At 40.5% G+C, this 105,980-nt stretch overlaps 8 protein-coding genes across 9 annotated transcripts; 6 read left to right on the top strand and 2 right to left on the bottom strand.

Annotated features, from left to right (window-relative positions):
- Positions 1-7,432: 7,432 nt before the first annotated feature.
- Positions 7,433-21,900, top strand: LOC111596388 (UNC93-like protein). Its single transcript, XM_023310593.2, has 7 exons — positions 7,433-7,551; positions 19,303-19,616; positions 20,316-20,849; positions 20,912-21,071; positions 21,143-21,410; positions 21,465-21,627; positions 21,691-21,900. Exons 2-7 carry the CDS (start codon positions 19,321-19,323, stop codon positions 21,755-21,757), a joined length of 1,488 nt encoding a protein of 495 aa, XP_023166361.2. The 5' UTR covers positions 7,433-7,551; positions 19,303-19,320; the 3' UTR covers positions 21,758-21,900.
- Positions 21,901-23,095: 1,195 nt separating this feature from the next.
- LOC111596377 (putative uncharacterized protein DDB_G0291608) lies at positions 23,096-81,860 on the bottom strand. Of its 2 annotated transcripts, XM_030226059.1 has the most exons (12): positions 81,828-81,860; positions 80,728-81,523; positions 31,636-31,698; positions 31,239-31,581; positions 29,842-30,513; positions 28,230-29,484; positions 27,935-28,170; positions 25,309-25,489; positions 24,464-24,517; positions 23,979-24,062; positions 23,742-23,890; positions 23,096-23,648 (listed from the first exon to the last, which is right to left on the bottom strand). In XM_030226059.1, exons 1-12 carry the CDS (start codon positions 81,854-81,856, stop codon positions 23,524-23,526), a joined length of 3,987 nt encoding a protein of 1,328 aa, XP_030081919.1. In that variant the 5' UTR covers positions 81,857-81,860; the 3' UTR covers positions 23,096-23,523. The 2 variants fall into 2 exon arrangements, with proteins under 2 accessions (XP_030081919.1, XP_030081918.1); XM_030226058.1 differs by lacking the exons at positions 23,096-23,648; positions 31,636-31,698; positions 80,728-81,523; positions 81,828-81,860 and having other exon boundaries at positions 23,840-23,890; positions 23,973-24,062; positions 31,239-31,568.
- LOC111594157 lies at positions 52,049-52,930 on the top strand. The gene has a single exon (XM_023307338.2). It carries the CDS (start codon positions 52,119-52,121, stop codon positions 52,869-52,871), a length of 753 nt encoding a protein of 250 aa, XP_023163106.2. The 5' UTR covers positions 52,049-52,118; the 3' UTR covers positions 52,872-52,930.
- LOC115483799 lies at positions 55,808-56,742 on the top strand. Its single transcript, XM_030226060.1, has one exon. It carries the CDS (start codon positions 55,854-55,856, stop codon positions 56,598-56,600), a length of 747 nt encoding a protein of 248 aa, XP_030081920.1. The 5' UTR covers positions 55,808-55,853; the 3' UTR covers positions 56,601-56,742.
- Positions 59,428-60,585, top strand: LOC111594156. The gene has a single exon (XM_023307337.2). The coding sequence runs from the start codon at positions 59,594-59,596 to the stop codon at positions 60,413-60,415; it is 822 nt and encodes a 273-aa protein (XP_023163105.1). The 5' UTR covers positions 59,428-59,593; the 3' UTR covers positions 60,416-60,585.
- Positions 60,813-61,771, top strand: LOC111594163. The gene has a single exon (XM_023307346.2). It carries the CDS (start codon positions 60,884-60,886, stop codon positions 61,673-61,675), a length of 792 nt encoding a protein of 263 aa, XP_023163114.2. The 5' UTR covers positions 60,813-60,883; the 3' UTR covers positions 61,676-61,771.
- Positions 61,689-63,070, top strand: LOC111594162. Its single transcript, XM_023307345.2, has one exon. It carries the CDS (start codon positions 61,770-61,772, stop codon positions 62,634-62,636), a length of 867 nt encoding a protein of 288 aa, XP_023163113.2. The 5' UTR covers positions 61,689-61,769; the 3' UTR covers positions 62,637-63,070.
- On the bottom strand, positions 64,479-65,621 carry LOC111594155. Its single transcript, XM_023307336.2, has one exon. The coding sequence runs from the start codon at positions 65,505-65,507 to the stop codon at positions 64,620-64,622; it is 888 nt and encodes a 295-aa protein (XP_023163104.2). The 5' UTR covers positions 65,508-65,621; the 3' UTR covers positions 64,479-64,619.
- Positions 81,861-105,980: the final 24,120 nt, after the last annotated feature.

The following is a 105,980-nucleotide window of genomic DNA, read 5'->3' as shown; positions in this document are numbered from 1 at the left end:
TTTTTATTTTTTTCCTTCATTAGTTTTCATTCAAGTTATATTTAATTGATTTATCAATTTGTTCCCATCGAAATTTGAATAATTTTTTCAACAATAATTTATGCATTTGCTGTCTGAAGTTCACTTGCATCTGTAGCCTAATTAACGGTAATTAGTTCAGCAATCTGTTCACTTTGAAGCTCTTCGGCCACTCAATATGCGCAGATTCATTTGTCAGCTGATGCTTTAAACCAATTTCATTTGTTGGCTGTGTGTGTGCGTTAGCGTGCGTTTTTTTTTCTTTGCAATTTTCTTATTCACATTGTATTTAATTTCACGTAGTGCAAATTAGCTTTTTGTTAGGCTCATTAGGCAGCGCAATGTGTTGTCCGTTGCTGGAACGGGGGACTTCGGGCAAATTAAAATTCGAGGCATTTGTCCATTCAATACGCCCACAAATAGAATTGGGCATGCCATTCGTCTTCATTTCATTATGTTTGAGGTAGTCGTAATCGTAGTCCTAAGCCCTGCCCACCCACTCGAACTCCCTGCCACGACAATGTCGCAATTTTGTTTGCACTTTTTGCCGGCTGTTGTTAACGCAGCTGTTGTGCGCTGTTGTTGCTGCTGCTGGCGACATTTCCATTGACAAATTTATTTATTAAGATTCGAGTTCATTAAACCTTAATATTCGCTCCGGCAGTCACACGCTCTATTGTGCCCCTGCCTCACTTCGCCTGTCGCATAAATCACTCGTTGCTGACCGCCGCCATTTTGTGTGCTACTATTCCGACTCCCTGCCACCTCTATCTAGCAGTCTCGATTCGCCACAGCCAAACTGTAGTTTTAAAGCACTCGAAATTCTTTTATTCTGCTGCTGCGAATTCCTTGATATAGTAAATAATCGTGTTATAGACACAGCTGCTTGACAGGCCACTTAATCCATAAAGATTTATCTGTTGGCCAGTCTGAAAATCAATTCAGCTCTCGGTTTATTTCGAGTGGCGATAAAATACAAAAAAATGCAGACGAAAACTAAGTACAATAAAGACCAACTCAATTTTTATTAATAATAAAAAGTACCAAATCATTTTTAACACCGAAATTATGAAAGGTATTTGAGAGATTAAGTTACAAACGATTTTAAAGTATCGTATACAAAATCATATTCCTGCTTGGCAACAACAACGATTTCAGAGGTTGAGTTCAATATATACCCTGAAACCATTGAAAACAGGAATTCAGGTTATAAAATTTCATTTAGAAGAATATTTATTCAAATTTCCATAGCCCAAGCTGCAGTCCAAACGCAGTCGCTGCAGCAGCTGCGCAGTAGGCACAGCGCGTACTTATGCATGCGTGCGTATGTGTGTGTATATTTGAGTGTGCATGTGTGTGTGTGCATGTATTGCTGTTAATGTATGAAAAAAAGAAACCTAGCATGATTTAAATATCAGTGTCGGTATCTTCAAGTCAAGTCGGTTCTTCTAGAGCTCTAATGTTAATTAATTATTTTATTAATTTTATTAACATGTTTTTCAAAAATGTATTTATATTTTTATTATTAATATTTCTATTTTTATTATTAATATTTTTTTTTATCTTTTCATTTGTTGATTTTTCATAAATTTCTTAATTTATCCATTAATCAATATGTTCTTACATTGAGATAATTTCGTCTATAGCAAGCACACACATTTTTAAATATATTCAAATGTGTACAAATTTTTGTAAAAAGAGATTAATTGCAAAAGTATTTTTAACTAATAGAATTCATTATGGTTTGAAGTCGCCTGCATTAAATAATGAATTGAAATTAAGTTTTAATTGATTCCATAATTATATTTACTGCGAGCAGGCAAATAACAGCGAAAGTTATATATTACATATATAAATGCATCAATATATATATATCTACATAATATATTTTACATACAACTGAATTCATTTAAATTGATTCTTTTGCCAGTTTGACATGAAACTGATATGGAATATGTAAAGCAAAAAAACAGAAGCTGCCAGAAAATAAACATTTTACATTATCTTATAATAATTTGTCATATATGTACACGTATAACGAGTGTCATAATATTTTTATATATTTTTAAGCTTTCGACAATTATGATATTCAATTAAAATTTTTTTTTCCGAAGCACAAATATTGTTGTTCTACGAGAAAAAACGGAGAACAACAAAATGTGAACGGGCAAAGAAAAAATCAATTTTATTGAGCGCATTTTTCGCGGCTCTTTCATTATGTTTGTTAAACTTTTCATTCCACATATGCGCGGCCGACTGACAGTTTTTTGTGGCACCTACGCCTGGGGCCCAGTTCCTGTGTCTTCTGTCAATATTTGCGAGCCTGTAAAAAGGCAGTTGGGAGGCAGTGGCATGTGCTCTGTCTGCTGACATTGATGAATGTTGCAGCTTTAAAGTTGTTGGCGTGAAATATATTACCTGATTATTTATTGAACTGCCGCGCATCAATTGAGCCTAATGGAATTTCTAATTACACGCACTCAACCACAATTGATTGAGCCTAATTGCTGAAACAAGTTTTGCGGCTGCAACTTGCCCAAAATTCAATACATTTTGCATTTTGTATTTTGTATTTTGTGTTTTGCCATTTTTCGCATGGCGTCGGCAGATATTACAAAGGCTTTATTTTAATTAAATTTCCATGCAGAACCGATCAGCAAACATCGTGGCCCAAATCGAACAATAGCAATTAAATTTTCAACAATAACATTCTAATAAAAATATATCTATATAAATACACACACACACACATATATATATATATATATATATATATATATATAAATTAATAAATATGTGTATGTGTGGCACGTCGCGCATATCGAGTCATGACTAATTTCATTACAGCAGAGAATATTACAGCGAGATTATGCATTATGCTGACACGCACATGGAAATTGATTTGCATTGGAGCAAATTGAATGGAAGTCAATTCGATTCAAAGCCCCAAGCCTCATGCGATGAGAATCTATTTGTCTTTACACCTGCTGCACAACTGAAATAATTCAATTACTTCAAATCGAAAGACCAACATTCAGGCTCTACTGGTCAACACTCGTGTTTGATTTAATTTTCGTAATTTATTAGTTTATGCTTCAATCGTTCCAATGATAAACTTTAATTGCTATTTACCGAATTTCAAATTGGCTTCGCTTGTGTTATTTGCGCAAGTGAGTCGAGAAAAAGGTTCAATATTTATGTTAATAAATATTAATTATTAATGAGAGGTGTATTGATTAATAGGATTAATAGTAATAGCACTGGTAATAAAATAGGAATGGTAATATTAATATATATTAAATTGTTTTATGTTATTTTCTGTAATTTTTACTAAGTAATTATTGACAATTTTTAATATATATATATATAATATATATATATATATTTTTAATATATATATATATATATATATATATATGTTTTCACATTTATAAATTCTTCACCAAATGTTTTTAACAGAAATGCAATTTAACATGTTAACAGCGGAGCTAACAAAAACTCGCATCTTAACAGCGAAGCTAACATAAATTCAACATGTCCCAAGCTGAGGTTTGTGTATTCAATAGAAAAAGCTCATCAATTGTGGAAGCTATGTAAAAACTGGTTTTCCTGCCTATGCCAATAATTAGAGTTATGAAGTAAATTGACTTAAACTAAATTATTAACTAAATGTTTACACTCAATTAGACACCTCATTGGATCGATTAACAGTGTTAGACTGAATCAATTTGTCCATTCACATTCATAAAGATTTTCGAGTGCCTCTAGATTGCCGGCATTCAGCCGTTGCATGCTGACAATTATGATAAATGGTTGGGTTGCCGTGCATCGGTGTTCTTGCTGCCTAATGTGGCATAAACTAAACGCAAACAACAACAAATGCAATCACAACAGAGTTTTGTTATTGCGACTTTTTCTGTGATAAATTATTTTGAAAAAAATCAATAGCAAAAGCAACAAAAACAACATTTAAAAAAAAACAATAAGCGTAAACTGATTCAATTTGAATATCAATTAATGGATATGGAGATTGAGTTTACTTAATTGTCGCCTTCTACTAATCAGGGAACACCAAATGCAAATATAAATAGCCATCAATCAATCAATCACAATTGAGATTGAAGCAGATATATTTCTCAATTAGAGCTTCATTTGTCTAACTAATATTAGAGTAGAGAGACGTGCTATCTGCCTTATGTTTATTTTTTAATATACACTAAATTGTTACGACCTTCAAATAAAACTAAATATTAGGGAATTTTTTAGTTTATATTTAGTTAACTTGTTTGCGAGACTAGAAATAGGATTCTTTTTATAAAGAAATATTCTAACAAAATAAAACAAAATAATTAAAATTCAAAATAGGTCAAAAATATAAAAATATATATTTGTTTTAATTGTGAGGCTTTTGAAGGAAAGTATTAGAAACATTCTTAGCCTGTATATTTTTTCTAACAATATAAATTTATTGTCTCTGACTTTTAAAGCCAGCTAATAATGCTTAAAATTCCAAACAAAAGGTATATATTTTTTGTTATATTCGGAATAAAGAATGGACTATTAAAAAAAAATTAATAAACTCGTGCAGCGTGCAGTAAATAAGAATATATATAAATAAATATATTTATACATCAAGTTAAAAGTCTTTCGTCAGAGAGGGACAGAGCCACATTGACTCGGCTTGTCCTCATAAACAGGAATATATAAATTCCTTAAGCATACAGCCGCTCTTCTTCCTGTTACATCAAATTGAAAAAAAAAAAACAATTAAATTCTGCTTAAATTTGCAATACGCTCAGGTTATTAAAACAAGTCCCAATAAAGTGTCTTGCTGCTTGGTACAACAGCTGCGACAAAAATATGTTCAAAAAGAATCAAACATGAAAAGTCACGCGAGTTCAATAACCTGAACCTTAACCTGATTATTCTACAAAAAAAAAAAGAAATACTCGCTAAAGCACGTAGTCATGAACATAAGTTTTTAGTTAGAAAAAAAAAAATAAAATAAAATAAATATATATATAAAAAAATGTCAAGTGTGAAAGACAAATTGTTAAAAATAGAGGCGACCTTCAGCTGGATTTATGGCATCAGAGCCGGAGCAGTCCGATTCGCGAAATTGTTTCAAGTGAAAGGCTTGAAGCGATTTGGCCTTAAAGTGCGTTGCGCTTAGCCAAATGGACATAAAGAACTGAATGGGCTGGGGCTTGCCTCGGCAATGTTTGGCTTTCGGTTATTGCCAGCCACACATAAGCGGATTATGCAAAAGAGCCATGAAAGATGTTACTCTGCTCTCGTATTCGCTCTGAGCTGCGCTCACTGCCCATCGCTGCCCAGTCGACCAGAGATGTAAAGCACCTGAAAATACCTGATTCAACAACAGAAAAAAGAGGCGAAAACAAACTGCGAAGTCGATCTGACGCATTGGAAAAATATTGGGGAAATACCTAGAGCAACAAGCAAAAATTGTTGCTCTAAAGCTGAATTCAGTGGAAGTGAGTTCTTCCTCTCTCCCAGCATCAACTACGTCAGCTTTGTTTATTTATTAATGGAAATCGTATACCAAAAAAACTGGTCCGAAGCAAATTGATAACTAAACATCTTTGTCTTTAAAGCAAGGGAGTTTTTGTGCCCGAGTCTTCAAGCAATTAGCATTATTACTAAACTCTGACGTCATCGAATTAATTATTTCGCTTTAATATAATCAGATCTTTTTGGCTTAAATGATTAATGACAATTGCATACGAAAATAAACTTTAACTTTTTTATATTTGTTTCTTAAATTATTCATATAATTTTTGGTTGCTTGCGGGTCAACGAATTTCGTGTCAATTGATTGATTGTTGCAAAGAGCTTCACGAAGTCAAAGAAATTATAGTTTTTACTTCAGAATATTGTTTATCTGCGGATATAATAGTATCGACGCTGAGGCTAAGACAGCGTGCGAGACATAGAATGAAAAAGAGAGCACCAAAAGAGAGACAGACAATAAGAGCGAGAGGCAACGAATGGAGAAGGTAAGAGAGAGATACAACTAGAGGCTAGCAGAAAGAAAAGACTGAGACTGAGAGAGAGGGAGAGAGAGAGAGAGAGTGAGAGAGGGAGAGAGAGAGAGAGAGAGAGAGGGAGAGAGAGAGAGAGAGAGAGAGAAAGAGAAATAGAGAGAGAGAGAGAGAAGTAGGGAGAGACAGACAGAGAGAGAAAGTGAGAGTGAAAGAGGGAGCAACAAAGTGAAAGAAAGTAAGAATGAGAGAACCAAAACAGAGCTAGAGAAAATGAGCAGAAAATATGAGTGAGAGGCAACGGATACAGAGGGCGAGAGAGATTTATGTAGAGGCTAACAGAAACACGAGATTTTCTCGCAGAGCAGCGAGAGCGAGTGCAAGAGAGAGAGATACAGAAAAAATACACATAAGGAAAGAGCGAGATACAAAATGATCGATGGAGACAGAAACAGTGACACAGTGAGATAAACAGCAATGATGAGGGGCGAAGAGACAGAAAGAAATATTATTGGAAATATTATGGCAAGTCAGAGAGAGAAAGAGATAAAAACATACATTAACTGTTGATAAAAGAAAACTTACGAATTATGAATGAAAGTTAGGTGATGCTTGATTGAAAATTGTAGAAGAAAAAATTTCTGAAAACTTGGAACTTAACTGACAATTTGCACAGTGTTTTATTCTTGTCTATATTTTGTTATCTGCGACTATTTTTTTTATCAATTTTTGTTTTCATTGAACGGAGCTAAAGTTGGTTGCAGAAAGACAGAAGTGTATAAGATAAACGTAGCCTAGGGAAAGAGCAATGAATATATGAAACTGAAACTGCCTCGATCAATCAGTCAATTCAGCAAATTCAATGCATTCACCGGCGGAAATGTGGCTGACTTTTGATTTAAAAACAGGTTCAATTGCGTTTTGTGTGGGGAGCCAAATTAAGCACTGGGCGTATGAGTAATCCGAGACAAATTGACTTGAACTTAGCCAACAACTGCATCTGAGACGCTCAGCTGCTCAGCTGCTTAGCTGCATCCCCTGGCTAACCGCAAATTGTGGTTGCCATCGGAAAGTTCGCTGAGTGCGGCAGTTTGTTGGCCAAGTTCTTAACTCGCCACGCCCAGCACTTGACCGAGCTGTGCAAGGCGTCACGATAAAATTAAAATTGCAATAAGATTTGATATGCAAAAAAGAAACATCAAAACGAAGCCAAGTAACGCAAATCAAGCCAATCGCCGGGGTAGCCCGACTGCCCCAAAACCTGTCTCGATCTGCCAGCTCGCCAGCTTCTCAGCCAGCCACTGAGCTAGCGGCTAGCACGCCCTCTTGTTGTTATTGTCGCATTCATTTCCATGTCATTTCATATTTAGAAGTTTGCCATTTCAGATTACAGCTCAGTTCGAAAGGCGGGCGACAGCGATACAGTACGGCGCGCAGAGCTAGAGCAGCGAGCGCAGCTCTTGTCTTATCATTCAGTTCGATATTCGACATAAATTGTCCATAAATTCCAAGTGAAGAGTGTTTTGCGCAGGTAACGTGTTTGCACAGTGTCATTTAATAACTTAATTGCCAAAGGCAGCCAACTAAAGTGCACAAATAAATAAATCATTCAAACTCTGAATAGCAAATATCAAGTTTACGCACGAGGAATATATATGAAAAACCTAAAGAAAAGTGATTAAGTTGAACCAATGCGGAAGCTGATCTGAAATATTTAACATGAATTTGATTGAAGCCAGCAAATAAGGCAGGGCTCAGCGAGCACATACAATATGCACGTGTTTTATTGATATTCATTTCCATATTTGATTTGGAAGCCGTCGTAATGCCTTCGAGTGGGAATGCCAATTTGCATTTAGCGCTACAGAATTGTTAAGCCATAGTTAATATAAGCAATTCGAATTCGTTTTTTTGTTCAGAAATCGCTTTAGCTGGGCAACTTCAGCACGTCGTATAAAAGCAGAACGCAAAGTAGAGTAAATTCCAGAGTTAAATCTGATTAAATATTTTCGATAGAGCATCGCGCAGTCAATCAGTGGCGACTTTTTCCATTTCATAATTAAATGATTCCTTGCCAGGCTGAAAATTACTGTTGTATTGGCATGCTTTAATTAAATGCACGCGGTTTTTAATCGAATAAGAGTCTTTTCCCAATGATTCGATGGCGTTTGCCTTGCACAAATAGCTGCAAAGGGATTTTGCCGAATGGAACAGCGCGAAAAGAAAACACCGAGAAGAGATGGCGAGAAATGGAAATCTGAAAACAAGAGAAAAAAGTGTATGATAATTGAAATGTGCGTGGGCGTGGCTGGGCGTTGACATTGGTGGCTTTGCTCTTGGCTTGCAGCGTACAGCATGAAATTGAGTCTTCAGGACAAAGTTGCGCAAAGTTGAAACTTTTTCAATTGCCTTTAAAGCATAAAGAAAGTGTATTAAGTGCGGTTAAATAATTGCGATTAATTTAGAAATTTTGCAATCAATTTGAGTGGCCAACTTTAGTTGAACGCTGCCCAAGCGAATGAACCTAAAAATAAAACAAATCAAGCTTGAAAATACAAATGAGAGGCAGAGGCAGAGGCAGCAAGTCTAAGTGATGTTGTCTAATATGCTATTACTGCTCAAAAAGTAATTTATTTAATTGTTAATGTATAATTTATGAGCATGGCGCTCATGGTGGGCGTGGCAGTATTGATTTTTCCCGCAGATGTTTGAATTTAAGAATTTAGCAATTCTGTCTTCATTCATGGGTGACTATTTGGAAGTGGGTCAAAAGTGTTCATCTCGTAGAATTTTGGTGACTGAAGCTGGCCGAATTAATGTCGCCTGATCGAGTTTTTGTTTGACTTCTATTTATGTAAAATTTAATAATCTCGCTTAAATGTAGCTTGAGCTTGACGCAGGTACAAAACATGCTCAATAACTGAAAACTGGTCTTCAAATACTTGGCAACTTTATGAATATTAGTATTTAATTAATTAATTAATTAGTATTGATATTACAACACAATTTAAACTCGACTACTGATAGCTCTGATTTAAGTACGCTCTCTCTATATTTATATATATCACAGATCTATTTGATGCACATTTAATATAAGTTTGAAGCACTGTTAAGTAGCCTTAAGTAAGGAGAGAAGATTGGACTGAGGCAGAGGCTTAAAGAGACGAACCTATGACAACTGCATAGAGCACACTTAGTGCAATGAAGATCACCTCTTGACAGTGAGAGAGTCGCTGCGATTGAGCTTGTCTCCATGGCCTTTATAAATGGAGTCGAACGTGGCACTAGCTGAGAGACGCTGCCGAGCTTCACTCAACTTATGAGAAGAGCAGAGCCAGAAAGTTAAATAGAGACCAACAGCAACACCTCCATGCAATGAGCTCAAATGTATTTCAAATCATTCAATTACTCTCGAAGTCATTTTCATGGAGAGCTCACTCGAACTCACTAAAGTCTCTTAGTAAAGTTTTCCGCTCATAAATCAAATTTCTGAACTCTCAACTGATATGAAATTTGACTCTTTGCATAGCAGCAGCATCAGAATCTTAATAAGCAAATTACTGAGGCATGCGCTCGTGGCTGATGTGATAAATTCTGAAATAATACTATTTCAGCTTTAATAAGGTCTATTTGCCTTTGGTTGACCCGGTCTGCCGCACGCTCACGCGAAACTCATTAAAATTCGAAACGGAAACGCAAAGTGTGATTCGTTGCTCGAATATCACGCACAGACACGGCACATGGCATATGGGCATACGTGGCATGTGGCAGGTGGCAAGTGGCAAGTGGCAAGTGGCAAGTGGCGAGAGATGACATTGGCTCCAAATTACACTTACACGCATATTGCAGCAAAGTCGCGGCCCGCTCCCACGACACGACCTTGCGCCGTCAGTTTTCTTTAGCGTGCAGCATGTGGCAAGCGTTGCCCTTTCAGGTGTATCAAGTTACGACTGTGCACGAGAGCTGGTGCGTGGAGCACGACTATCGTGAGCAGACATTGTCCAGGGCGTGTTCATGTACAGCACGACTCAAAGCCACAAAGCAACATCATTTGGCATTGATATTATTTCATTGAATTTGTCGTTTCGCTATCGCCAACAGACTTTGTCATAAATACATATTATACAATTGATATGCATTGTTATCTATTATTATAAGTATAGTTTATGCTAAGCGCCGCTGACCTTCGAGAGAGCTAACTTCGTCTTGCGTGAGGAAGAGCTGCGCGTGCTCTCGTCTCTAGGCCCAACCTATTGCAGTCTGTGCAGCAGTCTCCAGCTCATTTGCCATAAATAACATTTGGGATTTTGACGTCGCACACATTTTTTGCTTTTCTAAATCACGAGCTTATGACTCAATGATCATTGGCAGCAGCCAAATTGCATCAACTTTAGCCGCAAACACATCGATAGACGACGATAAGCCGTCAGCTGGTTGCTCCCACGCTCAGCGCTGCCGTTGCTTTGTTTTGGATATTTATTGCCAATTAATAAATCGTTCATTCCGGACAGCTGCTTATTGGCCACTGCAACATACTGACCCAAGTGTAACCGAAGCTGCGACTCGATGCATTTTTAGCTATTCAATTCGATTGCAATTAAAAGCTGCGCAGGTGAGGCATAGCCATAGGCAGCTGCTGCCCTAAAGTTTCTTAATTGCTTAAACATGACATAAATAAACATGATCGAATGCTGGAAAAGGGAAAGGTTGGGGCCAAGGCTACATAAAGTGAAGGGAACTAATTGAAAATTTAAATTAATATTGTAACTACATTTCTGTTTAAGATGTTTTAGTTTGTTAATGCAGTTGAACTCTACAGAATTCCCGTTCGCCTCTTTAATTATTAATTCAAATAATTAATTGCATAGTGTTTCGCTCTTTTTAATATATTTTACTGTTAATAATCAGCTTGAGTGTTTATATATATACATTAATTTATAAAGCAAGAGTGCTCTTGTCGGCACGCCCTGCCTCAGTTGCCCACTTGCCCAGCTTAGCAAAGGTCCAAAGGCAAGAATCTTACACCTGACCCAAAATGTTGTCCTCCTTCTTCTTCTTAAACTTACTTGATATTTACATGCAAAGGAACAGCCGTTGACACACTCATGGCACAAGTGTTGCCCCTGAGCCAAAACATAGTTTTTGGCAGAAAAACGAAGAGTTTTTTTTTCGACTTTGGCTGAAAGGCCACTAGGCATACGCAACGTTGCTAAGTACTCGATGTTTATGTGCATTATGGAAAAGTCTTTGCTGCAAGTTCATGGGCTCTTGCACTTTGTGTTTAATAGATTTCATGGAAATGGCAAGAGCAATAAAATTGAGCTGCAAGTTCTATAGAAAGACAAGGCGTAGAAGGTTAAACAGATTAAGAAACTGACTAAATGTTGTGGATTCTGCTGAGTTAATTATATGTCTTCTGGCTGCAATTCATGCTATGCAAATATTTATTTGCCAAATATTCGCATATAAATTTGGCAGCTCGACTGCACATTTAGTAAATTCAAATGGAAAATTATGTGAGCTTCGCTGCCCAGCTATAGCAGGCGTCTGCTATCTCAGCTGTAATGCTGAAGTACATTAAAATGGCATTAGTTGCGGCGCATCGCGAAGAAACTCAAACGACTTATGTAAGCTTAGTCAAGCTATCAAAGCGAGCACATTAAAAACTTATTCAAATAAAGGTGACTAAAGAACATATTTAATATTTCAATAGCCGCTTGTTGATGCCCTAGGGCACTAAAGACTCAAGCCCTGCCAAAAAATGAATGGCAAAATAAATAGCAGCCTGCACACAGTCACAATGCACATGAATATGCGCATGCACTTGCCACTCTTCAGTCAATCAGTCAATCAGTCAGTCAGTGAGTCAGTGTGCAAGGAAAGCCGAGCAGAAAATAGGCAACATAAAGAGCAGCAAAGCGGAAGCACTCTGCAAATAAAAAAATATGTACCACTTTTTGTGTGCGCACTTCAGCAAATGCAAACACACATGACACACACGCACACACGCGCACACACACGCACGCAGACAGCCACGTTAAGCAGCATCATTCGCGAAGCTGCAACTGAGCTATTGTTTGCAGCATCTTTAGATACCAGCTGCTGCTGCTGGCCTGGTCGATGGTGAACAGTGCTCAGAATGGTCAGCTGAAGTGTGCAGCTATTAAATTGCCACATAGCAACTCAATAATAGTAATAATACAAGGCTTAGACCTGGTTATCATATTTCAGCTGCAACAGCCCTGCATACTCATGCTCACCTTAAATACTTGACTAACTTGCACACATGAATGGCTTTTGACTTTTGTCTAACTTTAGTCTTGACATTTTGTGGAACACTTAACAAAAGTTTTTCGGGCTGCTAACACACATGAAAATTTGTTCAAGCAGCTCTTTGTGCTTTCAGGTGCCTCAAGCCTATTTGCAAATGCCGTTACAATCTACTCCAATTATGCTGTTCTGGCAGTTTTTCTGCATTCATATTTGAACTGACTTTGGCCAGAATAATTGAAATTGCCTTGGCCAATTGCGTGCGCTTGCCTTCAATGCTCCATCAACTTGAATGGCTTTGACATTTGGCATACGCAATGCATTTGCTGAGTACCGATTCGCATGGACCACATAACGTATTTTAGACTCGAAATGCGTAAGTTTTGCAAATGCATTTTCACATTTTCACATTTTGCCATTTTCAATTCCATTTCCGCTTCCGGTTAGCTTGGATTCTGTTTCATGAAGCTTATCTTTGACTATACTTTGTTGCCAACTGCAAACTTCGACAACGTGCAAATTAGTTGTGGGATCAGCAATGCACGCTCAACACCTACGCACACACGCATATGGGCGGCAAACTTTGTTGCAAATGCAACTTGGTGCACTTTACGGTTATGTGGCGCCCCCCATGCATGCTGGTGCTGAATGTAGCATGCCAAAAAGCCACCGCGTGCCTTGTTGTCATTTTGATAGTTGCACATGGAATTTCAGCTGCAGTCGACACGAGCCATATTTGCGGATGTAATTAAGATTATGTGAAGAGGTGTTGGGAGAGTTTGACTTTGGCATTAGCTGGAAACACAGTCAATTTGATGAACACTTGAGACGTTTCTTGCAACAACTTCACTGTCACTGGCATTCACTATATCATGCACAACTCCAGCATCTCGCTTTTCTTATCAGTTTGATAACAGAAATAGCAACAGAGCAACTGTGAGCCCACACAACACAGCCATGTTAAACTCTCTTAGGCTGTTAGCGCAACTAACAGATTGGGAGAGTCAGGGAAATTTTAACAGCTCTCTGTTATGCGCAGCTGTTAGGCTAACAGCATGCGTGCAGGGCAAAAGTAGGCAATATTATTGAAATTTAAACGAACCGCACATTAAATCACGAGTTGAATTTATTTGATTGAAATACATAATAAACGAGTCTTGAGGGCAGAGGCTGTCTGATTTGCCTTTGGGTCGCATCTCAGTTATTATTGTCATTTTTATTGGCCTTCAAATTCCGCTGAAGTAATGAAAAACGTTTACGTTTGCGTTCGCGTTACCATTTTGTGTGCGTGTGTGTGTGTGTTCGTTACGGCCAAGTTCCGTCAAAGTTTGACGCACACGGCCTATAAAAGCCGGCGCGCAGTCTCCTAAGTGGCTTTGCTTATACGGCTCGGACGGTTCGCCGATAAGCATAAAATGCTTATAGGTTTTGTAGACATTATAAATTTATGATTGACTCGCTGGCGACATGATAGAGATTCGCGCGAAAAACGGCGAGCATTGATTTCTTGGCAGCTGCCAGAGCTAAAAAGTGTCTCATAAAATGCCCGCATGGCCGACTTAGAGGGCATGGCTCATTAGGAAATGGCAAAACATAAGCTAAATTATCGCATACTCAGAGTGACAATAAAAGTTTTGCTCGAGCTGCGAGGAGTCGTCTGCGCGAGCACAGTGGGGCAAGATGTGACAAGAAAGTCTGACACTTTCCCAAGTCAAGTTCAAGTTAGTTTATTTGCATGAGCCAACGGGCATAGATCTTGCTCTATTTTCTATTAAATGGAAAAACTAAAAAATATGCATTAAATCTGGCTTGAGCAGTTTCTTACACGTTTTTTGTTTAGTCAAAAAAAGAAACATAATTCATGTAGTCCGCAGTCTTTGTTTCATAACAAGTTACCCCGAGTTACTCAATGGGCAATAAAACAAAATTCGCCCAGGAGTATGCTGTAAAGAATCACAGCTGTAGCAGCCGCATCGCAGGCATTTGCAAGATTTATGCTTTAGCCTCGATGTGCTGCCATTAAAATTGTATTTTATTTTTTTTTTGCTAAGCGGCACCTAAAAACTTTTTTGGCTTAATTTTTTGTTAGCCAACTTTGTTCTACATATAACTCCAGCCACACAATCAAGCCACTTTCTTGAGTTTCTTGCCATATCGTTGTGTTCGGTAGGCGTGACCTGCCCGCCTGGTTAGCACACAAAGTAAGTTTTCATGGCAAGAAACGTTTTATTTTCTGCTCTCGTTTTCATTATTTTTTCGCTTTTTTGGGAATGCAAACAAAAGTTTTCATTGTGCTTGCTTTGATGTGTTTCATTTGCACCTGCATCTGGCTACCTTTGATGACTGCGCTCTCCTCTTTGTTGTGCAATATTAAAAACTCTTTTATGACAGAAGACTGCATAAGCCAACAGCTGAGATCTGCCAATCGAATGTCGGCACAAATCAGCCTGAACTAATATGTGAATATATGTATATAACATGGCTTGGGTATTTATTTGGTTTATTTTTAGATTTTGTATTAGCTGTATTTAAAAGTATTTTATTTAAGTTTGTGATGCCATTGTCAGATATATTATATACTTAAATATAACATATCAACTGAAAATTCTTTAGTTAAAAGGTTGATATATAATAAAAAGGCTAAAATGTTTTCCGTAAGGTTCAATTATATATTATATAATTTATCAATATTTATCTCGATTTTATTAGATTTTTCTAACTTTTTTGTCTTATAAATAAACAGAAGCTAGCTTCTTGTTTTATATATTATTTTGTGTTGTTTTTTTGTATATATATTTCTACTCATTTTTTATATTTTTGATTTTGAAATATTTTGTATGCTCTACATTTTTTATATTAATTTTTATTATATTTTGAAATGTGTATTCATTTATTCTTACTTAACTATATATTTTTTTTTAATATATATATTATTTTAATATTTTTATATAGTCATTTTTTTATAGTTTATCCTTTATTTACATGCATATTTTTTAAATTTTTTTAATAATTCAAAATATTTTTCATTTAGTATATATTTTGTTTTCATTAATATTATTTTAATACTTATTTTTATATTATTTTATTTTTTATTTTAATATAATTTTAATTTTAATATTCATTATTTATTATAATTTATTTTTAATATTTATTTTTTAAAATATTTTTATATGTAATTTGTAATTAATATTTTTATTTACTTTATTCATTTTATTTTATTATATTATACTTTATATTTTTATTCTAATATAAAGTTGTTCCCAATAAATGCACTCTTAAGTAAATATAAGTAAATAAAAGAGATTACAGGATAACACCTAGTCGATCAATCAATCTGAGTTTGTATACCATTGTTATCGTTGTCCTCTGCCAAGACTCTTTTCTTTGTCAGCCGTCGCCATCAAAACATTTGCGACGATTTTTTGTCACTGCAAATCGTTTGCCAAACACAAAACGATTCAGTTTTGGCGCTGTTATTCATAAAAAACGTTAAGCGAAAGTTTTATTGAGCAACTTTGGGTGTGCAGAAGAACTGCAATTGCAAACGCAATCAAATGTCTTTATGAAACTTCACTTTGAGCACAATTTCATAAACTAGTTTCATTTAAAATTTAATATTTTTTATTATGAACATTTGAGTTTTTCAACACATCTCGATTTATTCCACTTTCCATAAATGAGCTGAAATTGATTAGATATTTGCATGTCACATCGATAATATGTTCAATTAAATCGCTGCGAATCTGTAATTGGATATTATGTTGCGTAATTTGCTTGTCAGGTGAACTGCCCAGATTCCGCGAATCTGGATTCATGCATTGCGATGGCAGCTCCTGTTTGTTGTTGGCTACGCGCTGGTCAAGCGCATAATTGAGCCGCTCTCCACTCAATTCAAAGTATTCGAATCATTTGTGTTTGTTTTGTTTGCGTTGCATGATTGAGCGCCAACCCGATATATATACATTAAGTATGACAGATCTATAGTTAATTACTAGCATTACTGTTGGCCAACTCGACATGTGCTGCTGAGTGCCAAGTTGTGGGCCAAGTTGTTGGCATAATTACCGACATTTTTCGCTCGTCTATAATTCGGGCTCGTGCCATAAGTCAAAGTATTTGCTTTTTTCCTCTTCGCTGGCCGCATTTAGGATTTCTCTTATTGTTTTTCTTTTTCAGTTGGCCAATGATTGATTAGCTGTTGGCCAGATGTTGTTTCTGCCTACTTTTTTTTTATTTTGCCTAATCAAACTGGAAATATTTCTGCAACTGAAATCGTTGATAATCAGATGTATTCCCAAATGCTGCTCTTCTATTTATTTCGACTCGCAGAGCTTCCGAAAGCGACTGCATTCAAGGAGTAGGCCACTCGTTCGCTTTGGTCGAGGCAATAATTTAATAAAATTACTCAGGGGCGCCACATAAAAACCAAACATAAAGCAAAGCACAACAAAATATTGTTATCAGGCCTTCACACACACACTCGGGCTGCCACCCACAGAGAGAGAGAGAGAGAGACGCTGGTTTGCCATTTTATGGCATAAATTTAGAGCGCCGCTTGGCCCTAGGCTAGATTTGGGTCCAGCCGGGTGCAGGTCCAAGTTTCATTGTTTTATGCGACACTTTGTGAGCACAGATAGAAAAATTGCTGTCATATTTGCCTCTCCATTTGGTGATTACGCCTGATTTCCATTTAGATGATGGACGAGCCCCAAACAGCGCCCATTTCCCACCCACGCTGCTGCGTCGCTTGAGCTGTCAACAAACCATAAAAACTTTTATTTCTTTAATGTTCTCTTGTGGCTTCAATTTTGTCACTCCGCTTGTCGTTTGTAGCTGTTCAATCACTTAAGCTTTTTAATTTGTTGCTGCTGCTCTACAGATAAAGGTTTGGCTGTATGAAAATGAAATATTCGAAAACTCACATTTCTAGATGGGCAACTGACTGATTGAGGAAATCAAACATGTTTTCATATCAAATGTGCTTCAATTTCCATATTCATGCGTTTTCCTGGAATGAATTCAAGTCACACAATGCCTGAGGCAGTTAGTTTCGCGTCCTTGTCTCATTAATTATCTATTTGTTGCGCATTGGAGCAGTTCGAGCAGTTCAACTGAGTGAAGGTGATGTGTGGCGTGTGCTAAGTGCACTTCTCGATACCAATTAGTTGCATGCAAAGAGCCAACAGCCAATCGATCAACGCTGCGTATGATTAATGCGTGGGAAATGGATCATGAAAGTGATTAACGGCCTGGCCTGGCCTGGCCGTGTTTGGGCCCAGTTAATTGCCTATCAAGAGTTCGGAAACTGTTTGCAACTCTCGGAGTTCATTTGCAGATTAATTCAACTTTTGGCTGATTTTAAATTGAAGCAATTAATATTTGTTGCTGTCACGCCTCCAGGTATTCCGAAACAATTTCACTTGATTGTTTAACCCGCTTATCACCGGGCCAAAAATCTTCGAAACAATTCGGCAAGTAACCGACTGGCAGCTGCGGCGCCCAAAGGGGCCACGACACACGCCCCCGCGCCGGAAATTCAATTCAATCAAGTTGTCTGTGCTGGGGCGCACTGTACTGAGTGCCTTAAATCAAAATCATTGCCACGGCGCAGGGAGTGGGCTGGGCGCCACTCAAGGGCTGGCAAACAAACCTTTAACTTTATCAAAGGTGCTAAATTTGCGCCGAAGTGTCGTTGGCATCGCGAAATCAAATGCAAACAAGTCGAGCCCAGCTTTCAGAGCTCCGACAGGCTACACCGACAACCATGTCCTTCCCGTGCTTCTACCCCTCTGCATGTGTCCCTCAGTGTGTGGGCGTAGACAGGCATAAATTTGTGCTCAAGCCCGGACTACGTGCTGTGGCACTGCCTAAAGGATTAGAGGCGGCAGTCGCAGACTTCGTCCTTGATTCTGAAGCGCAGCAAAGCCAAGGACCGGGCTTCACGCCGAGTCCTGGCAAGGACGTTGAAATTTATATCACTCTCACATTCAAGGGGGCGTAACGCCTGCAGAGTTATTGCAAAATGCTGCAGCCAAACTTGATTGACCACGATATACCCCCACTGCATGTAGAAGGCCCGCATTGTCTACCCAATAGCCTAATATACTCTATTGTAATAGCCGATTCAGCAGCTGAAGATTTATGTAGTTGCCCACGCGAGCTCTGTTTGCCACTTCGCAGCGAATATACCCCGTTGGCCGTCGAGGTACGGGTATGCGAAGACGTTGCGGTTGAGTGTCTATTGCTGTTGGTATCTTTATTGAAAATGCGTCTAGCTTTCAAGTCGTGTTCTTTTGAATAAAAACAAACAGATAATGTTATTCTTAAGGCTGAGTAAATAGCTTCCAATTGAATGGAACTGCGGATTTCGTTTGCAGTGACAAATCGCTTTATAAATATAAGTTAAATGTTGAAATTTAAGATTTCAATTAATTAGAATTTCTTTGTTTTTGGACTTATTACAAGAAAGACTTTTTTGTGGGTGTTTTCAAGAGGCAGCTGGGTGGCAGGAGCTCAGCTCAGAAACATTTTCGCTCTATATATTCTATAACAGTTATCAAAAAGTCACGAGTGGCCTAAGAAGTTCTCGTTCTCCATGTGGTATACTTGATATATATTTCAGAATTTATATTTTGAGTCTCGATTAGGCACGTTGGCTTTATATATACACCAAAAAAGCTGCATCTAGACAGATATTCTTTATTATAGCCAATTCATATTAAGAAGTAGTCCAATCAAAAAGAAACTGGTGCAACGTGTCGTATGCGTAATATTTTTGATGAATATTAAATGGGTATATATGAAGAACTTGAGCAGTTGAATTTGGCTTGTTTATCTGAATATTTAAAGCATATTTCAGACAGTTCAAAGCCCAACAGCTTTGTCCTGCTCACACAGCTGAATAATATAAAAAAATAGAAGACAATAAAAAAATGAATTACTTAAAAAAACTCCATAAATTTGAGTTGCGAATGGATATTTAATAAGTTTCGTATTCCACTTTTTGTTACAGTTCATTGACAGCCACAATATGGTGCACAACGAGGAGCTTGCTCTGGACACGGGTGTCACGCGGGGCACACCTGTTGCCATCAACGGCGACACCAAGCCGAATCAGCGCCTGTACGAGCCGCGCGAGCGTTTCATAATAACCAAAAATGTTGTCGTCATTGGGCTGGCTTTCATGATACACTTCACGGCCTTTCACGGCACATCGAATCTGCAGAGCTCGGTGAATGCCGACAAGGCGCTGGGCACCACAACGCTCGCCGTCATCTATGGCTCGCTCATATTGTCCAACATATTTTTGCCCATGACTGTGATTAGGTGAGTAGCCCATCGACTCTTCTAATAGAAATTATTTTCTCCAGTTTTGAAGGACCTTTTTGATCACTCAAACTTGCAAAATGCAAACTGTTTTCGCTTGATATCTTTAAGATAATCTCATTGTCATATAATTGTTTGGCAGCTCGAGGCGGGGACTTAGACATAAATTTTCGGCATTGCCATAAATGTCTGGCAATTGCGTGGCGTTTTTATGGCAATTTTATGCAGATGCGACAGTCGAACGGCAGTCAACAGTCAGCAGTAAATACTTTGCCTCGTCCTAAAGCGTTTGACTGCTAAATGTCAACGGGCGGACCTTGGGGAGTTGTGGGCGTAGTCAATAGCTCCTACTTTCGTCCTTACTGCTCATCCCTTTTTGCCTGCTTTTGGCTGACGACCATTTTGCTTTGGCTGACATTTAAACAAATCGCTAATTTATAGAAAGCGTTTGTAGCTGCCGCCCGCCGGCCAAGTTTCGACACATTTTTCCGACCCGTTTGACTTATGCCAGGCACGCGCGCCAGCCGCTGGCCCCAAAATGCTGTCCATGGCAACTTTAATCAGTTAACTCGATTTATTTAGATTTATGGCCGTCCTTGGAGCAGCTGCTTAGCTGCCCAGTAGCCCACTGGCCCTCTGCTCCGCTGGGCTAAAACAAATGGCTAACACTAAGCTTTTGCCACTTACTCTAATCAACAGTTGGTTCGGCTGCCGGCTGACCATGGCCCTGGCCCTGTTCGCCTACATGCCGTACATCGCAGCTCAGTTCTATCCGCGCTTCGAGACGCTCATTCCGGCCGCCTTGATGGTGGGCTTCGGCGGCGGTCCGCTGTGGTGCTCCAAGTGCACGTATTTGTCCACCGTCTCCGAGGCGCTGACTAAGGTGCGCGGCAGCAGCTCGCGCAAGGATGTCAACACGGTCAAGTTCTTTGGTCTGTTCTTCATCTTCTACCAAATGGCTCAGGTGTGGGGCAATCTCATCTCCTCGTCGGTGCTGACACTTAGCGCAGCGACTCCAGCTAACGAGAGCCTGGAACTGGAGCCTCTCGAGGCGAGCATAAGTCGCGTGGGTGAGCTGTGCGGCGCCCGCTTTTGCCCTGGCGTCAGCGCTGAGGTGAATCCCAATCTGGTGCCTCCGGCGCCCGAGCAGATTCAGCTGCTCAACTCCATCTTCCTCGCTTGCATGGCCGGCGCAGTGATTATGATGATTTTCGGTGTCAGCTCACTGAAGCGGTAAGCTCAGATATAAATGCATCTGAAAGATACATTTAAATGTACTTCATTGTGCTCCGCAGCTATGGCGTTAGTCGCGGCGACACGGGGGACGGCATCTCTGGCCTTAAGCTCTTAACTGTGACCATTAATCTGTTGCGCAAACGCCGCCAGATACTCATGCTGCCCATTACCATGTTCATTGGCCTGGAGGAGGCATTCCTGGCCGTCGACTTTACACGCGTAAGTGAGCTTTAAAGCTTAGCTGTAAGCTGTGCAAGCAAAGCTATAGTCCTGCTTCTTACTCACCTCAGTCGTTCGTTGCCTGCGGCTGGGGCATTTCCAAAATCGGATTTGCTATGATCTGCTTTGGGGTGGCCAATGCGATTGCCGCTGGCATTGCGGGCGCCTTGGTGGAGCGCTTCGGACGTGTCACTCTGGCGGCCATCTGCGCCGTGCTTAACATCTGCCTGCTCGCCTACATGTTCAGCTACGAGGCACGTGAGGGCGACTACCTCATGTACTGCACCTTTGCGGCTATTTGGGGCATCTGCGATGGCGTCTGGCTGGTTGTTGTCAATGGTAAGTGCAAGCTTTCCGCGAGCTTTTGCCCAACACTCAAGTTCTCTCTTACAGCTTTTTATGGCATTCTGTTTCCCAACCACCTGATTGCTGCGTATAGCAACTTCCGTTTATGGGAGAGCACGGGTTCTGTCATTGGCTACGTCATCAGCTCCCAGTTGTGCACATCCACGAAACTGATAATTCTAATGTGTGTGATGGCTGTGGGCTGTGTGGGGTGAGCTCCTCATTTACATAACTCATCTTTATAGCATTTCAATTATTTTGAATACACTTGCAGCTATGGCCTGATCGAGTATCGTGTGTGGCAGAAGCAAAAGAACCTAGAGGCCATGTTGAGCGACTGATGGATCATTGACTCTGCCGCGATTGCTTTGCTAATATTCGTTCATGTGATATTGCCAGTCTACATTAAGAGCAATTAAGAACAATGTAATTAGTATTAATAAATTAGTTTCTAAGTTTCCACTGAATATACAAACTTTTGTGTTCCCTCAACATTTGACTCTAAATTGAGCGGGATATGCCAAGCGCTGTAAGTCGAGCTACTCTAACACACACATGCGAATGTCAAGGCAGATCGTTTTATCTCAATGTTGATAACACTGCTCCCGTCGGAGCCTCGTCTAGTTTTACATCCTTTCATTCAATAATTTATTTAATATCTCTACATAGCCTCTATCACCAACGCCACTGCACTGCTTGCTCAAAAAGATGCCGATCTAGCCTCACATATGCCAAACTGCCAATTCATATTTGCAAAGCAAATCCAAAAAGTCCAATGATATCTGAATTTGCAAAACAGAACTTATCGACAACAACCGTCACTGCACTGCTTGCTGAAGAAGATGTAGATCTAAGCAAATTTTGCACTGCCTCCACCAATATTGTCAGTGCACTGCTCGTTTGAGAATTTTGTAGGTCTCAACTACAGTAGCAGCTGACAATTGAAGCTCAATTCAATTGTAATATGAATAGATATGTGCACATGTATAGGAAAATGCGTAAGCTAGACACTGCTTGCCAAGTGATTGTGTAAATTGGACTCTAGCCTCACATGGACATATTAAGCCAATGCAAAAGCTCGATTAAGCTGCAAATCGCATCACGGCTTCTCTGCTACTGCTTTACAGCTATCTCTCTCGCTCTCTCACTCTATGCCTTCCGCTTTATTTATTTATATAAATAATAATTAAAGTGTTACAAATCAAACGCCAAGTATTTCATATTTTTAATTATGTTTGTTTTTTATTACAATTATTTAAATATTTTTTTTTTCACTTTTTTCTTTATGACTTTCTTTGTTCTTGTGTACCATTTGAATTTAGCAATCGAAGTATTTTCTTCTTGAATTGTTTTTGTTTTTGTTGTTTGTTGCTTGTTTCTTTTTTGCCATATTTTTAAATTGCTACATAAATTTGCTTATTCTAAATTTTTTAGTGCGCTGCCATACATTTGAGTGGGATTTTGTTTACTTTATTTATGGATAGTGGAGTTTGATGGCCAAATGAGAATTGTTAATTGCTAGAGTTTATAATTTATTTATAGATTGTTTAAATAAAATACACTTTAGTATATACGTTACATTAATATAGCCAACGCATTAAATGCAATTCTTTTTTTTTTTTTATTTTTGTTAAATCAAATCTTACGATTTATTAAGAATTTACTTTACTTGTGTCATTTCTTGATTTTGTTTATTTTTTGTCCTTTTGGTTTTGCGCTTAGCCATACAAATTGTTAAATGTAAATTTCTAGTGGTGAAATCGTAGTACATATATCATATTCCATGTTTATATATAATATTTTTTGAATTGTTTTTGGAATGGCACATCAATATAAGAAAATGGGCCCTAAAATCTGCTCGAGTCTGCATAGATTCTAGACTATTTGGGATGCGATTAATGTTAGTCATAAATTGTAGATGCTTTGTATTTGATTTGGGGGGGTGGAGGAGGGGGGATGGGGGCATATGCAGACATTTATTGTAAATGCTATGACACAGCTTTTACTTTACATGGCCTAGAGTCTAAGCGCTAAGTGTTTAAAACTATCACAAAATACACACAAACTATATACAGCAGATGGGAGGGGCCTCTATGTACACGCCCTCCTAGACCATGCCCTTGGACATCATGCGCACGGTGTTCTTCAGGGCCTGTCGCTTGTTGCAGAACCAAATGCGGATCACTTCGCGCTCGTAGCCCAGCTGGTGGGCCAGTCCGGTTATTTCGGTGCCTAAACGGGCAAGCAAAGAGAGTAGGAGATACAAATTCAGGTGTTGCACATGGCCCGTCTCATGCGGCTTGTCCACTGAAAGTTACCACTCACCGGATGGATGCGTATTGCGCTCAAAGTGCGCGTTCAGCAGCTCCAGGGCCTGAGGTGTGAAGGAGGTGCGACGCTTGCGCTTCTTCGACGGCTCCACGCCAATATAGTCGGTCAGATGGTTCTGGCCGGACTTGTAGCGATTCCAGTGACTGAGCGAACGAAACAGAGAAAGATAGTTTAGTTGATTTTGCTAGTTGTGTGGGGGAACGTGGTGTGGAACTGCCTCCATACTCTCACCTCTCTTCGGCCTCCTTCATCCAGCGCTCCAAGACGGGCTTGATTTTCTGAGCACTCTTTGGTGTGATGTCGAGTTTCTCGAACCTATATGCATATATATATATATGGATAGAGTAACTTAGTAACTGCCGTTCGATCGCGTTGCGCGAAAAGTAAAAGAAACGTAACTAAAGTGCCAGGACATTGTCAAGTAGCATACTTTTTCTTTTAACGGCCGCAATTCGCTTTAGGCCTCACAAAAAACATACAAAATTTGTTGTTGAAAGCTGCTAAAATATTGCTCATTGGCAATGCCCTGGCCAATCATATTCGTTGGTGTTGTTGGTGGGAAAAGCGCATACTTATAATGATAAATACAAAAACAAAATGTACAAAACAAATATGAGCTCTTTTGCACTTTAGTTAAGTTTCTTTCTCACACAGACACACACAGTCGCACGCGCATGCACACCCACACACACACACACACAGCTAAGCACACATACATGTTCTGTTGTTGCGTCGACAGTTGAGCGGCATACATCTGCGCAGCGAGTGCACTGCTTGCATTTTGGCATTGGATGTTTGACGTGGGGTTTGACAGCCATTGACAGCGAGCGAGTGAAAGGGAGAGTAGACGGTTGGCGATTTCAAAATAAACAATAAAAATAAATATAAAATAAATTTTGCATTATTTTCGTTGTCACTTGTTTAAATAATTAACTAAGCATTATGTTCGATATATATATCAATATAGTTAGCATAAAAAATATATATACATATATTTATTACAAATATATTTATATATATATATTTCCTTTTTTTATAGCTTGTTCAAAATGTCCTGGCACTCTAAAGATTGTTCCAGAAGTATTATAAAACTAATTAAAATTAAAGCATTCTAAATTTGTTTCGATTGCAAAATAATTCTTGTTTTTTTTTTAGATAAATTATAAAAACGTTTTTCTTCTGCTTTTTTGTTGCCTTCTTTATGAACTATATTATTTTGATAAATATGAAATTGTAGAATTTTCATTAAATTATAGAAATTATATTTGAATAAATTTTTTAAGTTTTTTCTAATTTTTTTCATGTTTAAAATTCAGGAAAAAACATCAAAGGAAACGTGATAAAAAATTTCACATTTTGTTAAATTCTCGTGTTTTCTTATCTATCAAAGTTGGTATCGCTCTTATAATATATATTTATCATTGAGTTAATTGAGATTTTGTCCAAATTGAAGTTTGCTTCTAACGTAATACGAAATGAAACGAAACATCTCGCATCTTAAAGGCTTCTAGACAGACTCGATTATTTTACATCTATGTAAATTCGTCTATTCATAGCTCACCTGCATATGGCACTCTGGCTGTACGCCGGCCCCTCGGTCACGGACAGCGCCTGACCCACCTGGGTCTGGGTGAGGCCCAGCGAGAGACGTCGCAATTTGAATGCCTTGGCGAACTCCTTGATCTCGTCCAAGTCAATGCCGTCGACCACATTTGTGGTGGCCTGATTAATGGTGGGCTCATCTGAAAGATACGTTTAGTTCAAGGGTTCAAGTTAACAAGTCGCACTAACGGTACTTAAGTGCTAAGCTAAAATGGCCACTGGCCAGACAAGCCGACTGCCTTTCCCTATCTATCCGTCTGACCGCCTCATAACGGGCTCGGTTCAAGGCAATAACTGTCAATGCGAAATGACAACATTAATTGGCTACGAGTCGCGCGACTCTTAATTACAGTTAATTGCGGTAATTGCGAAATATTATTAGAGTGTCGTAGGTAAATTGATAAAACTCATTTGCCATGGCACAGGAAGACACTTGGAGGTTGTTGCCGTTGCCGTTGCCGTTGCTGTTGCTGTTGCTTTTATTGCTCTGTCACTTAGGTCTTGTTATGCTTGTCTATTAGGTAAACGGGAAAACTTGCTGGCTTTATCTGCTTAATTTGTTAGCAGCTGCTCGCTGTCTCAACGACACTCGCCAAACTACACGCACAGAAATTTGATTTATTTATTAATGATATGCAAGCGACAACAAGGAGACGACAACGACTCTGCCAGAAGACACCAGCAGCCAAGCCATTCACTCGACTGTAACTGCAGCCGAGGCGCTTTAGCGGTAATTAAGATGCGCCCCAGCCCCAGCTCTGCTGTTATCCTTGTCTGAATCCTTGCCAAGCCATAACTTGGGCTGCTGTCGTCGCCGCCGCCGCCGCCGCCGCCGCTTTGTTGTTTGTTTGCCATCGAGAAGTGAAATATGTCATTAAATACGAAAACATCTTAAGTTTTTGTATGCATCAATTAGTAGTAATTAAGCTGCATATTGTCTGCAATTTGTATGCGATGCGACACTAGAGAGCTGCCATCAAGTAGCTAGCGAAGTAGCACCCCAGCTCACCCCTCGTTGCAATTGAGACTACGCTATGCACTGAAACCTGTTAGCTGATGGCTTAGCTGATGCCTTACGCCTGGGGCTTGACGCTGCCTTCTTGTTGTGCTGATTGCATTTTTAATGCATCCAAAGTTTCAATTTAGCTGCAACCGAACACACACAGGCACACAGACACACATATGCATGAGCAACACAGCTATTGATAGGGACTCAGGGTGTCGGGCGGGTGCGGAGATGAAAGAAACTCTCAAATTGATTTCATAAGATGACACAGACTTTTTGTGCTTTGTATAGCAAACTAGCAGCAGGATTGAAATAGACTGCAGAGTGGTCAGAGTAAGCAGTTAAATTGTCTTATAATTTAATTAGAAATTATTCAAAATAAACTTATTTTTCTATGAAAACTTCTTGCGCAAAAGAAAATTAAAAAAATGCACAAAAAGAGAATGAAAAAAATAATTAAAACTGCTATAGAAAAAGATTAATTTAACGTCAATAAACATCTGCCTACATTTGAAATTATTTACAAAATATTAAGTATACGCCAGGGATTTCGAGAGCATTTTTGATTACGTCAAATGCTCATAATATTTATATTATTTTTAATAATAATTATGTATTTTCTAATTATATTATTTTGCTTTCAATGAAGTTAACTCCAATACCTTTTCTGATCCAACTCTATGAAATGAAATATTTTTTACAAAATATCGCTTGCAATTAATTTTTGCTAAATAACAATTTGAATGCAAATAAAATATTTATTTACACAATTAGTAAGAGCCCCAAACACACACGCGCACAAATGAGCAGAGAGCTGGGATTTGGCTAGTTGAAATTCAAGTGGCAGTTGAAAAGCTCAATTCCAGCTCGCAAATGATGCTGGGTGGCCCGATGATTTGATATTTTGAGAACTCATAGACAACGTGGCGTATGAGTGATATTTATAATATATGCACACTCACACACACAGACGGTATTTTGGGCAAGTTTTATAACATTAATTAAGGCAGTTCGAGAGCGGCAACAGAAATAAAACTTTGACTGCGTTTTAAATGAAAACAAGCCCTAACAAGTTAACTGGATTTTAGGTAATTTCCAAAAGAAAATGCACGTCAAGCTTATGGGCAGGGGCAGCAGTGAGAGAAAGAGAGAGAGAGAGACGTAAGTGTGATGTGTGTGTGGAAAAGTTTCGCTGTGCATTTACACGATTTCTCACAATTTGGTTCATAATTGATGCAGCCGCGAGCCGAACAAAACTCCAGCCAAAGATTTAGCAACGCGCTGCCAAAAGTTGAAAGATGTCAGTCGTAAGTGTTAGGCAAATTAGCAGCAGCGTTGCGGCTGTCACGCCTCGGCAACAAATCGACAAGGAGCAGCCTGTCACAAGGCCTTACGCCAAGTTGTTCCGATTAGCTGGCACGGCATTACGCGATATAAATATAATGAACAGTCTGGGCAGAAGTCAGCCAACTAGATCGTCGTCTGAGTCGACAGCATTATAACTATTAAGCCCCTCAGCTAAGACCTAACTTATCTTTAAGTAAATGAGTTTGAAAGAAAAGAGTCGATCTTTACTCACTCGGTGAATCCATGAGCAGGTCGTTGTCATTGTCATTGCCATTGGGAGACAGCTGGGGCGGCTCGCTGCGCGATGAGGGGCTTAGCTTCAGGGGCTGCATGAGTGAAACACCCGATGTGGATGGGCCCGGCAGCGGTGAGTCGTCACGCGGCGAGGCGGATGAGGCACGCGTGGCTGTCGCCGTTGGCGGACTCAAAGATTTGGTGATGGTTAGCTCGCCATTGGAGGCGTTGAGTCTGCGAAAGGCAAGCGCTTAGATACTTAGAAACTGCAACTTCACCTGCCTATAGCTTACCTATTAATGCTGCTAAGTACGTTGCCTGTCGAGCTGGACGCTGTGACCGTCGACGTGCAGTTGGTAGCCGAGACCGAGGCGCCGCTGGAGCCGCCGCTCAAGCTTGGTCCATTGCCCAGATAGTCGCGGTCCAGGCGCGGCGAGCTGCCCATGTTGAGGGCGTGCACGGGCGGCGAGTGGGAGCGGAACAGTGGAGATGAATAGCCTCTTTCGTTGCTGCTGCTGCCGATAGCTGATTGAGTGGACACCGTAGGCGTTAGGCGTCCACTGGACACGTTGCCAGCTGCTCGCTCGTGCGGCAGATGATGCACGGACGCCGCGCCCGATGTGCTCGTCCTGATGGCCGTCGCAGTGGGCGTGTGCGAGCGTCGCTCCAGCCGCTCATGGTGCTGGCTGAGATTCATGCCCGTGGCACCGGAGGAGCCGCGTCCCGGACTGTGCTTGGGCGACGCTGCAGCCGCCGTGCGCAGATTGTGCCCGAAATGATGTCGCGCCAGCGCCGCTGACGGTGGCAAAGCGGGTGGCGAGACGCTGCTGCTGCTATTCAGCTCCAGCGGCTTTAGGTCCAGCTGCGGCGCTGTCAACTCATCCGGATGCCGCAAGCTGATTTGCGGATGGGCCGCCGACGTGGCTGTCGCCGTCGTATTGTGCAGATGATGATGCAGATGCGTCTGCGTCTCAGGCTTGATGTGCAGCTGCTGTTGCAGCAAGAAAGCCGCTGCCGGCGGAGGCGGTGGGGCTGGCTGCTTCGTCGGCAGCGCCGGACTGCCCACAGTGGGCGAGCCAGACGGAGGCGTGCGCTCCGCGGAGCGTCGCAGGTCGGCGGCCAGGTGAGTGTGAGTGTGTGGCAAGTGGCTCGCTGCAGCTGCAGCCGCTGCTGCTGCTGCCAACTGCTGCTGCTGCTGCTCGCGCTGCTGCTGCTGATGATTGGCGGCAGCGGCGGCAAACAGCTCCGGATGCAAGGCAGTCAGCAGCTGCTGCACGCCCGTCGAGAAGAGATTCGGCTTCAGTAAATTCGTGGGAGTTTGCGCCAGTTGCGGCAAGGCTGGTGCATGCTGCAGTGCAGCCAGCGGCGGAGCCAATAGCTCGCGCTGCTGCTCGCGTTGTTGTTCGCGTTGCTGTTGCTGTTGCTGCTGCTGCTGCTGCTGCTGCTGCTGATAGCTGGCAAAAGCGCCAAATGCGTTGGGCAGAAACTGTTCGCTGGTGGGTATCTGTGGGCTCACCGGAATGGTAAGTATGGTCTGCACAGCAATGCCTGAAGAGAGAGAAGCAGGTAGAGATGGAGTAGATTAAACAACTGCTGAGAAGCTAATTTGGAGTCTAAACTTAACTGAGTCTAGAGCTAACTAGTTTAACCAAGTCTAATGTCAATGCTCTAATCAAAAGTAAAAACCTAATCAGCTTTAGCTTGAGTCAAATATATAAAAATATGAATATTAAAACTTAGAATTTGGCAAAGGGTTTGCTTCAATATAAATCAAGGAAATTGAAATTCGCGTAATCGCTTTAGCTTTAGACCGTGTCTGTGCTAAAAGCCAAAGTCAAGTGAAGTCAACTGTGTTATTGATAGCCAGCACAACTAAAACTAATCCCGCACACACGAGCCACCCACCTTGGGCCGTTGGTATGAGCAGTTGGGCGCCCTGGACGCCCTGCACCAGCTGCCCGGAGGCGAGTATCAGTTGCGGCATCTGCGCGCTCGCCGGCGGCGCTTGGAGCGCTGGCGGTGGCGATGCGGTCGCTGCAGCCAACACATTCGCCAGCGTCGTCGCGTTGAGGGCGTGGGCGTGGGCGTGCGGTGAGCTGCTGCTGCTGGGATTATCCTGCGGCTGCTGGCTGGAGGAATTGCCGGTTGCGCTGCTGTTGCTGTTGCTGCTGTTGTTGTTGTTGCTGTTGTTGTTGTTGTTGCTGCTGTTGCCCTTTGACGTCTTGTGCTTGTTGCCGTTGTGGCAGCCGCTGTTGTTGTTGTTGTTGCTATTGCTGGGCGAGGGACTTGCTGCAGCAGCAGCTGCTGCTGACGTTGAAGTGACTCCAGCCGCCGCTGCTGCTGTTGTTGTTGTCACAGCCTCAGCGCCCACACTCAGATTCAAGGGTGAGTTAAACACGGAGGCAGCTAAGCCCTGAAGACTTGCCAATGCGGCCGCTGTGGCGGGATGATGATGGGAATGATGTGAATGCGGATGCTGCTGCTGCTGCTGCTGCTGTTGCTGGTGCTGCTGATGATGTTGCTGTTGCTGCAGTGTGGCCAAATTTTGTAATTTTTGCAAATTTATCATGTCTTGCACTGGATGGGAGAGATAAACAAAAGGTATACGAAAAATGTTTACATTAGTTTGGGCCAAAGCAGTTGCAAAATTAGCAGAAATGTCACAGTCTCCGGGCTCTGATATAATCAAGCAGCCCTAAAAGCTGCCAGCCAGCACTAATTGCCAGTTGGCGCTGTTGACGTGTTGCAAGTGTGTGTGGCCTGTCCTAAACAGAGATGGAAACTAATGCTAAAGCGGCTTTTGCTCTAGCCTAGCTTCAGTTGGAAAATGTTTTACACAAAGTTCACATATTGTGAGCAGATATTTATTATAGATATTTATTATTATAATATATATTTTATATATATATTATATATTTTATATATATATATATATTATAATAAATGTAGATGTTGGCGTATTTTATACCATTCAAGCTGCAGACTCTGCTTTCTGGTAAGATAAGTCGCAACTAGAGGCAGGCTAAGACTGTGCCACACAGACAGCTTTAATCAGACTAGAAATATTCCTTATTCTATCTGTCTGCACTTGATATATATAGGAACAATCAATTACTAACATATTTCAAAGCTCTACCCATAAAAGCTGTTTAATTTTCATTCTTCTATCCTATCCACAGCTTCGATATTCAACTAAAACAAATGCTGACTTCTCTGAGCTGCTTGTGCCATGCTCAAGCCGTTGGCAGTTTCCATCTCTGTTAATTGTATCAGTTATGGCTTGGCTTTTGATATGTACTCACTAGTTCCATTTAGATGTGCCGCGAATGCCTTGGCCTGCGCTTGCTCCTCGCGACGTAGACGCAACGCCTCGGCCGTTTGGTCCTCCGCTTCGTCCTCATCCGCATCGATTTGCATGGGCAGGGGCGAGACGGAGCTCGTGTCGCGCTGGTGATTGGCCAGCGAGGCAGCCTTCGCGGCAAGATTCTTGTAGAACTCCAGCTCCTTGACATGCTCCTTGGAGTCGTAGGCTGAGTGGTTGGAGTGAGCGGGCGAGAGCAGCGTTGGCTCCATCTCATCTTCGTTGTTGTTATTGTTGTGGTTGTGGTGGTGGTGGTGGTGGTGCTGGTGTTGGTGGTGCATATGCTGCTGCTGCTGTTGCTGCAGTTGCTGCTGTTGGTGATGCAGGGGAAGGTGGGCGTGGTTGCTGCTGCTGCTGCTTGGCGAATGTATCTTGTGGCAGCTAATCTCCTTGTCGTAGTCCTGCAACAGAAATGGATAAAGTGGATCATTAGTCAAGAGCTTTAACTGCACCAGTCTTTCTCGTGTCATGAGCAACTGCATGAGATTCTGCGTAAAATTACGCATACGCCCCGTGCGCCGACGTAAATCATGGCACAGCCAATGAATCGAGCGCTGTGATTGCTTTTATTAAATTATATTTTTGCACATTTGGCAATTACATAATCCGCACTGCAGCACTGTCAATTGTTTGACCACGCCCAGCTGCCGTCGTGCCACAGGGGGCCAAATGTTTGCTGATTGGATTATTATTTAAGCGACAGCAGCGACATTTACTCGTATTACATCAACCGAGTGTTCATTTACATGTTTAAATATATTTACACACACACACGCACACAGATCATCGCACAGCGGCTATATGAGTTAATAAGTTAATTTAATTTCAGCTGTAATTGTCAACGCACTTTTATTGTTTGACACTTATTGTGTTTCCTGCTCGCATGGGGTTGTAGCTCAATTTATGCAAATGTAATTGGTTGCAATTGTTCAACTGCCGCTGTGTGTGAGAGTGTTTGCGGATACATGAATTAAAGGACATTAGCAGAGTGTCAAATATCAAAAATAATATAATTTACTATTCTTACACAGCTTTATTAGTAACAAACACAGAGACGCATCAGGAAGGAGATAATTTTCATTTCAATTTTCACAAATTCCCTAAGACTTTAAGAGCGCCAGTTTTTGGTATGAGCAATTCGCTCGAGCCATTTGTAATTTAAAGATGGAACTTGCCTTTGGGTAAACACGACGCCATAGAGAAAATATTTGTAAAAAAAAATAAAAAAAATGAAGAAGAAATAGAAAGGTAAACCAATATAATTATTGGCAATTAATGCTGGCAACGCTCTCAAAATGTGCTGCAAGCCCAGCGGAGCGAGCTCGTTTGGGCAGGAAGCGTGCGGCAGGAGCGGAGGGTTGCGACATTAATGCCAGGGCGTCGCAGTTGCCTAAGTGCGGGTTGCCGGCGTCTCGTGGCCCGCGACGTGCCCTGGCCAGAGCTTCAATTAAATTTTATTTGCATAGGAAATTAACATAATTGTAGTGCAAAATAACAACCCAAATACAAAAAAAGAAACCAAGAAAAAAGAGCAATAAAAATAAGCAGCGAACGTGACAGTGTAGAAAAAGTGTTAAATGTGTAAGGAATAAATGCAAATAGAAATCTGCTGGCCAGCATGGTAATTAAATGAGTTTTTATGGCAGTGCTAGATGCGCGCCGAACCCACGGCAAAACCAAGCTAAATGCATGCTCTGATTCTATGGCAATTGAAACGAAAACTCATAGATAAACACTTGAGAATAACAATTGCTAATTTCTATAGCTATTTAACCTTAATTATATAATATGTCAATAAGTTGAGCTAAAGTTTTAATATTCACTTTTCATTTAGGCAACTTGATATGGCGCTTAGAATAACTAAATTTGTGTGCTATCAAATTGAACAGAAATTCTGCTTTTGCTTCATTCTATGCCTCAGTTGGAGTCCTCATTAAATTTCAATTAACTCTTTTTTAACTATTAAAGCTCACAGCTTTCTACTCAAATTCTAGCTACCAATAACAACAAGTCAAGGCAGTGAAATCTAGAGAGCTTGAAATGTTGATGAATAAAATATAATAATGATTAAATGAGTCTTTATTTATGATGCTAAGACAATTTGCTACAACAAATTGTGTATTTCAAAAAATACTTAAATACTGAAACTTAATGCTCACCTGTAGAAACATAGAAACTATCTACATAAGTACGTTATTTATTTTATATATTAAATAAAATATTTATTAAATTCAGTTTTCATATAGAGTAGATAATATTAAGCTTCTCCGCATTTAAACATTTAACCATAAAATTGAGTAGAATTCGAACTATAAGCTTCAATCTATGCTTCCCTTATAGCATACTATAAATTCCCACCTTTTTTCTTTCAACTATAAAAGTCAGCTCTGGCGAACGTTGTCCTTAATCATCTATTCACACGCTTTTAAAAAACTCTAACTATATCAAAAGTGAGTCTGAAAAGTATGCAAACGCCATTTGCCATATGCCAGGACAATAATTAAGAGCTTGATAAATTTCATTGCCACGTGCTAAAACTACATTAAAACAAGCACGAAACTAGTAGGCGAGTGAGCCCGACCATGCAATACTCTGTTAAAAACTTATGACTGAAACTCTACAATTATTGAGGCTAGTTTGATATACAAGAACTCTTTATAGAATAGTTAAACATAATTTCAGTAAAACTTCATCTATAAAACTTTAGATATTTCTCCATTTATACGTCTAGCAAAGTAGACTTTATTCATAGTCAACATACCCGTTTCTGCATTGTTAGTCGCGTATCAAATATGACATTTATTGGCGTCGGCAACGGCAGTGGGAGCCAACACACACACACAGAGTACCACAACTACTTAAGCAGGTGGTGGATAGCAAAATTCATCAATAGACCAGGAGCTGCGGCCAGAGGACGGCAACGCCAAGCAGGGCGCTCGATAGTTGTTGCCAGCTGGCGAGAACGAACGAGTTAATGCCGTTGAACAGCAAATCGAACTAAATTTATGACACACGTTGAAAGAGCGTAAAAAAAGAGAAGGTGAAAAAACTATAAAAACACAAAAAAAATGAAAGAGGAAAAATAAAAAAATGAAAGGCAGGCAACGTAAATGTCCTGTGTGCATGTCCTTTATGCAAACAGGCGGCAAACAGACGGCAACCGCCGACGACGCGGACAGTCACTATATGCCACACAGCAGCAGCAGCAGTGGCAGCAACAGTAGTTGGCGCTGCAGCTGCGGCGGCGGCGACTGGGCGTGGGGGCCGTAGCTGATGCACTGATGTGCAATGAATTAACTTTTCAACATATTTACACACGCTCAATTGAATGGCAGAGTGAGTGCGCGTTGCATGGAATTGGAAAGGGGCGTGGCTAGCGCCCGCAGCTACAAAGTTGCTGAACAAAAAGCGGGGCACATAATGAGGCGCTGACGTCGCTCATTGTTGCAGCCGTCGCAGCAGTTTCGCAAATGAGCGGAAATTAAAAACTGATTTAGTACGACGTCTGCCAGAGTGGGACTGGATGTGGAGCTGCTCTGGAAAAGTAGCTGAGTGCTGTAGCTGAGACGTATTGAGAGGTGTCATTCAGCCAAACAAAAAAGGATTTCTTATGCTTTAAAGCTGAGCATAGGCTTCAAATGAATCTTATTACGAATATGCATTCAATAGAGTTAAATAATGCAGCGACATCACTTGAGCAGCGATTGCAGCTGAGAGTATGGCTTAAAGGGCAATGCTTAGGAATTTGCCTTGACTGAACAAGTAAAATACCAGAAGCTGCAACTTCAATAGCTGCAAAATCATTTTACCAATTTGAATTAGAAAATAAGCAAAAAGGAAAAAAGTAGGAAATATTTAAATATTTGTATAATTTGAGTATTTAATTTATTATTTACTTAAACATTTGAATAATTTGAGTATTTAATTTATTATTTACTTAAAGGTTGAGTTATCAATACTACTTTATTTAACAGCCAATTTAACAACTGATTTTAGCATTTTGTTAATCTTGGTTAGACATTTCATTGCGAATAGACTTACACCACAGCAACAATTGTGGAAATATTTATCAAAAGAATTGTGCTGTTCGTCAAACTGAATTCATCTAATGGCTTGCAAAATGTTGAAGGTCATTTTAGGCATAATTGTCATTGTCGTAGCGGGGATAATTTACAAGCTTTTATCGAAATTACATTGCATCCATAAAAAATTGTTAATTGGCGCGCTTCATGTTTTATCCGAGTCATTGGTGCATATGTCTTGAACAACAACGATTGTGTGCATTAAAAAAATTAGTGCTTCATATTGCATTATATAAAATTATACTTAAATAATAATGTCATAGAGTTTTCTATCTAAAAAACCCATTTTATTGGTATTAAAAATAAATATTACTTTTTTATTACGATTTTAAGTTGTGTTACTCCAAAAGAAAAACTAAAATTATACATTTTATAAATGTTTAAGAATGTAATAAATTTTTAAATTTTCTTGAGCCAAACTCAAAAACAGCCATAACTTAAGCATTTTAGCCTCGACTTAATTTGTTTTCGCTCACTTCAGTTAGCATTCAATTTAATATTAAGTTGTGCGAAGGCCTACTGATAATATTCATCATTACTGGTTTTACCGCCTATCCAATCGGGGCTGTCTCTTTACGTTAATAACTCAGTTGCGAGACGCCTCAACGTATGCAATACAAATGCTCACAAAAGGTAACGCGCCAAATTTATAGCCACGCCATGCCATGCCACGCCGCGCCATGCCACGCCATGCCACTTGTGCGCTGTCCAGCTGGACGGGAGCTGCAGAGGCTCACACACATGAGTCGTGGCACTCTACTGCTCACAGCAGCTCGGCAGCACTTGAAGCAGCCGAACGATGAATGTGCAACAACTTTTACTTTTGTTTTTTTTTTTTTTTATTTTTTTGCTTTGCTTTTTGCGACGCCGTCAGATGAAAATAAGTCAAAAAATAGAAAATGAATTGAATTATTGCAAAAAGCGCGAGCCGCGTTGCTGGCCAAAAGGAGTTCGAGTGAGTGGCTAGGTGGCTGAGGTAGGTGGTAGGATGCTGGGCACTTGACAGCCCTAGTGATAAGCAAAGCCCCGGCGCGAAATGGAAATGCGATGGCGGCGACTGCGACGGCGGCTGTGGCAGCGACAGCGACAGCGACTGCGACTGCGACTGCGATGGAAACGGCAGCCTTTGGTTTCTTCTTATTATGCGCCAGGAACTTTTCTCTATGGGTGGGTGGGTGTGTGTATACCCTGTGAATGTGCATCGTAAGGCGAGCTAGCAAGTATGTGTTTACAATAAAATTATAAAAAGTAAGTTCTTCTCTTTAAATAATGTAAATTAATTTATGAATATTAAAATATTTAATTTAATATTTTTTAATATTTTTAAACATTTATAGAGCAGATTGCATAACATATTTAAGAAGTTTAAGCTGTACTTTTTCATATAAAATTAGTTTTATTTGCAATTTCCGATATCTAGATTGATGGCATTACAGGGTATCTTAATGCAGTTCCATTTGGTCTTAGCACATTTTTGTCTTGTTTTGTTGCATGCTTTTGAGAGCGACGCCGAATGCGAAATTATAATTCACACATGTGACCAGGCCGAGCGACTTGTGGCAAGGGCCGGCTGGCATAGCTCTTTGGGTGTCTGAGTGTGTGTGTGTGTTGCGGAGGGGGGCTGTACTTGGCCATTTGCAGGGTGCGCGTACGTCGGCTGTTAAAAAATGCAATTGCCAAAAAGTAGCCAGCAAAAGTAAAAAGAAAGCAGCGACGGCGCCGCTTGTTTGCTTTAATTGCAAATGGCATTTTTTGGGGCGCACTCGCGTTACAAGCTGACCAAACAGCCAACCGGGGACCACCTTGCCCATGCCAGCCCCGCGGGGCGACATGCATTTTTGCAGAGTCGTTGGCGCGGGAGACGGGGAAACAGGCTCATAAATTGTCGAAAAATATTTGACTTGTTCTATTTTTGGTCGCCAGCGACTGCTGCTGCTGCTGCTGCTGCGTCGTCCAGCAATATGCTACATGCTTGGCCCCAGCCTCCAAGCACCCCTATCACATGTACCCCAGCAGCCCCACAGCCCTGCTTTGTTCGTGTGGATACAAACATTTTTGGTAGCTGCAATGCCGCCTCCACGCCGGCCTGCTGACTGCACTTTTGCATATTTAATGTTTTGTTTAATGCAAATGTACATAATTTCATCATTGGACATGCATGTGTGTGTGTGTGTGCGTGTGTGCCTGTGTATTTCTCTGTTTGTGCATAGTTTTCTTTTATTTCTACTTTTGCGTGTGCTAAGTCGCTCAGAGATGCGAAAATATTTTTCAATTAATATTTATGTTGCTTTATATGCCTGAATTAATAATTCCCAAGCCCAGCTATAACCGAAAATGGCTTCACTATGCTCCGTTTTTTTATGTATATTTGTGGGCGTGGCCAATCGTCCAATAGCCTGCAGCTGGCGATCGACCAGTCGGTTTAATTTTCTTAAGTCTCCTTTATATATTTTATATATATATATTTTATATATATTTATTTTATAAATATATTGTAACTGATTTCTGGCATATATTTGTATTTAATATGATGTATTTTATACATAATAATATAGAACAACTCTTTAAGTTTGTATTACCCTTTATCTTTTATATTAAAACAATGTTCTCTCTATAACACTATTCTAGCTCTTATACTCCACTCTAATATACACATATAAACTTAGAATTCTTTAAAATTTTAGCTCACAGCAGCTTCATTTAGTCTAAAAGTCAGCTTTCTGGACTAGCCCGCCTAGCCACCTGAACCTAAACAATTGGAGTGACCCGCGCGTTGCACTGACCAAATGCAATGAACTGCGCCAACAACGCGAAAAAATTTGACACAGAAATAAAGAAAACAAAAAAGTCAATAATAAAGCAGACGAAAAAAGCCAAAATGTGAGCCGCCATTTGCAATAGCCGAGCGATTTCTTGCACAATTTCCTCGACACACAGTGTGAATAAAAATGTAAGCTTCAGTTGCAGCCGAAACCAAATACGAGGACAACAGAGTCGCAGTCGCTGGCCACCCCCTGCCAACGCCTGCCCCGCAGTCCAATCAGGCAACAACAAACAAAAGCTGCAAGCTGCAGACATTGCAATTTTCACGAGCATTTGACCGGCTCTCTATATACAGGCCCATACACACACAGATGCGGAGATATATGTGTGTAAAATATATAGGTAGGCAGCGGGCAGTTGGGCGCGGGTGGCAGTCGCAGCTGACAGTCGCATGGCGAATGGCCAAACGAAAACAAAAAAGCGTGCAAAACAACAGCGAAACACAAAAACCAAAACAAAAATGTGTAAAAAATAATGGAGCCAAAGTGTGGAGAGAGTGCAGAGCGCATAAAAATGGAACAAAACACAGCGCCAACTGGCTGGAGAGTTGGGCACCAGCCTGCCTGCCTGCCAGCCTGCCTGCCTGCCTGTCAGTACTTCTGACCCTGCCCCTCTGTGCTGGCTCGGTCCAGTAGTCCGTGGGCCCATCAAATGCGACGGCAGCAGCGACATCAATGGGCGCGCCACTCAATCAACCCCACGCAGGCTGCAAATTGTGTGTGAGGGGTTGAGGCGGCGCTGGGTGGCGGCTGCTGCTGCTGCTGCTGCTGCTGCTTGACAACAATGAAGGCCAAGTATTGTCCAGGCCAGGCAGCGTGTCCCAACCCCAGGCGCAAGCCCAATTTTTTTTTTTCGCTTCCTACTATTTTGCCGAGCATTTTTTATGCGCCGCATCATTTAATTTTTCCTTTTTTTCCGTATTCTTTCTTGCTGTTTACCTTTCTCTCTCTCTGGCTCGCTTTCTCTCTCGTTCTCTTGCTCCTTGCTGTGGCCATTTTTTATGGCCTGAGCGCCGCGTTTGCCTGCTACAACTTTCTGACTGCTTGGTCGCTGGTCAGCCGCAGTTATTCTTGGGCCCCTCTCGATGCTCGCTGGTCAAACAAATGCTATTATCTCCGCGCTCCACGCTGCCCATTTCACCACCTTTGTGCTCCCACCTATCCCCAGTCCCCTGCCTTGGCAACGCCCTCGTGCGTTTCATATGCGAAACTTTTGCTTGATTTTCACTTTTGGCGGCACATTTCTTTTTTGCGGCCCAAAATAAAAGTAAAAGTTGCGCAGCTCACACACACACACACACACGCACACCACCTGCTCTCTCACTCGTTGCTTTGAGTGGTCAGTTGTGCTGCCTCTGTCCACTCGCTTCTTTCATTTCGGGCGTCTGTCGCGGCATTTATTGCCACGTTGCAGCCCCCTGGGGGCCGCTCCGTTTGACTCAGCTGCTCATTTACATCAAATTTTTAATTGGAATTGGTGCCAGCGAGTGGATACATATGGAAAAAGTGCAGTAAGAGAGTGAGCAAGGCAGCAGCAGAGCATAAAAGACAATAAGCCAGAAGCGGCTTAGAAATATTGATTGGCTCTAACTGCGCGCCTGGCGACAGCCCTTTGGACTGTTCAGCCCACATTGCGTATACGCAGCGTTGTAGAGCTCCAGGACTACAGCGTAACTTGAAAGAGTTTTAATAATGATAACTTACTTAGCTCAACTATTACTGAAATACAATTTGTGGATTATAGAAATTAATTAACTGAAAATTGTTGCACGTGTTAAGAGTTTTCACCTTAACTTTGCCCATCTTGAATGCCTTTGTCATATCTTGAATAAAGTTTTAAGATCAGTTTGTGCCCCGCTTAAACTTAGACCTACCTTCATTCACTATACAAAAGCGATAACCGATTCTGCTATCATTCACATTTGATTGATTTTTGTATTCTTTTGGTATTCATCTCTTAGCCCTATAGCTACTTTCTCTGATTAAAATAAAACTTGTATGCGAGCTCTATTGCAGAACTCGGCAACATTCAATATAGTAAACGCCAGCTTAAGCTTAACTCTTGACCCTTTTCTACCTGCTTTGTCACCTTTGGCAGCAGGCAGTATTTTTTGTGTGTTGCTAACGTTTTCCACGCCACCCTTCGACTTCTGTTGGTGGCCGCCCCGCCCTTGTGCACTTGTGGGCAGCCTCTGCCCGCTATGAAATGCATTTACCTTCACTTACACCTCCTCGCCTTTGTCTGCTTTTGCTGCTGTTTCTGCTATTTTTAACAATTTTTTCGTACGCAATTTTTGTTTACTTTTTAGCAACGACTTCCCTGTTCCATTGTCTGTCGCTTTCTTTTACTTCTTGTTGCTTATTGGAATTTTGGTTGATCTTGTTGCTGTTGTTGTTGCTGCGGCTGTAGCTGTTGTTGGCGTTGCTTATTTTTTTATTTTAGGCGCCCGTTGAGAAAACACAAAAGCTTTGCATTTTTATGCAATTGTTGTCTTCTTTTTGGGGCACACTCGCATGAGCTATGGGCTGTGCCTGTGCCTGTGCCTCTGCCTGTGAAATTCTGTATGTGTGCTGGTCAACGCTTTTCTCTACACTTCTCATTCGCTGCCGTCGCTGCGTTTTTATCAAGAAAACGAAAAAGTAGCGCTTGTGTGCCTGCTGCTGATTGGTCCCGCTTCCATTGCCCCATCGCATACCCTTTGCCTTGCGCTCAGGCCGCCCTCATATAGTGCCACAATGACAACTGCAGAAACATTTTTGTTTTAGCCGTAGAGCAACACACCCATTTTATTGTTCATTGTGCGATGGGCTCGGCTTCTCTTCTCCAGCGCCACGTTTCCTGTGTATCCAGCGACTGGCCATTAGCTGGGGCTGAGTGGCCCAGCCTGTCAGGCCAAATAACAAAGATACTCTGCAAAACACCTTAACGTGTCCTGAATTCTCAATCTCAACTTGAAGAAAATCCTCTCAAAAAATCTTATAAAATGCTTAGGACTTTGGCAAATGCAGGCAAATTCAAATTTGCAAATAAAATAAAATCTCATTTACTATTTGTTTATTGAACCCATTCCGCACAGTTTCGTTTTCCCCTCTCGCAATGTAATTACTTTGCGCTGCATAGCTGCAACATGTCTCATGCCAGACTTGGGGGTCCCTCAGCGCGTTGCCCACTTCAACTGCCTTGATGCTATAACGCTTTAAAATTAATATTCCTATTTTTCAATTACGACTGACACTTGTCTATGGCAGCCGGGCCCAACACACAAAAAAGGACCACACCTCCACCTCCACCTCCACTGGCATAGAGAGCCTACTAGTGCGAGGCGAGCACATGAGTTGCAATTGTTGCCAGTTGGACGTCGCGACGCCGTCATCGTCCTGGACGGCACACACCCAATGTAAAATGTCATTATCGTTGACATAAATGAATAGCTGCATTCATTGCATTTGGCAGTGGCAGAACACACTCTCACCACCTTGGCTCGAGAACAGCTCCAGCCGAGCAGGTGCGCCACGAGCTTTCTGCATTAGTTTGTTTTAATTTTGCATTAGCGATTAGCTGATTAAAGCCAAGCAGCGGCCCACGAGCCAGGCGAGTTGTCGACTCATTTGGAAAACGGAAGCAAATGTGCGATCTAATGATAGGACTGAACGACTGAACGACTTAAATAATTGTTTAGATTAGAATAATTCTTGACAAAGTTGGCTTATTACAGATAAATGTCTGCATTTATTGTATCATTTAACCTTTAGACATTTGGACTTGATAATAAATAAAAGTGAGACAGAGTCAGCGACTAAGAGCGTATCTTGGTTAGTTATATATGCAATGCTAATATAAATATTTATAATAAATTTAATTGATGTTTAGCTTTGATGGGAGTTAATCGAGTGAGAGTTCAAGAATAAAATATCTCAAGAGGCTAGGCCTCAGAAGCCAACAACTTGAAGACCTACTGAACCAAGTCTTGACCCAAAATCTATAAAATATTCTCCTCAAACTTTGCCTGCTTACACCCTTTAAGACTTTCTTGCCCCAAGCTATTCGAAGAAGAAACAAATATTTGAGATAGTTAAAGAAAGGGTATTTCTAAGCTATGCATTGCTGAGTTAGAACTTCATTCAGTTTTAAGGAAATTTCTTTTTCTTTTATATTTATTTTATATATGCATTGAAGACTTATGAAATTCTCTCTTAATTTCTCACATACTTAAACAATTTGAAGCTTTTGCTCATCTAAAATAGTGACAGATGCATGTCTTTCTCTTGTTCTTCATTTTCATATAAGTCTTTTTAAGTTGAGCTGCAAATGAGCTAGGCTGGGCAAGCTGGCTGCGCTTCATTGAACATGCGAAGTGCACATTTAACCCTAATGTTGTCTAAGCACAGCTATAACTGACCAGCATATGGATAGCCCAGAAACGTGCGCCTCATGTAACATTTCTAATTAAAATTTTGTCGAGCCGCCCACAGCCCACACTCGAAAAAGGTTATTAACATATTTGCCAGAGCGTCGCCCATTTAGTTGAGCCCTCCCCCAGCCCCCCTCCATCTGCTGTCTGCGTTATTTACCAGCATATTTGTCCCAAACTGTTGGCCATTAGTTCGCATGCAATCGAGCAACTTGTCCGAAAAACCATGAGCAGCCCAACGCTGCTCTCTGCTCAACTAAGTAGGAAAGTTCTATAACCAGATTTCCAATGCAAACACACACAGGGAGGGTGAGGGCCAGGGAGTGGGCGGTAAAACAAGGAGCGCGATAGGTGGCGACATGCATGCATGCATGGGCGCCTAAGTAGCTGCGCTGTCTTCATTAAAAATCGCCCTCTTGCCGTTGCTGCAGCTTGGCGACAAGAGCCCATCGTCCAGAACCTAGAACCAGACCTAGAGCCATGTAACGTTAGAAGTTGCAGCAACAACAAATCGAGCTTCATTCCTAATTTAAATGCAAATGAGATTCATTTGCTAACGTTTGCGGGGCGGCCAGGCAGAGAGAGGGAGAGAGAGAGAGGGAGAGGGAGAGCGAGAGCGAGCGAGTCGAGCGGCAGAGCTGCAACATTGGACAAGCCCATGGCCCTGTGCTCGGTCAAAGCCACAGTGAAGCAGTCATTACCCCAAAAAGCTCACACCCCGCTTTGTTTTTGGAGTCGCCTACCTTGGAGCTCAGCTCGGTGGGTCTGCGCATTTTCTTTTGCTGGGGGTGCCTGCCGGCTGCAGCTACATTTATGCAAGTAGCTTAAATGGCTACAAAATGCGTTGCTTCGGCGAGATTTGTTGCATACATTAGGGCCGACTGGCCGACTGTTGGCAACGCTTAGGCGCAACTTAAGCCCGACAATGTGAATGAGCCAGACACGGCCCGAACGGCCACTGGCACTGGCAATCATGGCTGCCAGTCCGCCGTCTCCCTTCGGTCTGTCTCTGTGCAGGTGTCACGCAGCCTGCCGCCCACCCACTGCAAATATAATCAGCCCGAAAATATGCTATGCTTTTTGGATTTCTTGATTAGTGCCACTGCTGCTGTGGCTTTCGGTTCGGCATCCACGAATCTACCCTGTCCAACCAGGCTGACTGGCAGCTGGCAGTTGGCAGCAACTGCAACTGCAACTGTAACTGCAGCTGCTGCTGCTCTGCATGTCCATTGGCGTTGACGGCGACTGCACGTGAAATTACGGTTCGCTTTTCGGCCGAAGAACAAAAGACATTGCCCAAATGGCCTCTGTTTGTAATTAGCACGTCTAAGTTGCGTTTATGGCCCAAGAAGTAGTTAGGGAGCAGCTTATGCAACGAGTGTTCATGAAGAGCTTGTGAAACTTTGCAGAGTTTTCTTAAAGAAATTCGTGTACAGGTAACAGACTACGAAAGTTATCTAAAATAATTTATATAAGAATATATTTGTTAATAATCGATTAGATATTGCCTGCTGCGCTGCAGCATAACTAATCTTTAGCTTTCAAAAGTTGATGATATATAAAAACCCCTTGAAATATCTGTTAACTTAGAGCTTAATATAATTAATGTCTGACAATTTAATTTTCAAAATATTCAACCAAAAACTGATAGCTATAAACGTTGAAGAAATTGTATTCATCAAGTTAGCTCTGATATATAATCTGCAAGAATATCTTATCTTTGGGCCTCTTCCATGCCATTTAGTTATATGGAACTGCAGCCAAGATACACCATTCGAAATGGCTGAGAAGGATCTAGTGATACAGGAGATCCAAGTTAAAGTGTCGAAAATTGAAGACAAACTCCAAATGGTGACCAGAAAATAACTGAAAAAAGATGCAAGTTTCTCACCCAAACGACCTTACAGTCGACTTGGACAACGACTGATGCATTAAGGTAACAAAACTAGTAAAAAGCTTCCAAGAGTTTGCCAAAAAATACCTCGAGCGACGGTCTCTCAGCCAAATAGCCTTTCTAGGTAGTGTCAAAATTTGCAGAGGTGAAAAGATAAGGCCTCAAGAAACTAAATGCTCAGCCAATGAGCACAGCTATTCCTCGAAATACTAGAAGACTTAAACGCCAACAAACTCAAGGCCTATTGAACTGAGCATTGATTTAAAATCTATCAAATGTGCTACATGAAGTTTACCTGTGATACGTAAGCCCTCTAATGCTTTCTTCCCCCTATATATGCTGTATTCGTTATATGCCTTAAAAAATTAGCAAAGTTAGTTTAGATTAAGTTGGCTTAAATGTAGCAATGCATTAATCTGTGAATATATCAGCAAAAAAAAAACTAAATATATTTTTATATATTTGTCTTCTCTATTTCTTATATATTTATCGTATTTATTGTGCAGCTGTATAAATTGTATTTATCTGTCTTTATATTTCTTTATATTTATCCAATACACAAACTGCTCTTACTACTTAATATATATAATCTGCAATGCTCAGCCATTAATATGTAGCAAGGTACATATGCTGTATAGGAGCTGTTGTTTATATACACAAGTATATGCTATATATGTATACATGTATATATATATATATATATATTTTCTGAATAACTGCAGGTATGTGTGCGTGTGTGTATAAATTTATTACTCATGCGCCACGTTGCACAGAGCACCAATCAATATGCAAGGCATCAAATATTTAAGCTAAAAATGCTAAATAACAAAAATGGCTGCGAAATTTAACACACAACATCAAAACAACAAAGCGAGCGTGTGTGTGTGTGTGTGTGTGTGTTTGAGTGCGTGAAAAAGAGATGGCGCAATGGCAAAATTGTTGTGAGACACATTGACAAAAGTCTTCTAATTGAGTGCAATGGCATGCTGGCTGGCTGAGCGAAAGAGAGGGGACGCTAGAGAACGAGAAAGATGCAGCTATAGATGAGTGTATGTGTGTGTGTGTGTGAGTGAGCTCCAACAGACAAGTGGATAAAGACAAATTTTAAGACGGGCAGCCGTTGCTCTAAACTATGCAACAGAACCTAAAAACCAAACCCTGCCATTGTGGTCAAAATGCATTTACAGTTATGAATATACATATGCACACATGCATACATATATACATGTATATATATATATATATTTGTGTATATAAATGTGTGTGTGTGTGTGTGTGTATCTTGTTGATTTTTCAAATTATCAAGCTTTCGAGACAGAGTTTGAGTTTTTGTGGCTCTGCCATTTGCTGGCCATGTACTTGTGGCCATTTTTTGAATGAATTATTAAATGCTTTGTAATTTATTTGATTGTGATTGTGTTTATAGCAGTGTCTACGTGCGCACAGGCTGCATGTGTGTGAGTCATGTATTTATTGCACTTAACTGTTTAGGGTTACGTGCTACGTGCAGCCCTCGACATCGCATTTTGTGCCATTGTTGAAATCTTATGCATTTGTCATGAATTCGAAATATTTTCGGTTGGTTAAATGGTTCGGTTCGGAACTCCAATGACAAGCCCTGCATGTATGTGTGCGTGTGTCCATCTAACTGCAGTTGCTGCTGGCTGCCCCCAGCCGGCACAAGCTGACCCGTTTGTCAGTATTTGTATTTGTCTTAGTGCTTGGGATTTTCATGTCTTGTTAGTTTTTCGTATTGTATCATTTTATTGATCAATACTTTAACTAAGGCGTTGCCGTCATTAGTTACGCAGACTTAGACAAGCAGGCGTGGTATACACAATTTGTACAGCTTTTAAGTTAACTTGGCTCAATCAGTCAGGTTTGCAGACTATCAAAATATGTTTCCAGTCTTAAGTTCCTTTAGATCTCATCAGGACCAACACTATTTATGGATGCGGAAATAAAAGTTTGAGCCATCAAATTTTATTTCCATAAATTAAAAGCAACTTAAGCAAGAGAAGTTTGAAACAACTTGTATGTAAGCAAGTTAAGATCTGAGACTCCATTTCGCTTGGAAATGACAGAGACGATAGTTGTGCACACACAACAGACACACACACACACACTCGTAAGCCGACAAACATAATTAGATTGCATTATGTAAGTGTTGCCTAGGCGGCTAGTGGATACCCCTAGACACTCTCGCGCCCAGCTCTAGTCAGTCTAAGCTCTTAACCCTTACCCGAGGCAATTTCAATAAAATTCGGTTCTCGTCTGCGACGGACTAAACCCAAAAAGCAGTCAAATGTCTCAGACACAAACCACAGCGATGTCTCGCCCTGGCATTATGCCTTGTCCAACACGCTACACACACAGGCACACTCTTAGACAACTGTCTTCGTCTCACTCTCTCGCTCTCGCTCTCTCCCTCCCTCTCCCTCTCGCTCTGTTATGTGAGCTGCAGGATTTGGCCAAGGCAATGGCCTTTCAAAATTTTCGAATTTACGTAAATTTAACTTTCTTGAAATACACTTAACTGTAAAATTAATTATAAAAGGCAATTGTGTTTGTGTGTGTGTGTGTGTGTGTGTCTGGGCTTATGCGCATGTATGCATGTCCACACACGCACACATACAGCCGCACACCCACTTAAGTTTGTCTTGGTCTTTGGCCGAAAAGGTGTTGGCATGGAATTTGCATAACCAACTGAACGTCAATGTCTTCTGCATGCGACCAGCATGTGAGCATGTGTGTGTGCGATGTATGTATAAGCATGTACAGTTGTGCGCGTCGACATTTGCATAGTCCACGTTGTATACATGACCAACCAGTTTCTATGTATGCGAAAACACACTAATTAAATGTTGAAGGCAGTTTATATTGATGCCCCCGCATGGCCAGCGGGCAGGCGAATCAGGCTGAGGGGATGGCACAGGCACACAGGTAAATGTACACACATCTATATATATATATTCATATATACATTTGTACATATGTGCTGTGCATTATATAACAGTGAGAAGGTGAAGTGTCTATCTCTGTGTGTGTGTCGGCTTGCCTAAGAAAATCTATAGCCGACGAGGCTCAAACTCAAACCGCAACCAAATGTCTTCATTTTGTACATCAGGGCAAATGCAGCCGCAGTTACACACTCACACACACACACACACATACACATACATATTATTAGACATGCATGTGTGTGTAAGGATTTGTAATTACATTCGGCATCATTCGGACTCATCTTTGTTGCCCCAGGCAGCAGCAGCAGCAGAGCAGCATACGCACACTTTGAAATTTCAAACTTTATTCTATAATAATATTTACAAATAAATATAAATCGAAATTCCATATAAGGAATATTGAAATATTATATAAATATTTCTTTTCGCCTTTGATGCTTAATAATGCATTATATAATTGAGTCTAGCTGAAAGTTGATTGAGTGAAAGTTTGTGGCCTTATTTACCCCCTTTGCTATTAGCCGTAATTATGCATTATGCAATGCAATTATCATTCTGACAGTTCGGTTAATGCCACGTACCCTCTGGCTATGGCTAACTAGCGCCGACTGCTTGGCATTTTGCATAGTCCTAGGCAGCGGCACATCCATCGAACACTCCTAACAATAAGACACTGGCTGTCTTGAGCCACTGCCGCCACCTGCCCGGTTTACACACGCAGACATTTTTAATTAAACGTAAAATTTTTGCGCTATTGATTAGTTTCCGAAGGCTGACGGCACGTGGGCCGCACGAAAGTGCCCTTGCATGTAGCCCTAGTTATTGCCAAAGCATTAGTATTAGCGCCTCAAATGACGTGACTTGTTGTGCCCGCCGAGGCGCTGAGCGGGGGCCGCCAGCCTGCAGCTCGGCTTGGCTGGGCTGCCACCGTCAGGACTGACACGCAAGCAGCCAGACGAAGGGCCGCGAGCCACGGCTCTGTCATTGTGTTCGTTCGGGTAGCGAGTTTTGGTTGCCAGTTTGGCGTCTTTTTAACACAATGACAGTTAATTAGATTGTAAGGATAGGTAAAGGATATATGCGAGTATAATTTTAAGTTTTCCATGCAGCTGCAATAGTTTCGCCCGCAAAACTTTCCGTCTGCCTGCAAATGAGCCTAATTGACTTGGTTACGAAAATGGTTAGGACAGCTAGCTGGCATAGAAATTGCAACTGTGTGCGTGAAGGTACAATGTAATGGATAATAAACCAGATACACCTTCAAATGCTACGCACATATATGAGTTTAGTTATTGTTTTTCTATAATGCCAACTCTTCAATTCAATTTGCCCTGCAGATATATTGGAAAATCAATTTTGTATCGTTAAACGTCCTTATTTAATTGCCAACTAGCTCTACGGCTTCAACTAATGAAATCATTAAAATGGCAGAGACACACACACAGAGCTCTATGTAAAATTTATGTGGCCAGCGGAGGCGATGTTTAGGCTACGTACATATAATAAGCACATGCACACCCATTCTAAGGATATGGAAGCAAAGGACATTGCCTTGAGCCGGCTAGGACAACACACAGACACAGCTAAAGTTGCGAGTGGCGGGCGCATTTAAAGGCAAAGATGCCAAACCAACCCCTTTGCTGCCCCTGCTACTTAAACCCTTGCCTTGCCCGAAACTATCCACGCCGACCCCTTCCAGCAGGCAGGACTGCGGCGGCCAGACATCGAAAACATGATTTTAGTGTTTTCAAATTTGAATTTTAAACAAGTCATAATATAATTTGGCTAAGCAGCACGGCAAAGGCAAAGGCACAAGTCCCAATCTGCTGGCCCTGCTGCTCGCCTCGTGTCTGTGTCCACTTGCTGGGCTTTAATCCGGCGCAGAACCCAAACTATGCCCGTATAACCCAGCCCAGTCCGACAACCACGCAACTCGAGAAAATTAGCTTAAGCTGAGGGCCCGGCTCATTTTTCGCTTGGCGTTTTTCTTGCCTCACCAAATTGTGAAATTTAAATTAGATACAAAAGTCTCTCTCCCTGCCTCCCTCTACCCCTCCCTCATCCACTGTCTCTATTATATACAACCGTGTATATAAATTAAGTATATATATATATTTCTATATAAATGTGTGCCATATACATAGAAAACTATATGACAGGCGTGGGCGTGTAGTCAGGCAAACTATCTCACACGAAATATTGTAATTTTCTTCCAGCTGAAGACGTAAACGGATATTAGCAGCAAATGTTTCCCCACGTCCTTAACGATGTCCTGCCTTTGCTTACAGCAAATGGTAATAGAAGCGCCCTTTGTTATCGAATATGCTGATTAGCTTGAGCAGGGTAGATTTATCGCATACAGCGAACTTTCAATTAATTGAGCAATTACAGCGGACAAACTGATCTAATGGCGCGATGTTGGCTTAGAATGAGCTACTTCTGGTGCTGAATATGCACGGATAATGTCAGTTTATAATTTGAATCTATATTGGGGAGCTCTAAACTAACGATTAGCTAGCAAATGTCTTGCTAATTGATTTGATTGAAGGACTTTCTGTCATTAACAGGAGTAAACTGCGCTAAGCATATACAAATGTATATTTTTATATATATATTAGAATATTATATTTAATAAAATATAATTGATAGTATATATGTTGAAATAAAATCAATATATATTAATTTCTTTAAACCAGCATTCATTTAGAGCTCTGTAAAAATATATATAGAAGTTTTTTCAATTCAAAATTTACAATATTAAAATATAAAATAATTAATAAAAATTATTAATATAAATAATAAAAATTTATATGAATTCCCACTGAATGTAAAGTGTTAAACCAATCGAAAAATCGATCGTCTTACACCAAAAAGCCAGCTCTAATTGCCAGTGCTACAATGTAAATCGAAACTGCTTATGAGGTTTGGCAACAACTTTTAGCCTCCACGGCCATCGCAAGCTGGCTTAAAGGGACAAAGTCTATATACAGACAAGTTTGTATATATATGCATATACACATTATATATATATATATATATATAAGTTACAATCATTTAGTAGTTGCGACGTAGCTAAACTTTAAATATGCTTCGCTAGGCCATGCGAAGTGTGGGCGTCGCATTTCTAGGGCGTTGTAATCGTCAACTCGGCTTGCATACATTTTCCATTCTAATTTCTAATTATTTCAATTATGTGTGTGTGTGTGTGTGCAGCGGTTGAAGTTGTAGCTCGTTGCTGTCTGACCAGCTGGGTGGGCTATGTCCTCGACCAGCTGCATGCCCTGGCCGCCGCCGAACACATCCTGTCTGTCTATGCGAATTAATTAAGTGTTTTCGTGCGCGGGCAAAATCCTTTTGCGGTTCAGTTGCCCTGTGGGCTGAGTAAAAGTTGTGGGGCTTAGCCAAGACTAAGGCGTTCTGTCCATGTGTTTACGTGCATATGAATGTGGAGCGAAGAGAAAATCAATTATAAATTAAACATTTATTAAAGAAAGCATTGCCTTTGCCTTTGGGTTTGCTTGCCATTGCCTTCTGCGTTTGCCTTTGCCCAGGCAGCGCAACTAGAGCTGCGGCCCACTATGCCTATGCAAATCAAGAGCGGCATAAATAATGCGACATCATTATTTAGGCAGGTAGGCGAAAGAAATACATATATGTTCGGATGCTGTGTTGCTGGGAGAACGTTTTGTCGTGTAGCCGGCGAGGGCAGCCAAGGCAGCGCTGTTAACCAAGGCAACCAAGCCATCCATCCATCCATCCATCCATCAATTATGTTGAAGTCGAGCTTTGCCTTTTGGCAGCTGCTTAAATGTGATTCCACTCATTTCGATTGTCTCTCGCTTGATTATGCACATGCATTTGGTAGACGCGCTCGTACATCAAACTCGAAATAAATGCGGCCTGCATGCATATATATATATACGATCTACACATATGCTGATTGATGTTGAGTATAACTGATTTGTGTGAGTATATCTGCATTGGTAATTTGCTATAAAGCGAATTTAATATGGCACGCAGTTCCCCTTGATTCCGTCCAAGATCTCTGTTTGCTCTCTACACTATGCAGCGCGGGTATACGTGTTCATTGCTGAGACAGCGTTGGGCGCTGGCGTCAAGGCATTCACTAGTCGTGTACTCCCGACTAGAGCATATTTATTTTATTTATTTTTGTTGCTGCATTTGCACATGCGCAGCTGGAGCTCTACAGATGTTTTGCATGCAAGATGAGAGAGATTTCACTGCTCTTTTTTCCTGCTCTGCTATTGTTTTGCATTTACATAGCTAAGTAGTCTAAGAGGACAGTCAGAGAGTACTAGATAACGGTCATGCCCAACTGATAGGTGCATTGATTGATATGGGCATAGTGATCTATGTAAAGATGAAATGAAAATCATATGAAAGAGACAATATCAGAATAAAGTGGCTCAGCTGGAATATGTATTATGTTATAATATTATGTTTCGAAAGTGTAGGCGGTGTTCTGTATGTCATGAATTTTGTGCCACTGGAATTTGGTGTAAGAATTAGTCAGTCTAGTGGCATCAGCGACGACGACAAATAAATTTTAATAATAATTTTTCCTTTTTGGACCTTGGAAAAATTTTTGAAATTTTTGGGCTATTTTTGTTTTCAAAATCTGTTAAAAATGTCAATATGTAATCGCAGTTGTAGGGGGGTGCGTAACCTGCTGGAACAAGCCTGTAGTATTGCAGTACGTAAGCATTATTCAAAGAAGCACGATCCCACTCCTACTTGCCTTACCCTTGACAAGAAGAAGCAGGAGGAGACTGGGAAGTGCGAAGATACCCATCCGAAGCCGAGGTCCGTGAAGGATATACGCAAAACATTTCCTTTCTACGATCTCGTTAAATTCCGGCGAGATTGCTGTAATGAAGCATGCCAGGGTAGTTCCTTCCCCACATTCGATGAGTGCTTGTACAAAGAATCTGATAAGAACAAACGCAAGTATCAGATTACATGGTCTGAGTGTCCAGCTGTGGCGATTATGCCCAAGAAGGTGTGCTGTTTTGAGAAAGCAAAGCCGGCCCCAATTGTCCGGCGTCGCAAAGGCGACAAGCCGAACACCGCGTGCCCGCCACGCCCTTGCGAGAGAAAGGATGAGGAAGAGTTAAAATGCGAAAAGATTAGGTTGCCAAGGTGCAAGGCTGTCCGTGATCCACCTAAGTGCGACATAGGCCGCACTCCATCTGATTGTAGAAAAATCAAGGCACCATATCCATCATTCTCAGAGTGCTCGAGAGCCAAGGTGCGCTCTAAGCGTAGAACAGAATGCAGTTGTGTGAAGTTCCCCATACCCATTTGTGAGGTGCACCGAGTACTGCATAGAAGGCTTATTACTGGAAACGTAAGCATGAATCCTTGCGACAGGAAGAAGTGATCACATAAAGGCAAAACATAAATATTAAGTTAGAACTAAAACTATTTTTTCATGGACTAAAGACTTTTATGTAGTACTTACATAAATAAATGATTTGCATATTGAACAAATGGTTTTTATAGTTTCAAAGATTTCGGGTATTTTGTGCATATATATCCACTGAAGATCAGACGTCTTCGTCCTCGTGGCCATTGCTTAGAAGCTGGCCTGGCTTATCCTCGCTTAGTGATCAGTCCATTGATCAGGACGTGGACTAGTAATTTACAAGTTCATTGACCAATCAATCGACCTGTTCATTGACCAGTCCATAGACAACCTAGAGTCCTGCCAGAACTGTCTAATAACATTGTCCAAAGATTATGTATTTTGTTATAGGCATTTAGTTTTGTGATCAGAGTAGGCTTTGCTGTTGGGTATTTCTGGTATTGTTGTGCTTGAACGATTTTAGTCAGTGTGAATACAACTTTCGACCGGCTATTATTCCAAATTACAGTTTCTTATTTTATTTTATTTTTATTTTACCGTCTTTTTTTTAATATCCTTAAAAAAATGTCTGTAGCTAAAGGGGTTGGTACTGTATCCCAAGTGTGTCGTCGTTTTTCCACTACCTCCAGATTCTCAATGCTGGGATCGGTGGCCGACAGTTATCCGGGTCATTTGTTGAGGCAGAACGTTGTTAAAAGAAATATTCAGAGTGTGGACCAGTCAAGCAGTACCCCCAAGGACGATACAAAGAAGTTGCGCATGACCTACCGGAAGCTCGAGGTTAGACGGGAAGAGATCAAATCAGATTGGGATGGTGCTTCCCCCCGAAAGCAAAGGGATGAGAAGCCATACACACCGTCCACAAGCCCGAGTGTAGACAGGCTCATCTTTATAAGTGGAGAAATGTGTATCCCAAGAAGGCAGCAAGACCTTAAGGTAACCTTTAGAAAGCAAAAGGAGGAAAAACCTGACGATACACGGGCCGAAATTGTTTGCAGAAAACAAAAGGAAGAAAAGCCTGCAGTCATGGCTGAGGACGTAGACTACAGAAAGCAAAAGGAAGAGAAGCCTGCATTCATGGCTGAATACGTAGACTATAGAAAACAGAAGGAAGAGAAGCCTGCAGTCATGGCTGAAGACGTAGAATACCGAAAGCAAAAAGAAGAGAAGCCTGCAGTCATGGCTGAAGACGTGGACTACAGAAAGCAGAAGGAAGAAAAGCCTGCATTCATGGCTGAATACGTAGACTATAGAAAACAGAAGGAAGAGAAGCCTGCAGTCATGGCTGAAGACGTGGACTACAGAAAGCAGAAGGAAGAAAAGCCTGCATTCATGGCTGAATACGTAGACTATAGAAAACAGAAGGAAGAGAAGCCTGCAGTCATGGCTGAAGACGTGGACTACAGAAAGCAGAAGGAAGAAAAGCCTGCATTCATGGCTGAATACGTAGACTATAGAAAACAGAAGGAAGAGAAGCCTGCAGTCATGGCTGAAGACGTGGACTACAGAAAGCAGAAGGAAGAAAAGCCTGCATTCATGGCTGAATACGTAGACTATAGAAAACAGAAGGAAGAGAAGCCTGCAGTCATGGCTGAAGACGTGGACTACAGAAAGCAGAAGGAAGAAAAGCCTGCATTCATGGCTGAATACGTAGACTATAGAAAACAGAAGGAAGAGAAGCCTGCAGTCATGGCTGAAGACGTGGACTACAGAAAGCAGAAGGAAGAAAAGCCTGCATTCATGGCTGAATACGTAGACTACAGAAAGCAAAAGGAAGAAAAACCTATAATCATGGTTGAAGACGTAGACTACAGAAAGCAGAAGGAAGAGAAGCCTGCATTCATGGCTGAATACGTAGACTATAGAAAACAGAAGGAAGAGAAGCCTGCAGTCATGGCTGAAGACGTAGAATACCGAAAGCAAAAAGAAGAGAAGCCTGCAGTCATGGCTGAAAACGTAGAATACCGAAAGCAAAAAGAAGAGAAGCCTGCATTCATGGCCGAACACGTAGACTACAGAAAGCAGAGGGAAGAAAAGCCTGCATTCATGGCCGAACACGTAGACTACAGAAAGCAGAGGGAAGAAAAGCCTGCATTCATGGCCGAAGCCGTAGACTACAGAAAGCAGAAAGAAGAAAAGCCTGCATTCATGGCTGAAGACGTCGACTACAGAAAGCAGAGGGAAGAAAAGCCTTTTGGCGAGTTGAAAGAGTTCGGTTTTTCCAGGCAAAAAATGTAAGCAAATCCCAAATGAAATCGAAGAGCTGCCAGCCAAAGCATGAGCCCACAGTAGAAAATCAATCAAAATTAATCCGGCGGAGTATTGCACACTAAGGGTATTGACAAAGACAGAGTAACAAAGAACGTAGTACTGAATGATGACAGAAATATTCAATCACTTGCTTTTCTACGTTTAAGTTTAACAAAATAAAAAATAAAATACAAATTAGAAATGACTTGTTTTTAAAACTTCTCTGCATCGTATCGTAGGGATTTGATTTAGTAGATTAAATAGGAATAAGCTCGACGTATTTTGGTTTAATTTTTAAGGAATATAATTGAGCTTCTTGAACAGTTTGACTTAAGTCTCGCCCGCTAAAATTCTCTGGCTGGTTTGGGCCGATCTGCGCATTTAGTAAAATGCACTTGGTATGAAAGCTAAGTCCGCACGTCTCGCAAACATTGATGATGAGTGATGTAAGAACAGCTCGGCTCTTTGATTGAATACCTAGATTGAGGGCAGTTTGGGAGACGTCAGCACTTCGTTCCCATTCATTCTACAAAGGAGTTCGATTTGCTGTGATCATAGAAGCCTTTGCCCGAAAATATTTCCTAAGCTTTTGGCTTTCATTCAGATCAGGCATAATATACGTGTTTGCTGCTTCAGACCTTTCGATACTTATTAAATTAGTATTTCGTTTTTTTTTTTTTATTTTTCAAAATTCACAGTTTGAAATAAATTTTATATCCGTTAGAGCCTGTTTTACGATTTTGGGTAATGCTATCACTTGCTAAGAGATGTCGGGTGGGGAGTTCAACCAACGTGGCTTTTCTGGCTTCCTTTCCATTGGCAAATCGCTTAGTTCGTCATTATTCAGGTAAATGTGACGATGGGAAACCTGAGTCAACATGTGGTCTCGTATTAAATGAATATACATGTGGCTTGAAGCCCACTGAGCCGTACACTTCCAAGAAGTACTCAGCCAAACCAAAGTTTGTTTCAATGTGGGCATTAAAAGACTGCGAACGTAGTCCCTGCGTTATGGATCTTCGTTACGACATGAAGTATTATTCAATTTCTGACAAAAAGAAGCGCAAGTACCAGGTGACTTGGAACGAATGTCCGCGTTTGCTTATCAAACCAAAAAAAGTTTGTCTCTATGAAAAAATAAAGCATCCCAAGATTGAGCGTCGCGTCCGACCGTCATTGTCTGGGCGTAGACCTCTAGTACCTAAGACGGTAACCGCGCTGCCAAAGACTGCGTGCGTATATGTCAAGTCTGTTTGCTGCAAGACTGGTCGCTTGCCACCCACATGTAAAACCATAGCCTCCAGCCCGGGTAAATGTGAAAAGCGCAAAGCGCCTTATCCTAGCTATTCAGAATGTCTAAAGGATCCAACAATACCACCGCCGCCAGTGGAGTGTAATTGCATTAGTAATGTATACACCTGTGACGCGTGGGCTACTCTGCGTCGTCGGCTGCTTTTAGGAAAACCACCAGCAAAAGTATGCGGAGAAGCTTAAGCAGACAGTTCTCATAGATAATAGAGGGTACTAAAAATCGTATCCTGAAGAAGCGCAAGCCTTGTCACACATTTCATAAATTACCAAAATGCTTTTTTACAAATTTTATACTTTTTTATTAAAGAAATTCATTCATTTAAAATTTTTCTCTTCATGGCTAGTAGAGTAGGCTGCATGAGCTCGAGCGCATGCTCATAATTAACTTTGCTGACATTCTCAAATCTATTTTTTTTTTTTTGGAAACACATCAACAAAATTTCCCCAAAATGCTGCACGCTCGGATTTTTCCTGCCGGTCGGCAGATTTTATGGTCAACCGCGCTGGCTCGCCGACTATGTAGAAGTGATGCATCGTGTGGCACGAACCCACCCAAGTGCGACTCGAAAGCTAATAGTAAATCGCCTTGTAAGCGCACACGCAAGCCCAAGGAGTGCTCGAAAAAGAAAGCTCCCTTTCCCAGCTACTCCGAGTGCAAAAAGAATCCTATTCCGCCAAAGTCGCCAAGCGAATGCGATTGCTTAAATCCGGATAAATAAGACAATAATTCAATTATAATAAAATGATTAAAAAAAATGAATGAAAACTTAAGTAGCTGTGTCTAGCTTGTCGCTTTCATTTGTTTTTAGACTCATTGAAGTTTCATACTTAGTATATCATTAAAAGCAGCAGTCACTCAAATTGTCTCGTAATAAAAATTTTAAAACTGAATATGCAATCGTTGAAGCAATTATTTGAGCTATGCCAGGTTGCTCAGCGAATTCTTCATCTGGCTGCCAATTCAAACCTTTTGGAAAACAGCTGCTGGGACCTACGGAAACACGCCCGTCTGTCTGAACAGGCGCATTCAAGATAGGTTCAACATTTTTACCGGCCACGTTGTCTCGCGAAAACCTCGCTGACTAGCAAGGATTAACGAGTCAAGGATGTGGACGATGTTGAATCGGATGTTGGCAATCGGAAAACGTATGGATCTAACGCATTATAGGCCGATCGTTGTTACAATCGTACTTGGATAGACTTCACGGATTTTGAGGTCCTACTTTCCAGTTGAGCAGCAAAATGCGTTTAAGAAACCAAAGCCCTCGAACAAGCCCAGTTTGTGCAAGCTAATCTAAACGGCGAAGACCCGATTTTAGAAATGACCCCAATCTGGATGCCGCCGCCAGAAGCGCAACCCCAAGCCACAGGATAGGGTTTTTAGACATTTGGAAAAACGAGTCTTTTTCAAATACTGATTTTAAGCCAATTATATTATTATTGAAACCGATTGTGTCTTGAGTTTTATTTTCTGTATTCTATTTGCTTACACAGAGTTCAGGGTATCTCCTATGGCGATCATACAAACTCTATAATGCTGTCTCTGTCTTTCACGAAGCGAAAGGATAGGATAGTTTTGCGCAATATGCGTCCTGCTGTCCGTCCGTCCGTTTCTCTTTATGAACGCCAACCATTTTGTCCACAAGGCGCGCGGCAAATCGAGAAATATTATCTCAGGTATATGAAATTGTATTAAAACAAGTAAGAAATCTCTTCAGGGTGCCCGACTAGGAGATAAGCTAAGCACAAAATTTGGAGGCTCTAGCTCTTAAGTCGTGCGAGCTAAAATATATAATATATATAGAAGATACCCTGATCTGAGTTTAATATTTTCCGGCTTTCGTATCGAGTATTCAAAAAAAAGAAAGCAAATAAAAACAACATTGCAAGACCAGGTTTCGAACTCGGACTGTTTGCGCAACGTGCACCAACTCAACCAACACCGCCACTTCAAAATTAAAAAAAAAAGAATAAAAAAACCTCGACGCCGCGAGAATTGAACCCGGAACTAAACACTAACGTGCGCCGCCTCTACCAACGCAGCCACTACATTGCTTTTTAAAGTGATTGCAAGTTTGAAGTTAAGTAGCAGCTAACAATTCAGCACAAGTCAATCGCAATTTCGATTCTTCGAATAGAAAAGAATACACGCATTTGAATGTATGAGTGCTTTTGCAAATTTTGTTTAATAACTTCTGTTTTACTTAATGGATTTTATTGAAATTTTCAGCATATGATCTACATATCCTATTGGCTTGCAATGGCTTGCAAATGCAAACGATTTCACATAATGGCCCTAGTTGCAACTAAACTTAAATTTTAAGAATTTAGGGAAATTTGGAGCCGGTATCCAAAATTCAACAAAAATCAAAATTGCATAAAATATACATAAAACTAAATACAAAATAATTTATTTACTGCATTTCAATAATGTTTTTCTTCGATAACATTTAAATGAGAATAGTTATCGAATATTTGAAACAATCTTGACCTGCGCGTGCTATACACGAACCTACAAAACCTTCAACACGGACCTTCAAGTCTCCAGCTCTTATAGATGCTGAGATCCAGCCGTTCGCACATACGGACGGACAGACAGACAGACAGTCAGGGCTCAATCGACTCGGCTTGTCGTCCTGATCAAGAATATATATACTTTATGGGGTCTGCCACGCCTCCTTCTGCCTGTTACATACATTTGCATAAAACCATTATACCCTGATTTCCCATTTTTAATGGGATCAGGGTATAAAAAGTGCTACAGACCAGAAAAATTGCGCATAAGCTTTCATGAACAACACCTGGGAAATACCCTGTATGTACCCTGTTTCGCAGCGCAAGCAACGAATGCTGATACTTATATTTCTGTCGAGTAAATGATTTATCCACGCCTTCTGAGGGCATAGAAAAATTACAAGTCTCGTTACAAAAAACAAAAATCAAAGTTGGCCTTGATTTCGATTTTAAGCAAATGGATGGATGTAGGCTGCCTTCGAAGCATATATCGTCAGTCAAAATTTGGGTTTTCAGAGGGTTACATTCAGGAAGTCGAAATCATGAAAGTCGCTCAGTAATTTCTAAATTCTAAATTAAATTTTTTTTTTCGGCTTTAGATTCTTACTTTGGGCACTAAATTTCACTGACCAGTTTTTGTGTAAAAATTTAGAAGGCTTGCAATGCAGTCTGTACGGAATAACTATGCTCGAATGTCTCTGGCTGTTTTACAGAAGTGTGGGAAGCAGTATAACCAACAGGTCTTTGGGTCAACTCGCTTATCTAAGCGATGCCTAGACACCTTGTACGGCGCAGAGTCATGTGAGGAGTGCGTGGAATCGTATCGCATAGCTCCAGCGCGTGAAGACTTGAAGAAGCTTGAAAAAACTGATCCCTTCCTATCCAAAGACCCCTGTTGGCAGTCTTTGCGCAGGACAGAGTACAAGTGTCGCACTGATCCAGAGTTTATGGTCGACACGTTCGTTGATGCGAGGAAGAAGTGTCTGCAAGATCCCTGCGCATGGGATGTTCCTCGCGCGGACTTAAAGCACTACCGACCATCGGATAAGCTTTTGCGCAAATACCCGCGCACGTGGATTAAGTGTGTGCTGAAACGGCGTAAGGTTAAGATGTTGTGCTCTTGGAAACCAGTTCCAACCAAACGCCGCGAGAAGAAGGACATCCCGTCTCGTCAAAATTCGATGTGCCAGCGCAATCCATGCACCCTGGGCGCTCCGGATTTAACTTTAGCCCATTGCTCCACTGCTAAAAAGACGACCTGTCCACGCGTCACAATGCCCTTCTGCAAGCCGTCCCGTGTTCCACCATCATGCTCTGTGGGTTTCAGGAAGCCAAAAGACTGTCGCAAACGCCTAACGAAGTATCCCGCATTTTCCGAATGCCTTATGGATCCTCTGCCGACAGCTCCGCCAATTGAATGCAACTGTCTGAAGACTCCCTCAATGTGCAGTGTTTGGGAGTATTATCGAAACAAAAAATCCTAGGCCTGCCTACACAAATATATAAATAAGTAAATATATATATAAGATATATATATGCGCGTATAAAAAAATTATGGTGAAGACATATTATTTTGTGTCTGCTCGAAACCTTGCCTATTTATATATGGTAAACAGGCAGAGACACTTAAATAAAAAAAAATTTGGAGACTTAACATTTCTTGTTTTGTATGAATGAAAGAGCATAGATTACGGGGAAGCCCATCGAAAGCGATTTCCAATAGCATATCTTGGGCTGCTTAAGCTTAGAATGAATCTATTGCCGAATGGCTGTTGTAAGCCGTATTTGAATTGGCTATGTAACCTGCATAGCCCTGTTATAGAACTCTTCTCTTAGCAAGCAGCTGCTCCACGAATAGATAATCCGGCAGCAGGCTCAATTTGGTTTCCTAACATTCTGTTTATTGTTCGTTTGACATTCCGCAAATTATTCAAAATTCTAAAACAAAAGCAATGTATGTCTGCCCCAAACTAACATCTTTGTTAAAGTGGAGCTCTACCGCAATGGCCAGAAGCATGGGTTTATTTTTTAAACGTAGCGCCCACTCGGTACGCTATGACGTCGAACCAGGCAAATGTTGCAAGATACGCGACGAAGAAATGCAAAAATGCTTTGAACAAAAATTGATATGCAAGCCGAATAGATTGCCGAATAGATTGCCGAATAACTGTGTTGAAAAAGTAAGTCCGTTGTCGCAAGAATATCCAATGCAGTTGCTTAGACTCTTTCGAAGTGCAGAGGATAAATGCAAGCTGTACAAGCACGACGTATGCCACTATGAGCCGTCGGACAAGACGCGTCGATATCAACGCACTTGGGCCGAATGTCCGCTCATTTGGCTGCGACCCCGAAAGATCTGCTGTCCAGAGCAGGAGATTTATATGCCAGCTGAACGACGCCCAAGGAAGCCACCGCGTCCGCCATTGTCGCCGGTAGAAAAATTTACATACTCTATGGAATTGTTATGCAAAGGGAGTCAGACCTTCTCCAAGTCAGATCTGAAATGCCGAGTTCACAAGGAGCTAAAGCCGTGCGAGAAGGTAACAGCGCCATTTCCAAGCTTCTCCGAGTGCAATCAGGGCTACATTCTACGCTACTGTGACACCGAGTGCGCCTGCAAGTACATGCCTAGCCTATGCGATGTGTGGAGGCAATATCATCGCAACTCGGGGGCCATTAAAGTCTGCACCCGAGCAGTAATTAGCAACTGCCCATACAAACATCGTGCACGCCCTTTGTACTGAATGACAAACCGGGGCATTGGACAGCTTATTCGATCAGCATAGATGTTTTCCTTCATAAAGGCTTTTGTAATTGTTTCAAAATTTCAACTCGGTCATGGCACTAAATTTCAAAACGTTTCGTCTGTTGTCCGCAGACAGCTTTAGATCCGCTTGCAACTACTTACAAAGGCTGCGTTACTTTTCCAGTAGGAAGCTGCCACCCTCCCAAAGCAATGATCCGCATTGCCACCCCGTAGACGACAATTGTGAGTCAGCACGCAATGCTTTCAAGTACGTGCTGCCCTTCAACAAGAACATGAAGGATATTAAGAGGCAGAAGCAGGAGAACCTACTAGAGATGCCATGCTGTGTTCTGCGATCTGCGGCCACGGAGCCCTGTTCGTCTAGCTCTAGGAAGCGCAAGCGAGAAGAGAAGAAGCCGCCACATAAATCCATGTGGGAGCCACCCTTTCGTCCATATGAGGCATACTGCAAGGACATGTTGCCCCGCTTTGATGCAATATACTACAAGCCGTCGAACAAGTCTAAATTATATCAGCGTACGTGGCTTGAATGTCCGCCAGTGAGGGAACGCTTTAAGAAGGTTTGCTGCCTGGATGGCATTCAGCCACCGGAGGTGGAGAAGCGTGTCAAAGTGAAGTGTCCTTCGGTAGCCTGCAGGTTCGACTACTCGCGCATGCGTCACATCTATTACAACAGGGATATTGACCCGACAGCAAAATGCAGCAAGATTCAATTGCCTTGCTGCAAGGCAGTGCGCGGCACCAGCGACTGTCGTCGCACAAGAAAAAAGGAGATCTGCAGAAGGTTGCGGCCTCCCCTTCCATGTTATTCAGATCTACATAGGCACGACAAACCGCGAAGCCGTTTCGAATGCCCCGTACGAAAAATTTCAATTTGCGAAGCCTTCCATCTACAACGAAGACGCAAAGTGTTTGGCATCAAGGATTCCTACTGCTAGTATAGCTACGGCCTAGATTAATGTATGATTTCTGACCGCACGGTCCATCATCGTCAATCTGCACCAGAGCTGTTAACTGGCTAGTGCAGGAGTCGTCAAAGCCTTACAGCCGGACAGACCTGATCTTGACCTTGATGATATCATGGTACAAATCAAGAATTGCAACAGTCAATATTTATTTATTCCTTTCTGAATGTCGATTTTAATAAAAATTAAGAAGACAATCTAAAATCAGTTTCGTGTATATTGATGACATATTTTAAGGCTCTGTGATAATAATTTTAGCTGAAAAATAACCAGTTCCATCCTCCAGTCTCTGCAGTGCACGTAGAAGCGCATACCGCATTATTTGCCTCGAATGCTTATCATCCATTGTGGTGTCAATGACGGTTCTCCCTAAACTGTCACTGCTTATGTTTATCTGTGTTTTGCTGCTTGCATTGAGATTGGCAGCACTTCTAACCGCTAGATTGGCAGCACTGCTAACGTCCAGATTGTCATCACTGCTTACGTCGACTTTTGACGTATGTGGTTTGTCAACCCCATCCGTTTGTAATCCACGCTTTTCATTCACTTCGGCACCTGTGGCAGGCACTTCAATAGTCTGAAACGGCTTATAGGCGGGTATGACATCATAATTTCTTTTTTTGCGGGGAATCGGCTTGGAGTTGTTTTTTGAATCATTGTTTTTGTTCAGCGACAGAGCTCGAAACTCATTTTCTAAATGTTCTAATCTTTCACTATGATGCATAACCTTCAGCATGGCGGTATGAAGTTCGCCAATGCGACGGGACGCCTCAGTGAACTCGTTACTGCTTGTCGTTTGCTGGGAGCTAACGTCCAAGGCGTCAGAGCCTTTCGTTAGCTGGGAGCCAGGGTCCAGGGCATCACAGGTTTTCTCAAATGGGTTTTCGTTTTGAATCGTAGACAAATTATCCAGAGGTACGTCGCTTTTTTGTCGGAAGGAATTTCCATCCACGAATTTGCCAAAATTAGCGTTGAGATGTAAATTTTTTGTTATTTTGGTTGGCTCATCAAAGTCGACTTCCGCAAATAAATTAAGGTTTGCCTTGGTGATATCTGCGTGCTCACAGATCCCAATTATAGACTTGATTTTTCGCGTTAGCTCCCCATCCAGGCTTTCTTCGCTGCGAGCGTTACTGAATTCGTTTTGGGCAATCTGACAATCACCGTCTTTTAAAAGCTTACTTTTAATAGGTGGGTCTAATTCAGCGCTTCGATCATTGTCGTTACAATTCGGACATATTTTACTGCTATTTTTTTTAATTGGTATTTCAACTGAAGTACCAATGTACCTAGTGGACCCAATCTGTTCTCGTGGCGCCACGTAATTCGACCTACCATCTGCGTCACACACTAGCTCATCTCTCAAATGGGTGTGTTCGCAGGACACACACCATATCATGGGCATCCACGAAGATGGGGCTAGATTGCAACGACTCATATAGTGCATGCAATGAGCAATCCCAGGTATACGGCAGGACATCGCAGCGGCTGTTAGTTACTCGTTTATTCGTACAACAATTTTGTTAACAAAAAAATTTGGAAATTGCCCAAAAGAATTATTGAAAGTGAAGCCAACTCATATAATAAAAAGCAATCAAAAAATCATGTTTTAATATATTCAGCTACCAGAGGCTGCTTCGATTAGGCACAAAATCTCCTAAGACAGAAGAGAAAAATACTCCTGAACAGTCAGTATAAATAAGAACAATTGTGAAATACCTATATACAAGCAAAAAGGTAAATCGAAACTGAAGTCTTAAATATAGATAGATAAGAACCTCAAACAATTCGTGAATGAATTAAGCAAGGATGAAATTGTATTTGTATTTGACTTATATATTTTGGATCACACATGTGCGTATCACCGGACTTAGCAGTAGAGAAAGTCCTTTGAAACTATATTGCATATTTTACACCGGATAGTAAATTGTACACTGTAGTTAAAATAGACTTAGTCTATTTGCAGGTGGGGCAATCGCAGAATTTTGAGCCGATCTCATCTTTTCTGTGGTCAACGCGAACGGAATCGCATATCGACATCAAGTTTTTGCAACGGCATTCTGGAGCGCGGCCGGGTATCACAGCCAGGTCTATTGGCTTGCACTCCGAAAAGCTGGGATAGGGACACTTGGGCTTCGCGCAATCCTTCGGGCTTCGTTTTATAAGACAGCTTGGCGGCACGCGGGCTGCTCTGCAACAAGCGAGCGTTAGCCGTGGACAGTCTTGGCCTCTTTCATTGCATTTCTTGCGTCCTTTGTCTTTACCAGCTGAACAGGGGGTCTGAATAGACGAGGATCGACAACGACGCTCAGTTTCGGGCGGAATGGCATCACCCCAGCAGCAGACCCGTTTGGGTACCATTCGGGGACAGCACTCCCACCAGGTGCGTTGGTATGGGCGGCACTTTTTTGATGGCCGATAGTACAACACATCGAAGGGCGTATTTTCACAAGTCGGGCAGCACTCGGGTGGAAAGGTCCACAGCGCTAACTGTTCCTTGCTTTTGTTGGCTGGTTCCTTCCACATGGATCTGAACTCATCGGACTTATGTTTGGATTCGCCACCCTCGTCTGGGGTCTCACAGGAGGACTTCTTAATTCGCTTATTCACGGAACAAGAGTAGCGAGGAGCAGATGGACCGTCCTCCTGCTCACAGGGACCCTTTGCTTGACTACACTTGCGCTTCTCAATCGTTACGCATTTATCTTCTTTCGCCGTCGAAAGATCCTCTGGCAAGCGCCTGTCGTCCTTTCTGCATAAGCCCTTACAGGCGTGCAATTTGGCCTTTGGTAGATGGATTGTGCCAAATTTCTTTGACGAACCGATGACCAGCTTCTTAAGCATAGTGAAAGCTCACTTAGTCGAATAAAATATTAAGAAAAATGCTATTAAAGTTTCATTTGGAATTTTGAAGTTGTCCCAGAGAAAGTGAAGTCAGAACGCTGCTGAGAGTCGTATCACAAATCCACTTCACAGTGCCTACTTGACTCGAGGTGTTCGAAAAGTCAACAGTAAAATCTTAGATGAAATATATATATTTTTTTTAAATGTATAGCAGCGAGATCCTTCTACCACAGTCGACTGTTGTTTATATACAATAGACCAAATTCTTTTGTGATGTGACTACAGCCGAAGGTGGAAGAAGGCTCACGCTGCCGGATAACATAAATTAAGTACGACACAATTAAAAGTTTTCCTGTGTTTTCGAATTAAGAAGACTATTGGCGTAGTTGGCTAGGGCCTTATAACGAGCCTTCGATTGGGCCACCGATTGGTCCAGTCGTGGCTGGCCTCGACAACATGAAGTGAGCGGGCTTTTCGGTGAGTTCAACCCAATATAGTCAGCTATGATTCTGCGCGAGGCACCCGACAGCATCGATTCTGACACGCTGGAAACTTTGGGTCCCGCACTTAAGTTCGATTCTCGGCTTTGCGTATTGTCCCGCCCTTGGGCGAAGCTAAAGATGGGCTTAAATGGCGTATACCGTGAAGGCACTTGATATTGCTGCTCCGACGATTGCCATAACGAGAACTTGCGCTCCACGGGCACCACTCGCACAGTCGTTGGTGGTGCGCTTTTAGCCTTAGCTGCTTCCACCGGATAGCTGCAGCGCAATAGCCCTGTATGTACCTTCGAGTAGCGTGTCAGAAACTTGGTCAACCGCTCCGCACAGATTGTTGCCAAAATGGGGGTAGCAGCCATTGAAACACGATGATCCACTCCCAATCGTTCTTCAGCCAGCTGCTTATCAGTTATTCAAAACTACGAAAGATTTTGTAGATTTTCTACTAAATTTTATGTTTGCCGTTTCTAAATGTCTACGAATTATGTATATGTATGTGAAATCGTTACACTTGCTTGATCCACCCAAATTAAACTGGAATTCCACGTACAATAGAAATCTGATTTCATGCTCATTTCGATAAGCTGTCAAAAGTCTGAATGCTTAGATCAGTGCATCCTTTAGATTTGAGCGCCGAAAGAGTTTAGCTGCACGAATCGATTCTCTATCGAACTATAAACGATAATTGATACATAGCTTGGCGACTATATTGGTTACTTAGCTGGCATTCTACGCATCGACGTTGCACAACAAGCGGATAACAACAAACTGCGCATGTTTAGATTTAATTGAACATTTAGCCAAATTAAAATACGTTTTATTACGCAGCCAAAAGAGACAAAAGTCTTGCAGAGAAATGCAAAACAAGGCAAAGGCGCGCGCGCGCCCAATCAGCCTAAGCCAACTGGCCGAAAAGCCTTACAGACAGCCGAAGACAGACTGAGACGGAGACGGAGACAGAGACAAGGACTGAGACAGCGACGACGACGTGGACAGAAATCTCAAGCTGTTGGCCAGGCTTAGGCACGCAACGGTTTATTCGCCTTTTCGTATATTTTTTTTTTTTTTTGTTATTTTTGGCTGTGAATTGTTGCCGTATTTTCCTATGCGAAATTTGGCACAGATTCGCAGCCATTTGAGACGGAACTGCGAGCCAAGTGGCCAAGGCATGCTACGAAAACTGGTTTGCAGTTTCGGAAAGGCAGCTAACATGCGTTCTGCAATTGTTTAATAGCCTAATTAAAATGTGCGCTGGAACAGGTTGAGAGCCTGGAAAGTTGTACAGCACATGCAAAAAATGCGCCGGCAGCCAGTCTCAGCTGCTGCTGGCGCTAGGTGACAGCTGACGAGTCGCAGTCAGTGTGTTGCAGGCAGTCACTGTCACTGTCAGGCGGGTGGTTTGTCACTGTGCACTGGCCAAAGAGTTTCTACTTTATTTTGTACACTTTTTTCTCTGCATTTCGTTCCTTTTTTTATTCATTTCTTGCTCGCAATTACATTTGGTTGTTAATTGCATTATGCATATTTATGGACCGGCCCTCAGTTAGAGACTCGACTCCCGGACCCGGCACAATGCGGCTCATTAGCATACATCAGCGCGTTAAGCTCAGAATGAGTCGCCGAGTGGGGATGAGGCGCAGTCTGAATGAGTTATATCTGCGCTGTCTGTTGCCGAGTGCTAGCATCTCTATGAACAGGAGTGTCAGAGTGAGCGTATTACCCCTCTCTTTCCCTCTCTCTCTGCACTCCATCCACTAATTTAAATTAAAATATGAAAAATACTCGAGGCGACAAGGAGTCCAGCAGAGAGCTCTCGCTCTCACTCGAGCTCAGCACAAAATGTGTGCGAAAATCAAATCTAAAATAGCTGCCGGACATAACGTAATCAAATTGAATATGTCCAGTCTAAGGCACGTGAGGTGTGAATGTTGTCTCTCTTGTGTGCGCAGATTTTCCGACAAACATGTAAATTTAATGTAAGCAGTTTTCTCTTCTATGCGGCTAATTTGTTGGACATAAGAAAAGTCTTTAATGCTTAAAGACTACGCAAATTAACTCTAAATGGCTTAAGGAAATATGTGAAGATATGAAATGATTTTCCTATACAATCATGCTGGACGCACTCAAATGTTGCCAAACATTCATTGTTGCTGAGCAAATCTTATTAGACACACACACTTAAGCAACTTCAATCAAACCCTTAGTTAAGCAGCTGTCAGTCAACCCACTCAACCACACACACGCACACATACATCCGCCTATGGGAATTTTCTTAGCCGCCAAGAATTGCCAAAGTACAAGTTCTCTTATATACATACATATATATAATATATGTATATATATATATATATATATGCCTACTCTCAGTTTGAGTGGTTCATGTGAGTGGCGGTTGCCCATGCTCCGCTGGCATTTGCTGTGCGCCTGCTACAGCGCAGAGCTGTGCCGAGAGAGAAAGAGAGCATAGGACTATAATGAGTACGAAATGGGGCGAACTAAGCACGTGAGTGCGGCACGCTTGGAAAGTCGCAACAAATGGCGGTGATAAATAAATATGCCATTAACCCACTTGGAAAGCGGCGGCAACGTCATTTCCACATGCAAAACTATATGTGTTTCTGTGGAAACTTTTTTAGGCGGCATTTGTATATCAATATGCGGCAGCGGCAAACTTTCTAATCGCACAATAATTGCAGGCAGAAAACAGGAGAATAAGCTGCTGTGCCAATAGCTGCCATGCGATGCAACAATTAAATGTTGCTGCAGCAACATGTTGCTAAGCAAATCGTCAGCATGTTGCCAAGCTGTGCTAGAGCTGGCAGCGTGATCGTAAGCAAATGGAAAAACAGCAAACAAAAAATTAAGTGAATAAAAAAACATTATATAAATTAAAAGATATTCTGTTTAAGTTCTTGGTAATAAGAGCTTTTAATAAAAAAAATGTATTTAAATAAATTAGCTAACAAAATTGATTGACTATTGAAAGTCAAATGTTTAGAGACAATGTTTACAAGTCCAGTTGGCAAGGCCACGACATTCTCACGCGCTCACATTTCCAGCTCTAATCAGCTGCTGAGGCATTTGCATTCACACCTCGGCAACATGTTGCGCAGCTAAGTGTCTGGCAACATAATAGTGGCGATTGCGCGCGTCCACATTAATTTATATATTGCGATTAGGGGCAGCCCCAAAAAGACTTTTTTGTCCAACATCGGCTTTTGGTTCGACTGGCAATTTACAACTTTGACTAAATAAAATTTATTGTAATGACAGTCGCACGACATTTTATAATTAAGTCAAATTGTTAGGCAGCCAGCAGAAAAAAAACCGGTTGCCCCGGCATACCATTTAGCTGATCTGGCTGATTGATGTGGTAGCTGCACTCTTTGCCGGTACCCCATATGGGGACGCTCGCGGTATCGACGATCGCTTGAGAGGGGGAGTAGAGTAGAGCGAGCCATAAGCTCAGCCCCGTCCAGTCCAAGCCAATGCCAATTAGGCCGACCTTAATATCCAGGCAAACCAACGCCCCCGTCCCACCGCCGCCCACCCAGAAGCCATGCCAGATGGGCAATTAAACGGAATGGAACGATACGGACGACCAGGACCCGCTGACGTACGCTAACTCGGGTCCGTTTAATTGAAATAATTACACATTAAGTGCATTAATTATTTTTTCACTCGCGTTCTGCAGGCACATGCAAACGCGGCGACGCGCCTGAAAGTCGCCAGCTCCTTTTCTCCGTCGCAATTATTAATTTAAAGCATACAACTCCGCTGGGTATCGTAGGATATGGCCACAATTAGTTGTTGTTCTAGCAGTTGTAGGCATAACACAACAGTAACAAAACCAACGCCAGCCAACTGCAACTTGCAACTCGCTTAGGTCATAATTATTAACGTGAAATCATAATTAAAAGTATATTTAGTCGGGTTATCAAATATGCTGCGAGCAACGACTCCTGCAACTAGCTTCAGTTCCTTTGGGCAGCTTTGCCTCTAAGCCTGCCGGGGTGCAGCAAAGGCTGTGAACTGCAGGATTAACTCAGCTAATTAAATGTCTAAGTAGTTAAACTTAGAAGTTTCCTGGTAGCTGAAAATTATTATGAAATAAATAGGAAAGTAATTCAAAGTAAACTTAATTGGTTTTTGCAATAGTTTAGTGAATTGAATAGTTTTATGAGACAAGTTTTTATAAATATTTATAATTTATATTTTTAAATGAGAATTCATTTTGTTATAATTTAAGCGTGAATCCCGCGTATTTTAAGATATTTATTAATTTATTAAATTAATTTATAATTAAACTCAATTTCAATTATAAAGCGCTCTATGTGCATAAGAGTTAAAGTCCACTCTTAGCAGTTAGCTTAGTTCGATTAAGACTTGCATGAGATTTGTATTTGCAAAGAGATTGCCGTCATTAGTTGCGTTTTCTTCGTGTTCCTCACATGATTCATCGGCTTTATTTATTATGTATACTATATATAATATAAATGCATTTATTATGATATTTATATAGTAGCGGACAGCACGACAGCCAAAGTCAAATTATGCACACTCAATCAAAATTATAAAGTAAACAAATATTTTCTTAAAATTTTTTTTGCATTGATTTAAATTTTTAAAATAAAAAACTTAATAATTTTCGAATAGTAATACATTATATATTTATGCAAATTTGCTTTACAAATTTTAATATTTTTTCATGTTACTTTTGAAGTTTCTATTCTATAAAGATTTATAGCAGCAAAATTCAAATAAATTTATAAAATATAAAAATGATAAGATGTTATTATTGATGTTTATATAACTATAAAAAATAACAGAAATTTTATAAATTTTAATTCAAAGTGTAAACTAATCTAGTCTTGGGCAAAATCTCTGCTAGAAGCAAGCAAAAACTCTAAACAACTCAGTTCCTATTACAACTTCTCTCTATATTATACAATAACAGTTCGCTTGGGCGTAAGCAAGTGCCAATAGATTGTTATTAGCGAGAATAAAGTTCTTTGCCAATTAATTGACAATGGCAGTAAATAAGTAGGTGAGTGTAGGAGTACCATGCAATTAGTCGCTTGGCTAATTGCAACTAATGTGCATATGAGAGCGAGGACTTTTTAATATTTTGCTACTAACATCAATATTGCTGCCGTTGTTGTTCTTTTATGGTTGTCAATGCCAATTAAGTGAAATTTATGTGCTTCAATAAATTATGAGTGCCGCAGCTGACATATGCGCAGTGTCAGAGTAAACAAGCCAAAAACAGTAAAGCAAACTTTTCGCCCAAGGATAACTGAGAAATTAGTTGGATGATGGGCGGATGGCCGGACGGGCTGTTGGGCTGATGGGTTGGCTTTTTGGGAGCGACACATGTCGCTAAGGTAAAATAGTTATTAGTGAATATATATATATATATATATATTTATATATATACAGCATATAGAGCAGAATATTTGAATAGAAGACACATGACACTGAAGCGTTGCACATACGCCACGTTGCCCATTGCCCCCAGCCGCCCAACGGCATTGTACGAACTAATAAAACAATTGACGTACTGCGATCAGGCTGGTAAGAGCTCGGCCCCAGGAACAACCCACAGCGGCTGGGCTGACTGCAATAATTATTCAAACAAATTTCGCTGGCGCCACAGCCAGCCAGCAGGAGGCAAATGCATGCAGCGAGGTAGCATGAGGAGGACGCGAGGTTCATTGGCAGCCGCATCAAGCAACGTCGCCAGGTTGTGGCCGCTGTTGACCCAGCCAACTGGCTGGATAGATGACTATTATTGCGCACAAGTTAACCTGTTTTAGTAATTAATTTGGGTATTGTATGTTTTAATTAGTTGCACAGAGCTTCAGCACCAACGGCAACAGCAGCAGCAGCAACAGCAACAGCAGCAAAGGCAGCTGACAGATGTTTGCCAACAAATGGACAGAGTATGAGCCATTAGGGTAAATATACTTGTATTCAACCCAAAATATACATATTTGCATGTGCTTCAATCGAAGATATTTGTTCATGCTGAAGCTCTCTATGAGCGTTAATATATACAACGGGTGTTTTGTTTAGAGTTCTATAAGTTTAGTATATAATAGAATAAAGAAGTGTATTTAAATATGAACAAAATAGTATTAGTTGTAAGAATAGTTGTATGACATTTATGTAAAAATGTAATTTTAGCCTTGTGATTGTCAGGGCTGCCGCGTACAAGCCGCAATCTAGAACACTAATTTTAAAAATGAACATTTTTGAAGAAGTGCCAATTTACTGGAATGGCTTATAGACCTTGATCCATTTATGATTTATTTACCTTAAATATATTTCTTAATAATGAGAGTATTCAATACATAGTTTCAAATTTGTTAGATTTATGGAAAACGACTGTGTAAAATATGATTCCAGTTAGCTCGACAAAGGCCAATCGCTTCAAAATTTGCCTATTTGGTTTTTTTCTCTTCGGCTGTTCGGTTAATTCATTGCCTTCCTGCTTTTCTTATGCTTGCCGGCTGTACGCCCAGCTAGAGTCATTAAGGCAAACACAAGCTACATGTTACTCTATCGCATTGCCATTGTTTGTGAATTTGCTAGCCGGGGACCACACCCAGGCAGCAAAAACTTTAAGCAAACAGAGAGGAAAAATTATGCATTTTCTTTTTGAATTTAGTACGCCATCTGCGAGTGCATCTATGAAAACGACTCCGCCAGCCAGTTGGCCTGCTCATAATAAACGAATTAGCGCCTCCAGCTAAATGGCCAAAGAATGCACCTTTATTGCAATTATCGAGTTCGAGTTCGAGTTCGAGTTCCAACTGCAGCGCCAAGTTTGGCTCTCGACTCCGCTGGGACTGTTGCATGGCTGGCTTGAATAAACAACCTGGTCAACACCCCCTCCCTCTCCACACATAAAATATTTATGCTGGCTTAAAACCAGGTTCGTTTCGCTCATGGCCAATTTCTTTTGGGGCCACAAACGCAGCGCTAACAAATAGAAAAATTATCGCAATTGTGGCATCTTTTTTATGCTTGTGGGTTTGCGTTGCTGTCGTTGTAGTTGTTGCAGCTGTTGTAGTTGTTATAGTTGTTGTAGTTGTGGGTTTTACCTTATGCCAAAACGAATGTGCATTTAATTTGTGACGCAGACGAGCAACACTTGAAAAAATTGAAGGCAACTAATTGCATATGCTTTGGCTTTGCGATGAATATATTAAGGCACAAAGAAGTTACAATTATTTGTTGATGAAAAAGTACGCGACGTTTCTTCAAGCCAAAGTTTAAATACCCTAACCACAGTGCTTCAAGTGCGCACTTTCTCTTGGACTACTTAAAAGATTGATTTTTATAAGACAAAAATAAATTTGTAGATCAAATTAAATCAACATTAATAAAAATTATCTATAAAAATCTTTAGTTCTAAGTTCCTAAATTTGAAAATAAAAAAATAAATCTATTAGGATATTTCCTTGATAGTTGTCGCACAGTGTAATCCATTAGCTTTAGGAAAATTGTCTCGCTGATGCATAAAACATCAATGCGCTGGCCGAAGTGGTGCCACGTACGACTCCAGAGGCCGCAGCTCAAAAGAAGCGCAAAATAAATGCCAAAATGAAAAGCACAGAAAAACAACAATAAAAGCAACAAAAATTATGCCTGCTGGCAGCGTTTTTCTAGTCCCAAAAACAATGCTGCAACAACAACAACAGCAGCAGCAGCAGCAGAAACCCAACCGCAACTGCTGCGGCCACTCAGACTGAAGCTCACAGTCGTACTCGTACTCGTTCAAACATGGTCATAATCACGCGTTAAATTAATGAGTTTAAATGCTATTTTTGGCTTTAACTATTGCTGGCTCACACACACAAGCACACACACAACAACAACACGAACCGAGGGGCATTTAATTGAGTGTAGCAAAGTTGAACCAACATCGTCGCTGCTGCGCTCTGGCAATCTGCCACTCGGTTGCAAATTATGAGAGGCCCGCCAAGTTCAGGCTCAAAACGTGGCGCATGCGCAGCTCACAACTTGCAACTGCCAACTGGCAACTGGCAACTGGGAACTTGCAACCGGCTTTGCTGGCCAATATTAAATTTATTTTAATGCGCGCACGCTCATTGCATAGTCGCTTCCCGTCTCGTCCCGGCTCGGTTTCAATCTGAGCATCAAGACGCCGTCTCATATAGCCAGCGGGCCCAGGTATTGTTGCGCTGCCTTGATTTCCACCGCTCTAGCTTGTCGCGAAGGCCTTAATGATTATGCGCTGCTCTTTATGTTTTATTAAGTACAAGTATTTACCCGGCCCAACTGCCTGACTGACTGTTAAATATTCGTTACGTTTCCCACTAATTATTAAGCCAGTTATTGTAGAGAGGCTCAGCTAAGAGGTCACCTCAGACACAGACATAAATCGTTACAGATATGAATAGTAATACAAATGTCAACTGACAAATGCAGATGGCAATGCACAAAGGCAAATTTGTAGCTGCATTCAATTAGTTTCTTCTTTGGTAGCATTTACTGTATGACTAAGCATAGGTCAGTGCTCACCTATAAAAAGATATTCCTGGCTTGTAAAGGGCAAGCATCTGTGAGCAATGTTGTCCTACTCCTAATGCTGCAACTCCATGAGCATTGCAGCTTAGCTCATTCAGTTCTTTAGCTTTATTGAAAGCTCCAAATTTAGTAAAATGTTCAATTTTTTAAATATTTAATTGCCTCAACTTCCGCTTCACAACGCCAGGTGGCGCCACTTTACTTAGCAGCAATAGCAATAGCAAACAAACTACGTCAACAAGTACAAAAATGTGAACAACGTCAGCCACATTGTTAATAAATTTTTAATATCCACCATAATTAAGAAGCAGACAATTTGCCATTTGCCATTTTTTGTTGTTGCTTGCTTAACGAAAATGAAATTAAGGCACGTCAAGGCCCGCTGTATTGCGAGGAGGTGTTGGCTGCCGGCGGGTTACAGGGTTTGTAAAATGAAAAATGAGCTCAACGTCAAAAGAAAAACAAGACTCAAAATCAACTTGCCATATAATATCGCCCCTAAATGCAGCGCCTGATGATTATTGGCATTACGTGGACGTGCATAAGTACGACTTGCATTATAATTAATTTATAATTAAATGCGCTGCCAATTTCAAGTTGCATGCAGCTGACGGAGTAACCGCAACAACAATGCCAAAGAGCTACAGCCACAACAGCAGCAGCAATAACAACAACAACAACAACTGTCCGACACACAAATTGCTTTGTAATTTATTTGCAATTAATTTTGAATTAATACAACAAAAAAATAATAAAGAAAACCACAAATTGTCCGCATGGAATTTGGGTCTTGTCTTGGCTGCGACTTACACCAACACTCAAGACCCGGCAACCGGGGGGACATTATCCACATAAATACCGAGTTTTTGGGGCCAGCCGAAGAGCCTGTCAAATGTCAGCCATGTGAAAGCGACGGCGACGGCGACGGCGAAGGCGTGTCGAATGTGGGACTTAAGCTGGGAACCTGCTGCAGCCATGCAAACTTGAAAACTCAGCATAAACTACCCGAGGATACCAACAGAGGATATGTAAGCGTAGATTAATTAATTTTCATCCAGATAACTAAACGTAAATTGATAAAAGTTGCTCACACAACTAGATTTATTGATAGGCAATGTGAAACCGAATTCAATAGAAAACATTTGATTATATGTTAATTAATTATTGATTCAATAAATTCTTTCTGAAAAAGACCATTTTCGAAATGTGCACAAAAAATTCTCTTTGTCTTAAAAAATATTTTTAATAAGATTATCTATATATATATATTATATATATATTATTCTATAATTTATTTTTATTTTATATTTTGTATATATTTTTTAATATATGTTAAAATATTTTTTAAAAATAAAATCAAACATTTCAAACTTATGTTTTATCTTCGATTAACATTTTTCATAAATATATATATATTATTAGTAAGAAAAATGCGACTTTTAGCAATAATGCAAATATTTTTATTACTATATATTTTTTTCCGAGAACTAAAACAATAAAAAAACCATAAAAAAATAAATAGATAAAATAAAAAAAATTTATGAAATAAATAAGAAATAAGTTTGATTACTTTTAAATATACTTTTAAAATTAAAAAGAATATTAAAATAAATAATTGAAGTATTTGTTAGTCAATCACACAATATATCGATTTGATATCGAATATATAGAAATAAATGTATATATATTGATATTTGCTATCTCTTGCATTCACATGATAAATTTAAGTTTTTTCTTTACCCAATTCAGAGTTATTTGCCGGTTGATTTCTTCATCATGCTGTTTGCTCACTCACCTCATTTGCAGTCAATTTTCGCGCTGCTTGGCGGTCATAAAAATTGTTGCAGAAAACATTCTTTTTAATAAGCAATTATTGTCTGCTCCTTTTAAACGTTGACGCGTAGTGACTCTTAACTAATTACAACCGATTTACATGCCATGCAGAGAGCAAGACAGAGACAGAGATACAGCGAGGGAGTGGGAGAGGTTGCAGGCAGCACAAGCCCCAGAACTGGGCCCAGAACCAGGCCAGGCCTCCGGTTCGCTTGTGGATAATCCCGCTTTAAATATTTGCAACATTTAAAGTAAATGCAGAAACCGGTTGCCAGTTGGCTGCCAGTTGCTGTTCTGTGCTCTTGCCGATCATCGTGATGATGACGTTGCAGATGTGAATGCGAAAGCATATACACACACACACACAAGCACATTCACATACACACACACCCACCAGGCAGGGCTGTAAATCCGCTTGGCACACACGTAGACACAGCCTGTCAGGCCACGCAGCAAAAGGCATCCTCATTGCACATGCGCAACATGTGCGCTGTAGAGCAGCGAGTTCGAATCAGAGTCCGAGTATGAATATGAGTGTCAGTCGGCATGTGAGTGTGAACACTGTAGCCAGCCAGCTAGCTAGTCAGCTAGCGCAACTTGTAATTAGCGACTTTTAGATTTTAAATTAGAGTACATATGCGGACTGTGCTTTCACCTGGCCAAGCCTGCGGTGCGCCAGGCTCATTAGACGCTGCCGTTGGCTTTATGACTCACACAGTTGGCTAGCTGGCTGGCTGGCTGGCTGACGCCTTGGCCTCAAAAGCAGCATTGAAATTGCAGTCGCGCTGCCAAAGCCGTCAAATTGCGTAGCCAATGGGCTGCCCGACTGCCCCGATCATAATTAGCTATAATATATTGTGGACTGCACCCAGCTCCACTAACCCCCCTCTCCCAGCAGCATGTGACAGCGCTATTGTGAGGTTGCATAGCGTCGAATACTCTAACGAAAAGTTGTTCGACTAAGCGTACAGGCAAAATTACTTTAATTTTAAGTTTCTTAATTATATATGAATTTTTCAACAATTTAATCTTAAGTTGATCATTATTTTAAACAAATGTTAAATATAATTAACTATTTTTTGTTGCTGTTATCCTTTTTAGTGTATGTAAATTTCGTTTTAATGCTTTTCAGTTCTTTTTTTTTTGTTCGCTGTGGCCTTTAATACGATCTTTATAGCACCTGGATTTTCTTGTTTCCAGTCGCCAATACAAAATTTATTTCTTATTTTTTGCAAGTGAACACGAGTGTGTGTGTGTGTATGTGTGTGCTGATTATTTTGCGCTTATTATTTGCCTTTTGCAATTTTTTTGTTGCTGCTGTCGTTTCTTTTTTGTTTAATTTTCAATAAATGTTGCTGGTTTATTATTGTCGCTCTTGTTGCGGCTGGTATCTCTATTATGTGTCTGTGTGTGTGTGTGCGTGTTGGCCAGACGATTACTCATTTGACTGCAAGCACATAAATTTTATGCACTTTTTTGATTGCTTTATTTTTATTAATTGCTTTTTACAACATTTTGTTTTGGCTTTTTGAGCATTACAAGTCGCATTTGCTCAAGGGAACTCGACGAGGGTAAGCTGGATGAAGGGGCAGGCGGACTTAAGTCGCCCGAGAGGGTGTCAGCGCATGTGTGTATATGTGTGTGTGTGTGCGTGTCTCGCGTGAGCTGATTGTGTCATTAGAATGAATTCGGATCGGACAGAGACAAAGCGAACAAAGCCAATATGCGGTCAAAGATATCGAATTTGCTTATATTTATTTATTGAATAAGGTCTATTCATCGACAAAGAATGGTAATTTAAATAACTTTGATTCATTTGCAGTGCAGAAGAGTCAAAATGTGTTTGTTCAAATCAGAGAGAAAATAGATCTTGACCGCGCAGAATTTTTGCTTAATTTTTTAATATATTTAAATATTTTTTAATAAGCCATTTTAAGGTTATTACTAATCTATATTTTTTAAATAAACATAAATCAATACAAATGTGATATATTAAATACATAAATTTAGAAATGTATAAAAAATAAAAATATTTTTGTTATTAATATTATTTTAAAATTAATAAATATAATAAAAAACATATATTAACTAAGTACTTGTCAGCCAATCAAAATATTTATAGAGTCTTATGCTTAAAAATATATATTAAGAGATTTGACAGATATTTTGAATAGCTTAACGTAAAATTAGAGATATGCCAAATAGAAAAAATAATTTTTAGCCTATTTTAAGTTATCTATGTATTCGTTGGATACAATAATCCATAAATAGTAGACAAATATCTTGGTCAACATAGCTTTAAAATAGATTAGAAATTTGTCCAAGATTGCATAAAAATAAAACTTTTTTTAATGCATGCCTTTAGATTTAGTTTTAAATCTGTATTATGCTGATACGAGGTAAATACAATTATAAATACAGAAAATACCTACAGAAAATAGTTAAGATAAGGCATATAAACAGAAAAGATGTTTCATAATAATAGGAATTAGCTGGAATACTTAATGCAATTATAGATATTGCTCGCTTTTAAAATCTTCGATTAATTTATAATGAATTTTTTAATTTTATTATTTTAATTTTATTTACTTCCCTTGCTCAAACAGCTGCTGCATTATCGAATCTAAGTCACTTCTATGTGGGACATAATTGATATAGCTTGACCGCTCGGCCATTGAGCACTTCATAATTCGAGGGACGGGAATATTTTCAATGTTTTTATCGCTGCTCATTCTGGAAACTCTATCCCTTTATTTGGCCCATAATTTAGCACAATTTTACGAGCAACGACAACAAGCGCCTTAGACGAAAAATTAAACAAAAATAAACTTGAAACGGCGCGGCTACAATAACCGATCCAAGCGATTCGGCTATCAGCGGATCGGCGTCTTCAATGTGCCTGCCATTGGCTCGTTGCTTTCTGCTGATTTGCCAAGCTGTGACCATGCGCCGCGAGGCACCAAGCGAGAGCCCAGGCAAAGCCAACTGAGCCAACGAGGACATGCGAAATTTTTTATTTATTGCTGACAATTGCACAAACTTTTTTGTGATCTCATTTTTGTTGCTGTTGTTGTTGTTTCTGTGCAGTGTTGTGGTTGTTTTATTTCTGCTCAGTTTTTATGGTCATTAAAATTGGGACAAATATTTGACCGAGTGTTGCCGCCGCTGTTGTTGTATTAGGTTTTCGGCTTTTGTTTTTATTTTTGTTATTTATTTATTTTTGTAGTTGTTGTTTTTGTTGTTGCTGTTGTTGTCTTTTTGTTTCTCGTGCACGACATAGCTACAGCCTGCGGCTGCTTTATAACGTTTTGTAGCGTAAAATGTTTGACGCCAAGTTTGCCCTTGACGGCAGTTGCTCGACGGCAGTTGCAGGAATTGTCACAGTTGTGTAGTGGCAACATTTTGCGGCAAGCTTGCTGATTTCATGATTAGCCAGTCGGTGCCGCAACTAATTAATGATCGCCGCGCCGCTTGCATGCTAATTAAATGCAAACCAATTTCCGAATTCAGCTAGAGATGCGCGCGTGATCGCGTTATTTGTCACGCAAATACAAAACAGTAAACTACTTTTGTGACATTGCTAACAGTTTGCTTGGTATAATATAGAAATATACATTTATATTTTTATTTATTTTAAATATTCATTTTTTATTTATTTATACATTTCTTTATTTATTTTTTCTTTACATATTTATTTATTGATTTATTTATTTAGGTACTTTTATTATTATTATTTTTTTATTATTTATTTGTATTATTTATTTGCATTTTATTTGTTATATTTTTGTATATATTTTTTTTAATATTTACCTTAAACTATTTTTATTCATAATATAATAATATAACAAAAAATAATAAATAAAAACAAATGAGTAATAAATAACTAAATAATATTCATTATCGGCTCAATATATTTGTATTATTATTTTTACTTTATATCTGATGAAGGTTGACTTATATATGATTTATTAATTCAGCATGTTGAGCTATAAATTTATCATATATAGATCGTATCGAGATACCTAAAAGCTGAATGCAAATGCTAAGACCCAACCTACTTTCATTGTCAAACAAATTCAACTATTAAAAAAAATAAATAGTTAAGTTTTGCTGTTATAAAAAGTTTTTAAAATGTTTTGCAGCAGCAAAAATTGTTTTTAATTTAATAATGATTAAATAAAACATTTAAAATTTTAATAGCTCAATCAACAACTAGGATGCTTATCTGTTTTATCCACACTTCATATAAATAGAACGCGGCTTGGGCCACGCTCATGCAGTTGCTCTGATTAGTAAATTCTAATTGGAATTGTTTGCGTTTAGCGACTCACCGACTCGGTTTTGATGTTGAGCGCCAGCACATGCGACGAGCTGTTGGAGGAGATCGATGGCGGCGAAGCGGGCGTGGCACCGCCACACGGCGACTGAGCTGCAGCGACCGCCGGCGAGCAGCGGCTGGGCAGCGGGCTGGCCTCTCGCAGTGGGCTGGCGAGAGCAACGCCGATGCCGATGCCGATGGTTCCACTTTGGGAGTAGGGCGAGCTGGGCGACTTGTTGGCATTTGTGGAGCAATTCGAGGGCACTATGGCTGCGGTAGTGCAGCTGGTTAGAGTGCTGGCCGACGAGCTTGACGAGGAGGATGAGCACGAGGAGGATGATGATGATGAGCTGCTGCTGCTGTTTGCATTGTTGTTGCTGCTGCTGTTGTTGTTGTTGTTATTGATGTTGCTGGAGCTGCTGCTGCTGCATATCAATGCTTGCATTTTGGTATTGTTGTTATTGTTATTATTATTATTATTATTGCTGACGCTGCTGTTGTTGTTGTTGACACTGGCACCTGGCATGATGCTGCCATCGCAGAACTCTCGCTTCACAATATTGCTGGCCGTGTTGTTGCTGCTGCTGCTGTTGTTGTTGTTATTGTTGTTGTTATTGTTACTGTTGCTGTTGTTGCTGCTGCTACTGCTGCTGCTGCCAGGCGTCGCAACAATAGCCGCCTCGCAAGGCAACACCGTACCCAGCATGCTCGTGTCGTGCTTATACTGTGACGTTGTGGATTCAGCGGCACCGGCAGAGTCCTCGCAGCCCTCGGCCATGTCACTGACCCCCTCGCATTGTGTGCGCCGTCTGCAAGAAAGGTGTAGGAAGTCAAGAGTTGCTTTAAACCAATCAGTTAAGCCTCAAAGGGTTAACTTAACAGGCTGTCACAGTGATAATGCAGGCATTGACTGAAAGCCTTTGCCGTGTGCATCTTTATGAATATATATCAAACACTAACTGCCTTGCCGGAAGTTCAAATAGACTTTTATTCTATCTAGATTTGTTAATGAATGTTAATGAATATTTCTCAAAAAAAAAACTATTTAGCGTGGTTAATATTAGTTTGGTCTGTAGTCTAAGATCAATGAGCTGGGTAAAATAATGCAGAAACCTGGCTAAAAAAATGTTTATTTGACACATTAGGCATTAGTTTGAAGCACTGTGAAGTTGCATTACATTTGAGAAAGAACCACGAACCATTCACAACTTCATATGGTAATCTTAAAGTGTTGTGAAATTCGTGCATAGAACAAGGTTTGACAGCGAGAGAGTCGCTACGACCGAGTCTGGAGCAATGGTCGTGGCACAAGGAACGTGGCACTGGCAGAACAGTGGGGCGAGAGACAAGAGATTGAGTCAATGTATGAGAAGAGAAAAGACAACATCAATTGTGATTAAATATAAGAATGTAAAATTTAGCTTGGAGTGCCTATTGGGCGTACATTGAGATCAGCCCCATTTCCGATTTATATATTCCCTCTTTAAGCAAAATTATAATAATTAACTCTGACCTTCATACATCAAGTTCTAACTGAAGAGATGTAGAAAAGTGACTTCAAATGTATATGTACTACACTTATACATTAATATACATTATTTAATTATCTACTTTATATCCCAACCAGTAGTTAAGGAAATATAAGCTACTTGTTGCATAGAAGTTTATATGCAGCAAAAGGTTGTTTAGATGTGCCTTAGCCACATCCATTAGCCTGCTTAGATTAAAAATATTATACATAAAATTTCAAATAAAAATTCTATTATACATAAAAAACCAATTCAAGGAAAACTTATGTCTGCTCAATATTTTCTAATGCATTTCATGCAGTGTGCATGAAATATAAATGTTGCTTTGCAGCGTATTTAGTTTATGGCAGCTCTACCGATTCGCATCTACACATGTGTCTAAATAATGCCTCGGTAATGCGGCAGTTAATTGGCATTAAAATGCACCCGGCTAGGCAAACAACCCCCCATTTGGCTAGAGTGGTGACTTTTTTTTTTTTTTTTTTTTTTTTTTTTTTTTCGTTTTTATTTCTTTATTTTGTTGCAGCTTATTGTCTTAGACTCTATAGCGCATTTAGCTCTAAACCTTAACTAATGGGAGGGCAGATATGCCAATTATTCTGCACTTGTAGCTACTATCTTAATTAGTTCTAATATTGTCTAGAGGATGCAATCTCTTCAGTCTTCGCCTATTGTTGTTTATAGCCAGGTTGCTTGCGAGATGGTTAGGATGCGCTGCAAGTCTGTCCGCGTATCTTGAACTGTGTCGCCCAATGAGTTCAGCAACTGTGGGAATTGCTAAATCCCTATGTAAGACTGAGTTTCTTACAAACCAGCTGGCTCCAGTCCATCTGCGTAGTGCTTTATTCTGCAGGGTCTGAATTTTGTTCCTTGTAGTCTTCGCCGAGGAGCCCCATAGAGAGATACCATATACGAAGGTTGGGACAACTATTGCCTTGTAGATGGCGGCCTTGCTGCTGTAAGACAACTTGCTTGAAGCTCTCAGCATCCAGTCGAGGGTTTTTAGCTTGCTTTTGCATTTTGAGGTTACTTGACTTATGTGCGCTTTAAAAGTCAGCCTTCTGTCAAGAGTGATACCAAGGTACTTTACTTTTGAGGCTTTGGGAATAGTGGGCCCCAATGCAACGCTTGGGCAATCTCCTCTTCTAGTGGCGAAGGTAGTATGTACAGACTTTTGTGCATTAATGGTGATACACCACCGTTTTGCCCAGCGTCCGAAAGAGTCCAGATATTTTTGTAGTGAGTCTGAAGCTTCTTGCGCAGATACGTGACGTGATAAGATGGCGGTGTCATCTGCATAGGTCGCTATGAGTACTGCATCTGTACTTCCTATATTTGGCTCGGGAGTTGGCATATCTCCTGTGAATAAAGTATAAAGTGTTGGGCCTAGAACACTACCCTGTGGTACTCCAGCCATAATTGGTCTAGTCAAGGATACTGTTTGCCCCCTTGACACTTGGAAGGTTCTTCCAATAAGGTATGAGGATAGCAACGCGAAAAATGGGGCTGGAAGGGTGGTCCTCACTTTCTGCAGCAGTCCCAGGTGCCAAACTCGATCAAACGCCTGTTTGATGTCTAAAAAGACGGCAGAGCAGTACATCTTTTCTTCAAAGGCTCCAAGGATATGGTGCACAACTCTGTGAACCTGTTCCGGTGTTCCATGCTGTCTCCTGAAGCCAAACTGATGGTTTGGAATGGCCTCCTGGCGTCCCAGATGTGTCAGTACTCGTTCCAGAAATATTCTTTCGAATATTTTGGAGAGTACTGGCAACAGGCTAATTGGTCTGTACGACTCAATTTCTCCCACGGGTTTGCCAGGCTTAGGAATCATCACAATCACGGCGCGCTTCCAGCAGGCTGGAAAGTGCCGGATGCGGAGCATGGCGTTGTACACCATAGTTATGTAGTCTATGGTGGAGTCAGGCAGTGCTCTAAGGACTCTGCCGTTTATTAGATCATATCCAGGGGATTTTTTTGCCTTCACTCTTCTGATGTGTTCAAGAACCTCTTCTTTTGTACATCCAGTTATCTGGTCTTCAGCTGGGAGGGGCGAGAGAACGATGTCTTCTGTTGCTTCGATTTCTGAGGCCTCTGCGGTAATCACCGGCGTGAATTGGTCTTGAAGGTGGTTTGCAAAAGCCTCAGCTTGAGCTTCGTCTCCAATGTGCCAGGAACCAGAAATGCTCCGAATGGGATGACGTCGTATTGGCTGCCGTTTGAGCTTTCTTGTAAATTTCCATAATTGAAACTCTGCGTCAGTGGGCGATTCAGCTCGTACCAGCGCATCGCTGATACACCTCTTTTGAAGCAGGGCGAGAGCAGCTTTAAGATGCCTCGTGGCTTCGTTGTACATGGATTTGGCATCAGGCGTGCGTAATCTTAACCAGCGTCTCCTGGCCCATCTTTTGTGTATTAGTAGGTGTTGGGCCTCCAAGGTGAGGGGGATGTTGTACGGAGACTGTTGTCTTGTTTGGCAAGATGGTGGGGCGGCTTGGTGCGCAGCTTTGACTATTTCTTCCTGCAGTTTGTTTGCTGCGTAGTCCACGTCTTCAGGAGTGTTAAGTTCCATTTCTATGTGCAAAGAGTAATGGAGCTCGCGCCTAAAGACTCCTAAATCTGATCCTGCTGGCAGTAGTTGTTTCCTAATGGGCAAGGGCTGTGGCTGCGCGTGGATTGTGACTATTAGTGGCAGGTGGTCAGAGGATAGGTCCAAGGATTCTTCAATGGTCAATTGCCGGTCACAGATGCCTTTGTAGACAGCGAAGTCGATTGCCGAGGGCCTGTGTCCATTAATTGGGTAACGGGTGGGGGCTCCAGTCGCCAATATGCTGAATTGTAAGTTTTGAATCGCCTCAAATATGACTTCTCCGCGACGATTCGCACTATTGCTTCCCCAAAATGGGTGCCATCCATTCCAGTCGCCGCCGATGAGGGTCTTATTCAACCTTTGGCCTAGAACCTGTTCCATGTGATGATCACACAGACCAGTGTTTGGCGGAAGATAAATTGACGCAACTTCGATCGCTCCAATAGACGTAGGCAGGGTGATGGCTGAGACCTGCATTGTTGCGTTGCAAATTGGCAGTAAAGGTGTATGCGGTATTGTTGCTCGTATGAGGATTGAGGATCCACCAAAGCAGTTTGCTCCTTCACCATGAGCCTGATAGTGTTCGTATCCGAAAATTTGTGTAGTGGGGCACTCATGAGTTTCTGTTATTAACATTATATCTATGTTTTCTTGTGAGAGAAACGCAGCCAGTTCCTGAGTCTTGTTTCTCAGGCCATTGGCGTTCCAGATACCCACACGTAAAGCCATTATTTGTAGGCAAGCTTGGTTATGATGGCCATTAAACTGTTTAGCATGGTTGCTTGTTGGGATTGTACTTCTCGCATCGCTTTGAGCTCGGCATTAATTGCGTCAAACTGACGTTGTTGTTGCTGAAGCATTTCAGTGAACAAAGTGTCACTTGTGGTATTCTTATTTGACGGTCCACCTCTAGCGGCCTGTGCGTAAGAAACACCACTAATAGGCGTTGCAAAGCTCGTGGCTTGGGTAATGCTCCGGGGCCTTGTAATTTCGGAAGCAGTACTCGGACCCGTAGACGGTGTTTGTGTGGGACTCCTTTTTTGTGCTGGGGATTGCAATTTGCGCAACCGCTTGTATACTTGGCAGCCCTTATAGTTGGCTGGGTGCTGTAACTCACAGTGCACACAAGTTGGTGCCTGGTCCTTTTCGCGGGTGCAGTCTTTGGATGCGTGTTTCCCGGCGCAACGCACACATCTGGGAGCTTTGTGGCAGTAGCGTTGTGTGTGTCCAAATTCTTGACAGCGATGGCATTGTGTCAGGTCGTTGTATCTTCTTGGCAGTTCCACTGTGCAGCGTTGCCTGCAGACAACTCGAATGTCCAAAATTTCTTTGTTGTTGGGGGCCTGAGCCACGTCAACAAAAAATATATTTAGCGGTGTTTTGTCCATACGGCTCAGTGGGTTGTGCACATTTGTAATTGTGTGGCCTTTGGTTTCCAATTCCTTTTTAATTAGTGTTGTATCAGTGCTGGAGTGAAGCCCTTTGAACACGACTCTATATGGTTTGTCCTCCTTAAGCTGGTAGCAGTGGAACTCCAATTCCAGCTTAGTAAAGTGGTCTATAACTCTGCGATAGTCCTCACTGCATTGGGTTAATACACCTATGTTATTCTTCTTTGGCTTAATTACGTATGATTTAGCATCAATTACTTTATCTATTATCTGTTGAAGTAGGGCCACAGACTTGATGTTTGGACACCATATGGGGGGCGGACGAGGTTTCGGAGTAGTTTGCTGGTCGGTCAATACTGGGGCTTCTGGAGCTACAGGTGATTCGCTGTAGTCTTCATCTTCTTCTACGAGCAGTGAAAATCGATTTTCTGATATTAATGCTGCATTGCTGGTGCTTGGTTCGTCGAAGATGAGCCTTTTCTTGATGGTTTTTGGTGAATTTGGCTGTTTACGTTTCGTGTTTTTGTTGTTAGTGATGCCTTGCACGGAGGCGATATCTATTTTTGAGTTTATTGGCATGATGGAGGCTTGCCTATTTGCCATCACAACGTTAAGCTGGGCTTGCATTTCTGCATTTACCTTTACAGCTGTAGCGAGGTTATTGACATTAGATGTCATCGCGGATTGTGCTTTTGAGTGCAGGCGCACTCGCGCCAAGCGACGAAATTTCGTAAATTGCAATTAAAGCAATTGAGTTACGCGGAAGCAAGCGATAAGAAAACGCTGCGTGTGCGGTTTTTGTTGCTGTTGCGTTGAAGAATGCACCGCAAAGTTCTATTTTTAGAACTCTGCAGCAGTAGAGCTTAAGCGAAGGCTGTTCGAATTCACGTCTTTACAGGTCGAACGACTGATCGCGATTGTGAGAGTGGTGACTGTACCTGCGCCTTTTGCCTGCTGCGGCTCATAATTTAGAATTTACATTTATCGAATATATTTCGTGCACTTAAAAGCCATGCCCAGGCGCATTAATTTCATTAATTATCCCTGTTGCCATCCGGTTGACCACAGCAACAACAGCAAGCAAATAACAAAAGGCAAAAGCATAATATTTGGGGCATTGGCATGGGCAGGGGCAGCGTGGCAAGTGGTTGCAGGAAGCCTCGCACACATGCCGCATAATTTTGCAAATGCAAAACGTTGCTTCGACTCCGACTGCGAGTCCTGTCCATGTGTCCTTGCAAGCAGCCACGACGTCCAGCACTGGACAATGACTCGCCAGAGCTGCAGGGAGGTTCGCAAAGTAACCACAGCGCTGCACAGTGGTTGCTAGGGGGTGGCTAGGGCCTGTCGTAATCGAAAATTTTACACCTACTCCGCATTATAATTTATATGCCTGGCGGGACGTAACCAGACTCTGACACAGGAGTGAGTCACGTCTGGCAAGAAAGTTTTTTGTTATACCTACAAATACATATGTTTCCAAGTAGATATATAAAAGGGAGACTCTTTTGTGCAGCAAGAGATCAGAGCATAAACGAAACTTTCTTCATAAATCATTTAGAGATATGCTTAGGCTTGCAGTACGAGAAAGTTTCTTGAGACATTTACATTGAAGTGGCCTAAATGCATTGATAATTATTATTTAACAAAAAACATTACTCAAGTCATATTTAATAAATAATGTCTTAAAATATTTTATCTAGCGAAGTCCATTTGATTGATACTAAAAATATATATCCTTATTTTAATATGATTTAGACTTGTGTAACTTAAAGAAAAACTTTCGATATTTGGCCTTAGAATTTTTAAATTATATTAAATTAAATAAGAATATAACTATTATTATCAAAATTTAGTCTAAATAATTATTATTTAAAAAAAAATAAAGACACATTTTTGAGCAATTTATATTATTCGAATATTAAAACTTTTAAAAAAATATTTAAAATTCTTTTTAAGCTAAATTAAAATATTACTAAATCAATTTTTACCTTTTTGCTTGACTGTCAAATAATTAAATATTCTATTCTACTAAAAGCTAAGCTCAATAGTGGCTTTATGTGAACTCTATATTCTATACTCTATGCTCTGTACCCCACGCTAAGCTGCAAAATTGTATGAGTCCAAGGAATCGGCGCCTAAATGAATGCCCAATTCAGCGTTGACATTTCTGGGCAACTCTGAAACACTCACACACACACACGTCCAAAAAGAAAGCGCCTGGTCGAAAATCGAACACTAAATGCGAAGTAGAGCTACGATTCTGGATGTGTTGTTGCTGTCTTCAGCTTGGCATGGCCAAGTACACAAAACGGGCGTTGATTTTAATGCATAATGCAAATGGCTGCATGTAAGTGTGTGTTTGTGTTTCTGTTGTTGTTGTTGTTGTTGTTGTTGTTGTTGCTGGCAACTATGCAGGCAACTCGCCTACAACTGTCTGCAGTTGTAATAATGCAAAGCCGCCATGACCAATGCAAGCGGCAACAAAACGGACGAAGCAACTGCACTCAGAATCGGGCGGGAGTTCGAGTCGGAGCTGGAGTCCGAGCTGGGCAGCCAGCAGCAGTCAACGAACGCACTTTTCCGGCCACGTCGCCGTCGTCGTTGCTCATAATGAGCCACAAGCGGGCAGTGGGGCAGCGGGGTTGGTTGGTGGCTTGATTGGGTGGTTGGGCGGTTGGCTCGATTGGTTTGAGTGCGATGCCTTGCAAGTTGTGTGCAGGACATGTAATGCCTGAGTCGGGGCAGTAGACATTCGGGCTGTAGATTTTGGCCAGGAACTGGACAGCAGCAGGAGCCGCAGTCCGAGAGAAGGAGTAATAATTAATTTTGTACATTGCATGCAAATGTCTGGGCCATGATTGTGCCACACAACGCCACCCAGCCAAGCCAAGGCATGTGCCATATGCATAAGCAGCAAACAAAGCAAAACACGAATGCACAACACCAGCAGCAGCAGCAGCAGCAGCAGAAGTACACAGCGAGAAAAAGGAGAGCACTTAAGAGACGCGCCCATAACTATTTGTATTAAGAATACGATTTCGATGCTGGGCCTCTGCGTAATGAGCAATTGTTGCTGCTGCACCTTGGCAACATGTTGTGAAAGTTTGCCGCAAAGACGTCAAATTGCAGCGACAAAATATGCCAGCGAAATGAAGTACAATTTGCGCATATTAAAAGTCTGTCCAAATTGCACAGGCGAGCAGCAACATGCAGCATGCAACAGCGCTTCCTGCAGCAGCAAACTGGCTGCAGCAAATCTAATCAATAACCGACAAACTGGTAGAATTTCATGTAGCACACTAAATAGCACGATTAATTATCGCTGTGGCCAGGCAGCTATAATTCAAATCAAGTGCTTGACTATATTTTGTATTCGAAGTCAGCAGCAACATGCAACATGCAACATCTGCAACATGCGCTGGCCAATCGCACCAAAACGCATTAGAAACCGGTCTAATTATACTCATTTTGTTGGCGCAACGCGCTTGCAACATGTTGCTGCCGTAAAATCTAGCTATAAATTGCAATCTCCATGCAACTTTCTATTGCTAAAAATTTATCATTTGAGACACTCCGGCCGGCCAATGTCTTGGCCAGCGTTTTGTCATGCCACAACGGCGCACGCCAGTTCCGAGCCAATATTCAAATTAATAAAATCATCAATAATTTTGCATAGCTGCAACATGCTAAACATGTTGTTGCTGCTGCTGCTGCTGCTGCTGCAGCCAGCGACTTGTTGTAATTAATAGTCTAACTAAATTGTTGCACATTCTGCCATCCATTTTGAGGTAGCGCTTCAAATGTGGCACAAACCAATTTCTGATTGGAAAACTGTGTCCGGCTTCAGCCAATTCCAATTTATACCGCAGGCCATTAAATTGCCTTTGGATTTGTAATTAGCACAGAATGCATATTAAGGCGACTTACTTTAAGGCCATGAATGTGGAGCGGGCCTGGGCTGTTGCTGTTGCTGTTGCAACTTTTTGGCAGCTAAACTTTTCGAGTGCCCGCCTGAGAAAATAATCAATAATGCGCCTCATGCCACAGGGCGGCCAGCACAACATTAAGTCATTCAGTTAAAATTATTTATGCAACATTTACTTACGCACACACACAGACAACAACACACACTTACCCACCCACACACACACCAACACACGTGAGCTGAAAAGTTTTCTGTGTGAGCTGTTGTTGGCCAATGCATTGTTTTAGGGTTGTTGTTGTCGGGGATGTTCATGCACTGGCAAAAATGGCTCTGTGTGTGTGAGTGTGTAAACGTGCAATTTTCTTAAAAATTACACACGATTACACATGAAATACAACCGTGAAGGTAGAACATTATGTAAAGTAGATAGTATGGTATGAGGCTATGTCGGGATAAGGAGCTTAAGCCTTGATGGTAATGAAAGTACGAGCAGAGAGCTTGTAGTTTTTGCCTTTTTCCTTTACAAAATTGAGCCAGACCAATAAAGTTTTCTAGAGTGCAGTGGTAAACGGATTACAAAGAAAACTTTTCCACATAAGTGCAACAAAATAGCAGAGACCAAAGAATGCAAGCCAAGGAAAATATGGAATTAAAATAAATTAAAAGAAAATACAAATTATTTGATGCAGATGATGGAGGCTCAAGACTTAAACTTTGTTCACCTGAAGCTTTGCTGTTAAGATTATATAAGCAGCTAAAAACTGGTTTAGCTCTGACTAAACTACCTTTGGCCAAATGGCTTGCAGCATTATCAAACGCATAGCACGAGCCATTACATTACATTACATACGTGATACACTGGGGGCGCCCTGCGAGGCGACCTCCCTACTTAATGCAAACGAAATGCATTGCAATCCGGTCAGTGGACTATTTAACTGGGTGTTTTCCTGTTTGGCTCGGCTTTGTTGTTGTGCTGGGGTTTCTCTTCTTTTTTTTGTATTTTTGCTGTCGACTTTTTCCACTCAAATCATTAAAAATAATAATAATGAAATTTGCGTGATTCAAATTGAGCACGCACTAGGCGATGCCAATAACACAACAGCAACAACAACAACGAATGCCAACAATACCAGAGGCGTACTCAATACAACAATAACAACAACGACAACAATAAACATGTGCAAGCTGAACAGTCAGACGACCCCTAAGCGAAGTAGAGGGAGGGCTGAGCGTATAGGAAGTCAAAGTCATGCCAGGCCAGGCCAAGCCAAGTCAGACGAGACCCAAACAGGACGAGGCTAAAAAGCAGCCCTCTCATAGCGTGAGTCCTGCACACACACACACACACACACATACGCCTCTCCTTAATGCGACTCGTAATGAGTTATTCGCATTTTGTATTTGCATTAAAAAGCAAGCCTCTCCCTGCCCAAGCCCGCCTACATTTGGCAATTTTAATTCATTTAGAATGAAAATAATGAGTAAAATGTCAGCAATGCAAGGCCCACAAAGAATATATGGACATTGAAATACCCTATTTAAATTAGTATTTTTTTATTACATACATTTTTATAAGCAAATAATTGAAAAATTCTTATCTTTTAAGATTTTATTTCACTTTCATTCAAACTATTTCCTATTAGTTAAGCAAAAGTATTTGGACTTCTGAATAATCTCAAAACATATTAAAAAATATTCATACCATAAGCAGTGAGGGTACTTGAGCCAGGTCGAAAATTGCATGTCCCATTCGTGTTGCAGTTGTATAATAATATTGAGGGAGTTGGGCTTTGGGAGTTGGGAGTCGGGCGACTGCAGCACGAATATTTGAGAGCGCATACACGACATGAGAGCACAAAACATAATTTTGCTAAATTAGCGAAAAACAAAAGAATTGTGGGCGGGGCTCCGGGCAGAAAACTCCCCAATTGAGCACGCACCAAAATCGTTTGCCAGAGCCGCAGTTTCTCTCCATCTTTTTTTTGTAGCACGAAGCGCAATAATCAACGTCTAAATATTTGGCGAAAAAAGTCTAGAAAAAATGAGTTAAACCTGCTGCTGGGCTTGAATTGCATTTGGTGCCGGGCAACGGGCAGCGGGCAGCGGGCCACGGCAATGGCCAACTAATTATAAAAATTTTTGCAACCCCTTTTGGCCAAGCACAATACAAATTATGCGAAACCCTTTTGCGAGTTGCATGTGGCCAACGCGAAGGGTCTGAGGCTAAGTCCGGGGTAAGTGATTGTGTACGTGCTCATTATGGAAATTTCTTTCTCTCTTTTTATTTTCCGGCATTGCAAAATTAATGCAAATGCCGCCTGGCATGTTCGGATCGTGGATCGGCGGGCAGTGTGGGCCGTTAATGACAGCCGTGCAAGAACAGTTAAACATTGGCGAGGGGCACTTGACAAAGGTTTATTGGAGCTTTGGATTTGGCACTGGCGCTGGCGCTGGCACTGGCACTGGCAATACGCGATTATAATTAGAATTTAGCCGCGGGGCACACATGGACCCAGGAACCAGTTCAAGGGTTGCTCGCTGCCTCACGGGGTTGTAAAGTGTTTTTGGGTTGATTGCGAAAACTGCGCGGCCGACTGCCTCGAAAGTGTTGTGCTAATCGAATTCCGAATCGATTAACTGACAACTCTATCTGTAGCTGGGCTCGAAGGGCACCAAATTCCGTTTCGATGATCCGCACAGATGTTGGAACCTTCGGTTAACTTGTCCCACTCTTGCAGCTCTGTCAAGGCCTTGGCGTATTGGGCTTGAGTCATTAGCCCAGACCCCCAAAAAGCCATTAGAGACCCGCCATAAAAAGTGCAATAAAAAGTGTGCAATTAATCGATCAGTGATAATTATCGATTATATATTAAGCACAATTATAATTTACATACACGTACGACTGCAAGTACCGGCAATTTAATGTAGCCGCCCCTCCATCGCCTCCTACTCCTGCTGCTGGGCACCTCATTGCACCTCAGTTGCGGCTCTAATGAGCTGTGCACACTGACACAGACATAGACACGAAAAGGCACTTGCACAGAGACAAACAGCGTTTAATGGATCGTCAACTAAGTTGCATTGAAATGGCGTCTTTAAAGCGCTTAATAAGCCGTGATTAACTAGGGCAAAGTGGGCAGCAGAAGGCGGGAAACAACCACTGGAGCAGCTGGTAACTCGACTCAATGCATTAATAATAATTAGATTCCTCTAGTCAGGGTAATTAACGCAAGTGCAAGCGAGAAGGCAGCCCTGCCTGGCTGACTGTACCTAAACTGATGGCAATTGTTGTTATTGTTGTCAGCAGCAAACAATTATTTATTATTTATTTATTATAATTATTTATTTACTTATTGCAACTGGCAACGCTTATTAAAATCAACTTAATGCATCGCTTGAGCTCACCACAACAATGCCAACATACACACATGCCATTAGGGCCAGGCAACGCCCCCGCATCGACCCCCAAGCTCCACATTAGAGTACCCACTGCAAAATGTCCATGCCTCGCAACTAACTACGTCATACTTAACTACAGGTTGCAGCGAGTCTCATAAATTACTCGACATTTGAATACCCTGCAACAGGGAGTGAAACAGCGTAGGACACAAAATTAGGCATAGATCAGTGAACTATCGGAGTACGCAATGGCAAAGATGCTTGATATATTTATGATATTGTCAAACGAGAACCTCTATTTTATTCCTAGCCAAGCTCAAAGTATTTGCCCAGTCAGGCACGCTGCATACATGACTCAGAGCGATGTCATTTCTACACAAAGTTAGTCGCTCATAATCAAGCTGCAGCTATAAATTGACTGTCATATAAGCTGATTACAAGTCGATTGTGCTCTGGCTTTTAATTAAGCTTGGGATTTTGCTATTTAATGGGCAGCGCCTGGCGTTGCATGCGGACAAAGGGAAATTATGAAAACTACTTTCCAGAAAATGGCGAGCCATCGGGTCGGGTTCATATGTGTTGTGAACTCGTAACATGCAAATATTTAGCTCTCAACTGGAGCGCTCGGCTAATGTAGAGAAATTTTTGATTTCAATTGAAATAAATTTCTATTAATATTTTTAATTGTTTGTTAAGCAAGAAAAACAAAAACCAAATTGCAGCAACAGCAGTCAGAAAATGGCGAATGTGCCCGAGTAGAAAGCGAGAAAGCAACAGCAAAATCGTTATATTTGTTAATTGAGATTTGACCTGATGATATAGTAAAATGAGCACACTACAACAACAGCTGCTGCGACGGCAACAACAACGAATAAAATTGACGTCAACGAAAATTGTCGCCAGAAAGAAATGCGCTGTGAAAGTGTGTTAATTAATTGAACGAGAGGCAGACAACTAACAGTCCTCTATACACAGAACATTTGTAGTGCTATAAAACGGCTCACTTCTGCAAGTGTCTCAAGTGTTGCGAAGTGCTCAAAGTTCAAAATAAATTTTTAATTTATGCACAGTCTTGCTATAAACTGATAAGCTAAGTAGGACACTCTTTCAGTGTTGAAAAGCGTTTCAAAATGGGCGGTATGGGAAGGAATATAGAAATATGTTAACAAAGAGTGTAAAAGTATTATGAGAAAAATTGGGCAGCTCTATAAAAAAGGGATCGATAATGTAAAAGAAATTCAGAAATAAATTTTCTAATTAGATAAAATATTATGAAATATTGCTGAAAATATTGAGATAATCAAAGGAGGTAAAACAGAAAATGTCGCTAAAAAAATAAATAAAATAAATTTAAATAAATAAAAATAATAATAATAATAACAAATGAATTTATTATATTATAAAAATATTAAAAAATATAATAATAAAAAAATTCATTTATAAAATAAAAATCTAAACTGGAATAAAGCAAAAATCTCAATGCTATTGGAAGATTAATATTGTCTAATATGAAAAGGTAAAATAAATAAAATTTCTTTTGTTTCTAATAACTAAAATTTTTCATTTTTCAAGTGTTGAAAAATGCTCAAAGAAAGTCATAAATCAATAATAAATTACGAAATATGTATAAAATATTGTTTAAAACTTCAACAAATCTATGAGCTGTATCTAAAAATATATTCATAAAGCCAAGTCTCAATTTTTATTGAAATCTAAAGACATTTCTGTGTTGTTTAAGAGAAAAAGATAAAGCCAAAACTGTAGCTAAATATTTAAACTGTCAATCAGCATATTATCTCTATATGGCTGAGTTTATATAATAATTATGTTTCACAAGATATTCAAATCGTATTTCGAAGCCCACCTATGCAATTAGCCAGGCTTTGTTGGTGAGGAGAATGTCTGAGACGGGCCAATTGAATGCCGTTGGCTGTGTCGTAAAGAGCTATAACTAGATGCCTAAATATGCGCCGCAGCGTCACATATCCATGCCCAAAATGAGCCCACAAAACGCCCCAGTGCACAGACAGACACTGCTCACTAAAAGTGTGCAGCCAGCCAGCGTTCGTTGTTGTTGTCGTTGCACTTTCCTATAATTTGCGCTCATAGTGGCAACTGCAGCACATAGCAAACGACAAACGGCAAACGGCAAACGGCAAATAGCTAAAATCAAATGGTACGCATGAAATTAAAGTTTAGGCGCGCAAAAAATTTATATGTATGACGCGGAGCGCCAATTAATGTAAATTACGCGACGTCGACGACAGCAATGGCAACGAGTGCGAGTACGAGCTGCAACGCGACACCAACACCAAACAGCGACAGCACAACGACAAGTGACGCCCAGCAATTGGGCGGTATGGCAACGCCGTGGGGGCCTTGCCGCTCCAACTGCACGCATGCGTGCGGCCATCTGTCTCGCTCGCACCCCATGGCTGAGGACAATTTTGAAAGTGCGCGCGCTCGCGCACAACGCCTGCAAGAAATTAGCAGCAGCAGCAAATACACGCAGCGTAAATGATTATTAAATGCGCCAATTTGTTGTCGCTATCGCCCGCAGTTGCGCAGGTACAGTCGCCGAGGCGACTCATTAAGTGCGTGACGGCCCCGACGTATGCATAAATGCATGAGACCGATTTGCCCAATCGCCAGCAAAACTGAGGCAACTGTACCGCAGCGACTTTCTAATGGCTGTACAAAGTCAGTAAAAAAGAATATTCATAAGAAATTCTTGTTAATGATATTGAATGAAAGACAAAATGAATGAAAAAAGCTAGACGAAGTACTGGAAAATAGTTTACAATCGAAATGTACAATCCAAACTGTGTAGTTTGAGTATTGAAGAGCGAAGACTATCCTAACTTATTTAGTATCTTACATTTATTTGTAATTAATATTTTACTTATATTTCTTGAAAAAGTTCGAATGCCTTTTGCCCTAAACTTATTTATAGAATAGAAATTTATTAAAACACATTATCAACTTCTCACTGTATCTAATTAAGCTCAGCTACTTCATCGGCTTTCCTCATATCAATAATTCTTAGCAACAATTCGGCAAAAATAATTTTCTAACATTTGCCAGCACCGGCGTCGACGTCGGCGACTTTTCGTCTTATTAAAAGGTTAAATAACTTTGCATTGAACTCGTTATCGCAATTGCTTTGGCCATTATCAACATCAGCGGCAGCAGCAGCATCGACATCATCGTCATAATAATAATGCAATAGCCAATCAACGAAATATATTTATTTAAATGAGTCTAAATTACGTCTCATTGAAAAATATTGAGAATGCGGCAATCATGTGTATGGCTATGGCTATGTGGCTAGTTCTCTGATTGGAAATCAACAAACAATAAAAGCAACAAAAATAAATAAAATAAAATCGTCGTTGGCCACTCAATACGTAAATTAATAAAAATCGAAATCAGTGAAAAACAGTAAATGCTCAATTTATGCGACAATAATTGAGGCAAGGGGGCATGCTGCAAATGACGCCAATGAGCCAAAGAAAGCAAAAACGGAAAACGAGCAAACAACAAAACAAGCGAACCTCAAACCAAAGCTCATAACCAATCAGGGCCATATTAATCAACTTTTAATGAAAGTCATTTAAATGTGTTAATTTTTGTACACATTCAAGTGCCATGTGCCATGTTCTGCCTTTGTTCCTATTATGATGATAATAATGACAATGGTGATCATGATCATGATCACGATTATGATGCTGTGGTGGTGATTTCTTAGAATATCAGATGCTGGTGGCATGAAACATAAATGGGGAGAGACTGGAAGAGAAAGAACGAGAAAGAGAGAGAGATAGAGTAGGAACAACTCTAGTTGAATGCAACCTTCATCTTCTGCAGTTTATGGCAAAATCCTAATGCCTTGAGGCATTCATAATTAAAATTACTTCAGTAGCTGTTCAGAGAGCGTGAAGAAATATGTTTGTAAGAGCAATAGTTTGATGATGACTGTCTAAAAAAATACATAAAAATAGTCTAATATTTATACAATAAAATTTTTATTTTTTTTTTCAAGCTGAAAAATTGTCTTAGAACTGAATGTTGCAGCCGGTATAACTTTTGCAAACTTTACATAATGTAATAATAATAGGGTTTAAAACAGACTGGTCCAGCCTTATAAATATTTAAAAAATATTTGCATTAAAATTCTATATATATATTGATTTCAATCCATTCCTACATTTATAAATATTAAAACAATCACTTACTTTTTGGCTGAATGATCTATTAATTAAAAACAAATGACTTCATATAAGCATTAACAAATTATTACTCAATTATTACATAAATTAGCAAATATACAAAATAACTTCAAACCTTAGTTCTTTTATATATAAAATATATAATTATTCTGCAATAGTTGTAGAAAGTTTACTCATGAAACAAAAATTTAAGAACAAATAAATTTTTTTAATATTTTCAAAAACCTATTTGACGCACTAAGAATTACAGATTGCAGCTTGCTCTTTACATTTTCTGCAAACGCTAAAAAAATGTATTATATTTAATAATAAAAAATAAAATTCAGCTCAAACTTATAATATCCAAGGCCTATTGCCATTTGAGCAAAAAAAATTAAAATAAGTTTTCTTTTTTTTTTGAAAGATTCTAAATTCTAAATTTCTGCAAAATTACAATTCATAGACGCTCATTTGAAAATCTCATAATTGCCCAAGTCGCATTTCAGTTGCCTCCAAAATTTATAATTTACTTGATTCTTCGCAGTGCTTCAAACTCTCTACGTAGGATGCTCTGGGCGTTGTGAGCTAATTGTCTCACGCGTCACAAATGACGCAATTGAAAGTGTTCGATGCTGACGTTGCGGCAGGCAATAATGCCAATTAATAAACAACAAAAGCACAATACATATTTATTAATAATAAGTTGAATAATTTGCCCAATTAACGGCGACAGCATTCCGACTGCCTTCCAACTGCCAGCCAATCACAAATCTCAACGCGCCCCGCCAGTTGCTGTTGTTGTTGTTGTTGTCGCCTGTTGTTGTAATTGAATTTTTCCTTCCAAGTATTTTCTCTAAATGATCAACGCGCTAAGCGGCAATTGAAATGGAAATACATTTGCTAGCTTGACAGATTTAATTATTGTAAATAAACACACGCAATGGATAATTATGTGACCATGATTGGGCTGCGACCCTGGGGACACAGTTGCGTTGCGCTGTGTTCCCACTGCCTTAAGTGGAGCGTGTTTATATGTGGGGCCACGTGAATAAGTTAAATACGTCACATAAATTTGCTTTTGTGTAAATTTATAGTCCGCTTATCGTCGCCGAGCCTGCCAAGCCAGCATTGCACTGTGCCAATATTTTCCAAATTTATATAGATTGTTATGAGATACTGATTAGACATTTGGCACGCAAGTTAGTGTTCTTATGTTATATAGAAACTCCAGAAGGTTTTGGCTTATATATAAAAATTTTATTTTAATTAAATTTTTAAGGAATCTATAAATTTGCATAATATTTATTTAATTCTTAGCGAATTTTCTATTTTTACTTTTGGCATAAAGTCAATAACTATTTGAGTATTAATAAGCACTAAACAACAGAGCGTATAAACATTAATATATGATTAGTAGTAAATGATAATAATATTAATAATATTTGTGGCTTATATTTAATATATGCCAAATATAATTCCTTTGAAAGTTTTTATGCTATATCGACTTGTCTTTACAATGAAATATTTATCAGCAGATTTGGTCAATTAAGCTTCGTAATGTCTGAGATACTGGTCAAGCAAGAGCGCTAAATTTTGCAATCATTTCAGGCTTGACTTGAGATCAATTGGGCCCATAATATTTTGCCCTGCCTAAGTAAAATATAGTGTAAAAGAAAAAATGATAAAAAATATATATAAAAAATATTATAATGTATATATATTATTATATATAACAATTTAGAAATGAAAAAAATTATTTCGTATGAAGTCATTGATTTATTAGTTCAATGATCGCTGCATTGCAGAAATATTTTTAAATAATAAACAAACATTTACAATATGACATTAAAGTATAAAAATGTAAAAAAAATAAATATAGTTAAAGTATTTGTTACAAATAAAAAATAAATTTTATATTTATATTTTTATTGTCTCAATATTTTAGCTTTGTATTAACTTTACCTAGTCAATTATTTTGATAAACGATTTCCCTATTTTACTGCAGCTCGAGCCATTTATTAATCGAAGAAATAGTTCAGTCTGCTGTCCTGGCCTGCGGTCTGCGTCGGCCACGTCATTTGGGTATTGGTTTTTTGTTATTGTTTAGCATTTGGAAATTATGGGAAATTATAATGCAAGTGGTGGCAGTAATGAAATGTCGGTCGATTTGTGGCCAGCACGGCAATCGCAGACAATTTGCATTACTTATACGCAACGTGCGCCAGTAATTGCATGTAATAAACGAGCGACGGCCATTTAGATAAGTTTTTACCTTCGCCGTGCAAAACTGTAACTGTAACGGTAACTGTAACTGCAACTGTAACTGTAACTGTAACTGGTTGCTTCGACCTGCTAATCGGTCACATCAATCGAACGTCGGCCATAACAAACCATAAATAAGGCACGAATACGACGCCAAAAATGGCGCTAGCTGTTGTTGTTGTTGTTGCTGTGCTTTTTCAGCTTCTTATTTATATATTTTTGCTGTTTTTGTTTTGCTTATGAATGAAGCAAGCAAAGTTCATGAATGGAAGGCGGCGACGCTTGGGGAGATTGCACAGATTGCGCCTAAGTTTGTATGAAAAACTCACTCGACTCACACACACATCGAGGCAAGCCGACACACACACACGCGGAGTCGTCGTCGCCGCAATAACAGCAGCGCAGCAAACGGCGGCAGCAGACAAACAGAAAAAGCGTGCGAAAAATCGACAGCAGCAGCACGTGACGTCACTTGCCTGACGAAGATGCGCACAAAAAGTAACAGCAACAACAACAATGGCAACAACACCAGCAACAGCAACAACAACGACGACAATAAGGAAAGCAAAACAACGACAACGAGGAAAGAAAACAACTTATAAAGTTGTTAAAACCTCAAATGCCGCCTCAGCTTAGACGTCTTGGCCACGGCCATGGCTGTGCGATGCCGCCCGCCCCAGTCTCAACCGTATCTCAACTTGGCCAACAGTTTGGCGCAACAGGCGGCGGCGCCTTCGCTGGGTTACTTGGCTAAGAGCAGCAGGCGCTCAGCTTTGCCAACGCGCAACGCCAACGCCAACGCTGACGTCGACGCTGCTGTCGTCTTAATGTGACAGACGCGAGTGTTGGCGTCGATGTTGTTGCTGTTGTTGTTGTTGTTGTTGTTATTGTTGGCGCAAAGAGCAGCTGGAAAACGCGTTAAAGCAAAACTCCAAACACAAAGATAAGCAAACTACAACAAAAGTTAAGATACGCCGCTTGTTAAGGGAGTTATTAATTGTGCACGAAGTTGAAACAAAAAACATTTGAAAATTGGAAAAAAAGTTAATATTGTATTAAAATATATAAAATAAATCTATTAACTAAAAATAAAAATTGGAATTTATTTAAAAAATCAAAAGTATAAGGAATAAATTTTTGTGAAGTTGAAAATTTAATTTCCTGTCTAATTTTTATTATATTAAGCATTTTAAAAATTTTTATTTTAACTTAGAAATTACTTTACATAAATAATAATAATAAATAAAAATTTGATATGAAAAATGTTTAAATATTTTTTGAAAATAGAAGTTACTTTAAATTTAATAAATTTAATAATACATAGTTCACTTCACGCTGTCTAAAATAAGCCCAACTTTTAGGTATACCTTAAATTAGACTTAGAAAAAGTCCAGCTAAAATTGTTACAAATATACGTAAGCTATAACTGTTCTTGGACAGCCGCTCAGACAACTTTAAAGAGCATACTTCAAACAGCAATTGTAGCTGTCAAGGCAAAGTGTATTAGTACCTGAGTCGCTCAGCTGCAGCTCTTGACCTTCAGCTTCAATTTCAGTTCATATGGCAGAGCTCCTGCATACCTGCCACCAACTGGCAACTGATTTCTCAACTTGCCACTTGGCAGCATTCAAGTGGCCCATTAGGCGCACTTAAACGCCCACAGTGCTCCACACCCACACACACACAGAAATAGGAAAACTCTATTAAAACACCCACTAAAAGAAAAATTACAGACACTTGGCAGGCAGCTCAAAGAGCAGGACACCAAAAGATTTCACCCACCTCGCTGCGAACACCTCCTTTAACACAACTTTAATACAAAAGAGCGAAAAAAACATGAAATGAAACAAGAAATAAAAGCGGGCAACGCTCCCTTCTTCGTGTTGATGTTTTAACATATAATTTTGGCATACGACTTGGGCCAGTCGCATGGCCCCACAGCCAGCGCCAGCCCCCAAAGGCCAGCTATGAGAAAAAAGTGTTGGCACTTTGGCAAATTTGTGCTGAAATATGCAACAGGTTGTTTTGTCCTGCGAAACAGCTCCTTTTGTGGGTCGTTCTCACTGTTTGTCTGTGTGTGTGTCCCTTTTTGTGAATGAGCTCATAAAACGTTTTTCTTTTCACATTGCCCGGGTGTTGATGTCGTCGTCGTCGACGTTTGGCTGTCCTCTGGCTGTGTGTCCCTTTGCCTGACTGGCGTGCGCCCCAAGTTCCTCTTTAGTTTTCAATTTTTTGCTTTTTAACAATAACAACAACAACTACATCCTTCACAGTATCTACGAAACGCTTTTGTGCAACTTTGGGTTAAACATTTTGCCATAGCCAAGGCAGCCTTTGATAGATACGTCTGCGGGATAGACCTGCCTCGGCTAGTCGGCGCCCTCTGGCCTCCCCCATTCGTCGACGTCTGCTGCTGCTCATTTTGATTAAGTGCGAAACAATTAAGGCTACTGTTTGCTGCTGTTTATGCAGTTAATCGTGCCCAGGCCAGTCGCAAGCCTGCAGAGCGGAAGATGGTTATACGTCCAGTAACGGCTTTTGCCCCAAACCACGAATGTGGTATACATTGTGAGTTTTGAGATGACTGATTACAGGTGGCCACAGATAATGCACGAAAGTGTTGGAGGAGATATTGTAATAAGTGAATAAAACTAATTAGAAAAGTATTGAACTTACGAGAAATTTGAGCGTAAGACAATAATATTTTAGGACGTAAGTTAAATGATTTTTATACAAATATTCGATAAAGCCTAATGTAAGTTAAAAATATATATGTAAAATATATTATGTAAGTATGTAATAGATTTTAAAAATTTTAAGATAGTCTAACTTATAACAAACAGGTAGAATAAACTAGAAACAATAGAAATAAATTTTAGAAAAAATAAAGAAAAATAAATTCCTTAAGACAACTTTATTAATTAAAAATATATGTGGGAAAAAACTCAATATATGAAATAATCAAAATACTTCTGTCTATAAAATAAACCATGAAGAAATTATTGTAGCTGATGAAGCCATAGTAATGGTTAGGACAAAGTAAATATTATAATGATCTTCATATAATAATTATTTAATAAGTATTTCAATTATTGCAATGCTTCTTTCATAAATAAATATTTTAACATAAATAAAATTTTATTGAAAAATAAATGGTTCTAATAATAAAAAGTTATATAATTTTAAAATATTTTTGATAGTACTATATCGAGGGTACAACATGCCTAATTTACTCAACATTTAGTTCTTACATAACCAAATAATGTAACAAAACTCTCTAAATATATTTCGAATAAAAATTTTACTGATTTGCATTCTAAAACTAAAATTGAATTAAATAAATGTATTAATTATAAAATATTGCAATAAAACTTTTCGCATTGAAGTCCAAATCTTCGCTTACCTCATTAAACAACTATCGTAGTCGCTTTTTGGCCGTTTAGGGAATTTATTTTTAGAAATGTTTTGAAGGTAATTAAGTCCAAAGAATATATATTGTTTATAGGCCCCTTTTCATGTTGTTGCTTTGTCAATTTCGTCTCACGATTTTAGTGCTTTTTCGTTTAATTTTTGTTAATTAAACGCAATTAAAACTGTCGCTCCTCTTGGCACACTACTGGCCACATATATCTATAGAAGTAAGCGTGAGTTGGAGGAGAAGCTAAAGCTACCATATGCCCGGTTAATGAGACATGTCGCAGTCGTCACATGCTATGGACAACTGTCCAGCTAATTGTGCAATTAACTGCAAGACACGAAATAATGAAAAAGATAGAAACAAAAAGAGAGAGAGGGGAGGAGGGAGCGAGAGAGGATAGAAAGTGACCCACAGCATGCCACATGTTGCATGCAACGAGGGCACGGGTCCCACTGCAAATTTGTTTGTATTAAGTGTTGCAAAATCTCAAGCACTTAATTCACGCTTTGCTAAAGGTGTTGAAAGGCAGCCACACAGAGATACACGCGCCAAGTTAAACCAAATGCGAAAACCGCAAAACAAAAAAAAAATACCGACGACCAACTCGTAATGTGTGTGGTCCTTTTTTTAGCTATGCATATCCTGCAGTCCGCAGCTCATTTGGACTTTGGGCTGCAGAACAAGCTGCTTATCCTTTCGCCTGAGCCTGGGCCTGAGCCAGGGCAAGAAAAATGTTAATTACCCTTTGTGTTTTTAAATAGACCCACATGCAGTGCACACCCACACGAACACAGGGACCTTCACGTTATCCTTTGGGCACACATGACTGGCAAAAAAAAAACGGCAGAATAGATTTGCAAGGGTCAAAGTCGTTGAGTAGCAGAAAAAAAGGACTTTGTGTTATTTGAAGCAATTAAAATTATTATTTTAATGTCAACACTTTGGTGGCCAGGATAATGCATGTAAAATGAAAACATTGCCAAACGCCCTCAAAAAGCCAAACGGGCCCCAAATCCGTTAAATGTTTTTAAAGATTTTTGGCACAGCCCAGAGCTCTCACTCTCACTCCCACCTCTCTCTCTCTCTCTCTCTCCTTATTCTCTCTCTCTCAGTTTCCTTTGCCGTCGGCGACTTTAACGACTTTGCTTTGGAGTTACTTTGGTTAAGTTTCGGGGTTGATTTTACGCCCGTGCCATGGCTTACCAGGCGTTGAGAAATTCCGTAAAGTGTTTTTACGGTATTTGCGCCAGCTCCAGTTGGGGTTAGGTCAGGTTTATCAACCCCCTCGGCCTCAACCTGTCTATATATACTTGTTTCCCAGCACTCTCGTTTGAGAAATGTTTTCGGTTGCTTTGGGTTTGCTTGCGGTCTAGTTTGGGGGTTTTTTTTGTCTAAGGTCCGGACTGTTGTCAGGAGTGTGGAGCTGCACTGCAGATAAGCAGGTGTTACATTTTTATGGCCAAAGTGGCTAAGCAGCTTGTGCTGCTGGGCAATTGGGGTCGTCTAAGGGCCAAACAAAAAAAAATAAATAAAGCTGAGCTCTTTATTAAATTTATTTGTCTTTTATTTATCTCTCAAACTGCTAATCTTATTTTCATGTTTATTTGTGCGTTTCTTGAGTGGAGGAGCTATGGGAAAATATTTAAGAATGATTTGTTGATGTTTCGATTATCTGTCTATATACGCATATAACTTTAAGAATATATGTATGTTAGACTCACATAGGAATCACTTGATATTATTTTTAGTTCTTTTCATAACATTTTATGTATTATATTATTCTATATAATTTAGCTCTTGTATACTTAAGGCTGAACTTTTAATTAGCTATAGACCTAGAGATCTCTAACGCAACACACTCACAGTATCAATGACATTCATCTGCTATCCAACCATCCATCAAGCAAGTGGATATCAACCCCTATAGAATGTCGCTGGTCGTTGGGCCTGTTACCAAGTGCGTTGGGCACTTTGATACACGCAATGGCCTATGAACAACTTTAATTACTAATTGAGCAAAACACTTTTTGGCTACAAAGCGACAACAGCAACGAAAAAATAGAAAACAAAAATTAATTATAGTTTCATGTTTGGTTTTAAGGTCTCGCTTATTGCTGGAATGTGCCGGAGTGAAAACGCAGAGCATAAATTATTTAATTACTAATTAAGAATGAGCAAAAACAATAATAATAATAACAACAACAACAACAACAACGAGAGTAAGTGTAATGAATTAGAAGAGCTGGCGAATCGAAGGCATTTGCCGTTCTTCGCTTTTTCTAGCGTGTGACAATTCGCATTAATTACAGAAAATGGCTCCAAAAACTAAGCCATTAGAATGGCTCGAAGGGGACTGCCAGCAGCCAGGGGTGGGGCGAAAAGCGATCAAAGCAATGTAAGCAGCAGGAGCAGGGGATCGCGTGGGGCTGGGCACAGCCCGGCGCTAGTTGAAATGAAAGTGCGCATCAAGATGAACAGAATGTCTCTTCGCTTCTCTTCTCTCTGCTGCGCTCCATCTCACTCTTCCTCTCTCATTGCTGCTAC

The sequence above is a fragment of the Drosophila hydei genome, unplaced genomic scaffold (assembly GCF_003285905.1).
Source record: "Drosophila hydei strain 15085-1641.00,03,60 unplaced genomic scaffold, DhydRS2 tig00000060-arrow-pilon, whole genome shotgun sequence".
Lineage (NCBI taxonomy): Eukaryota > Metazoa > Arthropoda > Insecta > Diptera > Drosophilidae > Drosophila > Drosophila hydei.
Note: the sequence above shows the minus strand (reverse complement) of the source record. Positions and strands in the feature narration are given on the sequence as shown.

What these genes read in the sequence shown, in the direction of transcription:
- LOC111594155 (XM_023307336.2), bottom strand. Translation starts at nt 65,507, where the DNA reads ATGCTTAAGAAGCTGGTCATCGGTTCGTCAAAGAAATTTGGCACAATC.
- LOC111596377 (XM_030226059.1), bottom strand. Translation starts at nt 81,856, where the DNA reads ATGTGTCAAATAAACATTTTTTTAGCCAG. An exon ending in CCTGCTCATGGATTCACCGA is followed by an intron (nt 25,490 to 27,934) that starts GTGAGTAAAGAT and finishes CGTATCTTTCAG; the next exon opens with ATGAGCCCACCATTAATCAG. An exon ending in AGCCAGAGTGCCATATGCAG is followed by an intron (nt 24,518 to 25,308) that starts GTGAGCTATGAA and finishes AAATGCAAGCAG; the next exon opens with TGCACTCGCTGCGCAGATGT.
- LOC115483799 (XM_030226060.1), top strand. Translation starts at nt 55,854, where the DNA reads ATGCTATCACTTGCTAAGAGATGTCGGGTGGGGAGTTCAACCAACGTG.
- LOC111594156 (XM_023307337.2), top strand. Translation starts at nt 59,594, where the DNA reads ATGCAGTCTGTACGGAATAACTATGCTCGAATGTCTCTGGCTGTTTTA.
- LOC111594162 (XM_023307345.2), top strand. Translation starts at nt 61,770, where the DNA reads ATGGCACTAAATTTCAAAACGTTTCGTCTGTTGTCCGCAGACAGCTTT.
- LOC111594163 (XM_023307346.2), top strand. Translation starts at nt 60,884, where the DNA reads ATGTATGTCTGCCCCAAACTAACATCTTTGTTAAAGTGGAGCTCTACC.
- LOC111594157 (XM_023307338.2), top strand. Translation starts at nt 52,119, where the DNA reads ATGTCAATATGTAATCGCAGTTGTAGGGGGGTGCGTAACCTGCTGGAA.
- LOC111596388 (XM_023310593.2), top strand. Translation starts at nt 19,321, where the DNA reads ATGGTGCACAACGAGGAGCTTGCTCTGGACACGGGTGTCACGCGGGGC. An exon ending in GGTGTCAGCTCACTGAAGCG is followed by an intron (nt 20,850 to 20,911) that starts GTAAGCTCAGAT and finishes TGTGCTCCGCAG; the next exon opens with CTATGGCGTTAGTCGCGGCG. An exon ending in TGGCCGTCGACTTTACACGC is followed by an intron (nt 21,072 to 21,142) that starts GTAAGTGAGCTT and finishes TACTCACCTCAG; the next exon opens with TCGTTCGTTGCCTGCGGCTG.